General features: G+C 40.4%; 1 protein-coding gene across 5 annotated transcripts; it reads right to left on the bottom strand.

Moving 5' to 3' along the window:
- Positions 1–79,680: 79,680 nt before the first annotated feature.
- On the bottom strand, positions 79,681–141,506 carry Akap11 (A-kinase anchoring protein 11). 5 transcript variants are annotated; one of them, XM_045144861.1, is made up of 12 exons: positions 141,411–141,506; positions 124,054–124,163; positions 116,965–117,081; positions 113,242–113,289; positions 111,569–111,703; positions 109,252–109,516; positions 104,341–108,778; positions 96,390–96,545; positions 92,956–93,042; positions 92,191–92,237; positions 88,823–88,983; positions 79,681–83,452 (listed from the first exon to the last, which is right to left on the bottom strand). In XM_045144861.1, exons 2-12 carry the CDS (start codon positions 124,111–124,113, stop codon positions 83,312–83,314), a joined length of 5,655 nt encoding a protein of 1,884 aa, XP_045000796.1. In that variant the 5' UTR covers positions 124,114–124,163; positions 141,411–141,506; the 3' UTR covers positions 79,681–83,311. The 5 variants fall into 5 exon arrangements, with proteins under 5 accessions (XP_045000796.1, XP_012806413.2, XP_045000799.1 ...); XM_012950959.2 differs by having other exon boundaries at positions 92,956–93,039; XM_045144864.1 differs by lacking the exon at positions 88,823–88,983.
- Positions 141,507–144,179: the final 2,673 nt, after the last annotated feature.

The following is a 144,179-nucleotide window of genomic DNA, read 5'->3' as shown; positions in this document are numbered from 1 at the left end:
CCAGTTGCCTTCCTCAATAACTGAAGACACCAGTGGAGGACTTTCTCCACCTACGGTAACAAGTTCAGAAACCACTTCCTTTTGCCACTCCTGCTGACCTGTGCATAGCAGTCGGGCTGTGTGAACCTCACCATCCTGGAAACCTGCTTTGGGTATCCATTTGTGCCCATCAAGGGCAGAGAGTCTGGTCAGTAGTAAACTAGAAAACAAAACAGGCACCCAATACTTTCTTATCAAGGCATTGAACAAATTGCTTTAAACAGAATCTCTGTGTTCCCACATCTCTAAAAGGAAAACGATAAGCCCTGCTTCACAAGAGTTGTGCAGGACTAAATTAATTACTTAATTATAGTCTCCATGAGACTGGCCTCTCTTACTTTACAGTTTCATCTCCTTTTGTTTGCTTCAAGATATTGACATTGTTTGTAATTCATTATTTGACTGATTCACTCCTCAGCCTCCTAGTCATGCCCGTCTCTCACTGCTCCTTGGAGAGGTCTCCACATAAGTCCTCTTCCAGCTCTCCAGAGCTCACACTCACAATACAGCCCTTGGAAGACCAGCCTTGCTTCCATTTCCATGTCTATAGAATGAAATGCTAGGTACTTCAATAAGCATGATACCGTATTGTTCCTAAATAAATGAGGTCATTTTCTCTGCTTCTTTTTCAGTCCTTCCCTCCTCCCCCTGCTTCATGCTCCCTTCTTTCTCCCCCTCATTCCTGAGGCCTGGAAAGCACTCTGGACAGTTAACCAGGTTGCAGTGGTCTAGGCTGAATGATTTCATTTATGGATCCTAGTTTCAACTCTCCAGAATAGTGGCTATAAGCCAGAATATCTGAAGAAACCAAGAAGCTAGAAAGGACCTGCGAGGAGAGGTTTTGTGGGATGATGGAGGAATATGATTATGCTAAATAAACAGCATGTCAAAATGCCTCATAAATATCTGTATTTGTTCCCATATATTAGTACTGTTTGGCATATCAACCACAGAAGTCTTGCTACCGTGGGCAGAGATTAGTGCGGAGATGCACAGCTGACAAAATTGCAGAACATAAGTGAGTACTGTGTGCTCAGCCTCAAATAAGACATCTTAGCCTCCCCCTCCAAAGCTCAGGACACCATGGAAGAGGGGTGGAAAGAATGTAAAAGAAGGAGGATGGAGGAGAGGGCTGTGAAACGCTGTCCATTGGATTCAAATTGGGAAAGATACACGAGACCCCAGACTTCCCAGAGTAGCTAATGTCAGCTAATGGTCCCTGGTGGGGGCGGGGGGGGAGTCAGGTTCATCAGTGGTGTAGCCACTGACAAATTGTCCATTCCACAGAAATAATCTTCTATCCATGATCATGCAGAAAACCCTAATTTAACTCCATGGGTTAAAAAAAAAAAAGGCATAAAAAAAAGGCATGAAAGTAAAATAAAGATTAATGGGTGGGGCCTGATAAGATGGTTTCACAGTTAAAGTGCTTTCCTACAAAACCTAAGGTCTCAGGTTCGATTCCCCAGTACCCAGGTGAGCCAGATGTACAAGGTGGCATCTGCATCTGGTGTTTGTTTGCTGTGGGTAGAGGCCCCTGGCACACCCATTCTCTCTTTGCATCTATCTGCCTCTTTCTCTCTTCCTCTCAACTAACTAAATAAATAAAATAAAGTATTTTTAAAAGATTAATGGGGAAGAAACAAAGTGTTAATGGGAGAGATAGAGAATAAGTGCATAGAGTATAAGGGTAATTGGGAGGAATAATATCAAATACATATATATGTACACATATATACATATATATGTGCATGAAAATGTCAAAGATGACAAAAATAATAAAAATTAGAAAATAGAAGACTTTTAGCTACCATCGCCCTACTGCATTGCTACAAATGAGGGTTATCTTGGGTGCTGCCGTGTGTGCGCACCCACCAGCATGGCCTGACACGCAAGCACTGGAGAGCAGAGGACACCCTCAGGTATGATCCTTGCCATCCACCTTGTCTGGAGGCAGGATTTCTTGTTGTCCACTGCTGCATGTGCCAGCCTGGCTGCCTCACAAGCTTCTTGGGATTCTCATGTATGCACCATAGGCATGTGGACATTACAGACATGTGCTGTTGTATCAATGCCAGCTTTGGGGATCTGAACTCAGTCATTACGCCTGTGCAGTAAGTACTTTTACCCACTGAGCCATATTTCTGGCCTTGACAACTCCCTGAAGAAATGTAGTTCCACTTAGTGAAGGACACAAAGTTCATAAAGAGGCTGAGATGTCTTCTCCCTCATTAAGCTGAGCCATGTAGATTAATAGATCATTTTCCTAAGAGATTAGCTTTGTGCAGCCACTCTGGAAAGCAATCCCATGCTGCTTAAGCAAACTGACTTCATAGTTATCCCATGTCCCAGAAATTGTACTGAAGGTATAAGAGCCATAGGAACACTGTGTAAAATGACCATGATGGCAAGGACTAGGAAGCAGTTTGGTTTCCACTGAGTGAGCTGACAGCTTAACAGAAACACGCGCCATAGAATCTTATGCAAGAAATAAATAGAAGCTAAGAACTACATATGCATACACTGAGTTATGGATAACTCATAAAACACAGTACTGCATTTATAAAAAAGGAAATAAACTTAATAAAATATTAAACATAATATGATTGCTACAATTATCAATTCATGTTCACATAATTGACCACCATCAAAGAATGCCAAGCAATCAACTCGGGCCTGAAAACTGGTAAATAGAGGGGAAAAAAAACAAACAAAGATTTGTTCTCATTTTGTTTTTTGAATTGGATCATGGATAACCAAATAATATGAAGCGACTTTTTAAATAGATGTATTCCAGCTAACAAACAAGTAAGAAATGTTAGAATCAGAATACCATCATTTTGCAAACCCAGCTATGGCTAACACTCTCCAAGATGGGCCCCACCTCTTCCTGATGATGGCACTGTTGTGCATTCCTCTCTACCGGAGTGTGAATGGGACTTGTGACTCCACTTCCAATCAATTGAAGCAATGTGCTAGCACTCTTAAGGTCAAGTTACTGACTATCACCTGCATTTTCTAATGGACTTTCTGCATGTGCTGCCCCTCTGATTGCCTTAGATAAAGTATGCTGCTGCATGGACAGGCTCATGAAACAAGCAATGAGGGATGGTCTCCAACCAACAGCCAGTAAGAAACGGAGGCCCCCAGCTGACATCCCCTAAGGAACCAAATTCTGTTAATATTCAGAATCCCTTCCCACTCAAACATCAGACAACATCTATCCCTGGAACAGCGTCTTATCTATGTACTTCTGGGAGACCTAGAAGTAAAGGACTATGAATTCTGGAATACAGATGTACAGATGATGAATATGAGATACACATTGCAATATTTATGGATTCAATGATTCCGTATGGATGAAGTGTATGGTGGGGGACTTGGTCTCAGGCTGGTAGTAGTAGGGGCTAATGATAGGCACAGGGCCTTAGCACACTCTTCCATCCCTTTTTATGCTACTCAATTTTTTTTTCCACAATAGAAAAGGTTTTAAGAGTGCTTACCACACAAATATGAAGGGCCAAGAGGGCTTGATTTGCCCTGAGCTCAATTCCCCAGCACCCACATAAACAGAGAGGCATGACCACATGTGCCTGTAACCCCAGTCCTGTGGGGAGCAGAGAGTGAATAATCACAGGGGCTCAGTGGTTAGCTACTCTGAAAATGGCAGCTCCCAAATCATGGGGAGACTGCTCAAGAAAGCAAACAGATGTGAAATAAAAGGAAAGACACACAGCATTCTCCTCTGGCATCTTTACACAGTGCATGCACATCTATGAGCACGCGCGCACACATGAACACACCACATACATAACATAAACATGCAAAATAAATCATTAGATACATATATTCTTTTCTTGGATTTTTCTAGCAAGCTTTAACTGTTGCAGACTTGATTGTTCAGTAGAGAGATAGGAGATATGAAGCCATTTCCATTTCTCTCTCTCTCTTTCTCTCTCTAGCCGAGAAATAATGAAACTAGAATGGGAGTGAACTATAAAGTACCTCCATCACTGACTTGCTTAATTTTCATGTCTTCATTCCTCAAAAGCTTGTTGTCTGTAAAGTGTGGGTACAGGAGCAGCTCCCCTCAGCTCCTCAGGGTGGTTAAGGAGGATTCTATGGCATGAAGGTCAAGTACTTTGGAGAGTGCTGACACATACTATGCACTGATGCATCCAATGTTCTGTTGTTTCTAATTTCCCATCTGTCACTTTCCCTTGGAGAGCTTTATATCAGGGGAAAGAAGGAAGTGTCCAAACAGCAGCTGTGAAGATTGATCCCCGTACCCATCCCCAGTTCATCAGAGCTCTTCTCCCACTAAAGCTTCACTAGCCTCCAAGCCCTAATCTATCCTACTCTTTTGGGAAACTGGTTTTCTCTAGTTATTCTAGTCCTAGGCAACTTCCTTTTTCTGAACTGGGCATGTTCATTGAATACTGGAAGCCAAGCCTTTGCATCTCACCCCAGTTTTAAAATTCACAGGCAGCAGTGGCATGAGCCAGAGGCCTTTGTCCTTAGGCACCTGGGCTCTAAGGGAAGAGCCTGAAAGCAGCAGTTCTCTTCTGGGCCCAGCTTCTTTGGGGGCTCCGTCCCTTTTGTCCTTAGCCTCCCACTTCCCCCTTCTCTGAGAGGTACGTACTCAGGGACATTTTACTTCCTCCATCACTACCCACCCAAACAAGTCAGATTCTATCGACAGACATTCACATTTGCTGACTGAATATCTACATCATTGCTAAAATGTGTTCAGACCTTAAGGCACCTAAGCAGAATATTGATATTAGAAGTTGTTAACTACACTTATAGAATGGCAGGTTTCTTCCCTCTAAGAAACTTCAGGCATCATGGAAAGATGACAAATGATTTGAAGAATGTCTTACAAGTGATCTGTTCCAGTGATGGAGATTTTTAGCCAAAAATGCAAGATCTGACTTAGTTTTAATCATCAGGCTAGCTATCATTCCACATTGGAACACTGATACTTTGAGAATGACAGTGATTGAGGCCATCAGATTTTGCTTGGATGTGAACAGAACTCAGAGCTTAACAGTCTGTCTTGATGACTTAAATGTTTTAATGACTTAAAAGTAGAATAACACAATTTTGAAGTTCGTATCATTACCAATCATAGCAGCCTTGCTATGCAAAGATCTCTTATATGCATTTCTTCCTTTTTTTCTCACGGCAATCCTCCTATCTCTGCCTCCCAAGTGCTGGGATTAAAGGCATGCATCACCACATCTGGCTTCATTCCTTTCTTTTAGTTTCACTTTTCTTAGTATAACAGTTCTAAACTGCATCTCTATGTTTCTTCTTACCTTCCTCTTCCTGACTATCAAGTTATAACACTAGAATATTGTTGGTCTCTGAAAGGCCCAGGCGTGAGGCCTAGTGGAACTTCCTGAGTCTAGCTAAAGTTTGGTGACCTGTCTCTGGCCAGCTAGGACTCAGCAAGATGCCTAATGGTTTCTGGCCTGCCACTTCCGCATGGTAATTGTAATTACCATTTCAATAGTTAACGTTTACTATTGGCCCTTACCTCTTCTCCTATCCAAAAATCCCTGCTTTCGTCCCCAACATGATATAAGCAACTGCTCAGAGTAATAAAGCGAGTTGTTCCTGCATTGAAAAGACTCCCGACTCAGTGTGGTTTTTTTCCAGTGGCCAGGAGAGGTTTCTGAGTCGACCGACGCTCATCATCCCCTCAACCCCTAGGGAGGAACCAGCAGGCCTGGCCCTTCCCTCGGCATTACCTGAGCGGGAAGGAGCCCCGCATCTGGCGCCCAACACAGGGCTCTGGAACCCCAGCAAACTAGTGGCCCCCTTGAGAGGCAATCATTGAAGAGATAATTGGTATGTGTGGGTGAGCATACCCTCATGAGTTATGAGGCAGTCTTCATATTTAATGCAATAAATTTTGCTTCTATAACCTGTCCTTACTTGTCAACATCTCTTCATTCCCTTTCTCTTTCCCTTCACCTTCGGTTCGCTGGCAGCTTTTAAATTTCTAAAGGCTTGTGCTTCTCTCTCTCTCTCTGCTTGGGCCTGTGAAGGCAGGCCAGCTTTTTCTGCCATTATGGAACTTCCCCTGGATCTATAAGCTTCAATAAATATTCCTTCCTCCATAACTGTGCCTGGTCTGGAAGTACCTAAAGCTGTCTAATGAGCTGAGATAAACCTGACCATGTGGATGATAATCTTTTGGAACCTTTGTTTTAAAGAAATGGGCATAGACTTGATACTTACAACTAAAGGTGTCTTCTGGAGTGGTAAGACAAATTTTATGGACTATTCAGATGAAAGTTTAAAAATACTAAGTGCAGACAGACAGCATTAAACTTCAAGGCTTGCCTTATAAGCTTTCTAAGAGGAAAGAAAGACTACAGGGAACTTTGTTGGAACTGGGCTACTGGCATAAAGGCTGGCTACGGCCTGCTGCCCAGGCCCAGAGAGTTTAATCAAGGTTAAATTTGTAATAGACTGATATGCTTAGCTAGAGATATTAGATTAAAAAGTTTAAGATTTGTTTTTTCTTTGTTTTTGTTTTTCGAGTTAGGATTTCACTCTAGCCCAGGCTGACCTGGAATTCCCTATGAAGCCTCAGGGTGGCCTAAAACTCATGATAATCCTCCTACCTCTGCCTCCCCAGTGCTGGGATTAAAGGCGTGCACCACCACACCCAGCTGAGATTTAAGATTTTAAGCTAAAACAACCTCAAACAAGTTAAAATTACAGACACTTAGACTAATTTTCGGTTATGATGATTCAGTTTACATTGTTTTAGTCTCTCTTTACTATACCTTATGCCAGTTAAAAATGTTTACTCTATTCCTTTATATGTTAAAAGTGTTTAACTTGTTTAATTTTACAGATCTTAATATCTTAAATTAGTCAAGACTGTGGGGACCTTTAAAATTAAAAAGTATAATTTATAATATATGATAGTTATAAATCTATTGGGAGCCAGGGGCAGAATCTGGTAATTTAAATAGATGGCCCCCTCCTGGCAGCTTGTGCCCGACCCTCCCCTACTGGAAAATGGCAGGCAATCCACCTCCTGGGAGACTGCCACATGGCCCCTTGGACTGACCCAGGTGGGGGCAGGGGAAAACTCTGCCCTCTCATGGTGACTGGGCTCACTGACCTTTTCCTACTGGGCATTGGTACATGCCAGAAAAAAATCTAAACATGCCATTAGTCATTAGTCAGTGTTTTGCCACTCTCAGGCTGCCGAACCAAATTAAAACAGATAATGGCCCCTGCTTCCTAAGCAAGGCCTTTGTAGATTTTCTCCAGACCTAAAACAATCTTACATTCCACAGGTATTCCATACAACCCCCGGGGCCAGTCTATCATTAAAAAATATAATGAAGGGCTGGAGAGATGGCTTAGCGGTTAAGCGCTTGCCTGTGAAGCCTAAGCACCCTGGTTCGAGGCTCGGTTCCCCAGGACCCATGTTAGCCAGATGCACAAGGGGACACATGCGTCTGTAGTTCGTTTGCAATGGCTGGAAGCCCTGGCGCGCCCATTCTCTCGCTCTCCCTCTATTTGTCTTTCTCCCTTTGTCTGTGGCTCTCAAATAAATAAATAAAAAATGAACAAAAAAAATGTTTTAAAAAAATATATAATCAAACTCTCAAATCTCAATTACAAAAGCAAAAGGGGGAATCCTTACCCCCATACAACCAACTAAAAAATCCATTATTTACCCTAAATATTTTTAAATTTTGCTAACAATTTATAACGTGTAATGGTTATAAATCTATTGTGCTCCAGGGGCATAATGTGATAATTTAAACAAATGGCACCCAACATATTTAATTGTTTATCTTAAGGTGTGATGGTGGGTTTCAGATTTCAATCTAAAGATATACAAAGTGTGCCTAACAGGAGTTCCTAAAGTGTGCTGTGGCTTTTGGCTTTAGGCTTGTACTTTTAATGTCTAACTATCCTTCATGCGGCTTTAAAGTAGTTCCTGAGAAAATTCAAACTGTACCTCCCTTAAGATCTTGGGCTTGATCCTTACCATAGATACATACATAGATACCTGTTAGATGCTCTATATACTAGGGTTAAAAGTTAAAACTCGTTTGGAGTGTCATATAGATTTTCAATGGGTTTGTGTTACTTCTAAAAAAATATAATAACAACTGGGCTGGAGAGATGGCTTAGCGGTTAAGCGCTTGCCTGTGAAGCCTAAGGACCCCGGTTCGAGGCTCGGTTCCCCAGGTCCCACGTTAGCCAGATGCACAAGGGGGTGCACGCGTCTGGAGTTTGTTTGCAGAGGCTGGAAGCCCTGGCGCGCCCATTCTCTCTCTCTCCCTCTACCTGTCTTTCTCTCTGCGTCTGTTGCTCTCAAATAAATAAATTTAAAAAATATATATATAATAACAACTAACAGCATTGGGAAATACATTTAAGAGATATTTGGCACAATGATAATATTTCCTTATATCTGATTCAGTTATATTTAGAGATTTTGTCTTTACAAAATAATCATCTTTTGATGCAGCTAAAGCTGCTGATGACTTAATATTTACTTTTAAGTCGGCCTTGCCTAGATGAAATTCTCTCACTTCTTGGATAGGAAGCTTTGCTACTACAGGTGTTTGTCTTTTACTCATTCTGTGTCTGCTGCCCATACTCATTAAATGCCTTTTAAAATCCTTTATGGATATCCATGCAGAAGTACACGGGATCCAGCTATGGACCTGACCCCGGCTTCCTGAGACATTATTTTAAAGCCCCTGCAGAGGCTGGTAGTCAAAGATGGGTAAGATTCTCTCGAGTTAGGTCAACCTAAGACAGGGCATGAATGATGGAATTCATGCACCAATGAGGGGTAAGGCCTAACTATCATAGAGAACAACCTAAGACAGACACAGTCTTTCTGCACCAAGGCCCAGAGGGGCCCAGTTCATAAAAAAAAATAATAAATAAAAAAGGGGAAATTGTCTAAAACCATTTGGCTGGCTTTGTATCCATAGCTCTGGCTACTTGATAGCATGACTTTAACACCTACATGTAAACAAGATTATACACATTCAGTGTTACTGATAAGAGCTGACCATTCCTTAATATTTGTGTTAATATTACTGAGATCAAAGGGTTTGTTTGTTTCCCAACCTTTGCACTAAGGAGTGATTAAAATACAAAAACTCTGTAGCAGAAAGGAGTTTTTTGATAGAAACTTGTGTGAAGCTCATAAAATTTTTGTCCATGGGAAAACTTCATAAAAAGAAAAGGACCCATTTGGGTACCAACAAGAGACCTAAAATATTTGTCCCAACAAGGGGACACTGACAATCACTTCTCTAGGGAGTGTCCCACCCCTGAGGACTGTTCCTAAAATGGTCCTTCACCCTGCTAAACTAAATAACTCCCTCCCTTGCGGAGGATTGCTGGCTTTGCCTCCGATCTGGACCTCTCCGGCTATTACAGTACGGTTGTCCATACGACCTTAAAAAACTGCTCAGCCACCTTCCCCATCCAGCTTTTCCCAATGTTTCCTCTGGGCATTTGTGCCCCGCCTTCCCCTAATAATTCCAGTATAGATGTGGGATACATTCATCCTTCCTTCTGTATTTTTAACACAACTGAGCCCAGTGCTCAACGCTGCCCGCCTTCTGGAATGGTTTATGTTTGCGGAGGCGAGATGGCCTATGACTTTCTGCCCAGCAATTGAATGGGCCTTTGTGCCCCAGCCACCTTAATCCCAGATGTAGATATCATTCCTGGAAGCTACATTCCCTGGCTGAGGTAGTCCTACAAAACAGGAGAGGACTAGACCTACTAACGGCCGAAAAGGGAGGCGTATGTTTGTTTTTACAGGAAAAATGCCGCTTTTACGCCAGTAAATCAGGAATTGTCCAGGACGAGATTAAGAGGTTCCAGGAGGACTTGGAGAGGAGGCGACGGGACCCCCAGGACAACCTGCTGCGGATGTGCTCACATGACTTCTTACCCTACCTTCTCCCTCTACCTGGGCCCCTCCCCCTCCTTCTCTTCTCCTCCTTATCCTCACTGTTGGACCTTGTGTAATTAACTAAATTACACAATTTATTCACCAGCGGCTAGAGACAATAAAACTTCATCAGGTTGAGATATCACAGGCTGGCAACTCAGGAATTAAGTTCCTCAGATGACCCACTACCACCTCCCCTGCCCTCCATGTGACCAATGATGGGTAAGATCCCCAGAGGGGGACAACCTAAGACAGGCCATGGAGTGGCTTCTCAGCAAGCTAAACACCTGGTTCCAATGACGGGTAAGATCACCAGAGGGGGACAACCTAAGACAGGGGCCACGGTGACTAATGCTCTTACAAAAACAAAAGGGGGAGATGTTGGGCTCTGAAAGGCCCAGGCGTGAGGCCTAGTGGAACTTCCTGAGTCTAGCTAAAGTTTGGCGACCTGTCTCTGGCCAGCTAGGACTCAGCAGGATGCCTAATAGTTTCTGACCTGCCACTTCCGCGTGGTAATTGTAATTACCATTTCAATAGTTAACGTTTACTATTGGCCCTTACCTCTTCCCCCATCCAAAAATCCCCACCTTCATCCCCAACATGATATAAGCAACTGCTCAGAGTAATAAAGTGAGTTGTTTCTGCGAGTTCCTGCATTGAAAAGACTCCCGACTCAGTGCGGTTTCTCTCCGGTGGCCAGGAGAGGTTTCTGAGTCATCCAACGCTCATCATCCTTCTCAACACCTAGGGAGGAACCAGCAGGCCTGGTCCTTCCCTCGGCATTACCTGACCAAGAAGGAGCCCCGCAGAATATTGTTATGGATTGAATTATGTTCTGCCAAAAGCTCTAGTGCCCAGTACCTAAGAATGTCACTGCAATTGGAGATAACATGTTTGAAGATGTCGTAGTGTAGAAATGGGGTTATATGAGTAGGGTCCTAGTCCAATACAACCGGTGTCTTTATAACAAGAGATTAGAACACAGGGGCTAGAGAAATGGCTTAGTGGTTAATCGCTTGCTTGTGAAGCCTAAGGATGCTGATTCAAGGCTCGATTCCCCAGGACCCATGTTCGCCAGATGCCCAAGGGGATGCACGCATCTGGAGTTTGTTTACAATGGCTGGAGGTCCTGGCGCACCCATTCTGTCTCTCTCTTCTCTCTCTCTTTCTCTCTGTCACTCTCAAATAAATAAATAAAAATAAACAAATTAAAAAAAAAGAGAGAGAGAGAGATTAGAACACAGATGGGGAAGATGGTGTGAAAACAGAAAAGTCAGTGAAACTCAAGCCCAGGACAGAAGCTTCACAAGAAATCAACCCTGCTGACATCCTGATCTTGCACTTGTCGCTCTTGAACTGAAGGAAAATATATTCCCATTGCTTTGGCTAACTAAGTTGTGCTGCTCTGTCATGGTAGCTCTCACATTCATCTTTCTTGCATGTGAACTGTTGCTATAATAAATAGCACTTATTTTCCCTGTGTATGGACTACCTCCAAGTAAAGTGAAAATTTTTAATGTTTAGCAAAGATAACTTCTATTCCTGAGAATCCCATAGCACATAGCACAAATTATCTACATAATAGATTCCAGAAATACTTAGACCTCATTTCTTCAGCAGAACATAGGGAAGACTGTGTCTTCACCTGTGTCAGGGTTTCTCTAGTTCAGCACTATTGAGATTTAGGGCTGCACAATTTCTAGAGAGCTGTCCTGAACTCTGTGGAATATTCAATAGCTTACTACTCCCTACTCACTATATGCCAGTCAGAGATATCCTCATCCCATGCTCATATCAACGTACTCCAGACATTGTCACACTTCCCCAAGGATTTAAGTCACTCCTAGTTGAGAACTATTACTTTGCTGTGGTCCTATCTTGGTCTTCTCTCCTTTGATAGTCCATATACCTAATTTGTTTGATAGCTTAAGTACTATTATGATGTAACTTTGAAGATGCCTTAAAGAAATGTACGGTGGATTCTGAGCATGAGAAGGATCACTCAAAATAAGGCCACATTTAAGGAGATGACAACTAGCTAGTGTTAGGCTGGACAGTCTCCCAAAAATGGAGTCACCAAGGACAGAAGGATGGTGACAGAAGACATAAGGAACTAGGCTATCCATATGCCTCAAGAAACTGCACAGCTCTTATCCCTTCCTTGCCTAACAATGCCCCAGGTCGTGGTTTCCTGCTCCCTTATCTCCTAAGTCACCTGCTCACGGTTCTGATCTCACACCCTAGCTTTTTGAAATGGCTAATGTAAAGAACAAAGGAGTTATTTTCCCTTCCTCACCTTCCTCCAACTGAAGAGCCCTATAAAGCCCACTATCTGGAATCTCAGGTTGGCTGTGCTTTGCTCTTGAGAGTTAATCTTGGCAGCTCATGTTTTTTCCTGAATAAAAGCTTTCATTCTTTCCTCAGAGTGGTTTGTGTGGTCTTGGTCACTCCCGAACCTTACATTTGGTGCTCCTGACTCAGATAAGATGATTCCAGTTGCCCTCTTGGGTGGCCAGACCTCTTTTCCCCTGACCAGACCACCGATCTGCCGTTTGCCCCTCTGAAGACTTCGGACTATCTCTGCCTGGTACCAGCTTTCACATCCACCACAATTCACCCACGCTCTTCTTCCCTTCACTGTCTCCTCCCTCCTTCTTGGTAAGTGGCCCTCTTGGGCTGGCCTTCTCTCAGGTTTAATCCCTCTTCATGGAAGTTGTGCCAGTATGCCTGACTATACCCCTGTGGTGGTTTGATTCAGGTGTCCCCCATAAACTTAAGTGTTGTGAATGCTAGGTTCCCAGCTGATGGAGATTTGGGAATTAATGCCTCCTGGAGGGAGTGTATTGTTGGGGGCGGGCTTATGGGCTTTATAGCCAGTTTCCCCATGCCAGTGTTTGGCACACCCTCCTGTTGCTGTGTCCACCTTATGTTGGCCAGGGGATTATGTCCACCCTCTGCTCATGCCATCGTTTTTCCCTGCCATCGTGGAGCTTCCCCTCGAGCCTGTAAGCCAAAATAATTCTCTTTTTCCCAGAAGCTGCTCTTGGTTGGGTGATTTCTACCAGCAATGCGAACTGGACTGCAACAACCCCTCAGTGGCTTTTAGGCTCCAACCCCAGGCCTCAAGAAAGACGTACTCTTGACACCTCAGGTCTCTCGATTTCTGGTCTACAGTACCCTAAGGCCCTCTTTTACTTCTGTTGCACTATCTTGGGACACTCCCTCTCCCTACCTTGTCTCCCTCTCCCTTCTGAGGTCTCATCTTCCACTTCCAGCCACTTTTGCAAATCAGAGCACAGTTGCCCACCTTGTCCAGTAACAGGCTAAAAGGCTAACAGTTGTGACCTGTATAGCCTCTGCCCATGTGGGACGTGCAGGCCCCATTCACCCTAACAGGCCAGGGGGTCATATTGGTATCCTGTGTAAACCCAGCTTAAACTCTGGTTTCTTCCCCCACTTTTGCCTTTCTCTTTCTCTGTTTCCTCTCACTAGCCCTTTCACTATACTCTCACATGGGGAATAAAACCTCAAAACCAATTTCTACCGCCCCCCGCCCCTTCTGCCTATCTCCTTAAGAACATAAAGCCTCTATGACTCTTGGATGACATCAAACCCCATGGTCTAATCTTTCTTTGCAACTCTGCCTGGCCACAATATAAACTGCAAAATGGGTCCAAATGGCCTGAACATGGTACTTATGATTTCCAAATTTTCACTGATTTAGAAAAGTTCTGCTAACATACAGGCAAGTGGTCGGAAATACACTGTGTCCAAGCATTTTTAACTCTGCACACACAGCCTTCTCTCTGCTCTGCCTGCTCTTCTCATCAGGTCCTTCTAGCCAAGCTCTCAGAAATGGGCTCTAATTCAACCCCTCCCCATACTCATCCTCACCTCTGCTTTCCACCCAGATGCCATAGATGACCTCGCCTCAACAGCCCCTCCAGCTCCTCCAGCTCCCTCAGTCCCTCCTGACCCTTGCCTGATGTCCACAGCCCTCCTTCCTCCTTTCATCTGCCCCTGACTCCGTCTCCATGCCCCTCCCCACCACCATCTCCCATCTCCTCTCCTCTTCATTCTCACAGGGATTAAATGTACCCTTGACATGAGGTTGCAGGCACTGAAGGAATTGTTCACGTTCATGTTCCTTTTTCCATGTCTGATTTATCCCAGATTGAAAAACATCTAGGGTCTTTCTCCACCAATCCAACTTGCTATATCAAAGAAGTTTGCTACCTCACCCAGGCCTATGACCTAACCTGGCATGGCCTCTTCATAGTTCTTTCCTCTACTCTCACTCCTGATGAATGAGAACATGTCAGGCCCATGATGATGAGGTTCACTTTACTGATAAAACTTTCCCAGTGGCGATGCTTGCTGTCCCCAGAGAGGACCCTGACTGGGAATACTATATCCCACTAACTCCTCTGGAATGGTGGCTCATGATAGAATGATTCTTTGCCTCCTGGCTGTCCTCCAAAAGGCATCCCATAAGTTTGTCAATTTTGACAAACTCTGGATACTTACCCAGAGGCCTAATGAAAATCCAGCTGAGTTTATGGGAAGCCTAACTGAGGCACTCACCCAATACACTTGCCTCGACCCTGCTTCCCAAGAGGGCATGATAATTCTCAATACCCATTTCCTGTTCCAGTCTGCCCTTGATATCAGGAAAATACTCAAACACTTCTAAAAGGGCCCCAAACCCCTCATGGAGATTTTCTTGACCTTGTATTTAAAGTTTTTAATAACAGAGAGGACCAGGAATGGACTGAGAGTGGCCAGAGAAAGACAGCAATTCCAGTTCCTGGCTGTGACCCTGAGGCCTGGAACCACAATGCTCACCCCCAACACCCTGCTTCAAATGTGGCCACTAGGCAAAAATCCTCCACAGCCCATGCCTGCTGCCAGGGCCCTGTCCTCATTGAGGACTTGCCAGACACTGAAAGGTCGACTGTCCTTCTTTATCTCAACATGATAGGCCAGCCCCTTCCCCTCATCCTCCATGAGAACCAATTGCCAATCTTCTGGGCCTGGTGGCCCAAGATTGATGGTGCCCTGAGACCTCGGCCACCACTGACACTCTCCATATCACAATGGAGGAGCCCAGAGTCACAGTCCAGCTCACAGGAAGGCCTAGCTCATTTGTGATCAGTACAGGGTCCAGCTGGCAGTCCTGCCATAATACTCTGTGTCACGTATTGATGGCCTATCCCACTCCCCAGGAGTCACTCCCCCCTTACTCTGTGTAGTTTGGGACACTCCCCTCTCCCATTCATTTCCCATAACACCCTCTTGTCCTGTTCCTCTCCTGGGTTGAGATCTTATGAAAGAACTCTCTCTCTCTCCCTCCCTCTCTCTCTCTCTTTCTCTCTCTCTCTCTGACTTACCACCCACACCCTGTCTTCCTCCTCACACCAACCCCCTCCTGTTCAAAGGATCCAGGTTTCCCCCTCCCTGTCTCCAAAGTTAATCCCAGGGTGTGGGACACTTCCTTGCTGGCACTAGCCTCTCACCACATGGCTCTCCTTATCAGACTCAAAGACCCCACGTCCTTTCCCTGCTGCCCTCAATACCCAACCTCACTTAAACATCGCCAAGGTCTCAAACCTATTATTTCTCACCTGCTCCAAGCTGGACTCCTTCTCCCACTCACTCCCCTTGCAATACTCCGATCTTGCCTGTTATCAAACCTGATAGGACCTACTACTGCTTAGCCCAAGACTTGTGACTAGTCGATGCTGCAATTATGCCCATTCTTCCAGTAGTCCCCAACCCCTATACTCTCCTCTCTCACCTCCCCTCCTCCACCACTCAGTTCTCAGTTCTTGACTTCAAAAATGCCACCTTCTCCATCTCCCTCCACCATGATTACTACAATCTCTTTGCTTTCACCTGGGAGGAGCCTGATACTCATAGTGCCCCTCAACTCACCTGGACTGTCCTTACCCAGAGTTTTAGAGACAGCCACCACCTATTTTGTTATGCTCTCTCCACTGACCTTTTGTCTCTGGATCTGTTGCCCAGCACACTTTTATAATATGTAGATGATCTTTTGCTCTGCTCACCCTCTCTTTCTCTATTTAAAGTATATACTAACAAACTTCTAAACTTTCTCAGATCTAAATGATATAGAATTCCCCCCCCCACACACACACACACACAAATCTCAACTTTCTTTAACCCAAGTGTGGTACCTGGGCTTTCTCCTTACCGCCACCTCACAACAACTCACCTTAGACCGCAAACAACATCTGCGCTCTCTCTCCCTGCCTGCCTCTAAGGAAGAAATTTTCTCCTTTCTTGGCTTTGCTTGATTCCTTAGAATGTGGACTCCAAACTTGGCCCTCCTGGCAAAACCCCTTTAGGACAAGGCTAAGGGAAACCCTCATGAGCCCCTAGACCCTACGTCAGAGACAGATGCTGCCTTCTCCCGCCTGTGTGAGGCCCTTTTGAAAGCTCCAGTCCTTGCACGTCAGGACCTCCAGCATCCTTTTCTTCTTTATTCCACAGAAACAGGGGGTATGGCAGTGGGAGTTCTAGGTCAAGTGAAGGGCCCATCCCTTGCCCCTGTAGCCTATCTCTCTAAACAACTAGAAACCTCTGTCAGGGACTGGCAACCGTGCCTATGCACTCTTGCTGCAGCTTCTCTTCTGGCCCAAGAGACACAGAAACTCACTTTTGGGCAAGAACACACTGTCCTCTCCCCCTGTAGACTTAAATATCTACTTTCCACCTCTTGCCTGTCTATTCTGACCCCATCCAAAACTCAACTCTTTCACGCCACTTTCCTGGATAACCCTGACATCACACTTGGCTCTTGTCCTCCACTTAACCCCGCTACCCTCCTGCCTCTACCCAAACAACTTACACACTCCTGCTTAGAAATTCACCTAACACCATTCTAGAATCTCTCTATCTCCTCTCCCTAACCCTGATCACTCCTGGTATATAGACGGCAGCTCTTCTACTAACTCACAGGACTCTCGGATGGTGGGGTATGCTATTGTCTCAGATGACCAGATACAGAGACTGGCCCATTGCCTAAGGGGACTACATCCCAAAAGGCTGAGCTGGTAGTTCTCACTAGAGCCCTAGCCTTGGCACAAGGCAAGACAGCTAACAGCTATACTGACTATAAATATGCTTTCCATATTCTACATCACCATGCTGCTATCTGGAATGAGAGAGGCTTCCTCTCTGCTAAAGGAACCCTAATTACTAATGGGGCCTTTATCCTTAAACTGCTACATGCCTCCTATCTTCCTACAAAGACAGCTAACATTCACTACAGGAGACACCAGGCTCTAACTTCACCTGTGGCCAAGGGAAACTCTTTTGTGGACAGAATTGCCAGGGAATCCCGCCTCCACAGCACACATTCATCTCCAGCCTTGTTCCTTGCCCCTACCTTCTTCACTCCTCCATACAGTGCAGGACAGTACCAAACTCTAACAAAACTTGGCACTATCCCAGAAACACAAGGCTGGATACTCCTGGATGACTGCTTGCCTGATCTCTAAGCTACTACCATCCTGACCCACCTACATAATCTGTTTCATGTGGAAGCCTGCCCTCTACAAAGATTCCTGACTCTGTTCCTTTTCCATCCTTGCCTCTCCTCTTCAATCTCCTCTGTGACTTAGGCTTGCTCACTTTGCACTGAGGCCTCTCCACATTGGGGAGTCCATCCCCCTCCCTCTTTCAAACCCCACCAACACAGGGGCTCCCTTCCCAGAGTGGACTGGCAGATAGATTTTATTCACATGCCTCCTCACAGAAAAAACTGAATACCTTCTCACTATGGTGGATACTTTCTTGGGGTGGGTTGAAGCTTTTCCTAAAACAGGGAAAACTGAAAATATAGTCACCTCTCACATTCTTGAATCTATTCTGCCCTGCTTTGTGCCATTACCATTCAATAAAACAATAGACCAGCCTTCATTTCCAAGGTAAACCAGGAAGTATCCACAGACCTGGGGATAGATTGGAAATTTCATATTCTATATAGACCTCAGTCCTCAGGCAAAGTAGAAAAAACAAATGCCATTCTCAAAACTCATCTGTCTAAAGTAACTTCTGAACTTCACCTATCCTGGCCCCAGCTCCTCCCACTTCCCTTGGCCTGAATCAGAGCTACTTCTCAGGCCCCCTCCTTCCTTAGCCCTTAACCTATTTCATTCGGAGATAAGTACACTGCCACCCCAAGAGACATTCTCAAACTCTCTTGTGTTCCTGTTCTTCCTCTGGTCTCAAAACTGTTCCTCTTGAATATACTGATGCCCCTCAGTCTCCTATCTCTTGCCCCAAACCCTCTATAACTCACTTCTGAATGCTCTTCCTCCCTTTATGCCTGGTGTTTTGATGTCATAACTGTTGACAAGAGTAACAAGTTCCTTATTCTCCCTTCTATCTTCTCATGGGGTACACAGAGCCCATCTCCCTCACCTTCTCTATAACAGGTGTCACCAGCAACTGCTCCAAAGCCAGCTAAATACAGGGATGGTATGAGAGTAGTCTCTGTTTCATTTAGGACCAAGTCGTAACAGCATGCTACACTGGCGCTATCAATCTCACCACTCTGCCTCCTCATCACCTGCCTAAAAGGGAGGCCTATCAACTGCATTATCCAGCCTCTCCCATAAGAACTCATCACCCCTACAGTCTGCGTGAAGAAATTAACCTTCGTCTCTTATCATTAACAAAAGGCTAGAATGTTAGGATGGACAGGATCCCAAAATAGAGTCACCAAGGACAGCAGGATGGTGACAGAGACATAAGGAACTAGGTTATCCACATTCCTCAAGAAACTGCCCAGCTATTATCCCTTCCTTGCCTAACAATGTCCCAGGTCTAGGTTTCCTGACCCCTTATCTCATAAGTCACCTGCTCACTGTTCTGGTCTCACACCCTAGTTATTTGAAATAGCTAATGTATAGAACAAAGGAGTTCTTTTCCCTTCTTTACCTTCCCCCAACCGAAGAAGCCCTATGAAGCCCACTATCTGGAATTTCAGGTTGGCTGTGTTCTGCTCTTGAGAATCAGTCCTGGCAGCTCATTTTTTTCCTAAATAAAAGCTTTCATCTTTGCCTCAGAGTGGTTTGTGTGGTCTTGGCCACTCCTGAACCATACAGCTAGTACTCCTTAGAATCTGGTCTGGTAGTGGTAGAGATTAGGAGTAAAGTAGGCCCCATTGTAACAGACAGCTACTCAGGGTTTCAGGCCCCAAAAAAGCAAGAGGATGACTCCCAAGGACGTCGGCTGGCCTGTCCAAAATAACCATGCTTCTGTTTAACTCACCAGCCTATCAGGAGCCCCTGTACTTCCCAAGTAACAAGCCCACTCCACCTCAACTCGATACGTAACTTACAGCTCCAAAGGTATGAAAAGCCTGATCCAAGTCGCTGACTACCTCCCTCCTGGCTCAGGAGCTGTGTCTGCTTTCGTTTCGTGTTCCGCTAATAAACCCTCATTTAGTTTGCTCTTTTACTGAGTCCGTACTCCTCATTCTTCACAAGTCTCATGACTAAGCACTCAAGAGCCATTGGCATTTTAGTGGCCATTGAGTGTACAGCACTCTGACCCCTAAGCTAGGGCTGGGGGAGATGGCTCAGAAGTTAAAGGTGCTTATGTGCAAAACCTGCTAGCCCAGGTTTAATTTTAATTCCCCAACCCATATAAAGCCAGACATGACTGCAGCACTAAGAGACCCTAGTATACTAGTATATATGTGTGTACAGATTTTATATATATATAAATATATATATATTTACAAAAGAATACTTTCTTAGATCACAGAAAATCCCTGTATAATGAGGCAAGTACAGAAAAGAGGCTAAAAAATATCAAGAAGGTACTTCTGCAAGGTCAGAAGCCAGGCCTCTACTCCCAACAGACAAGGAATTATTTCTCTGTCTAGGATTGACTATTTCAGTAAATTTGTGGTTTGGGGTCATATCTTAGTCAATAAATCCCCGCATCAAAAAATCCACCGGGAAAATTGCCACTAATTAGCATGCTCACTAACAATCTTAGAAAAGAGACCAAAGGCTAAAAGGTCTTGGGCCCCCACACTGTGGTCTCCTCTCTGAGGCTGGGCTGGCACCAGAGGCTGAGGCTAGGTAGGAGCAGAGAGCATGACCTCCAACTGGGAAAACGGTCTCAGCACTTCAGGATCATCCTCTGGATCCCATCAATCGAGCGAAAGTCTTCCTTGGGTGTGAAGATAGAGGGACGATGGGGGTGCTGGCAGCAGTACGGGATCCTCTACTGCTGAGCATCTGAGGAGTGCTGAGTCATGCTTTGTGGACTCACTACATGCAGCCTGATGCAATCTAGTCTCATGATTTTGGGGCCTCTACCATGGGGCCTGGACATGCCAGCAGATGTATAAAAGAAAGAATGACTAAAAAGACCAGTTCAGTACAGAGAAACACTAAGACAGATTTCAATTGGGAAAAAAGGTCTGTTGGAGAAGGGTTAGTATCCCATGATAGGTTCTGAAGCAGAGCTTCCCTCCCTCATTATGGGTTTCTAGGAGAGAGGGAAAAATTCCACTCCACGTGACCCAGCCAGCCTACTTGCTGAGAACCACACAGGCACTAGACAAAACCCAAACTATAACTCAGGTGACTGGGTTTCCCTGGAAACAAGACGCTGGCCTTGTTTTCCCACTGAAAAAATTCCGCCTGGTACCACGTCAGGAAGGGCCTCCTTGTACAGAAGAAGAAAGTTGGATTATTATTGCACTCATCAACTTCCCATGTAAAGAAGTCATTTTCTCTGATGTTTCTTGGGAAGCCAGAGATGGTAAAGACAGCAATGACCTCCTTAGGTCCCAGAAAAAAAACCTGCCACCCTGACACTACTAGAATTCTAGAACTCCCAGCAACATATGCAAATAAACAATCATGTCAGATACAATAAACTCTACCTGGAAAGAAGCACAAAACACTCTCTGCATCTGTCTAGTAGCTGAAGTGGCATATTTTATTTCAATGCAAAGCTCAGTGGCAGACATGATAACACTTTTCATTTCCAGTTTCTGAATTAGTCATGGCACTGTTCACCATCCTAGTGAAACATAAACTTGCCCACATTTGGACTTAATAGGAAGTTGGGGTTGTGTGTTAACCTATTCCTTCTTCCTCAGCTCTGCCCTGGGTGACAGATGCAAAACTCCTTTCGATATGACTAAAGAAAAGCCACACTTTAGGAGTTTGAGTGAATACCCATAGGCCATAGACTAATATGTCAGAGGGAGTTTTCTAGGGGGTCCTTGCAGCTTCTCCATTTCCTTCCAACTAAGAGCCCCCATGCACAGCGTTTTCTGCTGGTGCATTGCAGCTTGGAGATAGGAATGATGCAAGAGGGTAAACACACCTCTTTCAAAAAAGGCATGTTTGGTGGCCATCAACCATTTTTATGTATTCATTTATTTAAGACAGTGAGAGAATGGGCACACCAGGGCTTCTAGCCACTGCAAACAAACTCCAGATGGATGCACCACCTTGTGTATCTGGATTATATGGGTCCTGGGGAACTAACCCAAGGTCATTTGGCTTTGCAGGCAAATGCCTTAACCACTAAGGCATCTCTCCAGCCCCCATCAATCATTACTTCTGGTACAATCTACCTCCTGTTGACATTACCACAGTTAACATTGTCTTCTATACCATTTTCTGTGATACAATAAATTCTCCATGCAAATTCATTATTTCATAGACTCCCTATTTAGCTAGAACAAGAAGTCAATGATGACCACTTAATGCTTACCATAGTTTTATCTCTTTTTTGCTAGGTTATAGTAGCCACAGCACAGGAATTTTAATTCTATTAACAAAAATAAAAAACAGAAGTAAATTAAAAGAAGTGGAATTGGTAAGCATGTTGGGACTATGCAATACTAATGATGCCTATAGGAGAAAGTGAGCTTGGTCCATTTCCTTGGGAAAGAATTTTAGAGAAGCTGCTTTTCTTTCTTTTTCAAAGATATTTTTATCCATTTATTTGCAAACAGAGAATAAAGAGGTAAGGAAGAATGGGTGTACCAGGGCCTCCTGCCACTGCAAACGAACTCCAGAGGCATGTGACACTTTGTGCATCTAGCTTTACATGGGTGTTGGGGAATCATATTTGAGCTACTGGGCTTTGCGAGCAAGTACCTTAGCTACTGAGCCATCTCTCAAGCCCGTATTTTTTTCTTTTAGTATATTCTGTGTCACAAAATCCCTTCGCTCAATGGGGGAAATTATAAATGTAGAAAATGTGAAAGACGTTTAGTAATTAGGTTGTAGCCCAATTTGCAAGGTAAATACACATGTTATTTGTTCTTGGTTGCCCAATAAAGCTGGATGGCAAGTTTCTACTGTTGAATGTAAAACACACTTCTGTTGCATAGAGAAATCAAACTAGAACTGAGTTGGAAGCTTCCTCCCTGCTGAATAACTTCCCATATTGCCAGGAGGTGCTATGCAGGCTGCTGGGGGAGAAAAGACTTCAACAATTTTTCCCAACTGTCAACCCTGTGTGCTCCAAAACCAACCTGCCAAGCAAGATATGTCCTTTTGGTGTGATAGGGGCATGACTGTTACAGGGGTAATCAGCATCTTTCTGAGGTCTGAGGTCTGCTCCACAGGAGGGAATCCATGCCTAGTAGTGGGGAACTACTACTATTGTTATACTAAATGGATAGGTTGTCAAAGTGCCTTCTAAACGTTTGTGTTTATGCTCTTACATCAGTGCTGCTCTCAGCCACAAGTTGCTTCTTGCAGTGAGTGGGTAAAGGCTAATGCAGAGATACATAGCTGGTGAAAGTGTCAAGACCAAGTGACTAGTACATGCTTAGCACTAATTGGGGCCACTATATCACCACTTTCAAGGCTCAGGGAACAATGCAGAAGAGGGGGCAGATGGGTGTCTGCTCGTTTGCGTTAATGAAAGGAAACAGAGGGCAGAGTGAGAGTGCCAGTCATGTCCATCCAGCAGACGACTGAAAACGAGTGGAAGTGATAAACGCCCACTAGACAAGAAAGTAAGCATTGTGCATTCTCAGCAGCACACGGATTGCCCAGAGCACGTCCATTGAATTGGTGAGCCACGCCTGTATATTTAGAGTCCATTGTTGCCACAAAGGCCACAACTGAAACAGGCAAACAGTTGCTAAAGAACCCCTCCAGCGTCAGTTAAGCACTTACCAGGTGCACAACTGTCGTGGACACATGAAAAGTCCTTAAAGAAACACCGTGACTCTATCAAGGTGACGTTAACACTGAAAGATAGTTCGCTCAAAAGCTAAGACTGTGTGTGGATTTTCTTATGGTTTCTAACTTTCTACTCTTAGAACCTTTCTTCACACTCTTGATAAACTACTGAGTTCTCTTTATAGTTTTATTTATGAGTCACATATACCAATATTTATCATATGATAAAGTAAAGGTAAGAATTCTTTAATAGGTACTAATTTATTTTAAAATAATAAAAACATGTTACATATTAATATAAATAACATTATTTTATGAAAAAAAATAGTTTTCAAAACAATAAAATTAGTGAAAATAATAGCCTTGTCTCACATTTTTTTAATCTCCTTAATGTCTAGCTAGAGAAAGTTGTATTCAAATCTACTTGTGCATTAAATTTGTTGTAACATATGCTTTAGCTGAAGTATATAAAGAAAGTTAATGGTCTGGAGAGATGCCTTGGTGGTTAACTGTGCTTGCTTACAAAGCCTATCTCTGGTGGTTTGATTCAGGTGACCCCCATAAACTTAGGTGGTCTGATTGCTAGGTCCCCAGCTGATGGCAATTTGGGAATTAATGCCTCCTGGAGGCAGTGTATTGTTGGGGGTGTGCTTATGGGTGTTAAAACTAGCTTCTCCTTGCCAATGTTTGTAACACTCTCCTGTTGCTATTATTGTCTACCTGATATTGACCTGAAGGTGAAATCTACCCTGCATTCATGTCATTGTTTTCCCTGTCATCATGGAATTTTCCATTGAGTTTGTAAGCCAAAATAAACCCTTTCCTCCAATAACTGCTCTTCATTGGATGTTTTCTGCCAATGATGAGAAGCTAACTGCAACAGTAAAATTCATACCAAAAGAGTAGAAAGCTATGTGGCTTTGGTTATTGGAATTGATTTGAGAGAGGAATGTGGATGGATTGGAAACCTTGGTCTAGGAGATGCCTTGCAGTGCTCTAAGTACAGTTTCATGGACTATTCTGGTCAGAGTTGAAAGTCCGAAACTCAGAAAGAACTATGGACTATGAGTTTTGGCTTATAAGGGGAAGAAAGAGCTTTGCCAGGACTGGGCTAAAGGCAGTTTGGGTGAGAAACTTGCTGTTATGCCCTTAAGTTCATGTCCTTAGAACTTGTGCAAGGTTGTGTTGTATAGAATGGACTTGTATGAGCAGAACGATATGGCACAGAAAGAAATGAAATCTTTGGACCCATTCATCTGCAATTGTTTGAGAGATTCCAGCCATTGAGATTGGGCCAGCTGAGCTGCATTAGGACAACAGGAAGAATGCAGAATCTTTTGTAGGGGCCTGAATGCTGAAGGAGTGTCCTGTTCTTCAAAGTAAGCCTTATTTCCTGCTGGATTAACAAACTGACAGCCCACCCACCTGGTATTATGTAGTATAACAAATACAGCAAAGAGAGGGTCATTGAATTTTCAACATGTTGTTTTTTTTTTTCTGGAAATGGCCATTGGTAGCATGAAGTGGGCTTGTTGGATTACCTGCATGGAGACACAATGGAGCCATAAGGACGAACTGTGGCTTGCAGTGGAGACCTAATGGAGATGCCAGGACTATAGGATGACTGCCAAGGAGAGCTGCTGGTACCAGATGAAGTTTCCCAGATGGTGAGAAGCCTAACTGGAGGTGCAGAATTGGAACTTCAGAGACTTGTCACTGGTTAGAATTACCAAACTTGGAGACTTGTCACTGGATACAATTGTTGGACTTGGAGCTACAGAGTTTGATGTTTGCACTATTTATTTCAAACGTGTATTGGTAGAATATTTCTTTGCTATGCCCAATACCCTCTTTTGCAGTATGAGTGTTTATTCTGTGCCATTAATTTTTTTTGGGGGGGGGTATTATGGCTCAATTAAAAGACCTTGAACTATGAGGATTTTTGAACATCATTGGGGTTGATAAAAACTATGGGGACTTTTAAAGTTGGACCAAATGCATTGAATTTTGAATCATGGATGGTTATCCATTTATAGGGGCCAGGAGCAGAATGTGATGATTTGATTTAAGGTGTGAATGTGTGTGTGTGTGTGTGTGTGTGTGTGTGTGTGTGTGTGTGTGTGAGAGAGAGAGAGAGAGAGAGAGAGAGAGAGAGAGAGAGACAGACAGACAGACAGACAGACAGACAGACAGACATAGGGAAAGAAAGAGAATTGGCATGCCAGGGCCTCAGCCCTGCAATTGAACTCCAGACACTTGTGCCACCTAGTGGGCATGTGCAACCTTGTGCTTGCCTCACCTTTGTGCATCTGGCTTACATGGCATCTGGAGAGTTGAACATGGGTCCTTAGGCTTTACAGGTAAGTGCCTTAACTGCTAAGCCATCTCTCCAGCCTGCAATTCCATTCTTAATCCCTCTCTCTCTCTCTCTTTCTGTCTCTCTCTCACACACACACTCTCTCCCTCTCTCTCTCTCAAATAAATAAAAGCACAAAGCTTTGATGCCAGTGCTTGGGGAGAAAAAGTAGGAGGATTACCATGAGTTCAAGGCTACTCTGAGACTACATAATGAATTCCAGGTCAGCCTAGGCTAGAGTGAAACTCTACCTTGAAAAAATATATAAAGGAAGGAAAATTCAGCTTCATATATAAAGTAATTAAAATGGCAGGCACATTTTAGCATTTAAGATCATGTGAGTAGTCTTCTTCAATTCCACACCACACCTCAACCATCGGTCATTCCTTCAAGCTTAGCTGTAATGTGAAATCTAAGATTATTAGATCTTAGTCCCTTAGTCTTAATTTTGTAACATCATGCAGTGATCTTTTGGGAAATACCAGGGTATTTTTTAAATGCTGACATATCCATTATGCAATGTCCAAAAACTACATTTACTCAAGTCACTTGTTCTCATCAGAAGTCTTGAAGTATCTATCACAAAGCTGCCAACTTCATAGCAGCAGATAGAAGTTTCCCAAAATCCTTTCTCTTAAAGACTCAAATTTTATCGTTGGGCATAAATATTGTCATTTATTTCCCTTAAAGTGTCACATCGTGCTTCTCATTTCTGAGGAAATGACTGCCAAATATTCAAGTCTGAATAGCAGAAGCATGTCTGTCAGTCATCCTTTTTAATAATATGGTTTTCCGCAGGGGAGGAAAGGAAGCCAGCTGGCTCACAACTCAAATAATCACAAAAGCACTTTTCCTCAAGAGCCTGCATCAATTCATCCAAAATGTAAATTTCTTCTTGTAAAACATGTTTTAATAGTTTTGAGAAAGTCATGACAGATGGGTCAGGGCAAGACATAATGATACTCACAAATTATATTATCAGTGCCTGCTACAGAAGAATGCAAAGAAGATTAGCACAGTTCAGCACCACTGCCCTGAAAGCAATTTGATCCACTGTGCAAATGTCAGCCGTGGAAATGGACACCTCATGTCTCTGAATAATGAAACCAAATTTCACCTGAGGTCCAAGCAAAAAGGTCTCAACACAACACCTTCAAAACTGCCAAGGTAGAACAGATCACACTCATCCTTATTTAAACACTGGAAGTTCTTAGTGTCCCTTGACTTCATTACCCACACCAGTGACTATTAGCTCAAGGATAAAGGCATGCACTTAGCATTGCTTAATTATAACTTGATTATTCTGGATCATTACAATCATGGTTAGCAACTGGCCACAGCAGCAATTGGTAAGTGCCAGGATAAAATAACAACCCTCAGCACCAATTCCCTTTTGTCCTTAAAAGCAAAAGCATTTTCTGACCTTCGGCTTGTAAGTTACTCCTGATGACTGGCTAGCAAGATGAATGAGCCCTTCTAATTTTAGCAAGCTCTGTGGTGGTGATCACAGAGGGAGTCAAGGGACTGATGTCAGTCACCACTTAGTAAGTGCCCACTTATTAAGATCCCCATGTCCTGAGCCTTAGCACTCAGATCTTAGAAGCCTTTTATCAAGTGTGCTCATGTGCTTAGCACAGACTAATTGATAATTCAAGTTTGAGGAGTAAATCTGAGACTAAAAGGAACATATACCACAAAAGGATTATAACTTGCCTTTGAGCCCTACAAACTTCCCTCTCACATTGCAACATATACTCAAGGAAATAAGTATCTTTAGGCATTTTATATTGAAAAGACAGTGTATTCTACTAATTAATACTTTATTACATGGGAACAAAACCCCTTCAGCATTCTTGTTGTAAAGACAGAAATATGATGGGAAAAAATATACATTAAGACTTTGAACTTCTCAGGAGTTCCCCCAACCTGGTCCTCACGAAGCTCAGGCTGTGTCCTAGTACACCTTCTTACATCCATAGCAGAACAGGGCTTAGTCACCTTAGTTTTTTTAAAAGTTTTAGAAACATAGAAAAACTGAGTACTTAGTATACAGAGCTCCCGTATACACTTTCACCATGCATAGCTTCTGCTATTCTTACTTCTTACATTAATGTATTATGTATGTTATAATTAATGATTTGACATTAATGTGTTTCATCAACAAAATATTATATTTACTTCTGGATCTGTATCATATGGGTTTATGAGGCTGTAAAATACCGAATGCCAGATATCAATTTCACCACTCTAAAATTCTCTTGTGGTCCACTCAGTTTTCTTCCATTTTTCCTATCAAACCCCTAGCATTCACTACTTACTTACTGTGTTTCTGACTCTGTAGTTCTGCTTTTTCCAAAATGTCACAGGGTTTGGACTCAAATACTATATGTAGTGCTTTGAGATTGGTCTCATTCACTAAGCAACAAGTACCTCGCATGTAAATCTCCTACATAGCATGTCAAGGATGTATATCTCCATTGTCATTATTGCTGAACAATATTTCATTGTATGAATATTTGTTTACCCAAGTCATCTATTGAAGAATATCTTGGTTTCTTCTCATTTCATGTGACAACAAATAAATCTATGAATATTTTCATGGTGGTTTTCATGTGGCTATAAAGTTTCATTTCCCTTGGGCATATAGTAAGGCATGATTGCCCAATCATTGTTTATACTGTATATTACTTAAAAAAACAAACAGTGCATGTTTTCTTTCACGTGTTGTTACAGTTACCTTCACATTGCCAGGATAAAGCACTTGACCAAAGCAGCTGATGGGAGGAAAGTTTTTCATTTTGGCTCATAGTCTCAAGAGGAAGCTCAGTAACCGCAGGGAAATGCATGGCATGAGCAGAGGTTAGACATTACCTCTGCCACAGCAGATGGAAACAAATAGCAGGAGACAGAGAAAAGTCAAGATCTAGCAAAGGGGAGCTAGCTATAACACCCCAACACCCACACCAACAACACACTTCCTCTAGTAAGTCTCCACCTCTCAGATTTCTACCAACTGAGGACCAAGTATACAAAACACATTAGTTAATGAGGGACATCCGATTCAAGCCACTACATTCTGCCTTGGACCACCTCAAACTGATGATCATCCTTGACATAAAAATACAATCCATTCATTCTAGCTTTAAAAGTTCCTAAAGTAAGCTAGGCACTTGGGAGGCAGAGGCAGGAGGATCACCATGAGTTCAAGGCCACCCTGAGAGTACAAAGTGAATTCCAGGTCATCCGGGGCTAGAGTGAGACCCTACCTTGAAAAACCAAGAAAAAAAAAGTCCCTAAAGTTTTATAAATAACAACACTGTTTAAGTATCCCCATAGTACAAGATCTCTTGACTGTGAACCTGTAAAACACATAGTAAATATTCATACTGCAAAAAAGATAGTGATGATGATATAAAGAAAAGATTGAAACAATGCAAGATCTAAAATAAACACAGTGAACATTAAATCTTGCAGTTCCATGTCTACCTGAGACCCACAATGAAGTTTCTGGGGTTCCAGTTCTACCCCTCCAGCTGGGCTGCCCACAGCCCAAGGAAAACTTTGTCCTGAGCCAGCAGCTCTCCTTTTCAGCCATCCCATAGTCTTGGTGCCTCCAAAATCCTGGGGTTTCCACTGTTAACCCAGGGATCATCTTCATGGCTCCATCAGATCTCCATGCAGGGATTCCAACAACTCTGTATCACATTGTCCAGTGGCCATCTCCAACAAAACCACATTGCAAGTACAATGACCCTTTCTTTCCTGCAGTTGTTATACATAATACCAGGTAGGCCACCAAATTAGTTCCTTCAGGTCTCTATGTCTAGGCTGCTGCTGGAAGGGGTGCCCATTCTAGGGGGAGGGTCTTTCCTCTTACTTAATCTTTCCTGGAAATGTCCTCACAGACAGGTGCATGGGCATAGCTATTACTTGACTCCTGACCCAGTCAACTTGGCAATAGAAATTAATTGTCACAGTGTCCAACTTGAAAATCTCCCTGAGGACAGAGTGTGAAGAATAGCTGATTTCCATATTCCATGTTGCTCTCAGATTTTCCTTGTAATCTTTTATGTGTCATTCATTCCTAATTTCTGTTTCTGCCCACAAGCAATCATTCTTATTTGTTCATTATGTGTCTTTGTTTGCATAAGCTCCTGCAAAAAACATATTGGTGTTTTGTGCATGCAGTTTTGCTTTATTGCATGTATATAGCTCTGCTTCTTACTTCCCTTAGCTTTATGCTTTTAAGACCTGTCTCTGATGCTATGATCCACTTAATGCCATTCTTAAATTTATAGATACACCTGCTTGATGGTTTAGAAACGCATTGTGGGATTCTCCTACTTAATGTTTTATTTAGGGATTATGCATCTACACTCAACAATGAAAGGCTTTATATGGTTTTATAATTGTAGAACATATTGTATATGTACTCATATCCTTTGGTCTTTCATGGTAAACACCACTACGATTTAATAAATTGTCTATTTTGTCCTTCATTTCTTAAATTGTACTATAATCACTCTAGGTTTGGGGTTCTCATTATTTCACTATGAGTCCTTATAATCTGATTTTCCATCTGCAGTTCTAAGAGGCTAATCTCCATTTCTCCAAACATTTCTCTTATTTTCTTTTCTCTTCTTCCTAAGACTTTCATAAGTGAAAATGGGAGCATTATTTCTCCTGCACCCTTTGACATTCCTTTTTGTGTCTCTTGACATTTTTCTGCATCAGTGTTTTATTGCTTGCTCCCATTTACTGTCTCCTCACCAAGCAGCTACTCCACACAGAGTTGTTTTTTCCATCCTAGAGATGGATAACACCAGGTCACATTTTCTGTATCCCAGACATCCAAGAGAAGGCTCCAAGTAAGCAAGCAGCCTTCAAGTGTACCCTTGACCCCTCAGTCCAGGACTTCTCACTGCCCTGAGGTTACTCCCAAGAATCAACTACCAGCTAAACCACCATATAGCTTCCTATTGCTGCTATAATAAATAACAATAAGCTTGTGGTTTTAAGCTACAAAAATATATTCACCCATAATTCTGAAGTCAGGAATCCAAAAGCCTATCTGAAATAAATTCAAGGCATTAACTTGCCTGATTCCTTCTGGAAGCTCCAAGAAAGAATCCAATTCCCTGCCTTCTTCAGCTTTGAGTGGCTGCCTTCATTCCTTGGCCTGTGGCTTCTTCTTCACTCTTCACAATACGTCACTCCCAACCTTTGTTTTCATGGGCATGCCATGTTCTCTGTTTCACCTTTGTCTCACCTAGGAAGACTTCTGTACTCCCAGCAGGATTCTCCTGATCACTCAGGATAGCCTCTCCACCTCTGCCATACAAAGATACAATTTATAAGTGCAGGAATTAGGATATGGACATATTTGGAAGCCATTACTCAGCCTACAGCAACCACTTAAGTTATGTAGACTGAGAAAACACACAAACAGAAGCAGCTACTCAGTCGGCACGAAGAAACATTGTTAGGAAGCATGAGCTGAGCTCACACATACACAAGATTGTATCTCTGCCTACAGAAACATTTCTAGTACAGAAGTTGTGTCCAAGACAGACATGAGAATGAATAGGATGTGGGCTACATATAGAAGGAGCCTGAGAGGGAGCTCATAATGATTGTGTTCAGCTCTGTCCTGGCAGTACTGCTGAGCTAGAAGGATCTTGCAATTCTGGGGCAAGGGCATCTGTTTGGGTTCCACATGGAGACACTCATCTTGCATGCTCAATTTTTTTCTTGTAGGACAGATTCTGTGCAAGGCACCTGAGACTCAGCATAGGGGGAAGTAGTGTAAAAATGGTTTGGGGTTTCTTGCCTTTAAATGCTCAGCCTAGGAGAAGAGAGAGCTACACAATGAGTGGTGACGAATAATGCGTGTGCAAGCTACTCACCAAAGATTAGGAAGCAGGTCACTAACCCTCCAGTCCCAATAACAGAAATACCTTTGCCAGTTCCAGGTGAAGGGGAGGTAGGGAAGCCCTGGCAGAAAAAAATTAAAGGTCTACTATGGGACTAGAGAGATGGTTTAGCAGTTAAGGCACTTGCCTGCAAAGCCAAAGGATCAAGATTCGATCCCATGTCCCCAGCCCCTGACCCAAGTAATCAAGATGCACAAAAGCATACTGTGGAAAAGTTCAAGAATGTCTGTTCCATCTTGCAAAGAGAGCCACTCAGGCCTATTTAGTCTCTTCCTGAGCCATCAGAAGGAGATTCCCACAAAGACTCCTTCTCCTCCCCTTAGCGCCCTCCTTCCTCGTCTCCTTTCTTCTTTCCTACCTCCACTCATTGGAAAATGGAGTCAGGGACAATATACATCATTATAACTCCTCGCCCCCTCAATTCAAGTCCTCATATGACAGCAAACCAAATGCTTGGAGAAAGGCACAGAAAGAAAGAGAGAGACACCGTGGGGGGAAGGGGAATCAGTTACAGTGGTGGTGTCAGCCCTCAAAAGCTTTTATCTCTTGTTCCTGTTGCCCCTGCCTTCAAAGGCCCAAGAGCTCTCAGGTACTCTCCCACCCTGGACACCAGGCCGCTCTCATTTCTCCACTTTTCAAATGAGAAGTCAACAGGGCCTCAGCTCTCCCCAGCAGGTCTCTCCTCTAGAGAGCTGAAGATAGTACAGACTCAAACATCCTGACTCCAGGCACTGAGCCCCAAGGGAGGCTGAAAGGCAACTCTCCTAAGCCACAGCTTTGTGGTTCTGAGACAGCGTCAGAACATACTAAGGACTCTCCAAGTTGACTCTGGGTATGGTTCTGCTGCTAGGAGGGAAAAGAAGGCTGAAAACATACAACCTCCTTTCATCTTCCTCCATGGTATTATTTCCAGCCTTACATAAGAGAACAGATCACATTACCATAGCAATGGGAAATGAAAACAATCCCGACTGTCTGATACAAATTGGACCGGATACCTCACCAGATATCTTGGGCCATTAATAGCGTGTCTCCTTCATAAACACTGACTCAGGAAACCCACAAAGACCAAGCTGCATCAGAGTTCCTTTCTGCTAATAATGAGTCCTTAACTACACAAATGCAAACAGTACCCAACTTCAGTGTTAAGCTTAGCACCTACTCCTCCCTAAAGGAAGCTGAGAAGCGGTGCACATGGCGAGTCTGTAAAGCCTCAACACGCACTGCAGAGGACATTCTGCAGCTGCAAGGCTGCCCTGAACTGCACACGAGACTTCAGATGTTTGGGCTCCAAGTTCCTGAAGTTTACCATAACAATGCAGGCAGGTGAGTGAGAGACGCCAGAGTTGTCATGATTCAAGTCCAGGGTGGCAGACAGCTATAGGAGAGGGATGGGAACTCTGGAATATCACTTGTTGTGAAATAACTGGTGACATTCAGAAAACCCCATCATGAATTCATTATGGTGGTTTTATTCATAGTTTCCATGGCTTGAATAGGCTATATTTGTTCCATAAATAACACAAAAGGTACTGCCATGTTTTTGCCCCAGATGTGAAATGAAATCATCTTTTCAATCATATATTTCCTATGCTCAAAAGCAAATAAAGAAATAAATAAAATGATTGTGTCTTGTAGGATCAGCTTGGGAAGTTTTATTTACATTTTTTTTTAATATTTTATTTATTTGCAAGCAGAGAGGGAGAGAGAGAGAGATAATGGGCATGTCAGGGCCTCCAACCAGATGTATGCACCACTTAGAGCCTCAGGCTTTTGTCCCCCATCCCTTAGCTCTCTCATTATTGTTATTATTATTTTATTAGTTATGGAGCATCCAGCTTATACATGGGTACTGAGGAATCAAACCTGGATTGCTAGACTTTGAAGGCAATCACCTTAACCACTGAGCAATCTCTCCAGTCCAATATATTTATTTTGAGACAAGGTCTCATGTAACCCAGGCTGGCCTCAAACTTACTATGTAGCTGAGGTTGTCCTTGAACTTCTGATCCTCCTGTATCTATCTCCAGATGGTGCTAGGGATCCAACTCAAGGCTTCATGCATATTAAGCCAACACTCTATCAACTGAACCAACTTCCCAGCCCTAACATTTGATTTTTTTTTTTTTGCATGTGTATGTATGTGTGAATGTGTGTATGTGTGTGTGTTCAGATGCATGTGGGTGCACAGCTTTGGAAGCCAGGGGTCAATACCTGGTGTCTTCTCTGTTGTGCCCCATGTTACTTTTTGAGCCAAGAACTTTCATGAACCCAGAGCTCACTGATTGGACTAGAAAAGCCAGCCAGCAAGCCTGAGCATCCTCCCCTCCTCTTCCCTGAGCTGGGATTGCAGGTGCACATCACAAGGCTTAGAATTCTACTGGGTGCCGGAGACTGAAATAAGGTCCTGGGTGTCTTCCCAGATGCTAACCTGGGATTTTTATGAATTCATGGTATCCAAATATATGTGTATATGAACCCAGATAGTGTGAGAATTTTTAAGAATGTTGCTGTTCTTTGAAGCACATTTGGCAAATTCCAAAAGAATAAATCTAATGGCTTCCAGTCTGTGGGCTTATAATAAATAAGGATTAAGATTTAGACTAATTCATGTGGGCAGTCTCTCAGTTTCCCTTGAGGAAAGGCTGAAAACTCAGGCTTAACATCAGAGTTATCTGTTGTTTGCTTCTGTTTAGTTAAATGGCCATTATCAGCCAGAAAATAAATACATACTCTCCATGAGGGCAGGGAACCACCCCAAATGTCTGCAGTTCCTTAATATCCCTCAATGTACTTGACACAATAGATGTAAGTAAATGTGACTGACATCTATCGATACATTTGTTCACTCATGGTGAGTCAGGTCCTTTTAGGCTCTGAAAGCATAACAGGGAATAAAAGAGAATCTCTGTTTTGTGGTCTTGTATTTCTACACAATCACTAACAGAACAAAGAGGATGGGCAATGAAATCACTGACATCACAGACCACGTGCCTTCAAAGCTCTGCCCTAGGGCTGGGAATGGAGAGGATAGAGGAATGGAACTTAGTAGGGAGGCTACTGCTTTGTTGAGGCCTCACTTTATTGAAGCCATTTGTAAGGTTATTGGAAAATAGGTTATTTTTTCTGTTGCCTAATATCCTTTCCAAGAATCTCTGAATGATTTCATTCTCTCCTCAGAGAAAATGCGAATTCTTTAAAATATTACTTCAAATAATACACAGTAGCTTTACTAGTTGTATGAAGAAAAGCAAAATATAAGAAATGAAGTAAAATAAATTATAAAAAAGAAAATCAATGAGTCCTATGAAAGGAGGATAATCAAAACATTGAGGATGAAAAACAATACATGTGTCCACATGATTGGAGCATCTAAGAGGCCACACTGGATCCTATACTTTTGAAAGCCACCTTCAAGTCTTCAGGATGCTGCTCTTCTCCCAGTCTCTCAACACCACCTTGCTATGTGGTTTTTGTTGTTGTTTTGTTTTGTTTTTCCTGGCAAGCCTATTCCACATAATAATCTTCTCTAATTCCAGGTCTCTATAATCTTTTACCCTTGTGATCTTGAGTATAAATCTGGCTGTAAGGACACCAGGTACTCCAAGAAGGTAATCAAGAGGTGTACCCATTATCAAGAATCTCTGTCCTTTTGCAGGTGACATCTCCGTTTTCCCTGTTGTCAGTTTACTACTCCCAGATAGAGATGAGAGAGTTCAGGGTCTCCCTGCATTCCATCTTACAAAATCCTACCTCAGCAATTCTAGGGAAAAGGGCTAGCTTATCCACTCAGTGGTCACGTCACATCCTCAGAGGGGACTCCAATTCATCCATCCCTGGAACTAGACTATCAGGCCTGAGGATGTTATGCCATAATTGTGCATACCTAGGTCCTGTACTCATTACTACAGCTGGGGCAGAAAGGGTTAACTATAAACAATAGCACCACCAAATGCAATGACTACCCCTCCCCTACACTGCTCACATACAGTACACACTGCTCATAGGAAAATGGCAAAAATTTCTTACAACCCCTAGCTGAAAAGTGACTCTCGGGTCCTTAGTGGCTGCCTATGGCTCTGTTATTTGGCTTTGGCTCATCCTTTCTACTCAAGGAAATACAAAGCAGTTTTCTATTTTTTCTGTAACAAAATATCATCTATATTGGGTTTTTTAAAAAGAAGCTTATTTTCTTATTATTATAGAAGTCAAAAGTCCAAAATGAGTTTCACTAGTCAGAAAGCAAGATGGAAACAGAGCCACACCACACTCTCTCAGAAGTTTAAAGAGGAGAATCTGTCTCCTTCCATCCCCAGCTCCTAGCACTGTGTTTCTCAGCCCAGTGTAACTCCCTCCATCTGCAAGACAGCACCTCAGTATTTTCATCTCTATATTTCATCTTCATGTGTCTCTTACCTTTTGTATTAGATCCCCTCTGCCTTGTGGTTATGTGTAGGGCCCACCCAGATAGCCCAGAATAATTTCACGAGAGTCTCTTTCTCCATACCGGTAAAATCCCTGACACCATTCAAGGCAACTAATGTCAACAGATGTCAAAATTAGACCCTGAAAAAATAAGGATCTTTAAGAGCAGTACAAACCCATTATACTGGGGAAGTAGAATGCATCTACATTTTAAAAATAGATCACTCTGTCTGTAGTTTGAAAAATGAGTGAAAGAGGAGGCCTAGAAGATAGAGAAGAACCAAATTAGGAGGTGAAGACGCTGTCCTCAGAAAGGTGGCTGTGGCTTGGGCGGTAGTAGCACCATGGAAACAGGAGGCAGATGTAAGAACTAATAAATGGCAGCACTGGCAGTGAACTGCATCTGGAGGAAGAGCAGAGAAGAGACTTTCCAAAGGATGGCTCCTGAGATGCTGGTTCACGCTAACAATGCGACACTCACAAAAACTTGCATAATCAGGAGGGGGCATTGGGAAGAGGATGGACTGCATTAGTTTTGTTTTTACCTAAACGTGTGCTGCACTAGAGATATTCAGTTAGAGATGTCTCACAGGAACTATGGGTCTGGAGCTCAGAGATGTGAACTTAAGAATCATGAGTATGAGGTACTCACAGAATGTTTGCCTTAGCTGATGGTGCATTGGGAAGGAGAAGGGATGAAGCAGATCAAGCTTTAAAAAGTTTTAAGAAGCTTAATGGGGCCAGAGAGATGGCTTAGCAGTTAAGGCGCTTGCCTGTGAAGCCTAAGGATCTAGTTTGATTCCTCAGGACCCATGACCCACATAAAGCCAGAAACACAAGGTGGCCCATGAGTCTGGAGTTTGTTTACAGCAGTTAAAGGCCCTGGCATGCCTATTTTCTCTCTCTCTCTTTCTTTCTCTCTCATGTTGAAAAAATAAATAATTTAATTTAATTTAATTTTTTTTTACAATTTTTTTTTTTTTTAAATTTATTTATTAGTTTTCTTTTCAGCAAATACAGGCAGTTTGGTACCATTGTTTAGGCTCATCCATGACCTACCTCCTCCCAATGGCCCCTCCTTGTTGATGTAAATGGGTCATGCATTGTGGAGTTAGCCCACAGTTATTGGCAAGATAAATGTCTCTGCATGTCATGACCAAACATGTGACTCTGACATTCTGTCTGCCCCCTCTTCCATAAAATTTCCCTGAGCCATGTTGGGTTCATTTTTGGTCTGCTTCAGGGCTGAGGTGTTGGGGGCCTCTGAGGCTCTGGCTCTCTTGATTGGTAGAAGTTGATTTTTCTCTGTGTTGGTCTCCTTCCCCCTTGTGCTTGTATCCGGTTCATCAGGAAAACAGCACCCTTGCTTGTTTCGCCAATTTTCCTTAGTTTCAGTTGGGCCCCTTTTGAGGTGTGTTGGGGCAGCTCTCTCCTTACGATCTGCATCTATCTGAAAAAGAGAAGCAGATTCTCCAACAGAGAGTAAGTTAGCACTCGGAAAATTGAGATAACACTTTTTTTAATAGAAAGTTTAATAGGTGTAGGCCCTCTTCTACCCCATGATTAATGGTAGCTTGATATTGGAGAGTGGGCTTATGTATGGATATGGTTCTGACTTTTTTCACAGCTCCAGCTATGGGTCCCATACCACTGAGGGGATCAGTTAGCCAAATCAAGAGCAGTTGGTTCCCCAACATGGCTGTGTGCCACTATTGCACTTGTGTGGGCATCACAACAGGTTATTTGTTGCTAAGTAGGTTAGACCATGAGTTGCTTGGACAGATATTGGTCATTTCCCCCAGTCGCCCATGTAGCTCCTTCTGGCACTAGACACACTGACTGTCTGGGGACTGACTCTCTCCTGGCTTCCCGCCATGCCATTCCATTTTATGTGTCAGCTGTGTATGGAGTCTTCAGCAATAGGGTCTTACCACTGACTTTGGTGGTCATCAAGTACTCTGACAGAAGTCTGTTATTCTTTTAGAAAACCTTGTAGGTTTCCCTGATCAAAAGCTCATTATGGATGATAGCCCCATGCTGGTAGAGGGGGTTACAGGTCAGTGTCCACTAAGAAAATGAGGGAAAAAAATAACTAATATACAAGAGTTAGAGAGGAGAGGGGGGAGGAGGAGAGGGAGGGAGGGAAGATGTAGAAGATTTAGGTTAGACTTGATCTTACCCTCTCCAGTGTCTTGTGGTTCAGGTGTTTCCTGTAAGGGTCTAGTGAAGGTTCAGCCATTTGGTCTGCCTTTTAGGAAGGAGAATTTTATGGTACCATTGCCATTTGGGTCCAGATTAGTGTTTCCCACCCCTTTGATGCCATCTCCTCCCTCCCCATCCATCCTAGTGTCTAGTCCATGAGATGCTGGGTATCTTGGGTAGATTCAGGTTAGGTGTTGTAGATGAGTGAGACTATGTGTCGATTTTTTTTCTGTGATTGGGTAAGTTAACTGAGAATGATCTGTTCCAGGTTCAACCATTTTTCCTCAAATTTCTTTGTGTCATTTTTTCTTACTGCTGTATAGAATTCCATTGTGTAGATATACCACATCTTATTTATCCATTCTTTTAGTGATGGATATCTGGGTTGATTCCAGCTCTTAGCTATTACTAATTGAGCCACTACAAACATGGTTGAGCAAATCTCTCTGACCTGTGGTTTGAAGGTTGTAGGGTGGATACCCAGTAAGGGCATAACTGGGTCTGTTGGCATCTCTATAGTCAGCTTTTTCAGGATTCTCCATATTGCTTTCCAAAGTGGTTGTACCATACTACATTCCCACCAACAGTGGATGAGTGTTCCTGCTTCTCCACATCTTCGCCAGCATTTATTTTCATTTGATTTTTTGATGTTTGCTATCCTTATTGGGGTAAGGTAGAATCTCATAGTTGTTTTAATTTGCATTTCTCTGATGATTAGGGATGATGAACATTTTCGTAAGTGTGTGTTTGCCATTTGTATTTCTTCCTCTGTGAACTGCCTGTTCATCTCTTTGCCTGGGTCAACCAACTATAGCTACTTGATATTCGACAAAGGCCTGAACAATATAGGCTGGAAAAAAGATAGCATCTTCAACAAATGGTGCTGGACAAACTGGATAACCACATGCAGGAAACTGAAACTTGATCCACACATTTCACCATGCCCTACACTCAAATCCAAATGGATCAAAAACCTCAACATAAGACCAGAAACTGGAATACTATTGGAAGAAAATTTAGGAAGTACTTTCCATGATAAAGGAATGGAAAAAGACTTCCTGAACAAAACCCCAGTGGCTCACGATCTTAAACAGTCACTCAACCAATGGGATCATATGAAGCTGAAGAGTTTCTTTACAGAAAAACATATAATAAGCAAAGCCAATAGATTACCCACAGAATGGGAGAAAATATTTGTGGGTTATCCAACTGATAGAGGCCTAATCTCTAGAATCTACAATTTTTATTAACATTTTCCATGAGTATAAAAAATATCCCATGGTAATAGCCTCCCCCACCCCACACTTTCCCCTTTGAAATTCCATTCTCCATCATATTACCTCTCCATCTCAATTATTCTACTTACATATATACAATACTAACCTATTAAGTACCCTCCTCCCTGCCTTTCTTTTCCCTTTATACTTCCTTTTAACATACTGGCCTATACTAGTAAGTATTTTCATTCTCACGCAGAAGCCCAATCATCTGTAGCTAGGATCCACATATGAAGGAGAACATGTGGCACTTGGCTTTCTGGGCCTGGGTTACCTCACTTAGTATAATCCTCTCCAGATCCATCCATTTTTCTTCAAATTTCATAACTTCATTTTTCCTTACTGCTGAGTAGAACTCCATTGTATAAATGTGCCACACCTTCATTATCCACTAATCAGTTGAGGGACATCTAGGCTGGTTCCATTTCCCAGCTATTATAAATTGAGCAGCAATAAACATGGTTGAGCATGTACTTCTAGGGAAATGAGATGAGTCCTTAGGATATACACCTAGGAGTGCTATAGCTGGGTCATATGGTATACCAATCTTTAGCTCTTTTAGGAACCTCCACACTGATTTCCACAATAACTGGACCAGATTGCATTCCCACCAGCAGTGTAGGAGGGTTCCTCTTTTTCCACATCCCCACCAACATTTATGATCATTTGTTTTCATGATGGTGGCCAATCTGACAGGAGTGAGATGGAACCTCAATGTAGTTTTAATCTGCATTTCCCTGATGACTAGTGACATTGAACATCTTTTTAGATGCTTATATGCCATTCATATTTCTTCCTTTGAGAATGCTCTATTTAGCTTCATAGCCCATTTTTTGATTGGCTTATTTGATTCCTTATTATTTAACTTTTTGAGTTCTTTGTATATCCTAGGTATTAATCCTCTATCAGCTGTATAGCTGGCGAAAATTTTTTCCCATTCTGTAGGCTGCCTCTTTGCTTTTTTCACTGTGTCCTTTGCAGTGTAAAATCTTTGTAATTTCATGAGGTCCCAGTGATTTATCTGTGGTTTTATTGCCTGAGCAATTGGGGTTGTATTCAGAAAGTCTTTGCCAAGACCAATATGTTGAAGGGTTTCCCTTATTTTTTCTCTAGCACTTTCAGAGTTTCAGGTCGGATGTTAAGGTCTTTAATCCATTTGGACTTAATTCTTGTGCATGGAGAGAGAGGAAAATCTATTTTCATCCTTCTACAGATACATATCCAGTTTTCCCAACACCATTTGCTGAAGAGGCTGTCTTTTCTTCAATGAGTATTTTTGGCATTTTTATCGAATATTAGGTGGCTATAGCTACTTGGACTACATCTGGTTTCTCTATTCTGTTCCATTGATCTACATGTCTGTTTTTTGCCAGTACCACTTTGTTTTTGTTACTATGGCTCTGTAGTATAGCTTAAAATCAGGTATGGTGATACCACCAGCCTTATTTTGTTGCTCAGTATTATTTTAGATATTTGAGGTTTTTTGTGATTCCAAATGAATTTTTGGATTGTTTTTTCTATTTCTATGAAGAATACCTTTGGAACTTTGATGGGGATTTCATTAAATGTGTAGATTGCTTTTGGTAAGATTTGCATTTTCACAATATTGATTCTTTCAATCTAGGAACAAGGGATCTGTCTCCACTTCCTAGTGTCTTCTGTAATTTCTAGCTTCAGAGTTTTAAAGTTCTCATTGTAGAGATTCTTTACTTCCTCAGTTAGGTTTATTACAAGGTACTTTATTATTATTTTTTTTGATGCAATTGTGAATGGGAGTGATTCTCTGATTTCATCCTCTGTGTGTTTGTTGGTAGCATATATGAAGGCTACTGATTTCTGTGTATTTATTTTGTATCCTGCTACATGGCTGCAGTTTTTTTTCAGCTCTAACAGTTTGCTAGTAGAGTCTTTAGGGTCCTTTATGTATAGAATCATGTCATCTGCAAATAATGATAACTTGATCTCTTCCTTTCCAATTTGTATTCCTCTTATGTGTGTCTATTGCCTCATTGCTTCCAGAACTATATTAAATAAAAGTGGGGACAGTGAAACCCTTGTTTTGTTCCTGATTTTAGTGGAAAAGCTTCCAGTTTTTCCCCATTTAGTAACATGTTGGCTATAGGTTTGTCATAAATAGCTTTTATTATATCGAGATATGTTCCTTCTATTCCCAGCCTCTGTAGGACTTTTATCATGAAGGGATGTTGGATTTTGTCAAATGCTTTCTCTGCATCTAATGAAATGATCATGTGATTTTTGTCCTTCAACCCATTTATATAATGTATTAAATTTATAGATTTGCGTATATTGAACCATCCCTGCATCACTGGGATAAAGCCTACTTGGTCAGGGTGAATGATCTTTCTGATATATTCTTGTGTTCTGCTTGCCAATATTTTGTTGAGAATTTTTGCATCTATATTCATGAGGGAGATTGTTCTGTAATTTTCTTTTTTTGTTCTATCTTTGCCTGGTTTTGGTATCAAGGTGATGCTGGCTTCATAGAAGGAGTTTGGTAGAATTCCTTCTTTTTCTATTTCCTAGAAAAGCTTAAGAAGCAATGGTGTTAGCTCTTCCTTGAAGGTCTGGTAAAATTCAGCAGTGAATCCATCTGGGCCTGGGCTTTTTTTTTTTTTAATATATATTTTATTTATTTATTTGAGAGACAGCGAGAGTGAGAGAGAAGATGGGTGTACCAGGGCCTCCAGGTACTGCAAACGAACTCCACATGCATGCACCCCTTTGTGAATCTAGCTTACATGGGTCCTGGAGAGTTGAACCGGGATCCTTTGGGTTTGCAGGCAAATGCCTTAACTACTAAGCCATTTCTCCAGCCCCATTTAAAAATGCTATTTTTCCATTCCATTTGCATTCCTTCTTTTGAAAACTTTGTTCAGTTCCGTAACACTTTTTGACCTTTTTTTTGTTTTGTTTTGTTTTTGAGGTAGCATTCCTTGAACTGGTGGTGATCTTCCTACCTCTACCTCATGAGTGCTGAGATTAAAGGTATGAACCACCGTGACTGGCTTGTTTTCTAATTTTTTTGTTTTGTTTTGTTTTGATTTTTTTGTTTTTCAAGGTTGGGTTTCACACTAGCCCAGGCTGACTTGGAACTCATGATGCAGTCTCAGGATGGCCTTGAATTCATGGTGATCCTCCAACCTCTACTTCTCAAGTGCTAGGATTAAAGGCGTGTGCCACCATGCCTGGCACTTTTATTGCTTAGATGGTTTTATTTTTATTTTATTAAATTTATTTATTTTCAAGCAGAGAGAGATAGGGGAGATAGACAGAATGGGCATGCCAGGGCCTCTAGCCACTGTAAATGAACTGCACATGCATGTGCTGCCTTGTGCATCTGGCTTTACGTGGGCACTGAGAAACTGGACTCAGGTCGTTTGGCTTTGCAGGAAAGCACCATAACCACTAAGCCCCAAGAAGGTGATCTTGATCTACTCTGTTTTCTTTTTATTTTTTAATTTTTTGAAGTTTTTATTAACATTTTCCATGATTATAAAAATATATTCCATGGTAATTCCCTCCCTACCCCCCGACACTTTCCCCATTGAAATTCCATTCTCCATCATATCTGGGCTTTTATTTAGTTGGGAGAATATTGATAACTGTTTGTATCTCCATACTTGTTATTGGTCTATTCAATTGATTAATCTCATCTTTATTTAATTTAGGTAGGTCATATAAATCAAGGAAATCATTTATTTCTTTCAGATTTTCATACATTGTGGAGTATATGCTTTTATAGTATGTCCCTATGATTTTTTGAATTTCTCTGAAATCTGTTGTGATGTTACCTTTTTCATCTCTGATTTTATTAATTTGTGTCTCTTCTCTCTTTCTTTTGGTCAGATTTTCAGAACTTGGAATACATCACTCCAAGCCCTTCTGGCTTTTAAAGTTTGTGTTGAATAATATGCTGTAATCCTGATAGGCTTGCCTTTGTACATAACTTGACTTTTATCTCTAACTGCTTTCAATATTTTTTTTTGTTTGGTTTGTGTGTTTGGTTGTTTGATTATAATATGGCAAGAAGAGGCTCTTTCCAGGTTTTGTCTGGCTGGGGTTCTAAAGGATTCCTGTATCTGCATTGGCACCTCTTTCCCAATTTGGGGGAAGTTTTCTTCTATGATTTTGTTGAAGATGCCTACTATGCCTTTGGAGTGGAATTCTTCTCCTTCTACTATGCCCTGACTTCTTATATTTGATCTTTACATAGTGTCCCAAATATCTTGAAATTTCCACTCATACTTTTCTATAAGTTTGTCCTTCTCTTTGTTGGACTGTATTAGATCTGCCACCTGGTCTTCTAGCTGAGATATTCTGTCCTCTCCTTCATCAATTCTACTGGTGAGATTTTCTACCGAGTTTTTTTTTTTTTTATTTCATTATCTGTGTTCTTCATTGCTAGTAATTCTGACTGGTTTTTCTTTATTATTTCTATTTCCTTATTTATGTCTTGTATTGCCTTCTTTATTTCATTAAATTGGTGTCCTGTGTCTTCTTTGATTCCTTTGATTTCCTCTTTGAATTCCTCTTTGACTCCTTTGATTTGTTCTTTGACTTCTTTGAGCATATTTATAATCATTCTTTTGAAATCTTTCTCAGGTACTTCCTCTAACTCGTTCTTACTGGAGGTCATTTCTGATGCATTAGTAGTACTTTTAGGTGGATTTATATTGTCTTGCTTTTTAGTATTTCTTGTGTTATAATGTATATATTTTTGCATCTTGGATTAAGTTAATGCTTGGATTTTCTAGCTAGCTGGTTATTCTTAGCTGTATCAATTGATCTGATGTTATATATCTTCAGGGTAGGAGCTTAAGTTGTTAGGTGTGGCTCTTAAGACTCTCAGAGTATCTACAAAGGTATTCCTAGGGGTTGAGTTTGCCTGCTATGGGAGTATTCAAGTAGGCTGAGTGGAATAAAATATAGGTAGATTCTAAAATTTAACTAAACACTGTACACATTCAATCAAAAACAGCACCTAGTATTTATGTAAGAGTAGGTATTATAACAACCAGATCCTCTATCAACAAAGAGGTTAAGATTTCTGGTCTGTTGAGGGATCCAAGTCAGCTTGTGACCAAGTGAGACCCTTCCCTGGTGCTATCCCAGTTACCTTTTTGTATGATTTTGGTCTCAGTCAAGTTGCTGGCTGGGTCGTTGGGCCACTGTTTTGATTTCTAGAGCTGGGCACTGGCTTTTCCTGTGGGGCAAACTAAGCCTGGCAACTGTGGCCCTGCAGATCGGCACCCCCAGTGCTGGAATCACTACTGCTGCTGCTGAAGCTGCTGCTGCTGGATCCTTCACCACCGCTGCTGCTGCTTTAGCTGCTACTGCTGGATCCACGACTGCTGCCTCTGAAGCTGCTGCTGCTGCTGGAACCGTCACTGCTACCACTGAAGCTGCTGCTGCTGGATCTGCCACTGCTGCCACTGAAGCTGCTGCTGCTGGATCTACTGCTGCTGGGGCCGCTGTTGCCAGTGCCAGAGCCGCTGATGTTGCTGCCAGACTCTGCTCCTGCTTGGGTCCTGCTGTCAGCTCAAGTTGGCATGGCTGGGTCCCTGGACCGCTGTTCTGTTCGCTGGAGCTGGGCACAGGCGGTGGGGGAGGAGGGGGAGCCGATGCTGCTCTAGTTCTCTCACTGTTCCACATGTTTTTCTACCTTGTGATCTGCTCCTCCGTTGTTCACTGCCGCTCTCCCTTCATGTTTTAGAGTTTGCGGAGAGCTCTGGTGTGATTAGAAACTCCCCTCACCTGGTTTTTCCTCCGGCTCAGGCTGAGCTTGGCAGCTTTCTGGTTCACTGCCACCACGGTTGTTGGACCTGCCCGGCCTGTGCAGGCTCTGGATGCTCGGGATCTCTTCTACTTCTGTGCTGCCATTTCAATTTCCTATACACCTCACTTTTTAGTGAAAGTGTGTATTTTTATGAGTTTTTTTGGTCTTTTTCCCCCCTAGGCTGCTTTGGCGTGGTACATAGGCCACCATCTTTTTTTTTTTTTTTTTTTTTTTTTGTTTTTCGAGGTAGGGTCTCACTCTGGCCCAGACTGACCTGGAATTCACTATGGAGTCTCAGGGTAGCCTTGAACTCACAGTGACCCTCCTACCTCTGCTTCCTGAGTGCTGGGATTAAAGGAGTGCGCCACCACACCCGGCTTATGCCACCATCTTAACTGGAAGTCACCTAATTTAATATTTTTTAAGGAAGCTTAATGGCTAAGAAGACAAGGAAGAATCTGCAAATGGAAGATAAAAAGGACTATCTAGAGAGAGAAAGAGCACAAAATCTAAAGGAAGAGTGTATTTCTATGAAGAAGTGATCATCAACAAAAATAATGGCAAGAAATCAAATAAGAATGAAGGCTAAAAATTACACATCATCTATGAATACAGCATCTACATATCATAATTTTATAACTTCCTAACTGCCACCAAACACATACCCACCACACCCTGCACATGGTATGTTATATAATCATTAAATATTGAGGTATCAATCTAACAGTATACACTGTAGGTAGGAATCAATGTGGCATTGTAGGAATAATATGAGTTTTGAATTCTAGACTGCCTGCTTGCTGAACTATCATGTCTTGAACAAGTTTCTAGACTCTCTGAGACTTGATTTTATCACCAGTGAGTGGAGGTAATAACAAGTTTAGTGTGGACTCAAGAAATGGGGGCCATTGGGCTAGAGATATAGCTCCCAGTTTGCAAAGTGCTTGTCCTGCAGGCATGAGGACCTAAGTTCAGAACCCAACAACCAAGTAAAAGTTGAGCACATTGTTGGCAGAAACCACCTGACCAAGAGCAGCTTTTGGGAAAAAAGCTTTTGGCTAATAGGCTTGAGTGGAAGCTTCATGATGGCAGGGAAAATGATGGAATGAGCAGAGGGTAGACATCACCTCCTGGCCAACATCAGGTGGACAATAGCAACAGGAGAGTGTGCCAAAGGAGAGTGTGGCGAGTGAAAACTGGCTATAATACCTGTAAGCCCACCCCCAACAATACACTGCCTCCAAGAGACCTTAGTTCCATCAGCTAGGAACCCAGTATTCAGAACACCTAACTTCCTGGGGGACACCTGAATCAAACCACCACCATCAAAGTGCTGAGAAGTAACAGTTGTGTGCTCAGCACTAAATGAGACACATTCCTTCTGATGGTCAGATACCATTATAGAAGAGGTGGTAGAAAGAATTGAAGTGCCAAAGGATGTGAAGGAGTGTTTTGCAATACTGTCTTCCAGATACAAAGCGCATTTATGACCTTGTAGCAGTGTTATTACTTGGATAAGACCTGGATATGGTAATGGGGTGCTCCAGGTCCAGGAAAGTCCTTGAACCCCAAACCCTAGGTTTGTTTCTCATTTTAATCAAATAATTGAATTTTTAAAAGACTGTGGCCTTGAGATATGGCTTAGTGGTTAAGGTACTTGCCTGCAAAGCCAGAGGACCAAGGTTCAATTTCCCAGGACCTATGTCAGTCAGATGCACAAGATAGCACATGTGTCTGGAGTTTCAGTGGCTGGATGCCCTGGAGTACCTATTCTCTCTCTCTCTCTCTCTCTCTCTCTCTCTCTCTCTCTCTCTCTCTCTTTCTCTGTCAAATAAATAAATACAAATACAATATTTTTAAAAGACTGAGAAGGATAATTATTAAATTATTACATTTATTGATTTATTGAGGGAAATGCAGAGCCAAGAAAAGACCCATGAGGCTAGAGATCCCATGTGGAGGGCCTGAGAAAGAAAAGAGAGAAAGAAATTTCAAGGAGCTCCTACCATATGGGATAAAAAACCCATATGGAGAGTAAGGGATAGGGGGGCCTCCTGGCTGGCCTGACTGGCTCAGCCCAGTGTCCATTACTTGCATAAGACCAGCACACTGTAATGGGGTGCTCTGGGTCCAGGAAAGTCCTTGAACCCCAACCCCTAGGTTCATTTCTAATTTTAATCAAGGAATTGAATAAAATATGACTGAGAAGGGTAATTCCCAGCCAAAGGAAAAATTGACCCCCAGATGGAAGTTCCCAAGTGGTCAGAGAGCCTGCCCTCCCCTTGCAAGGTATTTATAACCTTATAATGGTGGCCTGTCCTCGGGCTCAGGTGAAGCAGCGGGGACAGCTGGTTGGTTAGGGCTAGGGGCTGTCTCAGGAAAAGGTTATCCCCACACCAAGTTCCAGGGGCTGAATTTGATCAACCACAATGCTTAAATCCTATGAAAGACCTCCCTCCCAGGATGGGTACTTGTTGTGGAGAAACAGGTGAAACTAGATGAGAGATAAGAAGCCAGATCTTTGATTTCTAGCAAGTACAAACTTTCCTGCCTTTTATACCTTCAGGGGTCCAGTCACCCTAACCATACACCCCTCTCCATACTATGGGGTCCATTAGCATGTTGTCATGAAAGATGGAGGACAGCAAAAAGAAAGAAAGAAATCAAAACAGAAGAGGGAACTGCACCCATGTAAACCAGATCCACAAGGTGGTGCAAGCATCTGGAGTTCCTTTGCAGTGACTAAAGGCCATGGCACACTCATTCTCTCTCTCCTCTCTCTCTCCTCTCTCTCTCTCTAATAAATAAATTTAAATAAATAAAAGGGACTAGTTGGAAATATGGGATTCACTGCAGGACACTTAGGGAGGAGGAACAAAGGTGAGGGGTGGGAGGAAATTATGATCAGGGTACATTGTGTATGGTGGTTTTCAATTTTAAAGCTTTTAAAAAAGATATAGTGGTTTTCTTATTTGAGTCATTTGAGTAACCAGTTTTTGGAAAAAGAGAAATGGTAGGGTAGAGAAAAGCCTACCAGAGAGATTGAAAATAAGGAGGAAATGTTACAGAGGAAGTCTCTGTAATAGATGAGAATGGGAATATTGTGAAAAAAATCTCACCTATGATCCCAACACTGCAAAGGGTGAACAAAGCCTCCTCAGCTACAGAGCAAAGCCAACAAGGCTACATGAAATCCTACCTTAAAAATCAAAATTGAGGGCTGGAGAGATGGCTTAGTGGTTAAGTGCTTGCCTGTGAAGCCTAAGGACCCCGGTTCAAGGCTCGGTTCCCCAGGTCCCACGTTAGCCAGATGCACAAGGGGGCACACGCGTCTGGAGTTCGTTTGCAGAGGCTGGAAGCCCTGGCGTGCCCATTCTCTCTCTCTCCCTCTGTCTTTCTCTCTGTGTCTGTCGCTCTCAAATAAATAAATAAATAAATTTAAAAAAAAATCAAAATTGAAACTCAAGGCCCATATTTCTAAAATATTCAATATAATAAAGTAGCAACTACGTCACTAGTCATCAGGGAAATGCAGATTAAAACTACATTGAGATTCCATCTCACTACTGTCAGATTGGCCACCATCATGAAAACAAATGATCATAAACGTTGGCGGGGATGTGGAAAAAGAGGAACCCCTCTACACTAATGGTGGGAATGCAATCTGGTCCAGCCATTGTGGAAATCAGTGTGGAGGATCCTAAAACAGCTAAAGATTGATCTACCATATGACCCAGCTATAGCACTCCTAGGCATATATCTGAATGAATCATCTCATTTCCTTAGAAGTACGTGCTCAACCATGTTTATTGCTGCTCAATTTATAATAGCTGGGAAATGGAACCAGCCTAGATGTCCCTCAACTGATGAGTGGATAATGAAGATGTGGCACATTTATACAATTGAGTTCTACTCAGTGGTAAAGAAAAATGAAGTTATGAAATTTGCAGAAAAATGGATGGACCTGGAAAGGATTATACTAATTGAGGTAACCCAGGCCCAGAAAGCCAAGTGCCACATGTTCTCTCTCATATGTGGATCCTAGCTACAGATGACTGAGCTTCTGCATGAGAATGAAAATACTTAGTAGCAGAGGCCAGTAAGTTAAAAAGGAGACATAAAGGGAAGAGAAAGGAAGGGAGGAGGGTACTTAATAGGTTGATATTGTATATATGTAAGTACAATGATTGTGATGGGGAGGTAATATGATGGAGAATGGAATTTCAAAGGAGAAAGTGGGGGGGAGGGAGGGAATTAACATGGGATATTTTTTATAATCATGGAAAATGCTAATAAAAATTAAAAAATAATAATAAATAAATAAAATTTTTTAAAAAGTTGCAAAATGAGCTATTAAAATGAAATATTAATTTTAATAATTCAGAGCCATTTATGGCTAGGGGAAAAGATCTGGCTGAAAACAAAACCCATCATTTCAATCATCAAGTAAAATCCTTAAAAGTTAAAGTAAGTACAACAGCAATGTCATATGCCACACACTGTTTGGGGACGCCTGTAACAAAATTTGGTTATATTTAAGAAATCTGTTTCCCTAAAGTAAAACAAGTAATTTGTTTTGTAAACTCTATGGATGCTAAAAAGACATAAATTTCTAATAAATCCTCTCTGAAGTACAAATTCCAAGTGGAATCCAAATAAATTAATTTGGAAAGTCCCTTGAATTCTTTGGAATGGAACTAGACTTGTGGGTCAGTTTTCTAAGACTCGCTGTGCCTACTATCAATATTTTATAGTGACACTTTTGTAAACAATATGAGCGAAGAGAGAACAGAATAATCAAAGATAGTTAAGTAATAAGCAAACAGATTTCTTGAAGATAGCCTTTTAAACAGCAACAGTATACTTTTAAGAAAACAAAATATAGTAGAGGCCTCATTGACTCAACAGTGTTGAGCAATGACCTTGTTTACACAAAGGCATTTTCCAGATAGCAGCTGATTTCCCTTTGAGCTGGCAACACTTCAGACATGATCTTGATGGAGTTGATCTTAAGGTACAAGTCACAAATCCTTGCTGGTTTACTTTGGCTAGCCTAATATGTCCTGGCTATTCCTTTCGTTTACCAACTTAACATCCCTAGCCATAATGTGCTGAGCTGGCTATAGTACACTTTAGTACTACAGATATAGTACCAAAGATGATCACAGCTTCTGAGGCATTAGCTGTAGACCCAGCTACTATGCATTCTTACCTGTCCCTTTCCATTTTCTTCTGTAGTTCTAGAGACTGTCCACATGTCTTCCTCTAGTGGTCCTTTCTTTTACTTCTTATACTTTGAAAAGTGTCTTCATCTCTATTTTTAGTCATGAACACAATATATGTTCATTTCACAAAACTTGAAAAATTATGGAAAATTTTTAAATAGTCACTTCAAATACAAGGTCCTTCCTTGTCCTTTATTTTTTAACTCATGGATTTGTTTTAAAGCATTTTGCTTTTCTGAAAGGTGTACTGTTGCTCTCAATATAACAAATATTTTTTTTTCAAAATAAACATGTTAACATGATATAATATTTCATCAGAGATTTTTCTTTGCCAAAATGCTTTTCTTGCAATTCCCACAACTCCTATACAGTTAATCACTAGTTTTTCTATTTCATCTTTTTTAAAATTAATTAATTTTATTTATTTGAGAATCAGAATTTTATTTGAGAGAGAGAATGGGCATGCCAGGGCTCCCAGCCACTGCAAACGAACTCCAGATGCATGTGCCACTTTGTGCATCTGGTTACATGGGTCCTGGAGAATCGAACCTGGGTCCTTTGGCTTTGTGGGCAAGTGCCTTAACCATTATGCAATCCCTCCATCCCTCTATTCCATCTTGAAACTGAAGGCAACACTTCATGCCAGACCCCTCCAACCCCAAATAATGCACCTCACAACCCATTAGTGAAGAGTGAAGCTGGCCCTGAGGACTTTTATCAGAAGACAGGGAAACATACACTTCAGAGTATCCACTCAATGAAATGATCATAACATGGTTTATACAACAAAGACTGGAAGCTCTCTGAAGAGACTACCTATAAGTGACTGGGTTAATATACCAATAATATGAAATACTATGCAGCCAATAAAAAGGATTATATACATCCACATTACAAGCATGGAATGATCACTAAGATATAATACATGCACACACATACACATAAATTTTGCAGAATCAGAGAAAAGAAGGCATGTAGTTACATGTGCTCTAGAAAATGAAATTGACTCTGGAAGGATATACAAGGATCCCAACAAGCAAGGGAAGCATTAGGAGGCTAAGGCAAAAGGTTCATTTACTGTTTGGCCTTTGATACTCATAGAGATTTGTGTCTGATATCATTACTTCACCATATACATGCATTATTCTCTTTCCACACCACTGTAAATGAATTTAGGTCATTGGATTCATAAAAGCATAACAGCAATAGTCATTCTTACTGTTTATAATAAATCTCAAGAGCTTATACATGTGAAATTCCATTTAACCCCTTGATCATCCCAAAAGGATTGCAGCTATTACATTCATTCGATAGATAAAGAAACTAAGAAACAGTAATTAAGTCATTTTTCCCAAGAGTACTTCTGGGAAACAAATAGATGAAATTTGTACAAAGGCATATTGGACAGAGTCTCCACTCTTAATTCCTAAAAATAAAAATAAAAGTATGATGACATTTAGAAAGTCCAAATAGACTTCATTAATAAAAGAAATTATTCATTTAAGAATGGCAAAACACTGCCAGGCATGGTGGTGCACACCTTTAATCTCAACACTCAGGAGGCAGAGGTAAGAGGATCATCTTGTGAGTTTGAGGCCACCCTGAGATTACATAGTGAATTCCAGGTCAGCCTGATCTAGAGTGAAACCCTACCTCAAAAAAAAAAAAAAAGACAAGACAACAAGATTGTAGGATACTGATTATGTTTTGTCCATATCTTCTGCTCAGACCTGAAGAGCACCAGCATAATGCTGAGTGATGGCTCCACTATTAGTAGCCATGTAGGATATTTTTAATGCTTTTGTGTAGTCAGTGTTAGATCAGGATGGGCTCCCAAAATGGAGTCACCAAGGACAGCAATATGTGGACAGAGGCATAATGAAATGGATTATCCACATTCCCCAAGAAATGGCCCAGCCATTATCCCTTTCTTGCCTAACAATTCCCCCAGGTCATGATTTCCTGCCCCCTTATCTTATAAGTCACCTGGTCACTATTCTTGTCTCATATCCTGGCTATCTTAGATCTCTCCTAAAGAAACCGTTTTATTCAACTTAACAAATCAGTACTTTTCCCTTCTTCACCTTCCCCAACTGAAAAAGCTCTGTAAAGCCCACTACCTGAAAACTCAGGTTGGCTATGCTCCTCTCTTGTGAGTCAGCCCTGGCAGCTCATGCTTTTTCCCAAATAAAAGTTTTCATCTTTGCCTCAGGGAGATTTGTGTGGTCTTGGTCATTCCCAAACCTTATAGTCAGGACTGGAATAATGGGGAAATATGCTTCTGCATCAGTACCAGCCCTTCCAAGCATATTTCCAGTCTCATAGATTCTACTCAGGATTTTGGAGTATCAACCCTATCATGTTCCAATCCTGAGTTCTGTTAAGCCCAACCTGCTCTTTCAGATGCATATTCCTGCTAGGCCCAGCCCTGAACATCTTTCAAAACCATGAAAAACCCTCTCCTAATCATGTCCATCAAAGCTCATGTCACTCGCTCTTCTCCAGAGACAGTTGAACAATCCAGTCACTGGAAATTCAAACACAAGGAATGTAAATGGGATGTAGATTATGAAAATGTTTATCTACCTCTCCCTTGCATGTGGTCTCAGGAGAACCACATTATTACTAATACCACCACCCTCATACTATCTGGCACAACACTTCAATCATTGTCCAATAATGTATCCCAAAAACCAGAATACTGTACATGAGTAAGGAAGAGACTCTGCAGCAAGTGGAAACAAGGTAAATGGGAGCACCATTTGAAGGTGTGAGATTGAGGCACTCCTTACACAAGAAGCAAGAACTTACTGCAAACAAAAGTATATGTTTTGCAAAAAAATAGAGGTGATAAAGACACAGCTCTTCTACTATAGTGACACATGTTATGTTGTAAGCCTTCAAAACTATAAAGAATTGAGGGTCCTCAAGGCTTCTGGAGAACTGATAATGGCAAATGACAGGCCTATCTTCAGCCTCACCCCCTGTGTATATTGTGTGTGTTATAGGTGAGAATATCTTGGCATAATATGAATCCAAGTTTTGTTATTAGCAAGAAGGGTGTTTTGTTTGTGTTAACACAGGAGACACAGCTCTTACCTCAAAGGAGATAGTTTATTCTAGAGCCATATGAGTGACTATGGCCTGAGAACACAGATTTAGTTTATCCCAAATTCCATGTTCCAATGTGTTGACAAGTACATGAAGGTTTTATAGTTACAGAACAAAGGAAAGTCATAAAACAAGGCCCTTTTCAAATACATTGGCTGACCATCAGGTAGACAGGTTGCAGCAAAGTGGGGAAAAACTTCACCATAGGCCTCAGATGCTACCTGATGATGCTCTTAGCCCTGACTTGGTGAGTTGGTGGAAGGTGATGTCTGTTCTTGCATTCCAAAAAGGATTACACCTGATCCACTGATAGTTACCAGGATGTTAATTCAGACACACAGGTAGACAATAAATGCCTTTTAAGGGGCTAAAGATAGCGCAAGGTAATTTCGCTCTGACTTGCAACATTCCATCTTCCTGTGATCACAAGAGCCTTGTAGTCCATTCAGCGTTGCTGGAAGTAGATGCAGCAGTTACAGCTGTTTTCTGAGAACTTTAGTTCACATTTGTTTTGTTTTGTGGCATTTGGGGAAAGGGGAAATGTCAGGATTGATCTTGCAGGTCATGATCTTGAAGCAAATTAAGGTTCTAGGATTAATAGGGCTTTTCCATATTTAAACAAGAAGAGAAATTGTTTTTGTTAGATGGACCGTATCCCTGAAGGACAGAGAAAAAAAGGAAAAGTGGGAGATAAGCCAAGAGGAAAGAGGATGCTGGAGCCCATGCAAAGCAAGCTTGCCTCTTCCAAAGGAAACCCTCCAGGGGCTTGCTTATAAGGAATGTTCATATCACCCTCTGGCCTCTATGTCTGACTGATCTTCAGGGAGCAGAAGTCCTTCTGGAGTTGGACAGCCAGCCCATGGGTGTTTGCAATCAATGCAGGGTAGGCTCCCAAAGCCAGGTAGCATCATGTGGATGTTTAAGCCAAGCTTCCTGAGTAGGATCTTCCTCTTTAATCTCTGGGTAGTATTTCACATGCTTTCTGTCAGCTTGGGAAGGACAAATAGGTAACGGGTTAGAGCCAAATCCCACTGAGACCTTCCAGAGGAAGGGAGTGAAGAAGGTGATAGTAAGGTCAGAGCTGGTTGGCTGGGAGCCCAGATCCCCTGGGGAAGGGGCAGGAAAGTACCTCATTAATGAGGGGTAAGCCTAGAGAAAAACTGGCAAGGAAAAAAGCATACCGAGTAGTCTTGAGACTCTAAAAAAATACCTAGGAGAGGCAAATGAGGCAGATCCTGGGCAGAATCCCTGGGCCACCAGGCAGGAGGCAGGATCACTAGCTCCACCTAGCGCTAGCGCTTTCATCAAATATGCAAAACCATTCCTCTCTCCTTCCCTTCCTCCCTCCCTCCCTACCCTCCCTTCCCCCCTCTATCCATTTTACACATTTTATACTCTCTCCCTTATAAGCTGGTTTCTTTGTTTTATTTACCTAGCTGTTCTAGTCAAATTATCATTCTACACCTTTAGAAGCTTTATGAATATGAAGGAGGAAGAAATCACTTGAGTGTAAGTCTACTCACAGAGAGATTCCATACAGGCATAGATAATCACACAAATTTCCAAAATTGCTACACTGGAGTTGTGGGATTTGTTTAGCACAGACCTGAATTAGATTCTGTCAGATGTGGTTCTTTTCCTTTTCCTTTAGGAATGAAATGACAAATTCTTCCCAGGTGACAGCAAGAAAATTAAAAGTAAACCCATCTGCACTCTTGCCTCAAATGGAAGAAGAAAAAAAAAGAAAGAAATCTCATTCCAAACAAGTCTCTGCCATAAACTCAAGAACAGCAACAGATGTGGAAAAGTCCATTGAGACAAAACTCAATCCACCAGCCCCTGATAAATATAATACTGGATGCCATGCTAACTGTACACAGACTTCCAGAATACCAGGGTGTGTCAGGAATCACACCTGGAGGTCAGCTGCTATTGGCAATGTAGTCTGCCAGGGGCCATTACCTAAAGGAAGTTCTCAACATTTCCTCTCCAGAAGTGAGGAAGAGTATGCGAAAAGTGGCATGGAGTAGAGGAACAAAAATGGAGAAATGGAAGCATCTGTAACAATAACTGATGACCGAGGCTCACCTATGAAACCAGACATTTCACAGTTTAAGAATGTCTGAAGAGGGCTGGAGAGATGGCTTAGCAGTTAAGCGCTTGCCTGTGAAGCCTAAGGACCCCGGTTCGAGGCTCGGTTCCCCAGGTCCCACGTTAGCCAGATGCACAAGGGGGCGCACGTGTCTGGAGTTCGTTTGCAGTGGCTGGAAGCCCTGGCGCGCCCATCCTCTCTCTTTCTCCCTCTATCTGACTTTCTCCCTGTGTCTGTCACTCTCAAATAAATAAATAAATAATAAACAAAAAAAATATTTTTTTAAAAAAAGAATGTCTGAAGACCAGAGTGTATGTGATTTGTTGTATCACTTAGAAACACTACCTGTTGCATTCTGAAAAATAATAAGATGCTCAGCTGTGGCAGAGCAGCAGAGGCAAATCATGCAAGAACCAGTTGCCCACATTCTGGGTGTTTGTGTATACTGTGGTTGCATTTCATCATCAGGTAAAGTGATTAATAGGGATTTGAAATGTGTTCTGAGTACTTCTCCACCATTCATTGATTGCTGACTAATTGATCATCAACTTTATTTAATCTAGAATCACCTAGGAGATAAATCTCTAAGTGCATCCATGAGGGAGTTTCTAGATTATATTAATTGAGATGGGAAGACCTCCTCTATTGTGGGAGGTACCATCCATAGTATGGGTTTCCAGGCTGAATAAAAAGGAAAAAGCAAGTTGAGCACCAGAATTCATCTCTCTTGGATTACTGACTGTGGAGACAGCTGTTTCATGCTCCTGCAGTCACACCTTGCTCACCTTACTGGACAGGAGCCTCAAACTGTAAGTCAAACAAACCTTTCCTCTGTTAAATTTCTTCTGGATGCATATTTACTTTTTCACAGAAATGGGAAAAGCAGTTGACACATTTGTCAATATAGAATATACATTCTATTGCAACCAGCTATCAATCTAATCCAGTTATGAGAATAGTTGACTAGAAGAAATATTTACCTATGTACAAGTCTGTATGGACACATCAATACACCACGTAAATAGATTCCCATTCTACAGCCCAGGCTTACCTATATCCTGGCCTTACACATGGACAACCCCTCACTGAATGACACCCCAGTTATGGTGGGTTGAATCAGATGTCCCCCATAAACTCATGTGTCCTGAATGGTTGGTCCATAACTGGTGATAATGTGGGAGATGGAGACTTTCTCAAGGAAGTTTGTTGTTGGGAGTAGGCTTAGAGGTGTTATAGCCAGCTCATCCTTGCCAGAGCTCAGCTCACTCTCCTGCTACTGTTTTCCATCTGCTGTGGTAGAAATGATGTGCAGCTTCTGTTCATGCCATGTGTTCTCCTACCATCATGAAGATTCCCCTTGAGACTGTAAGCCAAAAAAAAAAAAAAATGTTCCTCCTCATATGCACTCTATAAAAGGTTGTATTTTATTGGTGTTATTAACTTCAACTTACAGATTTCCTAGAAGCACCGGTAAAAATAAATGGTGGATAAGTAGAGGCACATACATACAAGTGTGTTTAGCCAAATTATCCATGTTCATGTCACTACACTGTAATTTTAGCATACAGGAGGCTAAGGCAAGAGGATTGTCCTGAGTTTGAGGCCAACATGGAAAACATAGTAAGTTCCAAGCCAGTCTGGGTTACAGAGTGAGATCTTGCTTCAAAAAAGCAACAATAAATTTTTTTTTTAAAAAAAAAGCCATGTTGGTGGTATGCACCTTTAATCCTGACAGTCAGGAGACTGAGGTAGGAGAATCACTGTGAGTTTAAGGCTAGTCTAGACTACAAAGTGAGCTCCTTGTCCACTTGGGCAAGAATGCGACCCTGCCTCAAAAAAAAAAAAAAAAAAAAGAAATGGAACAGGGCATGATCATTTTTTCTTTGGTCCCCTACCATTCCCCAGCATGGGGATCAGCTTAATGAGCCCAGCCTGTGTGTGACCTAAGAAGTCATCACCACCAATGGGGTTTTCATTCCTAATCCTCTTTCTTGTTCATGGGATTAAACTACAACACTCTGTTTTTACCAAAAGCAATTCATGTTCAGTATAACCAATGTCAGTGAGCACTTACATATTCTCTAAGAGACGAGCAGTATTTTATAGGAGCCATGAGCAGGTTTGCTCCTGGAAAGCAGCCTAAATTGGGAGATTTTTGGTTTGAGGTAAAGGAACATAGAAAAAAGAAAAACATTATTGAAGAAGTTCTGCCAAAAGCCATATTGCTAACCTCAAATGATTAGTTTCCATATAGAAAACAAAAATAAAGATGAGGACAAGATAGAGTTTATTCCCAGACTGTTCTGCTCCATGAATCATCCCAACCCTGTAACCAGGATATTTCCGTCCACAATACCTCAAAACAGACTCAAATGGCATTGAAATAAGTTGTATTTCCCCATTTTTAATGGCACAAAGTTCATTTGAGTTAAGCAATGACCTCATGTAGGGTGAAAACAGTAACATTTTGCTGTGTATTACCATGGTAGATACTTTCCAAATATAATATTTTGGACCTATAAAAATAATCAATCTATAATAGATTCTACACATCAATGTCTGGACTATCATGAATCAAGTGATAAGATTCTCACATTCTGAGCCAGGATAATTTGTTCCTGAAGCAAATTATTTCTGATATTTAAATATACTTCTAAGTAGAGTTACTAATGAATCCTTGCAATTCTCAGCACTAAAGAATACAAACATTGCCCTGTTCAGCTGCTGTGATGGTAGGGACCACAGAAAAGCTAAATTGATCCTGGAGAAAATCAGAAGAGAACCATAGCTTCAAGCATAAAGTTAGTCTTTCAATTCTGAGCTAAAGCCATTTTTCTTTAAGTTACTGAGAAATTGTCACAGATATAAGAAATGCACCAAACAGAAAGCACTACATGCTATTTCCTTTGGGCTCAGAATCCTGAGTTTATCTTTTGGTTTCTAACTCCTCTTTGACATCTTTTTTCTAGAAATAGTAAATGACCCTGGGGGCAGGGGTAGAAACAGACAGCAAATGCAGACCAAGCCAAAAAGGAAAAGACCCAGTAGTTGCATCCTGTTTTCTGTCATACCAGAAGATGGTGTTCCTTCAGGGCACCAGTGTTCAAAATGAACTCACCAGCTTATTGCATTTTGTCAAAAGACTTACTAGAGTCAGCAGCATCAAAGGTATGCTGCAAGAATAACATCTGAGCTTGTGTCAGACACAGTTGGGTGCTGAGGACCTGAAGACTTACACATCTTCGCGATTATTCCAGTATGGGAGGACAAAGGAAGTTCAACCTCTTCACTTAGAAATCTGGATATAAATTTTTCATCACTAAAAACTACATAGGATAAGTGCCTATCTAGAAAGACCACTTTCAATGATTCAGAAGTGCTCCAGAGCTAGACATCCTGTACCTTAGGAGTCTTCCAGTGCTGTTCTTATCCCTCACCAGTGCTCCAGAGCTGCACTTCCTGTGCCTCAGCAGTGTTCCAGAGCCGCACTTCCTGTCCCTCAGCAGTGCTTCAGAGCCGCACTTCCTGTCCCTCAGCAGTGTTCCAGAGCCGCACTTCCTGTCCCTCAGCAGTGCTCCAGAGCCGCACTTTCTGTCCCTCAGTAGTGTTCCAGAGCTGTACTTCCTGACCCTTAGCAGTGCTCTAGAGCTGTACTTCCTGTCCATCAGGAGTGCTCCAGAGCTGCACTTTCTGTCCCTCAGCAGTGCTCCAGAGCCACACTTCCTGTCCCTCAGGAGTGTTCCAGAGCTGTACTTCCTGTCTCTCAGCAGTGCTCCAGAGCCACACTTCCTGTCCCTCGGGAGTGTTCCAGAGCCACACTTCCTGCCCCTCAGGAGTGCTCCAGAGCTGCACTTCTTGTCCCTCAGCAGTGCTCTAGAGCTGTACTTCCTGCCCCTCAGGAGTGCTCCAGAGCCGCACTTCCTGTCCCTCAGCAGTGCTCCAGAGCTGCACTTTCTAAGCTGCGCTTCCTGTCCCTCAGGAGTGCTCCTGAGCTGCAATGTCCATTGAAGTCTGTAGCAGGCCAAGAATGCAAGGTACTTGTGTGTTTGAATTTTTAGCAATTACATTTTATGTATTATTAAATACTGTACAATTTAATAACCTTTCTCACTTAAACTGATAAATTGAACATGGTACCATTTCAATATGCAATCAATATGAATAATTATATTTTTTAACTTTTTTCACACCAAATCTTTGAAACATATGTACATTTCTACTTATAGAACTTCTCAATTTAGACTAGCTACATTTCAAGTCCTCCCCAGCCATGCATTGCTAAGGCTGCCTTGTCAAGCTAATGTAACAAATATACAAACCTAGTCCATCATTATTTTACAGTTTTGGAGGCCAGAAATCCAACAAACTCAGATTTTACTCTCTTCTCAGGACTGATCTCCTTTCTGGAGACTCCTAGGAAGAATCCATTTCCTTCCCTGTTCAGCTTCTAGAGACAGCCTGTATGTGTTGATTCTTGGTCTCTTCATCCATCTTCAAAGTTGCCATGCCTCATGTCTCTGACTGTCCTCTGTAATCAAACTGTCATCTGCCATAGCTAGAAAAGGTTTTCCCAGTTTAAGGAGACTCAGGGTGATGTCCCAAGTAATTCTCATTTATCTTTCCATCTCAGAGTCTTTAACTTTATGATATCTGGAGGCAGGAGTAAAGGTGGTTAAGGCCATCCTAGACTGAATAGTGAGTTGGAGACTACACTAAGCTACATGAGACCCTGTCTCCAAAAAAAAAAAAAATGTAGAGATGGCTCAGTGGGAAAGTCCTTGCCTTGCAAACATAAGGATCTGTGTTCAAATGTCTAGTACTCATGATGAATTGTGGGGTGAATGGGTTCATTCCTGTAATTCCAATACTGGGAAGGCATAAACAGGTAGACCGCTAAGGTTGCCTGGATAGCTAGCTAGCTGAATTAATAAGCTCTCAAAACTAAGGTGGAGAGCAATAAAGGTAGATATCGTTGTTCATCTCTGCCTCCACATGCACATGCACAAACATGGGCCCATATATATATGCGTGCACATGTTAGAAATCTCTTGCTGGGCTGCAGAGATGGCTTAGCGGTTAAGATGCTTGCCTATGAAGCCTAGGTACCCAGGTTCAACTCTTTAGATCCGACATAAGTCAGATGCATAAGATGACACAAACATGCAAGGTCGAATAAGGTGATGCACATGTCTGAGGTTCAATTACAGTGGCTGTAGGCCCTGGCCTGCCAATCCTCTCTGGCTCTCACTCTTGCTCATGCTCTCTTGCATTAAAAAAAAAAAAAAAAAAAAGCCAAAGGACACAGATTCAATTCCCCAGGACCCATGTAAGTCATATACACAAGGTGGAGCATGCATCTGGAGTTCGTTTGAAGCGGCTGGATTCCCAGGTATACCCATTCTCGATCTGCCTTTCTCACTCTCTCTCTCAAATTAATAAAAAAAAAAAAAAGTCCAGTCTGGTGGGCTTGCCTCAAATAAGATCTCTTGTCATGTGAAGTAATAGACTAACAGATCCCAAGGATGAGAGCCTAGACATATTAGGACCTAGAGATTATCCTATCTACCAAAAGAAGTGTTGAGTTTTGTCTTGTTTTATTTTCAAGATAAAGAAAGAAGAGTAAACACTTGAAGTTGGAGACTTAGCGAATGCATTAGTCTACATGGAAACACACTGCCCTCTCCTCTCGAGCTCATCTAGAAGGAGAAAATATTTAAATAAGAATCACTTTCATGGAGTAATAACCATATCCTAGAATATAATTGTTTTTCTGCAAGCTACGGACTAGTCAACACATACTTTAGTGTCTTCTAGATGCCAAGAATCATCAACCATATAAAACAATTGTAATCAAACATCAAGAAAAATTATGGCATAAAGCAATAACTCCTTTTCAAAAGTAAGGGGCTTTTTTTTTATTATTTTGAAACCTTTTATCACACTAAAAGTATGATGTCACTCCAAAATAATGTCACTAGTTAGAAAAAATAATTCAGAAAGAATACAAATAAAAAACAATTATTTACAAACTTTTTGTCCAAAAAAGCAAAATCATTGTCTATAGATTAAAGGCCAAAATGGAAATACAAGCAAAGAATAACACATTGAAAAATTTCTTTAAAAAAATAATTTGTGCCGGGCGTGGTGGTGTACACCTTTAATCCCAGCACTAGGGAGGCAAAGGTAGGAGGATTGCTGTGAGTTCACGGCCATCCTAAAACTACATAGTGAGTTCGAGGTCAGCCTGAGCTAGTGTGAAACACTACTTTGAAAAACAAAAAAAAAAAGGCCAAAAAATAATTTTTATTTAAAGATAAGAAATTATGAAGCACTCCTGAGTTGGCACACATAGCCAAATGTATATGTTGATCTTTTGATGCTAGGTTATTACTTGTAACAGTTTCCCATCCAGAATGCATGCTGTTAGTCACATTGGCTCTTTTCAGAAGCACAATCATAAACCAAAATTGGTTAGAGATGGAATTTCAGGACACAGTCAGCCTATTCACTTCAAAGATTTTAAAAAAAAAAAAATGGGTGTGCTAGGAGGTCAAGTCCTACAGGCAACTAGAGGCTCCACTGGAACCAAACCCCTAGACTAAAACCTATGGGTCGACTGCCTTTTCCACAGCCCTACTGGGGATGGGTGAAGCTCTCTCTGCTCATTCATTTGTCTAGCCATCCATCTCTCCATCCATCCACTTAATAATCACTGAGTGTATTCCACTCCATGCCAAACACTGTTCCAGGGCTGAGGACTCAACAGAGAAGAAAACTGACAAACCCTTAGCTTCCAATGAAGAGGTTAATAGCCATTTAATTATATCAGCTGGTAGAAGGGCAAAGAAGGAAGAGTGATGGAAGTTGTTCACAGGGTGATCAGAGAAGGCCATGTGGCTAATGTGGTGTTTGAGGAGAGTGAATTTGGAGAACAATTTAGAACAAACTTGTAAGTGGTGTGGACAAGAGTGTGAATAGAAAATTCTGTAACTGCCAGTGAGGAGGGTCGAGGTGGGAATGGGTGGAATGAGGAGGGAGTGGACAGAGGTGGAATGCGGGGGGTGCAGTGTGCTACATGCCCTGTACCTGAGTTCACCTGACCTCCAAAGAGATACCAGACTCCCCTCCGCCCTGTGGGCAACATCACACGTAGCCTCTAAGGCCAGGTCCCATGACCACAGAGTCGCAGCTCTAACCTGAAGCTGATTCTGGACACAGAGAGCTTTACTTACCAGCAATGAAAGAGTTGAACAAGACATCTCAGTTCTGAATGGACATGGATGTAGATGTCAGCCGGCAAGAAAAGGCCTCAAAGGTCAGGGTAGAGTAGGAGCCAGTATGTTTGTAACAAGAAATGCAGGAGAGTGAGAAATGGTTGGATACGGTGGTTCGCTGTGCTCAGAGAAGCTGTGCTAAGGTGTAATGTGTGAGCTGTGAGCTGTAGGCTGTGTTGCTATACCACCTTGAGGTTCAGAGTGACACTGCAGCTTCAGGGGGACAGCCATGCTCTTGCACAGGAAGTATAGGCTTCTATGCTCTGTCCCATCCCAAAAGCTCCCTTATGCCACTGAAACAGTTTGTGTCCCAAGGCTGACACCTTGAGTAAACCATGAAGGACAGGTTGCAGGGTACTTGTCCCCACGACTGCCATCCATCCTTGAAGCTCTGTAACCAGACCAGCCTGGCTAGGGACAGATGGGAACCACGGTCCACAGCAGCTGCCAAGATGAGCACTGCTGTGGGCTCCCACAGCTCCAGTCTGTCCGTTCCTGAGTGTCTGAAGCAAGCCTCAGTCGCATTAGCAGCCCAGGACCACACTGGTCAGAGTGCAGCTTTACCCATCCCCATCCCCCAGGGCCTCTTTCCACTCCTGGTTTCACTGGTGTTCAAGCTGAAAGCCTCCTCCTTGCCGCTGCCACCTCCTCCAATCCAGACCCCTCACAAGACTACAGGTGCTTCCTCCTTTCAATCACAGAGCTGGAGTCTAGGTCCAGAGTTGAGGTAGCTTGAGCCTCTCCATTAGGAGATGGTGGGAGTCCAGCAAACAAATAGGGTGCAGGGGACTGAAGATAGGAGAAGCAGCAAGACAGACAGCCACAGCCTCTTCTGTGCCTGCAGCAGCCTGCTTACCTCGTGCACTCCAATTTTAAGGGGCTGAAGGAAAACCCAGGAATGTATACTTTCCCTAAGGGAAATGCAGAAATACACAGATGCTTTCTGGCTTGTTTTTAATGTTTTACTTTCACTAAACTATCTTCAATTGTGTTCAAACGTTCTCATCAGCTTTTGGTTTTTGCAGAAACTCCAGTAGCCACCTAATACACCATGAACCCATTAAATAAATCTTGTTCTTAATGTTATTAGAGTTTGCCCTGTTGATTTTTGTTTATTAATTTGTCTACCCTTCCCTTGCTATGCATCCATTCCTTCCTTTTGTTATTATGGGTTGTTTTTTTTTGGATTTTTTTTTCATTTTGTTTTTGTTTTTAGCTTTTTGAAGTAGGTATTGTTTTAGCCCAAGCTGACCAGGAATTCACTATGTAGTCTTAGGGTGGCTTTGACCTCACAGTGATCCTCCCACCTCTACCACCTGAGAGCCATCACACCCAGCTCATCCCTCCCTTTTGGAATAGGATGTTCACTCTGTGACATTATATGTTGAAAGTATGTAATTTTTGTTTTGATTTTATAGGACTCACAGTTAAGAGACTGTCTTGAACTTCAGATGGACTTTGGACTTTTGAACAGTGTTGGGACTGGTAAAGACTATGAGGACTTTTAAAGGTAGACTTAACACGTTTTTCATCACGAGATAACCAGGAGTCTATGGAGGCCAGTGGCAGATTGTAGTGATTTGAATGTTAAACATCCTCCATAGACTCCTGTGTTGACAGTCTTAATCTCTACCTGGGGGTGCTGATTGGAAGGCTGTAGAGCCTTTAGGAGCTTGCTGGTGGAAATGGGTCACTGGGAGTGGGCCCTGAGGTGCTGTAGCCCAGCCATGCTGGCTCTCTGAAGATGTGATGCTGACTACTCCTGCCATGCTTTCCCCACGATTGACTCTACCCTTCAAAACTGTAAGCACAATCCAACCCTGTAGTTCCATAAGCTGCTTCTGGCTGGGTATTTTGTCCAAGACACAAGAAGGTAATACAGTGTGGGGGACAGGATACGTATGCATGCATGTAGAGGCCTCAGGTATGCCATTCACTACACACACACACACACACACACACACACACACACACACACACATGCCAAGAGAAAGAGAGAGAGAGAGAGAATGGGTACACAAGGGCCTCAAGCCTCTGAAGAATCCAGATTCATGTACCACTTTGTGCAACTGGTTTTACATGGGTACTAGAAAGTAAAACTCAGGTCATCAGGCTTTGAGGGCAAATTCTTTAACCGCTGAGCCATCTCTCCCAGGCCCCCACCATCTTTTTTGATCCAGGGAATAGAATTCACTTACATAGGCTAGACTAGCTAACCAGCAAGCACATGGGATCCACTTGTCTCCACTTCCCCAACCCTGGAGCTACAGGAGCATGCTGCCATGCCCAGCCTTTGAAAAATGTATTCTGGATATTGAACACAGATCCTTGTACTTGCATGGTGAACCCTTTACCAACTAAGCTATACCCATGGCCCCTGAATGTTCTGTCTCAGCTCTCTGTGACTTGCCTTTGCTGTTTTTAAAATGCCTCCACATTCCTGAATTTAACTGGTTTTCTTTTTCTACTATGTAAAATTCCACTAGATAATTACACCTGTCCTTGGTTTCTGTGATTGGTTCCAGGATGCACTGTGAACACCAACACTGGAGGATGCTTAAATCCTTTTTATATAAATGAGGTAATATTTGCATATAATCTGTGCACATCCTCATAAATATTTTAAGTCACTTATAGATAAATTATGATATCAATTTCAATGCTATGTAAGTAATAGTTATAGTGTATTATTTAGGAAACAGTAAGAAAAAGTCTGTACACTTTAAGTGCAGATGCTATTATTTTTTCCAAAAAATTTATTTCACAGTTAGTTAAATCCTCCAATGCAGAACCTTCAGACTTGGATGGGCCAACTATATATCATTATTTATCCAGTCTACTGTTGATAAACATTTTGATTGGTTCTTATGTTTTCCTGATGGAAATAACTCCATTTATTTTTATATATGCCCCATTACTTTCTAAAGCAGTTGTCAAATTTCCGCTTTCAGAGATTTAATTGTCCTGAAAAGACTGGAGACACACCAGTTTGGGAAGCTTATTGGGAAGGCTCTCAGGAACACCTGTGAGAAACAAGGAATGTTTTCTGCTTCTTGCTGGGTTGTTTTATTGTCTATCTTTTCATTTATTTTTTCCTCTATTTTGAAGTATTCTTTTCATGTATTATTTTTGTAAAGTAGTATCTGGGCCCCATTTTCCCTCTTCCTTTATAATTATTGGCTATGAAACATTTTCTTTCCCTCAATGTCACTTAAACTTTCATTGCAATCTTAGTCCCATTGTTGTCTTTCTATATAATTTCTTTCAATTTTCTAATTCTTCCTTAGCTACATCTAATCTGCTGTTAATTTTAGCTTTTAGTTATAAGACACTTGCATTCTTTTAAATTTTATTTCAAGATCTCACTCTGATCCAGGCTGACCTGGAATTCAGTATGTAGTCTCAGGCTGACCTCAAACTGACAGCAATCCTCCTACCTCTGCCTCCTGAGCACTGGGATTAAAGGCATGTGCCACTGTGCCAGCTCAAAAAATATTTTTTTCTAGTGGGCTATAGAACTGAATAGAACCCTCTAAAGAATAAACAAAGATGCCAAGTAAATACCAAAACATGTTCTCTATGCTTAGCTATCAGAGAAATGCAAATTAAGACTACTTTGATATTCCATCTCATTCCTGTCAGAATGGCTAACAAATGCAAGTGAGAGTATGAGGAAAAGTAACCCTTCTCCATTATTGGGTGGAATGTAAACTGGTACATCCATTGTGGAAATCAGTGTGAAGGTTCCCAAGACAGCTAAAAAATTAGATGTATCATATGACTCCAAAAGACTCATGACCATATACTTTAAGGACTCTCCACTTTACTGTAGAGATACTTGCTCATCAATGTTTATTGCTACTCTCTTCATAATAAGTAGGAAATGGAACCAGCTTAGATGCCCTTCAGGTGATGAATGGATAATGAGGATGTAGTATATGTACACAATAGAGTTTTATTCAGCTGTAAAGAAATAATAATAAAAACTTACAGAAAATGGATGGATATGGAAAAAAATTAAGTGAGGTAACCAAGCTCAGAAAGTCAAAACCCTCCATGTTCTTTTTCATATGTGGAACCTAGACTCAACTTTTTAGATATGTATGTAACATGGAGTAAGAGTCAGTAGCAGTAGTGGCCAGCAAGCTAGAAAGGGGCCATGAGGGAAGAGAGGAAAGAAAGGCTTAAGGGGAGGATAGAGTAGATATATAAGTAAAAGGGAAAAATACTGGGGGTAGAATAGACTAAATGAGGTTGGAGGGAGAAGAGTGGGAGGAATGTTAATCAAAACTAAGGATTGGCTGGGCGGGGTGGCGCACACCTTTAATCCCAGCACTCAGGAGGCAGAGGTAGGAGGATCACCATGAGTTCGAGGCCACCCTGAGACTACATAGAGAATTCCAGGTCAGTCTGAGCTAAAATGAGACCCTACCTCAAAAAAACAAAACAAAACAATAATAACAAAAATACCTAAAGACATTCCAGGCATGGTGACTGCACACTAATCCCAGCAATCAGGAGACAGAGGTAGGAGGATCACTGTGAGTTCAAAGCCAGCCTGAGACTACATAGTGAATTCCATGTCAACCTGGGCTAGAGCAAGACCCTACCTCAAAAAAATAAAATTAAAATTAAAGGTGCTATGAATAAGACATATGGAAACCTACTTCTTTGCTGGCTAAAATATATGTGCTACAGAAAGAAAGTTTAGACAAAAGTATCCAGTTGGGAGTGAATATTGCTATGACCAGAAGACAGAGATTGTTATTAGAAAAATTTCAGTGCCAGGTGATACACATTCCAGTGAGTTGTTGGCCTAGGATGCCCATGATGCCTCCAAAATATGACAGGCTATTGCCAAGGCTCTTGATTGCCAACAAGAACTAGATTATAAGACCCTATTGCTGAAGACTCCACATGCTTCTCTGAGAAGCTTCTCTGTTCTCTGAGAAATCAAACTAGAGCTGAGCTGGAAGCCTCCTCCCTGTTGACCAGCTGTCAGGATGCTGGAAAGACCAATGCAGCCTGTTGGGGTAGAGAATGGTGTTAACCAGCAGTGGACCCTGCAAGCTTTACAGCTGGCCAACCAGGCCAAATGTACCAGCAGGTGCAATGGTGGCATGTCTGTTATGGGGGAAACTAACTGCTTGCTGGTTGGACTTGAAGCCCACTCCATGGGAAGGAATTCCTGCCTGGTACTGAAAACCTAGTCAAAAGTCTATAGCTGGGGAGGTCAAAGGGGGAAACTACTACTGCTGTCTGGTGAAATGGATATGGCCACTAAACTGCCCTTTTAATCCTTCTGTTTATGTCCATATATTAAAATTACTCTTTTTGGGGGGGGAGTGGAGGTTAGAGGTAGGGTTTCACTCTAGCTCAGGCTGACCTAGAATTCACTATGTAGTTTTAGGGTGGCCTTGAACTCACAGTAATCCTTCTACCTCTTCCTCTTGAGTACCGGGATAATGTTACTCTTTTTAATTAGAGAAACTTCTCTTTTCAGATGATGGTGACTACTGGGGTCCCGGAAAACTCACCAAAATGATGACAAGCTATAGTTGAGTGCTCAGTACTAAACGAGATATCTCTATCACACTTACCAAGGCTTGGGGACCTTTGCAGAAGAGGTGGTGGAAATAATGTTATATTCATAATACTATCTACTCAAGACCTGCATAACAGGAAGGAAAAAAAAATGATGGCAACAAAATAGGAGACTAGTTGGAAAGAAGAAGGCACTCAGTGGAGGGGGGTATGGGGAGAGGGAAAGGGAAGATAATGGGAGAGGATTATGATCACTGTATATTGTCTATACTTATAGAAGTTGTCAAAATTAGATAAACTTTAATTTTCATTTTTTAAATTTATTCTATTTTTGGTTTGGCATTTTATCTTTTAGAATTGAAGCCTGGGATGAAGATGGACTCAAGGTGTTTCTCTTTTTACCTTTGATAAGCATTCTGGAATTAACAGAAAAATTTTAAAACAAATACTCAGTTCAAGTGTTTTAAACCACCCAGATAGGATGAATTTAGACAACAGCTCATATTAAAACTAGCGTATGAACTCTCGGGTAGGGTTCTCCACCAGTCCCCTGCCACCTCTCACTGTACTTTTCATCAGGGTGGAAGAATTTTTTTCTACCTGCCTCCAACTTAACCTCTCTACTATCAATTTAGATTCTATTCAAGTTTAAGTTAAATTTTTTTGGTGAAATAGTCTTGCAATATGTAACCTAAGTTAGCCTGGAATTCATTATGTAACCTGGACTAGACTCAAACCCACAATCTTCCTTCCTCTAAATTCCACATGCTAGAGTTATAGGCATGTGCCACTGCACTCAGCAGTTAAATTTGAACCAGTGCACAAAACACAAACATTGTACATATGTATGGGGTACAATAAACCCTATAAAGGCACTGCACATTGTATGCATTGTAGAATTTGTAAATCAAGTTAAGCTTATATACTCAAGTAGTTTCTATGGTGGAAACATTCCAGTTTTTTCTTCTAGCTTTTTTGAGATACACAGTGAATGGTTGCTCTCTCTGGGGACCTTTCTATGCAACAGCACACCAGAACTCCTTGCTCCTGTGTAATTGTAATCTAGTATCTCCTGTATGTCTCTCTCTGCTTGCAAATAAATAAAACGATTATTTTGGAAATCAATTTTTATTTATTTGCAAGCACAGAGAGAAAGCTGAATGGCAGTAATGCATGTATTGCAGAGATCAGAGGAGGGTGTATGTTTGCTGAAGTAAGATGAGCTTGAGTTTAGATAGTTGGGCCACGAGATGTCCCCTAAAGATGACATTTGCTTATTCTGAAATCATTCTCACCAGGTTCCAAGGAGTATGGAGAGCACACATAGACAGCCCCTACTGCCGTCAACACTATCAATTATGAATTAAAGCCAGTAAGAAAACTACAGTTCAATTAAGACATCCATTACCTTCTGGTTGCCAACCAAACTCTCTTCTTACATATTATCCTCCTCATAAAATCTTTAAAACAATCTTACCTTGTAAAAAAAAAAAAATAACAAAACAAAACAATCTTACCTTGTAAAGATTGTTGGCTGTATCAACTTCAAGCTCAAAGCAAATACAACTACTTAACAGTCAGGAAAAGGAGGAATAGCCTCTGTCTAGCCAAGCGAGTAGGGAGATTCATCATACTAAATACAGAAAGCTGAAGGGAAGATGTCAGCGGGATGATTTTAAAAATGTGCTTGACAAATCCTCATGAAATAAGGAAACTCCTGACTATATAAAAATTTGAAGTGGGGGATGGAAGTACTCCAACATGTAAATAATTGTCTCTCCATATTACTGATGACTTTGCTGTTTAAAAAAATTCTATAATATGGGGCAGACTAAGGGGCAAAATGCAGCTTTGGAATCTGATAGTACTGGGGACCAGCACTGTGGCTAGCAGGCAAGAAACTGAACTTCTCTAAAATAGAGTTTCTTTAAAATTAAGATTACTGGTGTTATAGTTACCTTCTCATTGCTGGGACAAACACATGACCAGAAGTAGCTTGTAGGAGAAAAGGATTTACTTTGGCTTGAATTCTGGGGAGGAAGCTTCATGATGGCCGGGAAAAGGTGGTAAGAGCAGAGGCTGGAAATCACCTCCTTGCCAAAATCAAGTGGACCACAGAAGTAGGAGAGTGAGCCAACTAACAAAGGCAAAGCTAGGAGCTAATGTTTCAAGGTCCACCCCCAGAAACACACCTCCTCAGCAAGGCTGGAAACAAGCATTCAGAACATATGAGTTTATGGAGGATATCTGATCCAAACTATGACTGCTGATGGGGTTTAGGAAGTAGTGATATACTTGCATTAGCGGTTAATCTTTGGTTGTTAACTTGATAGAATTTAGGATCACTTTGTATGGTCATTTGAATGCATATCCCCCAATAGATTGTTTTATTAAAGTTTATTGGATTTCCAGCTACCTGGCTGGAGGAGGTGTTACTGTGTGGATCCTAATGTCTAGCCCTAATATGTTTGCTTCTGAGGACAGACCTGAATTCCAGCCTAAGATTTGCAAAGTTCCTGGAGTGTGCTTGCTTATGGCGGTGGTTGCCTTTCTTTCTGCGTGGATCTGTGAAAGGGGGCCAACTTCTACCATTAAGGAATTTCACCTGGTTCTGTAAGCTTCAAACAAAATCCAAACTAAAAAAAAAAAAAAAAAAAGGTACATCTGATCTGGAGGTTCATCCCAGTGACCTGAAGCTAACTGCAACATCATAGAAACAAATCTCTAATCATGTCTGTAAAGAATTTTCTGGATCAGACTGTTTGAAATGAAAGGACCCACCCTAAGTGTGGACAGCACCGTCCCATGGCCTGAGTCCCTGGACTGTATAAAAGGAGAAAGCTAGTTGAGCATTTGGTGCTAACTGCTCTGTTCTGGTTTTTCACTGTTGAACTGAATGTGACCAGCTCCTGCTTCCCCCAGTGTGGCAGACATTTCCTTAGCAACTGTGACCCAAATGAAGTCTTCCTTCCTTAAGCTGCTTCTGGTTGAATATATGTCCCAGGAGTAAAAGAGTAACTAATACACTTGCCTTAGATAATGCGCATGAACATGCACTGCATGTAAGTGATCATTTCCTCATGTCCTATTCTAATTATTATCTTAACATACTGCTGCTTTATTATTTTCTTATGAGTTTGAATTTTCTTTACAATCCTTTTACAGTTGTTTCTCAAAGGGCTTTTAAAAAAAAAAAAAAAAAAAAAACTTGCACATGCCCTGTGTCCCCAAATCCCAGATCCCCTGGTTCTGGTTCTCCTGCTGCTGGTTTGGGGCTGGTTGGACCAAGCTAGCTGCAGAAGCATGTCCCTTTCTTTACCTTCCTGATTGAATGACCCCTGGGCCACCAACTCCTGGATCTCCTGCTCTGGAGGGTGCGCCCAAGGAGTGAGCAGGCCAGAGCTCCTGGGTGGTTCCTCACCTCCCAGTTCCCTGGACACAGTACCCCTGCTGCTGCCTTGGGACTGGTTTCCTGATTAGTCCCTGGATACCCAAATCCATAGTTCCCTGAGTCAGAGAGCACATGGGCCACTGTAGAACCTGGCCTTTTGCCCCTGGCTCTCCAGCTTCCCAGCTCCTGGTTCCCCAATCTCTGATCCCTGTGTGCTGAAGAGTATGTGCAAATGGAGTGAGTAGGCCATACTGCCCAGTTCCCACCTCCCAGTTCCCCAGGTACCTTTAATGTACTTGCATTATCCACAATCTATGCATCTGTGATTGTAACCCCATTGCAAAACAATCCGGTTCACATGGAAAACAGAACACCCAATGTTTCAGTCAGGTTCACATTGCTGGTAGAAATCACCCAACCAAAAGCAGCTTATGAGAAAAAAAGAGGTTTATTTTGACTTACAGGCTCAAGGTGGAAGCTCCATGATGGCAGGAGAAAATGATGGCATGAGCTGAGGGTGGACATTACCCCTTAGCCAACATAAGGTAGACAATACCAAAAGGAGAGTGTGCCAAACACTGGCACCTAACAATACACTGCCTCCAGGAGAATTCCCAAATCTCCATCAGCTAGGAACCTAGCTTTAAGAACACCTAAGTTTATGGAGGACACTTGAGTTAAATCACCACATTCCACCCCTGGCCCCCATAAAATGTTAACCATCCATGATGCAAAATGCAATGCATTCGGTCCAACTTTCAAAGTGCCCACATTTTTTATCAATCCCAATGATGTTCAAAGATCCCCATAATCCAAGGTCTTTTAACTGAGCCATAATACCAAAAAGAAAGAAAGAAAGAAAGAAAGAAAGAAAGAAAGAGAGAGAGAGAGAGAGAGAGAGAGAGAGAGAGAGAGAGAGAGAGAGAAGGAAGGAAGGAAGGAAGGAAGGAAGGAAGGAAGGGAGGGAGGGAGGGAGGGAGGGAGGGAGGGAGGGAGGGAGGAAGGAAGGAAGGGAGGGAGGAAGGAAGGAAGAAAGAAAGAAAAATAAACCAAAAGATTTTTTAATCTTTGGCTAAAAGAGGGGTTCCACTATCTAAAATAATACTGAGCAACAAAAATAAGGCTGGTGGTATCACCATACCTGATTTTAACCTATACTACAGAGCCATAGTAACAAAAACAGCGTGGTACTGGCACAAAAACAGACATGTAGATCAGTGGAACAGAATAGAGGACCCAGATGTAAGCCCAAGTAGCTATAGCCACCTGATATTCGATAAAAATGCCCAAAATACTCATTGGAGAAAAGACAGCCTCTTCAGCAAATAGTGTTGGAAAAACTGGATATATATCTGTAGAAGGATGAAAATAGATTCTTCTCTCTCTCCATGCACAAGAATTAAGTCCAAATGGATTAAAGACCTTAACATCAGACCTGAAACTCTGAAACTCCTAGAGGAAAAAGTAGGGGAAACCCTTCAACATGTTGGTCTTGGCAAAGACTTTCTGAATACAACCCCAATTGCTCAGGCAATAAAACCACAGATTAATCACTGGGACCTCATGAAATTACAAAGATTTTGCTCTGCAAAGGACACAGTGAAAAAAGCAAAGAGGCAACCTACAGAATGGGAAAAAATCTTCGTCAGCTATATATCTGATAGAGGATTAATATCTAGGATATACAAAGAACTCAAAAAGTTAAATAATAAGGAATCAAACAAGCCAATCAAAAAATGGGCAATGGAGCTAAATAGAGCATTCTCAACGGAAGAAATATGAATGGCATATAAGCACCTAAAAAAATGTTCCACGTCACTAGCCATCAGGGAAATGCAGATTAAAACTACATTGAGATTCCATCTCACTACTGTCAGATTGGCCACCATCATGAAAACAAATGGTCATAAATGTTCATGGGGATGTGGAAAAAGAGGAACCCTTCTACACTGCTGGTGGGAATGCAATCTGGTCCAGCCATTGTGGAAATCAGTGTGGAGGTTCCTAAAACACCTAAAGATTGATCTACCATATGACCCAGCTATAGCACTCCTAGGCATATATCCAAAGGACTCATCTCATTTCCTTAGAAGTACATGCTCAACCATGTTTATTGCTGCTCAATTTATAATAGCTGGGAAATGGAACCAGCCTAGATGTCCCTCAATTGATGAGTGGATAATGGAAATGTGGCACATTTATACAATGGAGTTCTACTCAGCGGTAAAGAAAAATGAAGTTATGAAATTTGCAGAAAAATGGATGGACCTGGAAAGGATTATACTAAGTGAGGTAACCCAGGCCCAGAAAGCCAAGCGCCACTTGTTCTCTCTCATATGTAGATACTAGCTACAGATGACTGTGCTTCTGCGTGAGAATGAAAATACTTGGTAGCAGAGGCCAGTAAGTTAAAAAGGAGACATAAAGGGAAGAGAAAGGAAGGGAGGAGGGTACTTAATAGGTTGATATTGTATATATGTAAGTACAATGATTGTGATGGGGAGGTCATATGATGGAGAATGGAATTTCAAAGGGGAAAGTGTGGGGGGTGGGGAGGGAGGAAATTACCATGGGATTTTTTTTTTATAATCATGCAAAATGCTAATAAAAATTTTAAAAATTTTAAAAAAAGAGGGGTTCCATACATCAAATTCTCCCTAAATTAATAATGCTTATCTCATTTAAACTATGCTGACTTCACTCTCCACTGGAGAATCTACTCCTTTTCAGAAGGTAGCAAGACCCGAGGAGATAAACTACCCCTCACATTTCAGCCAATCCACAGCAGAACTGGGGAGATGAGCAGGAGTGCTGCTTCCATGGTAAGCCTGAGAGTCAGCGCCAGAGTGCAGGAGAGAGACCTGAGGATACTGAACACTTACCAAAGCAGAGATCCAGAGGCTCTGAAGAGCTTCATCACTGAAGTAGACTTAAAACTCACCCACCGTGGCTCAGGGAATTTTGCAGAAGTGGGGGCAGAAAGATTGTAAAAGCCACAGGTTGAGACATCATGCCCAGAGGCATTCCCTGACTCCCCCCCCCAAAAAAAAAACTGTCTGCTACTCCCACAGTGCATAATCCACAACCCCACAGGGAATACCTACAACCCCACTGAGGCAGTTCCCCAGCAGAATGACGGCAGGGCCAAGGGAAAAGAGTGTACCAACACATGATGTATCCATACAAAATGTTGTTAATAATATTAATAAAAACTTATGTGTTTATGCAGGAAGGGGTAGCATTAGGGCTTCTTGCTCCCAGAAACCAGTGACAGTCTGGTTTAACGTGAATGATTTGGGAATTGAACCCAGGCCAGCATTCTTTACAAGCAAGCACCTTTAACCATTGGGCCATCTTCCCAGCCCCTCCAATCATTTTTAAATATAGTTTATCATAGGGTCTTTATTTATTCCAATTTATTTTAAATTATAATTTACTTTAAAAATACAAATTCAAGATTTGTCTTCTTTTAAAACCAGTACTGGGGAACTGAACTCAACCAGGGTATTGTGCATGAAAGGCTATTGCCTACCAAAGATACATCCCCAACTCCTTGCTTTTACTTAATTTTGAGACTTGCCATGTAGCTCAGGTTGCCTCAAACTTAAACTCCTCTTGTTCCAACCTCTTTAATGCTACAATTATAGGTGTCTGCCAGCACCTCCTGCTTAGATTTGATTATGTAGCACTTAAAAAACAGAAATCTTTTGATTTCTTTCATAACTGTTAATTCAACACATATTTATACCCTGTAGTAGAAGAAAGGAAATAAGTAAACATAGTACCTTCTCACCTTTGGAAGAAAATGTGAAAAACATGGTTCAAAGAATGGAGGAAATGGACTGAAAAGCCCTTTCTGTTTCCTGTCTGAACATTATCCTTCAGTATGGTTGCTATACAATGCTCAGGAATGCTTTGACTGGCCAGCATGTTGTCACAAAATCTCCATGTCTCTGTAACAAGCTATACATAAAATGGCCTGTAACACATCAGTGTTGCTTTTCAGGTAGACAATGTCTTATTAACCACAAGTCTTTAGGAACACATTCTCAAAGCATTAGGAAGCCATAATTACCCATTCCTTCTCTCCACATACAATAACTAATTAAAATATAGATACTGGGCTAGAGAGATGGCTTAGCAGTTAAGGCGCTTGCTGCAAAGCCTACGACCCATGCTCTACTCTCCAGATCCCAGCAAGGTTACACATGCCCACTACATGGAACAAGCATCTGGAGTTCAATTACAGTGGCTGAAGCCCTGGCACATCATCTCCCTAACTGTGTGCGTGTGTGTGTGAACTTACCTAGTATTCTCACATGCCAGAATAACCCACTAAAGAACATGTAAATCTAGTAAGACTATTCTTTTTTAAAATAATTTTATTCTTATTTATTTGAGAGAGAAGGAGGGGGAGAGAGATAGAGAATGGGCACATCAGGGACTCCAGCCTCTGCAAACGAACTTTAGACACCTGCACCACCTTGTACATCTGGCTTTACTTGGGTCCTGGGGAATTGAACCTGGGTCCTTTGGCTTTGCAGGCAAACGCCTTTAACTACCAAGCCATCTCTCCAGCCCCTTGTAAGACTAATCTTGGTTAGCCTACTTTCCCTCTCCTCTTCTTCCCCACACACACATTAAAAAAAAAAATCCATTTAGCAATTACTGTTTATTTTCTGCTCAGGAGCAATGAATTCACCAAGAATGATTTCAAAAATGTCCCTGTTTTTTTAAGAATTTCTAAAGAATTGAGGGCTGGAGAGATGGCTTAGCAGTTAAGTGTTTGCCTGTGAAGCCTAAGGACCCAGGTTCAAGGCTCGATTCCCCAGTACCCACGTTAGCCAGATGCACAAGGGGGCGCATGCCTCTGGAGTTCATTTGCAGTGGCTGGAAGCCCTGGTGTGCCCATTCTCTCTCTCTCTCTCTCTCTTCCTCCTCTCTGTCACTCTCAAATAATAAATAAAAATAAAAATAAATTTAAAAAAAGAATTTCTAAAGAATTGAAAGGATTTAGAATGTTGTTTGGGTTTAGTATCTCATCTGTTTTCAGTGACAAGCTGCATGTCAAAGACCTAACAAACAAGCAGGCATGGTGACAACGGCCAATAATCTCAACAAGTGAGAGGCTGAAGCAGAATCTCAAGTTCAGAGGCCAGCCTAGTTGACACCAGGAAAGGATAGCCTATAAAATAAGAAGAACAACAACAAAAACCTGTTTACAGACCCAACTGAACAGAAATGAGACAATGAAGTATGACCTATCAGAAGCAAACAGAATTTACTTTGGGGTAAGAGATAATCATTATTCAGCTCCTGTCAAGTTCTTGCCATGTAAAGAATCCAATCAGTGTTTCCAAGTGTTTGAGTTTTCAAGAAACTGAAATAATCCAGGCACTCGGGAGGCAAAGGTAGGAGGATTATCATGAGTTCGAGGCCACCCTGAGACTACATAGTGAGTTCTAGGCCAGCCTGGGCCAGAGTGAGAGCCTACCTCGAAAAAACCAAAAAAAAAAAAAAAAAAAAAAAAGAAACTGAAAAGAAAATATGAAATCTCCATAAGTATTAGTAGTTATTTTTACAAGATCTAACATCAGCAGGAAAATTCTGACTCCATTTTTAATCAATTCCTTCAAGAAATCCACTCATAGGTGTTTGTTTAAACAGAAGGAAGAGCTAAGCTGATGGCTTAATTAAATTATTAATCCCCACATGGAAATGTTTCCCTTGCACTCCAGTCCACATATCACCCTCCTAGACCTGGAGAATAAAAATAAAATGTGCAGTGATTGCAAGACTACAAAATGTAACATCTACTCTCCACTGTTCTGCATGATGCTGTAAAAAGCTCTGCAGATGGTTTGTCCATTTGACCTTTTCATGATGCCCAAGAGCACATAGTGCTCACTGGGAACAGGGCCTCTCCATTTCACACTTATAACAATCTGAGATAAGTCTTCCTCAAGCCTCTGTACTTCCTCAGTACTAACATCATCTCTAGGTACTCCAGTATCCCAATGTCCTTTCCCACATTTCTCACTCTATGGAGTCATCTATCTTTGGAATTATCCATGGAATCTCTCTTATGTTTTGTATTTGTTAACTGGTCTGTGACTGTGATACACTCACTAGAGCCTCCTCAATGTTTGCCATTATTCTTAGCATTCTGAAGAACTTATGGAAATGATTCCCTACTTTCTGGAACTAAAAAACTTAAGGCAATACACATACATGTCCAACTTCATAGGATGTGTTTGTTTGTTTTTTTCGAGGTAGAGTCTCACTCTATGCCAGGCTGACCTGGAATTCACTATGTAGTCTCAGGGTGGCCTTGAACTCTGTGATCCTCCTACCTCTGTCTCCTAAGTGCTGGGATTAAAGGCATGCGCCACCACAATAGGATGTACTGTAACAACAGCGAACCTCAGTATAGACTATAGACTTTGGATACTAATAGCATGTGAATATAGGTTTGTAAACTAACAAATGTCTTACTCTGTGGTGGGGTACTGACTGTAAAAGAGGCTGTAGGCATGAGACGGGGGACAGGAAATAAACAACTCTGGACTTCATACTCATTTTTTGAGCCTTAGAATTGCTCTAAAAATAAAATCAACTTGAAATTTAAATAAAAAGTCTAGTTAAAAAAAATAATTTAAAAATTGTTTACTTTGGGGGGGGGAGAAAGCACATCAGGGCCTGTTGTCATGAACTCTAAATGATATACCACTTTGTGCATTTGTGGTGCTTTGATTCACGTGCCCCCCATAAAGTTAGATGGTCTGAATGGCACATCCCCAGCTGATGGCAATTTGGAAATTAAAGCCTCTGGGAGAGTGTACTATTGCAGGGGGGGGGGGAGGCTTATGGGTGTTACAGTCAGCTTCCCCATACCAGTTTTGGTACACTCTCCTACTGACATTGTCCATCTTATATTGGCCAGGAGGTGCTGTCCACCCTCTGCTCATGCCATCGTTTTCCCCTGCCATCATGGAGCTTCCCCTTGAGTCTGTAAGCCAAAATAAACCTTTTTCCCACAAGCTGCTCTTGGTCCAGTGTTTTCTGCCAGCCATGTGAACCTGACTGCCGCACACAGGTGCTAGGGTATTGAACCGGAGCTGTCAGGTTTTGGAAACAAGTGATGAGCCATCTCTGCAGTCTCAATATACTTTTTGGAAAAAATTAAATTCCCTTAGTAATAAAAAAGTCAGGAGCTAACTTTGTAATTTCTTTTCTCATGTATCTGGTGTGAAAGGGAAACCATCTCCATATACTACCAAAGTAGTGCCTAAACCAGATCAGAATTCAAGAATCATGCTCTTGAAGGCAGTAGCATCCTATTTTACATTAAATACAAGACAAAGCAGCCACGCTTTTAGAACCCTTACATTAGCATTCACAGGTAGATAAGACTCCAACGCCTAGTTAAAAATATTTCTGGACTGGAGAGATGGCTTAGTGGTTAAGCGCTTGCCTATGAAGCCTAAGGACCCCAGTTGGAGGTTCAATTCCCCAGGACCCACGTTAGCCAGATACACAAGGGAGCGCACACATCTGGAGTTTGTTTGCAGTGGCTAGAGGTCCTGGCACACTCTCTCTCTCACTCTCTCTCTGCCTCTTCCTCTCTCTCTCTCTGTTGCTCTCAAATAAATAAATAAAAAGATAGTACATAATAAAAATATGTACTATTTCTAAAAATAGTTCCAATTTCTCTTATTCTCAAAACCTATGACGTAAGCATTTACAATCCTTTCATTTCTTCTAACATTGCAGTCTTATATGCCTTTGTTTTAGTTCAACACAGAATAGTTAATAAACAGGACACTACAGAATGAACACCAAGGCTCAGCATTTCTTAGGTTTATTGAAGAATTTTTAGTTCAGAGAGGAAAGATCACAGGCTTAAACAAATATAAGAGAAAAAAACAAATAACTGCAACTTATTACAAAATTAATTTCTGAAACATTTTTGAGCCACTGCTAAAACAAAATTTTAGTGCATCCTGAAGTTTATTATTTCAGAAAGTGAACATTAAATTACTGAAGAACAAAACAAAATAGAACTTACTATTATACAGTAAAAGATCGTAATGTACTAGCTAACTGAGCACACCGAATAAATGGTATAATTATTTAAAACTGCTTTTGCTATGTATCTGGTAATTAAACAAGAATGCAGATTACTTTCAACACTGCACAAGTAACCAAAAGTAGCAAAACCAGCAATATTAAATAGCATTCAAACATTACAACAAAACAAAACAAGAACTTCTAGAAGTACAACTCTAACTCACTGAAAGGAATGTATGTGGATTGGTAAAAAAATAAATATAAAGTGGCAGGAGTAACAACATAGTATCTGCATCTTCCGAGCAGGAACACAGTAAACAAAGAAATTAAATGTCTGCAGGGTTTGTGCTGAAAATGAGAGAGAAAAATGCATATCACTTTAAGTTACAACTTCTCTAATTCCCACAAACACTCTGATTCTCTCATGCTGGTGGCAGATAAGCAAGCTCTTAAATGGAAAGATTTTCCTTAGGCCCGGTGTGGGGATGCAACATTTTAAAACTGTAAATGATATGCATGGTGGTAAACTGGTATTCTGGAACTTTTAAAATCTGAACTCTGAGGATGATGACAATGAAACCTTGCTTTCGGGGAATGTGCACTAAGGCCAAGTGATAATACTTCACTTTCTGCACTGTGCACTTAATACAGGAAACCCTATCAGCAACATAAACCCTTAGGTAAGCAGAATTAAAGAATTAAAAATGAACTAATTCACATCAACAACATTAAAGGGTATAAACATTTTTTAAAGTATAAAGATATCACATATGAGTAAACACTCAAAGGGTTTATACAATCCATTAAGTCATACAAAGCGCCATTCACTTTCTATTGGCATTTTCTTCTGTAATTCATAAAGGAAACATTGCTTTTGAATGAATCAGGAAATACTTTCAAAGTCAGTAATAATTTCTTAAAAAAAAAAAAGAAAAACAAAAAACATTTAAACCTAGCTTAGGGAAAGATCAACGTGAAAGAACTGCCACATTTCGGGCTGCAATAGTTCTGGAGCCCCTTATCAGAGAGCCTCTTTCACATTCTTCCTGCAGATCACAAAATGGTTTTAAATTGGCAGAGAATTCACCTCATAGCACATCACAAATTTAACAGCTCTGAGAAAGACATATTGCATCAGGAGTGAAGTATACAGGATAGCAGTTCTACAATGTTACAATATAAATATGTCAAGCAGATTTATAATAAGAGAGCTGTCCTCAACAGGTGCTCTGGAGACTGGACAGACAGAAAGATCTAGAATGCCTTTGGAAAATCACAAAATGCTTTAAAGAAAGTTAAGTTTAGACTGTACTTAAAAAGGATATTTTAGACTCAAATATTTTCTTTCTTTAGTAGAAAAGTTATTCATACTTCTTTTCATATTTGCCAATATTTATTTTTCCCTATGGTCCTGCACTGAACTGATGCAAGTGTGGGGTCCTCTTATAATTGTTACCATGCCTGTTAGTACATGACAGCTGTTTTGTCATTAGGCAGCAGTTCAATAAAAGACTGAGTCCAGCTTTACTCCAGCAAAAATCAAAGAAAATTAAAACCATCTTATCTTAAAATCATCATACCATTAATAAAAATAAACAAAAGCATTTTAAACAGTTTATAAAATCAATATATTGTCACTCTCAAAGAAATTCATAACTCAGTTTTGCTATTACTCTAATCCATACATATACCAAATTCCTAAATGCAATCTGGCTGTTACTTGTAAAAATGTAACCTAAACTTTTGATCAATTATTGTATCTTACAATTTCAGCAGAGGAAATATTCATGGGCCTAATGTTTAGAACCTAGTCCAATGTGGCCACATCTCAAGTTCTGAAAAGCAATAAGCAAAAACAATTCTGATCATTCATTTCTTGCATCTTTCCAAAAACTTTATGCCCAAGGCCAGCCCTATGACTCTATCTTAAATAGAGAAAAACTAAACCTCAACAGTGTAACCTCAAAATATTTAATTAGCTTTTGGCATTCTTCTAAAAGCAGATTTTATAAAACACATATATCTACCATAGTTACTCACTGAAATTGATGAAAGTGCCTGGAAAGACACTACTCCCTGGCAGGTACTATGTTTATATTGTCTACATTTTCTATAGCTTTTATAAGTCAGTGTTTGGGGGAAAGAAAATGTAATGGAGCAAAATAAAAGGCTCAATAAAAAAGTGATTATGGTAGACCACAAAATCCATTAGCAGAAGGACCAAAATCTCACACATACCCACACATACAAAACCAAGAGCTGGTCCTCTTCACATGTCAACTTGCAGTTTCTAAAGACAGGTAGAAAAGGCAGACCAGGAAGACAATGTGAGAGAACTTTAAAAAATAGCACAGCCATCTTTTACTGGGGGTAGGGGTAAATCCCAATTTTTCTAGAAAAAAAAAATTATTATTGGTAATGTGGAGAAGCTTTTCAAAACTCAAGTAACTAAAATCATTATTTGGCACCACTGAGTTCATTTCCATATTAATTCTTAACATTTCAATGTGTTTTGCAACCTGAATTTTTATTTGTAAGACTAAGTCAAAAAGACCAAAATTCTTGCTGTACAATCTTTATAGATGTTTTAATTTAAAGCACCTTTTAAAGTGTTAGTAGTGGGTTTCTAACTAAGCGAACAGCTCAAAGTAGGAACAAACTAGTGGGAAGGTTAAAGTGCTCGCTCGCTCTCGCTCTCGCTCTTGCTCTCTCTCTCTCTCTCTCTCCTCTCCGTCTCGGTCTTTCTCGTCCTCTCATTTTCATTCCAGAATAACTGGCAGTATTAGCAAATAATTTCACTTGATGGAAGGCTGGGGAAATTCAATTATGATATTTACAGAAACCTAACTCATGTCATTGTTAAGAAATCAATAGTTTGGGGGATCAAAAAGTACCAGTATCTGAAATGTGGAAATAAAACTGGTTTTTTAAAAACAGGACAAAAGATTACAAATATAGTAAGAACAAACAAAAAAATTAGTCTCAACTTAATTTTTTGATGTCAGGTGAGTTTTCGATGTCATTTGTTTACAGAGGAACAAAACTGTAGCTATATCACTGGGACCTCTCACCAGCCACCTCAGTGTAGTTTCTAGCAGTTCCTACTACTTGCATCCAAAAAGAATGCCACCAAGCAATGACCCTTTTCCTTCACAGACATATTCTTAGGGTTGTAACACTACACATGTATATATAAGAAGTGGTGAAAAGAATATTTTTAACAAAGATTACAAAAGTATGAACTATATACACTTTGACAACAGAAAGTACTTATAAAGCTATATTTACTTTCCTCCCAATTCAATTAAAATGTTAGTATTCAACATATGAATTTTATCCTAAACATATTCATCTTTTTCTTCTCCTCCTAAAGCAAATAGTAAAATATACTCATTTGGAGTTTGTTCTATGCATTTTCCAAAAGCCAATCAAACAACGACTTGCATCTTTCTTCACTGGCAGTTATTTCCACCACTTCATAGTATTTAAGCACGGCCTGTAAAAGGTCTCCCACTTTCCATCCTTTTTCTTGTAATCGTTTTGAAAGCTAAGAAAGAAAGACATGGTATACGTTAGCAAAAGCAATTTGTTTGTATTTTCATCATCAGACAAAACTGAGAATCCTGCTGTTTACAACTAAATATCCTTTCCCAGTTACAACAAGAATTCCCCTCAACTACCACCATTTTACCCAAGTTAAACACATTCCCTTCCTGCCCCTTATAAACAGGTCTTCCACAGAATGACACTTTGGGATTGCTGGACAGAGAACACAAACCGTGGCCAGATGACAGCCTGTGTGGGAGTATAGTCTTAAATTTCTACAGGAAATTCTTAACCTAACTAAATTCATCTGCCACACCCTCAATTAGGAACATAAAATAATAAACACAATGTCAAGCTTAATAAAAGGATGTAGATTTGCCTTCCACAACATACAGTGTGCTCTTCCCCTGGAATACACACTCTAGCCTTAACGGAAACATGGCTTGCTAAGTTAAGAAGTATAATGTTTTAGGCTGGAGAGATGGCTTAGTGATTAAGGAGCTTGCTTGCAAAGCCTAAGGACCCAGGTTCAATTCTCCAGGTCCCACATAAGCCAGATGCACAAGGTGGTGCATGTGTCAATATATAGAGTTGTAGTGGCTAGAGGTTCTGGTGCACCATTTTTTTCTCTCTCTCTTCCTCCCCCCCTCCCCCCCGGTCTCAAATAAAAATAAATTTAAAACAAAGAAATGTAATGTTTCAATAAAAATCAAGCAAAAAAGTAAATAAAGGAAAGTTTAAATAAACTCTACTGTGGCCAATCAGAATGTGACTTCATTCACTTTGTCTATTTTGCTCTGGTAAAGTTCTAAAGTTTTTATTTTTTATTTTTTTTTAAAGTTCTAAAGTTTTGAAAAACCTGTAAGTTAAATTATGAAAAACTACTTTTTAAAATATATTTTATTTTATTTATTTACTTGAGAGAGAGAGAGAGAGAGAGAGAGAGAGAAGGGGCACACCAGGGCCTCCAGCCACTGCAAACAAACTCTAGACATATGCACCACCATGTGCATCTGGCTTACATGGGGTTCTGGGAATCAAACCCGAGTCCTTAGACTTTCAGAAAAGTGCCTTAATCATTAAGCCATCTCTCCAGCCCCCAAGCCTTTTTTTTGTTACAAATATACTTAACTTTACATACAAGACTTTTTAATGTTGTCCCTGAGTTTAATGCAACCATCATCACAATCAGTATTAGTACACTTTCTGCCATCAAAGAGAAAGCCCGATGCACTGGAATAACTCCCCATTCTCCCCGCTGATGTTCTCGGACATTGGCAGATTTTGAACATTTCATGTAAGCAGAATCATAAGATCTGGGTGAGGGCTTCTGCAGCCACCTTCTGATTTTGTGTTTTAAGATTCCCAAGGTGTAGCACCTTTTAAGTACTTCACGACTAACTTTCTATTGACTAATAAAGTACCACTATCCATTCAACACATTCAACACCTAATGGACGTCTGGGGCATACCCACTTTCTTTCTTCTCCTTCCTTTCCCATGTCCTACCCTTTGTGTGTGGGGGGGTGGAGGGAGGGAGGCAAACAATCGTGGTATATAGCCTAGCTGGCCTGGAATTTCCTATGTCAATCAGGTTGGCCTCCAACCTGCAGTGATCCTCCTGCCTCTGCCTACCAAGTGCTGAGATTATAGGCTTGTATCCCATGCCAGCACATTCACATTTCTTACCTACTAACATAATGTTGCCATGAATATTTGTACACAAGTTTTAGTGTAGACATAAGTTTTCATTACTCTTGAGTATAAACACAGGAGGGGAAACATGGAGTTACATAATAATACTATATTTAACTTTCTAAAGACCTGTAAGATTGTTTTCTAGACTACATGAAGGATCTAATTGCTCCACATTCTTACCAACAGATTTTATTATCCACTTCATTATAGTTATCCTGGTGGGTATGAAGTTCACAGTGGTTTAGATTTGCAGCTTTCTAATGACTAATAAAATGGAACATCTTTGCATGTATTTATTTTCCAAAGAAGACATGTAGTAATGATTCAGATTCTTTGCCCATCTTTAAATTGTATTATGTGCCTTTTTACATCGTAGAAGGTTCTTTATATATGCTAGTTATAAGAACTTGATCAGATATACAGTTTGCAAGTATTTTCTCCCATGGTGTAGAATGTCTTTTCATTTTGTTGATAGTGTGATTTGAAGGACAAAGTTTTTAATCTGGGGGACTGGAGAAGTTGCAAGATGGCTTATTGGGTTAATGTGGCCAGTCAGATTCTCAATGCTGGGAAAAAGCACCTGACCAAGAGCAGTTTGTGGGAAGAAAAGATATATTTTGGCTTTATAGACTCGAGGAGGAGCTCCATGATGGCAGGAGAAAATGACGGCATAAGCAGAGAGTAGACATCACCTCCTGGCCAAGAGCCGATGGACAACAGCAGTAGAAGATGGGCTAAACATTGGCAATGGGAAGCCGGCTATACTTACTACCATAAGTCTACTGCCAACAATACATCAACTCTAGGAGGATCCAATTCCAAATTGCCACCAGCTGGGAACCTAGCATTCAGAACACATAACTTTACGGGGGACACCTGAATCCAGCTATCACAGTCAGAATGCTAGCTGTTCAAGCACAAAGACCTCAGTTCAAGCCCCAGCACCTACATGCAAAGTCAGGCATGTTCAGCATGCCTGTAACTGCAGTACTGAGTTGGGCAGAAACAGAATTGCTCAGGCATGCTGGTTAGTCAGTGTAACTGAAAAGTGACAAGCTCCAAGTTTAGAAAGAGACTCTCAGGCAAATAAGGCAGAAATGCAATAGAGAAGGACACCCATGTCCTTCTTTAGCTTCCAAATGCAGGGGCATGGGCCATACACATCAGCACACATATGTGCATACAACACATGCACCAAAAAAAAAAAAAAATTTTGAATTTTGATCTATTTTATCCTTTTTCACTTGTACATTTTATATTTTCTTTTTTTGAACAATTATATCACATCTCCATTTTTTTTTTTTTTTTTTTTGGTTTTTTGTTTCAAGGTCTCAACTCTAGCTCAGGCTCACCTAGAACTCATTATGTAGTCTCAGAATGGCCTTGAACTCATGTCAATTCTCCTACCTCTGCCTCGCAAGTGCTGGGTTTAAAGGTATGCACCACCACACCCAGATTTCACTTTTTTTAAGTAATTATTTTATTTGCAAGGAGAAAGTGTGTGTTCACCAGGGCCTCCTGCTACTGTAAACAAACTCCAGATGCATATGCCATTTTGTACATCCACCTTTACATGGAAACTAGGGAATTAAACCCAGGCCATCAGGTTTTATAAGCAATCACCTTTAACCCACCTTTAAGCCATCTCTCCAGCCTTCTCATCTCTATTCATGCTCATGGTAATATGCTTGTTTATTCTATTTATTAGTGAAAATGTCAGAGTAGTATAATTGAGAAAGGCAAAAACTAAAGATTGCAATTATCCTTATTATTCCCCCAAATAATCTGTACTTGCCTCTTTAACTGTTTTATAGCTTTCCAGTAGCCCTGTGGAGTTCTAACCAGGCATGGTCAACGAGTCATTATTTTGAATCAGACATATGGTTAAAATAAGCCATAGACGTAATATGACATTATCATCCATATTTAAGCATTGCACTTAATCACCAGGCAAAGAGATCCTTGGCGAGGTTATATGGTGAAAAGATCCCTTTACCCATTACAATTTCTCAGCTCCAACTAAGGCTCTCTTCAGGCCTCAGTGTATCTAAGATTAAATGGCTCTTAAAAGGGTTTGTCTCCCTGGAGTCAGTTATAACAATACCCCCTTCCTGAGCATCCCTTCTACAGCAGTAGAAGATGGGCCAAACATTGGCAATGGGAAGCCGGCTATACTTACTACCATAAGTCTACTGCCAACAATACATCAACTCTAGGAGGATCCAATTCCAAATTGCCACCAGCTGGGAACCTAGCGTTCAGAACACATAGACTATTTTCTCCTTCAAATAGCACCTTTAAACTGAAAAAGTCCATTCTAAGTAAAAGTAAACATCAAAATTGTATTGTTTCATATTTTTATAAATTTTGAACTTTATAATAGAAACTGGAGTGTTCCTTTTGTTTTAATTGATCAAATACTCAATGTTTTTGTAATTTAATATAAAAAGTTTTATATATAACAGGATATATACTCTTTTATCCCCTTGCCCCAGCTCCTGTTACCCAGGGGGGCCTTCCTCAGTGGGTTATGGTATTCAGTGTGGAGTCATGAGGGCCTCAGTCAGTCCCTGTGGGGTAGCAGGGGACCATGGCTCAGGCTATTCCTACCTACTGTGTGGCTCTTACAATCTTTCCATCTCCTCTTCCACAATATACCCTGGGAGCCATGGCATGCCTTTTGGCAATCTGATTTAGTGTTGAGTTCTTGGTAGCCTCTAGATTTCTGCTTTTGTATATATATATATATATATTTGAGAGATAAGGAGGGAGGGAGGGGAGAGGGGAGAGAGAATGAGAATGGGTGCACCAGGGCCTCCAGCCATTGCAAACAAACTCCAGACACCATGTGCCCCCTTGTGCATCTGGCTAACGTGTCCTGGGGAATTAAATCTGGATCCTTTGGCTTTGCAGGCAAACAGTTTAACTGTCAAGCCATCTCTCCAGCTCCTGATTTGATAGGTTTTCATTGATCACTGTGTCTATCACTTGCCCTGGATCTGGTCATGAGGCTAGTATTAAAAGCAGTATTCATGTCACCATGTCCTCTAAAACGTGCTTGTTATTCACAAAGTTTCAGTAAGAAAAACTATAGGGAAAACATCCTTCTAACTCTAAACTGAAAATCTTGACTAACAAGGTACTTGGTACATGGTAAAGCTTAGCAAAAATAACTTTAACTTAAACTTTCATTGCCTTTTAATTATGCCAGTGTCTCATATGCCTAAAGCTGGATTATCAGAGAAACAGTCTTATGAAGTACAACTATGAGTCAACAAAATACAGAGGGTTACATAATCTTTTCAACAGACTTCATAAAATGCTTGTTAATGGCATCTAACTTTGAGGACTATATAAGCCAAGACTAATTATTTTGTTTGTTCAGTATGATAATTAACCCTCACAAGCCCTGTAATTCTATGTGCATCCATTCCCACAGTGTAACTAAGGAAACTGAAACTCAGACTGGTTAACTTGCCCAAAGTCACACTCCTGGAACATGGCAGAGCTAACATCTGAACCTTAATAGGCTACAAAGCCTAAGCATTAACCATGCTATAATCAGTAGACATGTTATTAGACAAGCAATATGACAAGATACATATTGTTAAATTTTGTTTCCTCACAATCACTTAAGAAGGTAGGTATTTCTCAGTACATATACTATACTTACTAGTATAAATTCCTTCTTTGCAGTATCATGAAAATAAAGTTTTACAACTTCAGCCTCCGAGGCAACAAGCCACTGAAGAATAATCCTTAGCTGGGGGTCTACCGTGCATGGCTCTATGTCAACATTCATAATTAGCAGAGTCTTTCCATCTTGCTCCAACCCTATTATTTAAATTTAAACAATATGAAGTGGAAATCATCAATTCAACTCTTGACATTCTGGGTTCCAAGTACATACAAATATTTTCCATTAATATTCCAATGAATGTTTTTCTTAGCTATACGTAGTATCAGCTGAAACAGTTTTTTGGGTGTGATGGCACACATCTTTAATCCCAGCCCTCATGAGACAAGGGAGTTTCAGGTCAAGCCTGAGCTAGAGTGAGACCACCAACAAACAAAATAAAACAAAACCCCAAACAAACAAAAATTCTTTGAAAGAACAAAATATAGTAGAAACAAAGAAATAATTGATTATATATTGATAGCACAAATATAATATACTATTGACTTCAAGTACAACAAAAACCCTCATTTGTATCAAATTAAGTCTCAGAGGTAAAAGGTAAGAAAATAAAAATGTAAAGCTATTGTTACAATAAAAATAATAATGAAACACAAATAAGAACCTCAAATAAAGAATAGCAGACAACACTTGAACAGCACATGCCCCCTACATCCTGCATAAGTTCACTATGCACACAAGCTTCTTTAACCCTCAGAAGTACCACACGAGGTAGGAAGTGGTATCTGTGTCTTACAGGTGACACTTTTCAGGCTGAGAGACCCACCAGCATATGAACAGGCAGTCTATCTCTGGGCTCTTAAATCACTTGCTTCTTTAGGCAAAATAAGGGTGGAGGAAAATGTCATTTGCAACCAGTTATGCCCCAAAAGCAAGGTTGGGAATTTTTTATTTTTATTTTTTGAGAGAGTGTAAGAGAACTAACAGGGCCTCAACCACTGCTATCGAACTCCAGACATATGCACCACCTTGTGCATCTGACTTATATGGGTCCTGGGGAAATCACACCTAGGTCCTTTGGCTTCACAGGCAAGCACCTTAACCACTAAGCCATCTCTCCAGTCCCCATGTGATATTTTAATAGAGGTACACATTTTGTAATGTTGAATTGGGGTTAAACATCACTATTTCCTCAGACTTTATCAATGTCTTTTAATGAAACTATCCAACTCCTTTCTTCTTGGATATGACCATAATTTATAGTCATCCTACTGTGCACCAGAAGTTCCTACTACTAAGTAAAACTTGGTACCCATTGATCAATGTCTTTATATCCATCTCCCAAATCTGTAGTAACCACCAACCTACTCTTAACTTCTAGGAGATCAGCTTTTATATTTTCAATATGTGAGTGAGACCATGTGGTATTTGTTTTTCTGTGCCTGGCTTATCTCACCATCATGAACTCCAGTTCCGTAAGTTGATGAAAATGACAAGATCTTATCATTTTGTTTCTGGGCATGTGTGTGTGCATGTGTAATAAGCATGTGTGTATGCATATTTTTATGTGTGTTAGTACAAGTGTGTATGCATGCCTGTGGACATTAAAGGTTGACATTAGTGTAGAGAGCTGTTGGGGAAGACACCATTTACTGAAGCACAGTGTCTCACTTGAACACAACGCTACCTGAATCAGCTAGTCTAGTTATCCAACTTGAAGATCACCTGTCTCTGCCTCCTAAGCACGTGGTTTTCAGGCAGACGGCCGGACTCACCTGACAATTATATAATATGGGTGCTGGAAATGCAAACTCTGGTGCTTGTGTTCCTGTAGCAACTACTTATCCACCGAACCATTTCCCCAGCCGTGATTTTGTCTTTTTATATCTAAATATTGTTCCACTGTATGTATGTACCCATTTATCAGTGGATGGACACTAAGACTATTTTCATTTCACGGCTACTGTGTGTTGTACAGCAATGAACAAGTAGCCCCTGATTTTTAATATAAAAAATTTTGTCCACACAACACTCTACAAATAAACATCATCTTTTTTCTTTCCTTATTGCAAACAAGTTTCAATGGGGAGGTCACTGGCACCAGGGCAGAATCTAATACTGTTGTTTGGCTAAGTGGACATGTTATCAAACTGCCTTCTAAACATTTATGCCTATGTCCATACACTGTTGCTGCTCTCAACCTGTTGGAGCTTTTATGCAGTGGGTAGCAGTTCATGCAGAGATACATAACTAGTCAAAGTGCTAAGAATAACTGACTATTGAGTGCTTAGCTATAAATGAGACACATATGTCTCCCCCTTCAGGCTCAGAGAACACTGCAGAAAAGGGAGAAACAATGTGGAGCTGCAGGATGGGGAGTGCTATGAAATGCTGTCTTCTACATGGCACATAGCCACTGTACTCATGAATTCAGTTGTGGTTACCTGCACAAGAGTTATTATTAACACATCAACATTCGTCATGGACAGAAAAAGGCTCATGAGGCCTCAACCCTCCCTGAGAAGCTACTGACAATTAATGATTTGTCAGGGTAGAGGAGGTCATTTCTTCAGTGGCATAGCCACTGGAAAGTTGTAAATGCTACAGTAAATAACACCCACCCATGCTCAGGCAAACAATCCAGTTAAGCTCAGTGGTTCACACATACAAACATGAAAGTGGTGGTGGGAGGACTAGCTGGAAACAAGGGTTTAGTGGGAGTGAGAAGCTACTGACAATGATTTGTCAGGGTAATGACTTCCCAGAATAAGCCCTCTGCCATACCTTCCCTGCCTGATATAATGAGCAAAAGTAAATTCTTCTCTTTGGTCAGGTATTCTTCACAGACACAAGAAAAGTAACCAATACAGGAGTAATATGCTGTGACTGTAAACTTTTAGACTCTGTTTAAAAAATTATACACAGATTATCTTAAATTTCTTCCTAAAAAACTGAACTTTTGTCTAATTTTTTTTTAAAGACAGGGTCTCATGTAGCTCTAGTGGGCCTTGAAGTTGCTACAGTCAATGCTGGCCTTGAGCTCCTGATCCTCATGCCTCTACCTCCTAAATGGTAGAAATTAAGGCATATATGACCAAATCTAGTTAATTTACTAGTGCGGTAATCAAATATTACAAGCTATTCAACAAAGGACCTAATGCTAGACAAAGAAACCTAGTTCAATACCCTGTTTTCAAGGACTGGGGCTGTAGCACAGTGGTTCAGCACTTGTATACCAGGAGCAAGGCCCTGGAATCTAATACCACCACCAAAAAGAAAAAAGTCCCTGATTTATAATGTTTTGTATAAACAGCCTAGGACCTGTCTAATGAACAGGCACAAATGCAAACTCACACAAATCTTCTCCAGCACCTTACACAAACACAAAGGCTCAGGTCACTTACCCTCTATGTCGTCCTCATGCTCTTCATCTTTACCATCTGGTCCATCACTGAAGTAAAAAGCAGAGATTTATTTTTTAAGAGCTTAATTAGTAATGAATCTTAGAAAAATAGTAAGGGATGTGATGTTACAGCATGACATACAACATTTAGAAAGGGGACAAATGACAAGAGAAAGGAAGCTTTGCTTCTCACATCATTTCATGTTAAAATCTGAACTGTACAGTGATCAAAAACCAAGAAGTCCTACCTTATCGTGACGTTTAGAGCCAACTAATACCTTAAAATTTTAATTTAAAAAAGGCTTAAATAATCTAACTTGATTTTAAATAATATACCATTTGGATATCAAAGGATATAATAAAAATGAGGCATCAATGCTTCTACAAATGCCATTAATATATTTTAATACAGAAAATAATTTTCCTACACTCTTATTAGATAGATATGAAACAAAACTTATAAAAACAAAACAACAGAAATCCTGTAGGAAGCAAGCTCTTTTTAATGAAGTAATTGATAGAATGAAACACAGCAAGCATAGCAACCCATGCACCACAGTTACACATTCTGCAAGTAGAGGTCAGACTTATTTCAGCATAGTTGAATTGTTCATTAGATGTAAATGTATCAAGCAGAATCAGTCAAAATACAAGAGAAAAGCAGGTTGATATATATTGGCACTGTGATCGCATTCTTTTAAGATGATGATGTCATGCATTAGTGGTGAAAGACTCATCAGTTCTTAAGGTTCTAGACTGGACCAACCTGTCTGATGTTGGAAAGGATAAATTGTCCTCATACAAATCTCCTTCTAAACCCAGACTGCTCCAGCTACTGCTGTTACCATTACTGCTGGATGAAGAAAAGAACAGAGCTGAACTAGAAAATGAATAGTAAAGACCACCCTTGTTTTCCTTGGCCCAGCTTCTCTCCTTGGTAACTGTGCATATTCTGGAGCTGCCATGTCCACAGAGGGGATGAGAGATTAACACTGCTGTCCTAACAGCTACGTGACAAGGCTGGAGACTAGAAAGCCATTTCTTTGTCCTCAAAACATCATTCTAATTATCCTAAATTTACATTTGTTTTGCAGATTAAGAAACAGACTCTCAGGCTAGCAGATGACTACATGATCAAATTAGATAGCAAATCTTAGCATATAGCTAGTAAAATAGCAACTTTTCAGCTTGGATCAAGTTTTAAAAAAATCTGGGGCTGGAGAGATGGCTTAGTGATTAACGCATTTGCCTGCAAAGCCAAAGGACTCAGGTTCTACTCCTCAGGACCCACATAAACCAGATGCCCAAGGTGGTGCATGTGTCGGGAGTTCCGCAGCGGTGGCTGAAGGCCTTGGCACGCCCATTTTCTCACTCTCTCTGTCTCTGCCTTTTTCTCAAATGAGTATATAAAAAATTTTAAAATATTGAAAAAAAGAAAAACATAAGATATGTTTTCTCAGATTTTTTTAATAAGGTTTGAATGAGAAGAATCATGGGGATGGAATGGATGCAACAAAGCATGGTCTCAAACAGACCTTATTTTAAAACACTCATTATGTCAATATGCCAATTGCTTTTATTTCTGAGATAATATGTAATCCAGCAGGTGGCAAACAGCATAATCTTCTATACAATAAAGCTAAAATAAGCAAGGTTTCATTAGCAGTACATTTGTCTGGTTGGCCAGTCACCAGTACCACACATGATTATAACTTCTTCCATTACCTATCCAAAAAAGGGAGCATCTATATTCTACAACTGTAGCAAAGCATTTAAAAAAAAAAAGCAACCATGTTCACAACAAAATTAAAATTTCAGATTAAGACCCTAAGCATGCAACTAAAAAAATAACCTAATCAGTCCTAATTATTACAATAATTAGTAGGGTTGGGGATTTAGCTCAGTGGAAGAGTGCTTGCTTTGAGCACCAGGCCCTGGGCTCAGTCTTCAGCTCCAAGAAAAAAAAAATTAGTAAGCACATTAGTTTGCAGTGATAAGCAGCTGTATTTTTCAATATCAGCCCAGCTAATCATAAAAGTTAACATTTATACAAACCAAATTTTGGTTTTAAAAATTTAACATAAAATCATTTCATGTTCACCTTAATGTTGACAAGGTTACCAAAAATGATAACTAAAGTTCTAAGTAGTTTCAAAGCAAACTCAAATAATTTACTTATCATATTCACTTTAATACAACCAACTTTTTATTAGTCACAAGGCATTAGAGAACAAAAGCAAAAATGAACAGTCTTTTCAACCTATTCAAACTACAACTCCATTATAAAACAACCCTGGATTTATTCATGTAGTTTGCAATTAGACAAACTAAAAGTGATAAAATACTGAAACACATAATGGATAGGTAACTATAAGCCAAAGAAGGAGAAAAATTAGCACTCTCAAACACTATTTACATTTATTAATGGAATGATTATCTAAATGACAAATCATAAAATTAAATTCTCACCACTATCCTATTAACAATTCTTCTATTTAATAACAAAAACTCATCACCTACTATATGAAAAGAAGTCCCATCTAAACAAAAGACAAAAATTCAAAATCCTTGTAACCTCATCTCCCCCCTTTCAAAATGAGTCAGAGGTGAGGTCATAAATACAGTGCTACTTCTATCTAGGGTGGCCATGTAACTTTTTACCTAACGAGCACAATTCGAAAATAAAAGAAGCTACCATTAGCAACTGCAGCAGCAAAGAAGTGTACTGAAGGATACATTCACTCTACATTATTTCAATATAAAAAGAATCCCTCATTTCTTTTACTAAATAGACATCCTACTCCATTCTTGAAACATTAGCCTGCTCCCACCATCTTCCTTGATGTCTCTTCATAGTTGATATTTCTAAAACAGGTATGCTTAAACTCACAAAGCAGGGGTACTCAAGACTGAGATTCTTCATGGTGGCTGTCAGTCATATACTACTTACATCCTGAAATAATTGTCAAGCATTGTCCAAGCCTAGCCTCCTCTCATACTTTTTCTGTGTGTGCATATTATCCATGTGTTTTTTACTGACAACTCAATCTAGAACCTTGTACATGCTTTACAAGTGCTTCACTACTACCCCCAACTGTTTGCTTTTTGAGATGGGGTCTTGCCCAGACTAGCCTTAAACTCAATCCTTCTGCTTCAGCCTCCAGAACAGTTAAGCATTATAAGCATGCACCACCACACCCTGTTTCTAACACATAACTCCTCCAACAACCTTCTTCCCTCCTCCTCCTGATGAGCAATTTCCAAGGGCTTGGATCAATGGAAACCTCACAGGGTCCTTTCCATACATACCTCTAATGGAAGGATGCTGAGAAGCCCCCTTCTTCCCTAGTTTTGGCTATAGATGGTTATTTACTAATTTCAATCACCAGATCATGTGGATTTTATGGGAATTTATAGGCTAGTTGAGAATGCCTTTAGGCAGAGGTAAGGATATGAGACAGTTATATCACAACAAAATATATTTTAAAAAACTAGAAAAGATACATATGAAAGTAAATATCTTAAGGTATAGAGAACCCAATCTTTATAATGGGCTCAACTTATATATTTTTAATCTTTTAAGAACTTACTAAATGTTCCATGTCTTTTTTTTGTTCTAACAACAGGATAAATATGAACCCTTTCTCTCCCCTGCACACTATCTTAATATCCAGAAAACAATAGGGTTATTTTGATACCTTTTACTGATAACCAACTATCCTTTTTATTATACTCTAATGAAAAAGTATCCTCTTTAAAGTGAAAAATTAGTTGTACTCCAGAAATATCCAGGAAAAGCTTAAAAGATCAATCAAATGTCTACAATATTTTTTCAACTCAACTATTAGACTCAACCAAAGAACATTAGCTCTGCTACCTACTGATTTTAGTATGTATGATAACCTACTTCAAGGAGAGGCATGGTGGCACAAGCCTATAATTCCAGCTCTTGAGAAGTTGAGGGAACTCAACTTCAAGGCTAGACTGGCCTAGAGAACAAGTCTGAGGCCAACCTGGACTACACAGACAGACTGACTTTCCGAAAAGAGAAACTTTAAAATAAAAGAAACATTCCAAATAATAAATTACATTTTGAAAGTATTGGTAGCTAGTGAAATAATACTTAAGTGTCAATTCACAGCTAACTTCTGAGTACTGAAAACCTAAATTACACAATTATATACAAAAATTTAATTTTACCTTTCACTTAGATGATGAAAACTGCTGCTTTCATCTTGTTGGTCATCTTCAAAGCTTAAGTTGGACCAGCTACCAGTGCTGTCCTCACCAACACTGAGGTTCATCTGCTGGCTACCGAATGATTCAGTTGACTGAAAATCTTCTATTTCTTTTGAGCTAAGAAAAGAACAAATAATAATAAATCATAGAGAAATATCACAGATTCTGTTTTACCAGGTCACTGAGATAAGAAATGATAGTAACACCAAAGGCCCCTGGCTCTTTACTGTACCTTCAAATACGAGAGACTCTGTGGAACAGCATGGTGATTTCAAAGTTCCCTGAGGCACCTAATCTGCTCTTAGGGATACAGTGCATCATTTATCCAAATTCTGTTGACAGCAGTTCATACTTTATTTTTTTTAATTATTTTTTATTTTGTTTGGTTTTTCGAGGTAGGGTCTTACTCTAGCTCAGCCTGACCTGGAATTCACTATATAGTCTCAGGGTGGCCTCGAACTCACGGCAACCCTCCTACCTCTGCCTCCCAAGTGCTGGGATTAAAGGCATGCACCACCATATCCGGCTCATACTTTCAACTAGCATGCTATTTGTGCAATAGTACAGACTCTAAGTTCACTGATCCTTGATTAAAAAGTACTTTTGCCCCATTTTTTAAAATTAACTTACCAAGCAACAGGTTTTATTATGGCATTTTTGTTAGGTGAGGACAAAATGGAGTCACCCAGGATAGCAGGAGGGCAACAGAGACAAAAGGGAGTGGGTCATACACATTCCTCAAGGAACTACCCAGCCATTACCCCTTCCTTGCCTAACAATGCTCCAGGTCTAGGTTCCCGGGCCTCCTTATGTTGCCCCCTTATCTCTCAGGACACCCGGTTGCTGTTCTCATGTTACACCCTGGCTATCTTAGATCTCCTCTAAAGAAACCTTTTTTTTTTTTTTTTTTTTTAAACTTTCCCTTCCTTGCCTTTCCCTACCTGAAAAACTCTACATAGCCCACTATCTGCAATCCCAAATTGACTGCTCCACTCTTGAGAGTCAGTCCTGGCAGCTCATGTTTTTCCCAGATAAAAGCTTCCATCTTTGCCTCAAAGTGGTCTCTGTGGTCTTAGTCACTCCTGAACCTTACAATTTTCATGCATACTTTTGTTTTGGTTAATGATCTTCCATAACTCTTCTGTCCTATAACCCCAGCTTCCCTTTCTGGTGCTCTCCCACCATCCCACATATCCACCAATAGGGATTTGTGTCTTGTGTATTCTATTACTCTCCACCCCCTCCTACACTGGTCCTCTTTCTACTATCACAACCTATACTCACATTTATTCCCACATAAATGCACATATATAACCACTGGAAGCTAGGATCCACATATGAGAGAGAACATGCAGTATTTGTCTGAGTATGGGATACCTCAATTAATATAACTTATAAACCCATCCATTTTTTCCTATAAATTTCATTATTCTTTATATTTTCTATTGTGGATATTGTGATATTTTCATTATTCATTTCTCTTTTCTTTATTTGAGAAAGAGAGAGGAGAAAGAGAGAGAGAGAATGGGTTTGGCATGGCCTCCTGCCACTGCAAACTCCAGTCACACATGTCTCTTTGTGCAACTGGCTTTATGTGAGTACTGGAGAATCAAACCAGGGCCATTAGGCATACAAGTACCTTTAACTTTAACTGCTGAGCCATCTCACCACCACCTATTCATTCATATTTTGATGAACATCTACTCTCATCTCGTCACCTTGCTACTGTGAACAGAATGGCAATAAATATGGATGTGCAAGTGTATCTCTGTAGTAGAAAAGAATCCTTTGAGTCTATGTCCTGGAGTGGTATAGCTGACTACAACAATCCAATAGTGGGCAAGGGTTCCTCTTTCCTTACCAGCAAAGATTAAAACAATACTTTCATTTGAATCTAAAGGAGTCGCTTTCTGGCTTTCACAACAATTCAAGAAATTCCAGTAGTGAAAATCAAGCCTGCAGACTAGCCAAATCTCTTCCAGATATTCAGCATAAATCATAAAGTTATTTGTATTCATATTTGTATTACATGGTCACAAAAAGCCCACTTATAGCTCAACTACAGATCTTTTCATGTTATTCTCAACATAGTACTTTAAAGTGTTTTTACACATGAAGAGAAAAGCTATCAATCAGTCTTCTAATGAAAACCTTTAATGGCTTCTCACCAATCTGAATGACAGCACAAGTAACAAAGCATTTATGCTGGTCCCCTCAAAATGCTCATCTGATTGCCCACTTTTCTCCCTAGACAATTCTTCAGCAAGATAAGCCTTTCTTACTACTTCCCAAACATACAATCTCAACCCTTTGCCTGGAACCCAGTTCCCCATGATTCCCAATGAAGTAATTCCATCTTTACCTTGGGCTCTTGATTCCCTGCTACCTAAGAACTTAAGACCATCCCCAACTGCTACTGCCTACCACTGCCAACAGCATTCTATCTCTTTCTTGTTTTGTTTTTCCTCTGAAGTACTTTTCATCGCAAAATATGCAATATACTTTAGTTTCTCTTATCTACTATAAGCTCTATGAGAACACAGACATTTGGTCTGGTAAGATAGCTCAGTAAGTAAAGTGCTTGCCTTGCAAGCATGAGGACCTGCATTTGATCCTCAGAACTCACTTTTTTTTTAAATTTTTTGTTCATTATTTATTTATTTGAGAGTGACAGAGAGAAAGACAGATAGAAGGAGAGAGAGAATGGACGAGCCAGGGCTTCCAGCCACTGCAAACGAACTCCAGATGCGTGCGCCCCCTTGTGCATCTGGCTAACGTGGGAACTGGGGAACTGAGCCTCGAACCAGGGTCCTTAGGCTTCACAGGCAAGCGCTTAACCGCTAAGCCATCTCTCCAGCCCAGAACTCATTTTTTTTAAAAGGCAGGCATGGTGGCCAGATGATGCTTATAATCCCAGTGTTGGTAGATCTCTGGGGACCAGACAGTCCAGTGTACTTGGTAAGTTCCAGGCCAGTGAGATCCAATCTCAAAAAAAGGTGGATGACACTAAGGGTTATCCTCTGTGCTCCACAGTCTCTCTCTCTCTCTCTCTCTCTCTCTCTCTCTCTCTCACACACACACACACACACACACTCACACAAGAAAGAAAGTGACAGAACATGCAAATTTTTGCCTGCTTTATTTTTTCCTTTCTTTTATATTCCCATTACATAGAATAACCACTGAACTGCCTCACTTTTTTTTTTTTTTGGCAGTTTTCACTTTGTATTTAAAACATACCAAGTTAGTAAAATCGAGCATCTCAAAGACAGTCATGTTATAGTTCTGAATAATATAACACTATTTTGTTCTTTTTTTTTTACATTTTTACCGATATGTGCTTTTTAGTGAAAATAATCCACAGGATGAGGTCGGGGGCAGGGGTGAGGTTACTTACTGAACACTTTGTTATTTGGGCTCATAATAATCTTTCTGAAACTGCATTATCATATGCATTCTCATTTGATATGTGCATGTCAATCTGGTGAACATTATGGTTTTGTGACATACTTATAGACTTCCACAAATTAAACATGAATGAGAAAAGGAACATTAAGAAAAACAATTCCTGGGCTGGAGAGATGGCTTAGCAGTTAAGTGCTTGCCTGTGAAGCCTAAGGACCCCGGTTCGAGGCTCGGTTCTCCAGGTCCCACATTAGCCAGATGCACAAGGGGGCGCACGCGTCTGGAGTTCGTTTGCAGAGGCTGGAAGCCCTGGTGCGCCCATTCTCTCTCTCTCCCTCTATCTGTCTTTCTCTCTGTGTCTGTCACTCTCAAATAAATAAATAAATAAATAAATAAAAATTAAATTCATTTAAAAAAGAAAGATAAACAATTCCTGTAGAGATCAATCTATTTAAATCAATCACCCTTCAAGGTTGAATGACAATTTTAAATTTAAAACATGTAAAACAGTAAGCTCTACACCACAGACAATTTGGAATAGTATTTATAAAACCCTAGCACAAATGTTAGGAGAAGCGGGAACAAAAATACAACATAGTATTTTTTAGATACAAGCCTGGATAAAAAGTTGGTTTACTGGAAAAACAGGATTTATTACTAAACAGCTGTAAGGAGGAAATAAATATTCTGAAGAATAAATAAAAAAGTTATTTGGTAGGTCTTGGGTTTGATGGCTTAGAAACTTTGATCCAAAGAGTTTTTCTCCTATGAAACTTGAGTAGGGAGAGGAAAATAAAAATAGCCCAAAGCCATGTGTGAGAGTAAATTTGCATCAACTACACAGGCCTACCTCACTACCTACTTATTTTTAGTACTTATTAACTGCATTTTTATCATGATACATAGTCATGAACAAAGAAAATGTGGGTCAAAAAGCTTTTTCTAATAAAGGATCACACAGTAAATACTTAAGGATTATTAGACATGTTATTTGTTGCAATGACTTGATTCTGCCAAGACAACACAAAGGGAGCCATAGTAAACATGTAAATGAATGAGCAGAGCATAACTTGATTCCATAAACTTTATTAATGCCCAAAATTTGAATTTTATATATGTAGTAGACAGGTTCAGGTTCACTGAGATGAACTTTCAGAGCAGACACAGTTATGGAGGAAGGGATTTATTGAAGCTTACAGATTCAGGGGAGGTTCCATAAATGGCAGAAGAAGCTGGCCTGTCTTCACAGGACCAAGGAGTGAGAGAAGCACAAGCCAAAAGCCAAAAAGCCACACAGCACAGCACACTTCAGCAACTCCAGCTAGGTACACTTTGCATATCTTTAGGTTGAAATCTGAAACCCACCACCACACCTAAAGATCCACCCAGTGACATTGCCTCCAGCCAGGTGTCTGCAGATGTAAACTACAACAAATAAACAAACAACTGAAATATACTGGGGGCCATCTATTCAAGCCACCACATTCCGCCCCTGGCCCCCAATTTATAACCATCACACATTGTAAACTGTACTCAGTTTAATTTCAAAGGTCCCCACAGTCTTGACCAGTTTAAGATATTAAGACCTGTAAAATCAAACAAGTTAAACATTTCCAACATATAAAGGCACAGAGTAAACATTTTCAACTGGTATAAGGCATAGCAAGGAGAGACTAAAACAATGCAAACTTAACCACCATCAAACAAACATCAAACTTCTGCAGTTCAAGTCCATTACAACCTGAGACAGACAGTCTCCAGATTTTCCAATTCCGACCCTCCAGCTAGGCAGAGTAGCCAGGAAACACTTCCATCCCAGGCCAACAGTGTGCTCTATGGTAGCCCTTTCACAGTCCTGGTATATCCAAAACTTCTTGAAGTCTTCATGCAAACTGCGGTCCATCTTCCAAATGCTCTTTCAGCCTATCAGAGCATCATGCTCTGCCTCATGCTGCATCTCAGCAGCATCTCCTGGAACCATGTGCAATTCATGACCACTCCTCACATTTTTCAAAGGCTCTTTCAGCCTATCAGGGCATCAGGCCCTACCTCATGCCACATTTCAGCGACAGTTCTTAGAAGCATGTGCAACTCACGACCACTCCTCTCATTTTTCATGCTTCTGAAACCAATACCAGGTGTGCAGAACATAGCCATATTCTTAATTCACAGACAAAATAAATCATAACCTTGAAAAGCAGGTTCCTTCTCCAGTCAACTCTTTCCAAAAGTGTTTACATTTCTATGGTAGTCTTTCCTCAGTTGGACCATCTTCCTTTAAGATTGCTAATGTGTTAACAATAGCAGATTCAGTAACCTAAAACCAGTCTAAGTGCCTGTAATTTTAACTTGCTTGAGGTTTTCCAGCTTAAAATCTTAAAATCTCTCAGCCTAGTATCTTTAGCCATCAGTCCATTACAAACTTAACCTTGATCAAACTCTCTGGGCCTGAGCAGAAGGACGCAACCAGCCCTTATGCCAGTAGCCCGGTTCCAACAAAGTCTTCTGCACTCTCCTTCCCCTTAGAAAGCTCATAACCCAAGCTTCAAAGTTCAATGCTATCTGCACTTAGCATTCTCAGACTCTCATAATAGTCCATAAAACTTGGCTTACCACTACAGAAGACATCTTCAGTTGCAAGCACCAAGTCCATGCCTATTCCTCCAAAGCAAGGTTCCAAAAGATCAACATCCACATAGTCAGGTTCATCTCAGCCCACTCCTCGGTACCAAGTTCTGTAGCAGACAGATTCAGGTTCGCTGAGATGAACTTCCAGACCAGACACAGTTATGAAGGAAGGGATTTATTGAAGCTTACAGATCCAGGGGAGGTTCCATAAATGGCAGAAAAAGCTGGCCTGCCTTCACAGGACCAAACAGAGAGAGAGAAGCACAAGCCAAAAGCCAAAAAGCCCACACAGCACAGCACACTTCAGCCACTCCAGCTAGATACACTTTGCATATCTTTAGATTGAAATCCGAAACCCGCCACCACACCTAAAGATCCACCCAGTGACATTGCCTCCAGCCAGGTGTCTGCAGATGCAAACTACAAACAAACAACTGAAATATACTGGGGGCCATTTATTCTATTCAAACCACCACAATATTTTTTCATGCCATAGAGTATTATCCTGCTTTCAGTTTTGGTCAATCATTTTAAAAAATGCAACACTTGTTCTGAGCTTGTGATCCATACCAAAGAAACTGTATCCACACATAACCTATACATTAGTTTGCCAACCCTGACCTTGAAGAATGGAGATTCACCAGAAAACTATAGTTGATCTAATCCCAACTGGATGCTTTGAAACAACTGAATTCAAACTATATCTAAGAAAAAAAGACAACTATTGTAATGACTGACTAGCCCCTCAAAAGTCTGGGCTGTCATGTGATTCATTGAAGTCCCCTCAACTCAACGCCTCTCCACTGGGACTTACAAATACAATCCTACACACCAGGGGTCCTGATGTTTCCTCAGGAAGAAGGCAAGTTAAAAATGAGAATGTTGGTCTAGGAGATGACTTAGCAGTTAAAGTGCTTGCCTGCGAAGCCTAAGGACCCAGGTTCTATTCCCCAGTACCCACATAAGCCAGATATACAAAGACACATACGTCTGGAGTTTGTCTGCAGTGGCTAGAGGTTCTGGAGTGTCCATTCCCTCTATCTGCTTCTTTTTCTCTCTCTCAAATAAATAAAAACTTAAAGTGAAAACGTTAACTATATTATTACAATCACTGAGGGGGACAGGGCACACTGTAGGACCATCAGAAAGAACTGTCTTCTTAGATGGATTGTGAATTCATCAAAAAGGTAAATGTATATGGAGATTCCCGTGTGTCCTGAGAGCAATTTTACCACACCATGCTCTTTGTAAGAAATCTTACCTTTGTGAACAGGTACGAGCAAACAGAATATGATTTTAATCTCAAAGTAATAACAAAGATACTAGTCTACATTTGCTCCAGTTTCTTTGACTCAACTTTACCTGCTTCATAGTTCTGTGGAGGTGATTATGATTTTTTTTTTTTTTTTTTTTTTTAAATTTTTATTTATTTATTTGAGAGTGACAGACACAGAGAGAAGGACAGGTAGAGGGAGAGAGAGAGAATGGGCGCGCCAGGGCTTCCAGCCTCTGCAAACGAACTCCAGACGCGTGCGCCCCCTTGTGCATCTGGCTAACGTGGGACCTGGGGAACCGAGCCTCGAACCGGGGTCCTTAGGCTTCACAGGCAAGCGCTTAACCGCTAAGCCATCTCTCCAGCCCGTGATTATGATTTTTAACCCTCAGCTTCCACCCCTGAAAATGGATGATACCATCCCTTAAAAGGAACCAAAAGATAAAATTTCATATGAATTTCATGCATAGGATATGAAATCATGTACAAATGCAATAAAGGAATTTGTTAAGTTAGGGTGAAAATACTTTTATGAACAAGGCATAAACATGGTCAAATTGAACTTTTCATTTTATCACAAGACCAAAAATAAAGTATGGAACCTACCTGCTGACAGCATGTCCGATATTAGTAATGGCTGATGTCATTATGTCCGTTGTAAGGCTTTCAGCAAAGCTAATGCCATCTTGTCCGATTCCACTGTCAGCTGCCACACTGGTATTGCTCAGCTCTTTCTCTGCCTTCTCAATGGCTTCAGCAACTATCTGCTCAGCAAGAACTGCCTTTTTATCAGGATTAACATGAATTTGAGGTACATCAAGATGAAAAATTCTAGATTTCTGATAGGTGTTGCTGAATTTTGAATTTGAACCTGACTTACTTATGGCACATGAACTCTGTCTAAAGAAGCGATGAGATGAATTTCTGGTACAATCATGGAGTTCTTTAAGGTCACAATATCTACAAGACTGAGTTATAAGAGGTGACAACTTTTCTGTATAAGTGATCCTATTAGCTGACTTTGTGGTCTCAGATACTTGGAAAACTCTGGATCCTAAACTCAGCTCTAAAGTGTCATCCACTACTTTTTTAGCATACTGTTCTATAGCTTGAACATTCTCTCCATAACTATATCCACTTAAACTGCCCATACTGTGGTAAAATCCATGATTTTGCAAGGAAGGCTGAACAGACTTAGGAAACTCTAATTCAATGAGGCATTCAGTATCTTCAACACATCCAGATTTCTCAAAAAGACAAGAATCTGTTGAGGATTTTGGCAAATCAACTGTAGGTGCTGTCAGTTGTTTTTTAACGTCTCTCGTTATGCTGTTAGCAAGAGAAGCTGAAAAACTGTACAGTTCAGAGAGCTCATTTCTACATGAATTGTGTGTCCATTCATAAGTTTGATTTTTGCAAAGATGATCTCCATTTCTTTTTCTTGGTCTTTTTTTATCTACTTCTCGGTGATGTTCTTTATTTGTGAACATCAACTTACCACTATTTATTTTCACTTGTGAATTTTGCACTAGGGATATATCTGAACTACAGTTCATTTTGGCTGTCTTTGCTGCTTCCTGCAACCCGGATTTAACAGATCGGTAAGCAAGTCTGTTAGCAAACTGATCCATTATTAACTCACCATTACCACCTTCCTGTTGTAGTATCTGGATCACGTGGCCTGCATACTCATCTGTCACACTTTCACAACTGGGATACTTATACGTCAGACCTGACATACATGAACTTGGTGGCAATGAAAGAACAAATGGATCCACTTCCATATCCAACTTCTCTTCTGTTCTGCCTTGGTCACCATCAACATGAAAATTGTTATTTCTCTGCTTGAAAAGTAAACAACTTCCAACTTTTGCTATTTTCTCCACTTCTGCAATGACTTCTTCTGCCATTTCACTCGCAAAATTGCATGTTTGTGAATTTTCATCTGAATGATTTAAAAGACTAGGAAATAGACTCCTTTGTCTCTGTACATTTGAGTTTTGAACCTTTGGTTCTTGAGTTATTTCATGATCTAAATGGGAGGCTGCCATCTCAGTAGCCAGAGAAATGATGTGTGTGGCTAATGCTTCTGCAAATTGAACTTTCTTCCCTGGGTGCTCAAAGCTCACATCCAGTTCTGGATGCTCTTCCCCTTCACTACTTTCAACCTCTTCTGACAGAGATCGCATAAGTTTCAACATGAATTCCTCTTTTTCTATAGTATTTTGTTCATTTTCAGACAAACTACCAACAGATGAGTTGTGAGGTGTAGAAGGTGGAGTAGCAGGTGCAAATTCTTTGGCTAATTCCCCCTTCAGCTTTTTGGTTAACTTCTTGATGTCCCATTCAGACACTGTCTGGGATGGTACTAGAGGAGTTGATGGAGGAGTATCAGGTATCACATTTCTGTCTCTGATTTTCTGTTTGTCTTCTGTATGCAAACCATCTACAGAGGCAAGCACTGCAGAGGAGGAAGCGTGTGAGTGATTAAAGGAGCTTTCTTGTCCAAAAGAAAAGGGCTCAAGGGCTGTGTTATTCAGTTTCTGCTTTTTCACTAGCTTCTCCTTAGCAAATTCCTTCAAGTCAGATTTTTGAACTACCACTGTTGGACAATGTGGTAGTGACTCTAAAGAAAATCCAAGAACCATAGACTTTTTACACTCTTGAATACAATCCTTTCCAACCACACGTGAAGAATGAGGTAAGTGATCTTCAATGTCAAGAAATTTGGGGCATTTTTCCAAGGCTAATTGTGACTCTTTATCAGGAGCAGGCAAGCCTTCCTTACATATTTCACTTGGGATTGCTGATTTACTTTGATCCATGGAATGTTTAATGATAGATTTTGATAACTGTTCAGCAAACATGTCCTTATTGCTAGCTTTACTCTGTTGTGGTGTTGCTTGATCACAATGGAAAAGAGGAGGAGAGGCTCTCCCTTTGATTGTTTCAGTTAAATATTCTGCATGCCTATCCACTGCTTTTGTAACTTTGAATGATGTCACTGACTTTAAAGTTTCATTTACTATTGTATGCACCATTGCTGCAGAAAAGTTGCTAATAATCACAGGATCACTTGTCAATTTTGAAGAACTCTGCATTTCAATATTATTTGGCTTAAAATCACTCTGGTTAACTGGATTGGATTCTGAGGGTAGACAAATATTTCTGAGACAATCCACTTCCTCTTCCGTGTTTTTTACAGCTGCAGGGACTTGGATAGAACCACCATTACTATCATCAGATGGCATTTGAGACTTTGACTGACACAGAGTAGAAGAAGTGTGATATGGAAGAAGGGCACTTCCTGCCAAGGGCACTGGTATGGAAGTGACAATTCCTGAAGTACAAAACAAGGCTTGATGCATTGTGTACTCCTTTTTATATTCCTGCACTGGTCTGGTTGTAGTGATTACTTGATTGCTAACAGATAGAGAAGATGTGAAGGGCTGTGGAGGTGGCCCTACACTTTCTGCACTCATATACCTGATATTACCTGTAGAAATACTGACTGCTGCTTTTGATGTGAAGGCCACATCCACTTGGGATAACTCAATAAATGCTTCTTGTATTACAGACTCAGACAAATCTTTTGCATATGACTTCACTACTTTGTCTTCAAAGTCAAATGACTGACACTGTGGAGATGCAGGTGTTGGAGGATATGAAAACTGACACACTTCCATGATGCCTTCAAAAACAAGCTCTTCTGCAAGATCTGCAGCAAACCTAGCAACAGTGTTTGTAAATATCTGCTTCTTTACATACTGCAAATCTTTTAAGGCATTTGATAAGGCCTCACTCACCAAAAAATTTGCCAGGCTACTAATGGCACGTTCCTTCAATGAAAATGCTCGCTGCTTTTTAAGTTCATTAAATGCCATCTGAAAAACAGATGATGTCAATTTGATAGCTAAGTGACACAGGGCATTGGTACATGAGGAGACCCCTTTCTGTATGTCCTTAAATGCACTGCCAAAACTTCTTTCCACCAGGTCTGTAGCAAATTTCTGAATGCTATCTTTAATCACTAGAGATTTGTTTTTATATTTACTTTTTGGATCAAGGCTTGAATGTTTGGAAGCTACAGTTCTATTTTCTCCCTTTTTAATACTATTAATATTTGACATTGCACTAGTATGTTGAGTATGAAGAGCTGAGCCCAGTACTTCACATGAAATGCTATTTGCATAATCTTCATAGGTGCAGTAGATAGAATCCTGATTTTCAGTAATCCTACCTCCAGTATCTGTTTGGCATAAACACTCAGCAGGAGTACAGCTTCCAAGAGGACTAAAAGCAGAGGATCGAATAGGGCTAAATAAGCCACTATCTTCCCCAGATGCCTTCACTGGTCTGGGGGAATCAGGAGTGTCACACAGGTTCCCATATGGAGACTCTGGCTTGCGAGGAGTTGGCTTTCTAACATTTGCTGGAAGAACTGGGCGATCAAGCTTGAATTTTTGAGGGTTCATGCATGATTCTTCATGTGTATGCCCTATCTTCTGCCATGACTTGCTCATGGCAGGGTCTTTTACAAATACACAAGAAGTCTCTACAGTTTGTTCGAGTTCATCAAACTGGTCAAAGCTATCAAAAAATTCACTTACTTCTGAGTCTGAATCTTCTACATCATCTTTCATTGCAGGAATTTTAGGCAGTTCAAGTTTTGCTTTTAAACTTTTTTGATATCCCACCTCATCCAAGAAAATAATAGGGCTTGGACTTGAGCATTCTGATTCAGATGAGTAAGCTGGAGAAGAAGAAAGAAAGGTTTTTTGTCTATCACTACCTTTATCTAAAACATCAGATGGTCTATAGAAACTCCTTTGGATCCAAGGCTCTGAAATTGATGTTGTCACTGAAGTTTTCACAGAAGATGGTTCTCTATGTCCCAGAACATTTACCAAAGAGGAGGGTTTAGCCAATGACTTCTGCTGTTCATAACTAACCAGAACCTTCAAATTGTGTGTTTCTAAATGGTGACCAGAAATAGTTTGAGATGCAGCATCACACTGGCTCCTTAGTGTAGCCATGTTTATTTCTGTAAAAGAGTAAACTTATTGAATTAGTCTAGAATATAACTTTAAAATTTCTAAGTCAATGGAATAAATTGACATTAAATTGTTTAATGGAGTCATCCCAAGTACCACTCAAGCAAACAGAACTTTTACTAAAATAATCCCATTTTACCCTACATCTGGAAAAACCTAACCCACAGAATATTTAGAATACTGCCATGTTAGCAATGCTGCCATTTGAGTGACATTTGAACCAGGAAAGTTACAGACACTAGGTTCTGAGGTAAACAGGGCTTGAACAGTACTAAATAAGAACAAAAATAACAAAACTAAAAAGTAGGAAATGATGAACTTAAAAATCACAGAAAAATTACTTTGTGATCAGAAAAAAATGAAGCTATTTAAATCAAATCAAATTTCAACTGAACAAGTTTTCCTTTAAACCTTCAACTTTAGTCACCAATTTCTAGAAACAAGTCCAGTAATAAACACACACCATCAGTATGTAGTTTTATACTGTCATCTTCCTCCAACTGCTCAAAAGCTGTGACAAAGTCATCCTCTATAGAAGACACAGACTGGTTTGTATCATCATCATCTTCATCAGTGGTCTCAAGTTGTCGCCTCTGATGCAAGTATGTGTCCAGAGTATATTTTATACCAGTAGCATATTTACTTAGGAGACTAAAGATAAAGTCAATTCTGAGTCTTGGCAATGTAGGTGACACTCTCATGACACAAAACATTCCAGAATGATGATTCTTGAGAGAGAGGAAAGACAATAAATCAGTTTCAATTTTAAATTCAAAACATATTACCTGAAGTGAAATTGAGAAATAAATCTTAGAAAAACCAAAAATAAGAAATGCATGTATCCTGAAATGTTCCCCTATCTTGCAAGGTTTAATTCCTTTAAACATTTACGTTATTTGTCTTTTAAAAAACTGTAATTTGGGGCTAGAGAGATAGCTTAGCAGTTAAGCGCTTGCCTGTGAAGCCTAAGTACTTCGGTTCGAGGCTCAATTCCCTAGGACCCATGTTAGTCAGAGGCACAAGGGGAAGCACACAGCTGGAGTTCGTTCAGTGGCTGGAGGCCCTGGTGCGCCCATTTTCTCTCCCCCCCCCTTTCTGTGTCACTTTGAAATAAATAAACAAAAAAAATTTTAAGTACGTTTTTAGTTCTTACTTTCATTTCTGCATTCCCGGTCTTTTTTTTTTTTTTGTCTTATTTTTCTCTTAGAAATGTACTCAAATTCTACCTATCTCCTTAAATGTTATAAAACCTAAAATCTATTGATTCCCTTTGGCGATTATGTCTTCCAAGTTTATTGTGTTTTTCTGTAATTTGTCTCATTTCACCATATACTATCAACTATATCATAAACTGCTTCAGGTCAGGAGGCAGGTTCCAGTTTACCTGTTCCATTTTCCCATAGCTTCTAGCATACCACCTTCCCTCATATACAATGAAAGAACTGTCCCTCCTTTCACTTACAGTTTTCTAGTAATAAAAGTTACAATAATGCAGACAGCTATGGTTAACACAGGCCTCCAGGTCTCCACATCACCCCCACACATATTTAAAAATGCAAATATTGGGCTGGAAAGATGGCTTGGCACTTAAGGCGCTGGACCAAGAAGCCTAATGACCCCAGTTCGGCTCCTCAGAACCCACATAAGCTAGATACACAAGATGACATGTGCACAAGATGGCGCATAGGTCTGGAGTTTGAGTGCAGTGGCTGGAGGCCCTGGCATTCCAATTCTCTCTCTCCCCCTCTCTCTCTCTCAGAAACCAAAATACAATAGCTAATTATGCTGTAGGAAATGAAGCACAGCATACATGAGAGAAGAGTGCTATAAACACACTCTACAGAGGCAGGCAGCTTCAGCATCTCACCCTGATAAAGAGTAAAAGCAGCACGATACACCTGGACTAAGTAATCCAAATTTTAAACCTACTGAGTAAATTGTAAATGTTTTACCTCCTAAGATACAAAATATTTTTGTTATGTATTATCCAAAGATCTAATAATGAGCTAAAGGCTGTGTTTTATAAAATTAGTCATCAATTGAAGTGGCAACATTATTGTTTTAACATAAAACCACATCACTGTCTTCTTTGCATGGAAAATTTTTAGCCAAAAAACAGTCAGATAATATTCTCTATGTCAGGGAGCTGGGAAGATGGCTTAACTGTTAAAGGCACTTTCATGAAGAGCCTGCTAACCTGCTTTCAATTCCCCAGCACCCATGTACAAGCCAGACACAGTGGTGCAAGAAACTCTAGCATGAGCTACATACACAAACATGAGACAATAAAAAAATATAACACTTATATGAATTTGATACTGTCCATAAACAACAAAATGTCCCTATGTCTTATACAAAGACAAAGTAATCCAGATATCAAAATAATCTAAAAATAATAAATTTTCACTAAAAATTTAATATGTGCTTACATACCGCTTCACAGATGAAAACTTTTGTACAATATATTTTTATTTATTTGACAGTGTATATGGATGTACCAGGGCATCTTGGCACTGCATATGAACTCTAAATACATGTACCAATTTGTCCATCTGGCTTTACATAGGTACTAGGGAGTGGAACCTGGGTCAATAAACTTTGCAAGCAAGTGCCTTTAACTGCTGAGCCATCACTCCAGCCCTACAGATATAACTTTTAATTTATAAAATTATTCTATGCTTCAGGAGTCAATGTTTTGTGTTAAATATTTTTAAGTTTCAATCACTTAAAATAGACTAAACCTTGATGTGAAAACCCTCGTTAGAAATAATCACAGTTACCTGATCTGGAAGTCCACTGCTTATATCTGATGATTTATTTATATCCTTCATACAAATAATTTCATTTTCACTTAGACTACAGAAGTGGAGTGAATTCAGAAGGTCTGGAAGTTCCAAAGAAACTGCAGCTAAATCCTGATTTAAAATAATAACAAAGAACACTATAAAATAACACTGGCAAGGTTCCTACAATGTAATCCATATCCAAAAATCATTGGTCTACTTACTAGATAGTAAGTTTTCTGCTTTGTAACAGTTCATACGTGTAGTTTATTATCTAGAGAGGGTTAAATTTTAAGAATTCAAAAAAATACACTAAAGTTACTTAGCAATGCAATTCCTATAGCCTTTCAAACATACCACTGTCCATCTCAGCCTATAGCCCTCAGATTTAACTAAAGATTTTTAGACACAAGTCTTGGCTACCGAATGTATTTCTTCAGAGTTCAAGTTTTAACTCTGTCAAATATAAGTCCATTTTCTTGAAGGTATTATAATTAATCTTTAAAACTTTTATGAAGGCAAAAGAACAGATACTTTTCATGCTTTTCCTTTTTATATAAATATTTTAATTAGCTAAAAAAAAATGACTGAAGGCTTTGACCATTGGTGAGTACTTGGCATTGTAGCATGGCTTAATCTGAAAAGCATTAGATTAAGAGTTTAGAACATTTCTCGTTCCAGTTACATGGAGATTTTTGTTTATTTGGTGTTTATTTGTTTGTTTTTGAGACAGGTTCTTATTTTATAGCCTAGGAGGCCTGGCACTAACTATGTAGCATAGACTGGCCTCAATCTCACAAGTCCACCTATGCAATTCCATGTTCTCGAGTACAATGTTTCTGTTCATTCTTTTCAAGCCACCACCTTTTAGCTATAGCAATCAAGACATACACAAGAAAGCCTTCATTCATAATCACCCAACACACAGTATTGAGAAAGAACTGGACCACTATTCCAGGGGATAAATCTCCCGATGCCCTTGTAATGGAAGATGTTTTATCAACACAGAACGAAAATCACTGCACGTAGGGAAATCATTTTATGTGGATTTCTTTTGCCAGTTCTCCTCTCTCTAACATCAGTCCATCTATTAATGCCTAAAAGAAACAGAGTTTAATTTATGTATTGGCTAATTATGACTTTTTATGAACTTAATCTTTTAGTTCTATCAGAACTAAAAGTATCAGAAACATTTACTGTTAAAATCAAATTATGAAAACCATTAAAATAAACAAAATTCACATGCTATACAATGCACAGCATGAAGAAAAGATTGACAGTCTTCAGATAATGACTTGGTAGTCAAACCTAAAGCTGCTTTCCATGGCAAAAAGTAAAGTGTCAGAAAAGCCAGGCATAGTGCCACGCACCTGTAATCTCAGCACTTGGGATGCTGAGGCAGGAGGATTGCCACAAGTTGTAGGCCAGCCAAAGCTACATGGCAAGACCCTGTCTCAAAAACAACAAAACAAAAACAGAATCACTAATAAAAATACTAAAAATGAAAATGTTCAAAATATACTCAAAAGTTGACACAAAATGTCACCTTTTAACTTTAAAATACAGCAAAAGATTTATTGTAAATTTTGGGTATTAAGATAAATTTTTTACACTCCACATTTGTTCCACGTAATCTCTCAGTCTTTTTCAATTTAACAAATTAACCACACCTGTAGGTGAGCAGCATCTGTTTCTTCATTAAAGCCCAGAAATGTGACCTGAATGAAAAAGAATAAAAAGCTCCATTAGTTTGAGCCTCACTCACACTGATGGCAAGAGCCCAGCACAATAAGGCATTAAGATGTTTACTGCATCTGATGTTGGACAAGTAAATTTTTCAAAGACAATCAAGACGATATTTCCCCAAAATTTGACTCCATACTGAAGTTTTTCTTTTTCTTTTTTTTTTTTTTTTTTTTTTTTTGAGGTAGCATCTCACTTTAGCTCAGGCTGACCTGGAATTCACTATGTAGTTTCAGGGTACCCTCGAACTTATGGCAATCCTCCAATCTCTGCTTCCCAAGTGCTGAGATTAGAGGTGTGCACCACTACACCCAATACACTGAAGTTCTTGAACCTCATATACACTTCATCCACCTCTCCCTCATTATCAAGTTGTATTCCAACAGATCTCACTTCTCCCCATTCCTGCTACCATCCCTTCACCTGCTCTTGTGTCCTAACATCCTTTCATGCTCCCAGGGGAAAATCCTAACTGGGATTAACCAACACTTTCAGCCTTCCCTCGTTTTCATTCAAACCCAAGAGCTCCTCCTCTAATTCAAGACTATACCCTGTATATCTTTGCTTAAGGTTCGCAAAGTCTGAATCTCTTTTCCTTAGATGCTTTCATGCCTGACTCCTCATTATTCTTCACATTCCCACATGAGTTGAATCTTCTGAGAGGCCTTCCTCACCGAAATGACCTCCCTCACAAGGGAGCTTTCTCACTGGCTATCTGGAATACTACCATTATTTCCTTCAACACATTTACACAAAGATTACTCTCTACATCATGGTCACAAAAATTAAATTTCTATGGAATATCTAATGACATAAGGAAATGTCACATTACTAAATAAAACGAACAAGTTACAGGAAATATGATATACAGTATGTATAGAGTTAAACTTTATTCTTAAAAAATATATGTATGGCCAGGCGTGGTGGCACACGCCTTTAATCCCAGGACTCGGGAGGTAGAGGCAGGAGGAACACTGTGAATTCAAGGCCACCCTGAGACTACATAGAGAATTCCAGGTCAGCCTGAGCTAAAGTGGCACCCTATCTCGAAAAACAAAACAAAAATATATATATATGTATGAAAGTAAAACTAAAACAAACAAAAAAAAAAAAAACACTAGGCAATACCCTCAAATATCAGCAGTGATTAAATATGGAGTTATAGGTCACCTCATTCCTTCTACTTTTCTCCTTTGTGCTTTCTATTTCCTAATTCATAAGCTCAAAGAGAGTCATCTTTCTTTTTACACTTACATAATTTCTCATTTTTATACAAAGAATATGGACTACTTTTATATGAAAATTTTTTAAATCAAAAAAGTTATGTGTGTAGACACGTGTTTGCCATGCCACACATATGGAGGTCAAGTACAACCTCAGATGGTCCTTGTCTCCCCCTTGTTTGAGGCAAGGTCTCTGGTGGTTTAACCACTGCATGCATCCAGACAGCTGGCCTACAAGCTTCCAGGAGATTCCCGGGTTTGCTGCCCAGCTAGCTGTAGGTGTGCTGGTATTACAGATGCCAATGACAGTGAGCAGCTTTTTACAAGGGCTCTGGGCATCTGAACTGAAGTCCTCAGGCTTGCACAGCAAGTACTTTATCCACTGAGCCATCTCTTCAACCCTAAAATTCAAATTCAATGACAAGGATATTTTTGTCATCAAGTAAGAAGTTCTTTCCCTTAGAAGAAAAAAATAGTAAATCATGTATAAGGTACATATAGTAAATTATGTGTAAGTACTATGTCTGAAATACACAATACTTAAGTGAGAGCAATCTGGGTGATGAGTTTTTAAGAATTAGTGAGAAATGGGACACTTACAAGTATAAACCAACACTGAATATACTTTGAGATCTTTCTGACTATTCAAAAACAAGTGAAAATATGAAATGATCCTAGCACCTTTATGCTAATTAACTATGGTTACTACTCCAAAAAAGTGCTAACTGCCCTATAGGCATTTAGGAAACCAAAGCTCTAGGAGCCTTTCCTCTATAAGGCTTCCAGGGAATACAACTTCCCTTCTAACACATAAACAGTCAGTAATACATTTCTTGCCAATTTATAAACAGATATTTGAAATACACAGCCCCCCAAATGGGACAGAAATTGTTTCAACTTTTAAAATTTTTTATTTTTTTATTAATTAGTTTTATATTCAGCAAATACAGTCAGTTTGGTGCCCTTATTAGACTCATCTGTGACCTAACCCCTCCCTTTGGCCCCTCCTTCTTGAGGTATATGGGTCATGCATTGTGGAGTTAGCCCACAGTTATGGGTAGGATAAATGTCTCTGCATATCACGACCCAACATGTTGCTCTGACATTCTTTCTACCCCCTCTTCCGCAAAATTTCCCTGAGCCATGTTGGGTTCAATTTTGGTCTGCTTCAGTGATGAGGTATTGGGGGCCTCTGGGTCTCTGGATCTCTGATTTGGTAGGAGTTGATTTTTCTCTGTGTTGATCTCCTTCACCCTTGTGCTGGTATCCGGTTCACCAAGAAGTTGACATTGGGTCTTGGAGATAACAGGTAAAGTTTGCTACTTCCTGTTAGTGAAGAAAGGCCTTACCAAGGAGTGTGAGCCTGGAAAAGCATGTAAGCAGCTGGAGAAAGATGGGCTGTGAAACTGTTAAGGGCAGAAGGACACAGGAGACTTGGTAATAACTGAGTAGATTAATAGTAGTTCTACTTTACTAACAGTGAGACAGAACAACCAAAAAGCTAAGTAAGAAGTCACAGAAATTACTATTGCAGGAGGCAGAAAGAAAGAATGTAAGAGTCAAAGAAGGGGAGGAGTGTTTACAACACTGTCTTCTAGAGAGAAAGTGGCCTTGACATTCATGATCTCACAGTGGCTAACTCAAGTAGATAAATATATTTTTTTAATTCTAGTTTAAAATATGCATCAATTTTAGGCTGCAAAGATCCAAACTACTATCTTCTCTCCCTCTCTCCTTCCTCCCCTCCCTCCCTCCCTCTCTCTCTCTCTCTCTCTGTGTGTGTGTGTGTGTGTGTGTGTGTGTGTGTGTGTGTGTGTGTTTCTAGATATTCTCCCACTCTACAGCTAAGCTATATTCTCACCCCCAATACTACACCTCTTATTTGGTAATATGAATGTAATGATGGAGCATGAATGTTTTATTTTTTTAATCTTACTTTTTTCAGTATATATTCATTCATAAATTGGAAACACTGGACATAGTAGAGAAATATGTCAGTATATCTTAGCCTTGAATAATAAATAACATCATTCCAAAAATAAATTTATCACTACTCTTTATATCTTAAATCAAAACAGTCACACAGTCAGGAAAACAATTCAGAAAATGACTATATGAAACAAGTGGTTTTTTTGTTTTTCAGGATAGAAAATTTTAGTATGAAAATACCAATCACTGAATACAGCAGGAATCACTGAATACAACACTGCCTGTCCAATGAGGACTAGTAACATCCATGCACTGAATTAAATGTGTTTATTGTAATTCAGTAAGCCAATTATGTTAGCCAATATTTAAAACATGTGCTTTTAATATACTTAATAGAAGTATGTAGAGATTTTAAAAATAACTCACGTAGTCCCTCAAGTATAAGTATACCAATGCACTGTTTTATTAGTAAAGAGTTTAGAAAATAAGATGTCAAACCTCAGTCAAACTGGCATGCTCATCCTGGTTACAAAAGTCTTCTCCTGATATACAGCATAGTTCTTTCTTACTCTGTAACAAAGACTTAACAGACTGGAAAACATCTTCATTGAAGCTCTGGACCAAAAAAAAAAAAAAAAAGAACAAAAACATTATTTATTTAATAATAAGACAAAGTAAGATATCCTGCAAGTATTTTAATTGTCACTTATTCTCCAATTAATCTACTTGATACTCTGTAATATTGTTTTCTGAATGCTCTTCAGTGGAGAAGAAACATTCCACCTACTGGAAGAGCCTACATGCCCTCATGTCCTGGACTGACTGACCCTTTTTTTTTGAGGCAAGCCCAACAGACTTGCCTTTTTTACTTTTTTAATGTGAGGAAGGGAGGGAGGGAGGAAGGGAGGGAAGGATAAAGGGAAGGAGAAAGGGAGGGAGAAAGAAGAAGGGAGGGAGAGAGAGAGAATTGGCATACCAGGGCATCCAGCCACTGCAATCAAACTGAACTCCAGACACATGCAACCTCTTGTGCACATGTGTGACCTTAAGCACTTGCATCACTGTGTGTCTGGCTTACGTTGGACCTGGAGAGTTGAACATGAGTCCTTAGGCATCACAGACCTTAACCGCTAGGCCAGCTCTCCAGCCCTGGACTTACTTATTCTTATGCTAAAACAAACACAGACTGATCTAATTTCCAAGCCACTGGCCAAAAAATTAATTAAATAAAAATAAATAATAATTCAAATGATGAATAAGACAGTGTGGGAACTATAAAATAAGACACTAACTGAAAGTAAGTTGTTTTCAGAGGTCTTAAGGCAGCCACGATAATAATAAAGTAGTAGGTTCCATATTTGAGAGAGGATACTGTCACAAATGCAAAAGGCCAGAGGAAGGGAAATAATATGAAGATTGGACAACTACAGTCAGACATAAAGACAATGTTCACTTCCTTCTACTTTCATCATCCATACCTTCCTTAGTCCCCTTCCAATGTGTGGATATACTCTTACATGACAAATGTCTTTATTTCTCTTATGTGCTTTATGGAAATCCTACCCATCCCGAGACTAATGAGTATTTTTTCTATACCTGATACAATAAAAACCTTTTCAAAGTTTTGTTTGTACATTAAAGTCACCTAATGTATAAAATATATGATTACTCTATATTCATGAATTTGTGTTTTCTACCCGTGAAAACAAATTATGGAGATCAAAAACTGTATTTCACTCACTTTATTTACTCAGATTTCAGAACCTCACATATTACATGAACTCAACAAACAGATGCTAACTTAATTCAATTAATGTGAATGTATGGTCCAAAAGACAAATGTGAAATTAAAAAAAAAAATTTTTTAAAGAACTTTAGGTTTCAGTCAGACCTATCAATATGAACTCAATTCGTTTTCTTTTTGACAATTTCATACAGATATATAATGCATTTTTAACATTTTATTTATTTATTTAATAGAGAAAGAGGGAGAGGGAGAAAGGGAGAGAGAGAGAAGAAGAGACAGAGAGAATGGATGCACCAGGGCCTCCAGCTGCAAATGAACTCCAGACATGTGTGCCCCCTTGTGCATCTGGCTAACGTGGGTCCTGGGAAATTGAACCTGGGTCCTTTGGCTTTGCAGGCAAATGCCTTAACTACTAAGCCATCCCTCCAGCCCCTATAATGAATTTTGATCATATTCACCCTGTACCCTTCTTTTACACCCTTACCACTTCCCATTTTAGTCTTTCTTCCCACTTATATGCTGTTTCCTTGCTTATTTTGTTTTATCTCATGACCCACTGAGTCCAATTTGGATTGCCTGCACAATCACAGGTAGGGATTCTTTACTAGGGTATGGGCAACTTACCAGTGACTACATCACTGAAGAACATAACTGCCTTCCCCTAAAAACCATTAACTGCCAATAGCTCCTCTGGAAGGAGTGGGGGGTCTCATGAGCCTTTACCTCTCTGATCATTGAGTGCTGACTGGCTAATTCTTGTGCAGGAAACCGTATGTAGTGAGTTCATAAGTGTAACGGCCATATTGTGCCCGCAGCTCTCCTCCCTATCCTCCAGCTCTTACAATCTTTTTGCCCCTCTTCTATGATGTCCCCTGAGCATTGGAGAGGATGGTACAGATGATGTTTAGGGCTGGGCATATAAAACTCACTTATTCTCAGCACTTGCACCAGCTATGCAGGTCTGTATTAAGTATTAAACTCTGGGAACCCATGATTGTTTAAATATATGGACTACCTTTTTCTACTAAAAGGTTTTAGAAGCAATGATCCTGAATAGTGATGAGCACATCCAGTACCCAGACTTGGGTTTCTAAACATCAACTGCCAATTAAGAAAACTGAGGCTCTTCAGGGAAACATTGGTTCCAGAACTGGGGCAGAGAAATTATAATGTGACCCTGTAATATCTAACTGTGCCAGAATGCAAGGAAGTACTCATAGACTAATTGGATCATTTCAAAAGAACACAGAAGCCACAGTGTTAGTCAAGAATCCCCATTGGCAAAATCTGGAACACTTAGAGCATCAAACAAAATGAAAATGGGGATGAATTGTAACTACTGAATTACGAGATGCTCTTCTTTACCTGTGCGTGCTGGCAGACAAATATGACAAAACAACTGCAAAAGAGGATCTTATATGTGACTCTCAACATAATCACTGATGTCTCCTGAATTTACCCAATGATAGCTGCTGGAGAACAGAATACCCATATTTCTCAAGCTATCACTGAACAGAAGTTTTGTATTAAATTACTTCATTGCATGCATATTGGTGAGATAGCTGGTGGTTATAATTTTGACCACCCACTCAACATCAATAACATGCTTCTCCTGACCTGACACAATAGGAAGAGCAAAACAGCACCTTTGAGGTATTCCTGATAAACTAATTATGGGGAAAACTAGATGAACCTAGATTCTGGTAGTGTATGTGGTAACAAGAGAAAATAATCTACACTACTGGAATAGTCTAGAGTATAGGAAATCAGAATACACAATGCAGTATGTGAATCTTAACCCAGATGAAAAGTGCTAAAAGACTACAGGGATATTTGAGACAATTAGGGAAATTTATGTATGAACTCCATATTAAATGATATTAATGATTAATTATTTTCATGGTAATAAAGATGCTGACATAATGTCTGCAGGCTGTATTTATGCAGCTATAAAAAGGGAAGAGGGAGGTGTATACAGAGAAAATGAGTATGGCAAAATATTAACACAGGATGATTCCAAGTCAAGAATATATATTGCTCATTCTGAGATTCTTATCTTTCCAACTATGCTGTAGACCTTAAAATATCCAATATTTAAACAATTGTGTTTACATGCATTAGTGCAGATTTTTACACTACTTTATGGACACAAAATCAAGAAATGAAAAACATGAATTAAGATACATATGAACTTGTACAATATAAACTCATGACATCATAGGAGCAAATGACACTCCTATTACTCAGTACTGTGTTTCTATATACTTTTCAAAGTTCTTTGAAAGCTAGCTAATACAAGTCTAAGGAAGGAAAAGTATGTTGCAGTGAAGCCTGGTTGAGGTGGTGTGTCACTGGGGGCAGACCATCAGGCTCAGCTTGCCAGTGCTGGCCAGCTCACGCTGCTGTGATGCCCATCCTCTACTCTGTCATGCTTTCTCCACCATGATGCAAACTCATCTGATTAACTGTAAGTCTGAAATAAACCCTTTTCTCCCATAAGCTGCTTCTGGTTCAGTGCTTTGTCCCAGCAATGCAAGGTTAACTGCAGCAGTCATCCTATACAGAAAGTTCAACCAGAAAGCAAGGGAACAGTCAAAAGAAATTACTAGCCTGAGACAAAAGGAAATACAAAGCAGCTTGGAGGGTTTCTCAGACATGTATTTTGGGACAAATTGAGCCATTTAAATGAATGAGTGAATGGATGCATGAGTAAAGTGCAAAAATTCGAGTTCACAGAAATACAAACAAGGGAAAATAAACATATTTGCCACCATGGAAGGTAACTATTACACCAAGTCATTAATCTGAAAATTGACAATTAAAAGGCATTTATCCTCTCCTCATCCACCTATGATGACTTCTTCCTTATGAGCATTATCAAAACAGAAAACAGTTCACAAGAGAACAGAAAATCAAGAAAAATCCAACACAATAAAGTACAAAGGTGGTCTTAATAGGTAAGGAGTAGTCAATAGCATCATGCAGATGAGGTCCAGGAAATGGGTTAACAAAAACTAAGAACGGGGCTGGAGAGATAGCTTAGCAGTTAAGGCGCTTGCCTGCAAAGCCAAAGGACCCAGGTTCAGCTCCCTGGGACCCACTGTACGCCAGATGCAGAAGGGGGCACATACATCTGGAATTTATTTGCAGTAGTTAGAGGTCCTGGCATACTCATTCTCTTTCTCTCTCTACCTGCCTATTTCTGTATCTCTCTCTCTCAAATAAAAATTAAATTTTAAAAAAAAACTAACAACCACCTTCCAGTCTTTATTCATCTCATCTTCCCTTAAGTAATACCTTTAAGTTTTAAAACACTGAAAAACAATAACAAAAAAAAAAAATGCCAGGCATGGTAGCATGCATCTGTAATTCCAACAGTAGGTAGGAAGAGATGGGGAATCTCCAGGACTTAATGGCTAGTTGTAGGACAGTGAGAAACCCTATCAATAGAAATAAGGTTCATATTGCTGCAGACTCTACACCACATGCTTCATTTGCAGGATATTAAGAAATCAAGCTGGAAACTTCTTCCCTGTTGACTAGCTGTTCTACTGCTACTAAGCGCTGTGCAGGTTGCTGGGGGACAAAAAGCCATCAACAATCTTACCCATCAGTGAACCCTGTGAGCTACACAACTGACCAGGAAAGATGGGTTCACTGATGTGATAATAAATAGTATGACAGTTAGGGGAGTAACCAACTGCTCTCTAATTGGTTTTGAGTCCCACTCCATGAGAGTGAATTCATGCTTCATGACTGGTATGAAAACCTAAGTCAAAAGCCTAGGTCTGGGAACGTCACAGGTACTAGGAGAGAAGCTATTACTGTTTAGCTAAATGAGTGTGTTGTGCCCATCAACATGTCCTATAAATATTGATGCTCATGCCCATAGGTTAGTGCTGCTCTCACTCTTGATGAAGAAATGTTTTTTTTTTTTTGTTTTTTGGTTTTTGGGTTTTTTCCTAGTGAGTAGTGGTTAAGGCAAAGATTCATAACCAGCCAAAGTGTTGAAAGCAAGTAACTGCTGAGTGCTCAGTGTTAAGTGAGTATCTATACTACACCCTCCAAAGGCTTAGGGAACACTGTGGAAGAGGGGGTACAAAGAATTTAGAGCCAGAGGGGGCTGGAGAGATGGCTTAGCGGTTAAGCGCTTGCCTGTGAAGCCTACGGACCCTGGTTCGAGGCTTGGTTCCCCAGGTCCCACGTTAGCCAGATGCACAAGGGGGCGCATGCGTCTGGAGTTCGTTTGCAGAGGCTGGAAGCCCTGGCGCGCCCATTCTCTCTCTCTCCCTCTATCTGTCTTTCTCTCTGTGTCTGTCACTCTCAAATAAATAAATAAATAAATAAATAAAACATACAAATGTCAAAAAAAAGAAATGTCTTTAAAAAAAAAAAAGAATTTAGAGCCAGAGGATGAAAAGGAGTTTTGAAATGTTCTCTGGACATGATTTGGCCTTTGTATTCATGAACTCACTGTGATTACCATTACCTGGACATTACTATCCACATTCTGTCAGGGATGGTGGAAGACAGCATGAGGGCCCCTTCCCTCCCTGAGGAGTTATTGGCAATTAATAGTAGTTCAAGAAGTACGAGACTTTTTTTAGGTGGTATAGCCACTGTTGAGTTGCATGTGCTCTGATAAAAAAAATTCCTCACCCATGCTCATGCAGGAACCCTAATTAAATGCAGTGGGACACACACACACACACACACACACACACACACACAGAGAGAGAAAGAGAGAGAGAGAGATTAAAGTAGGAGAGAGACTAAATGGGATGAAGAAAGGGTTCAGTGGAAGGGGGATGAGGAAAGCAGATAATAGAAGATAATGGAGAGGATTATGTTCAAAATATATTATATGCATGTATAAAATTGTCAATAAAGGAAAAAACAAGGATTAATGTTTTTAATTAAATGACTATATCTTAGATAAAAGAAATTACAAATAAGGACAAGGTGAAAAGCCACTGAGAGGCCCCCAACATCAACCTCTGGCCTCCACATGCATGTTCACACACATCAAGTATGTATGAGCACCCCACACGACATACAAAAACACATGCACACAACACATACACACACCAATCAATCACATTTCAGCCAGCATACACTTGTAAGCAGGAGGCAGCCTAGTGACCTTTGTAACACCCTAAAATTCAAAGGGGCCAGAGTCATATATAGCTCAGTTGGAAAAGAACTAAGCTCAAACCTCTATATCACCCCTCCCCCCCAAAAATATATTTCATTTGCTCATTCCCACTTACCCAGTATTTAGCATAGGCCTGACACATAAAAGCCTTTAAATTCATTTATGCTACATGAATGAACGGCTAATATTTTTTATGGACCTTTAAGATAAAGCTAAAGGTATATCAAAACTTATTTCTAACAAATAGAAGAAAATATCAGTTGAGAAGAAATGGGGAGGATGCATTGTGATTTAGGAAATAAAGGTTTTTTTTTTATTTTATTTTTATTTACTTATTTGAGAGCGACAGACAGAGAGAGAAAGAGGCAGATAAGAGAATGGACATGCCAGGGCATCCAGCCACTGCAAAGAACTCCAGATGCATGTGCCACCATGTGCATCTGGCTTACGTGGGTCCTGGGGAATTAAGCCTCCAACCAGGGTCCTTAGGCTTCACAGGCAAGCACTTAACTGCTAAGCCATCTCCCCAGTCCTGGAAATAATATTATTGTAATCATGATTTCATATCACTATTTTCATGCATGCCAATCTTTTTAGGATTTAATTATTACCAACTTAAATACGGTTCACTTAAAAATGACATTATCTTCACTAAACTGAAAAGAACCTACTACAGTAAGCTTACTTTTCTGATGGATGCTTTGTTCTTCATATGACTGTATCTAAAAGGCTGGAGAGTCGCCATAACTGTATTTCTATGGTATGTGATCACAGAAGAGTAAATCCACAAGCCACCTAAAGGAAACAGTTTGAAAGAAAACTCAGTTATTCAGGCAAATATCTTATGTAAAAATAATTTCTTAAAGTCAGGCATTTAAAAGTGAAACAAAAACACTGAATTCTAAAAACTTACTTAGCTAACCCAACATCTATATCTGAAAAACAGGTGAATGTGACAAAAAAAATTATAAAAATCTTACCGTTGGGTTCAAAATCGTGTTGACTGTTTTCTGTTTTATCTCACTGCCCCTTTTAATTGTAAAGCCTCAATAAAAGTTATTTGAAAAATCTTTGTTCCCCAAAGTCATTCATCTCTTCAGAAGAGTGAATGTTGCAACATTTTAATCTCCTGTACAGAAGGTTTTGAAATTACACAAACAAAATGAAATGAAATTCATATACATGTAATTAGATGAATAACAAATTCCTCATCTATACATTCAAAAACATATCAATGACTACAGTCCAGAAAACATCCAAGCTAAATGATTAGTAACAGTATCATACACACATGCAGGTACATGTACATGTACACACCCCATGTACCCTCAGGGAACAAGTAAAACTAAGCATTAGCTTTACTATTTAAAAAAAAAAAAAAACTATTTATTTATTAGAGAGAGAGGCATGGAGAAGAAGTATGGGCACACCAGGGCCTCCAACCAGGCAAAGGAACTCCAGACTCATGTGCTGCCACTTTGTGCAGTTGGCTTACATGGGTACTAGGGACTCACACCTGGGTCGAGAGGCTTCATAGGTAAGTGCCTTTAACTGCTAAGCCATCTCTCTAGCCCCAGTTTTACTTTTAATGATGCTTTAATTTTTAGTTTTAACAAAAACTTTTGAGAAACAAACTCAGGATATTAACCAGTTAATGTCTGGACTCAATAAAGAACATTCATTTAACTTCTATTTGTGCTACAAACTATGGATAAAGTGGACAGGAAACATGTGGTCCACTTGAGTTCAATGCCTTCTAGGGGAAAGTTGTATTACAGAACAGAGTAGGCATAAACTATTGAATTCTAAATAACCAAAAATTCTGAATTCATCAATGTTAAGAAAAATTAGGGACTGGAAAGATGGCTTAGAGATTAAGGTGTTTGCCTGGGAAGGCTAAGAACCCAGGTTCAATTCCCCAGTACCAATGTAAGCCAGATGCACAATGTGGTACATGCGCCTGGACTTCATTTGCAGTGGCTAGAGGCTCTGGCATGCCCATTCTATCTGCCTCATGCTCTCTCTCTCCTCTCTCTCTCTCTCTCTCATATAAATAAGAAATAAAATTTTGAAAAAGTTTAATTACTTTCAAATATATTCAGTAAGTCAAACTAGTCTCAGTAAGGATTAACTATTTGAGGTTTTCTAAGACATTTAAGATAACTTCAGCCTAGCCCTTCCCCACACATGCAGAATTATTTTTTAAAAACCTCACTAAATTTTAGTGAAGTTCAATTTTATAGTTTTTATACGTTCACTAAAGACATAAAAGTACTTCACACATGTATCTCCCCTTTAGAGAGTTCTAGATTTTAATGTTTTACATGTGTGTGCAGTTGCACACACCCCATGTGAGAATGTACAGATGCCAGAAGAGATCATGTGTCCTACTTTTATCACTTATCCACATATTTACTTGAGACAGGGTTGACTCTCCCTCAACTAAAAGCTGCTGTCAGTCCATCAGTGAGTCCCAGCAATTCCTGAATCTCCACCCCCACATGTGCATGGCCACATGCAGTTTTCCATGGATTCTAGATAGTCAACCTTGGTGGCTTCTGGTCTAAGAAGCCTTCATGTTTAAGTTGCATGTGCTCTTAACCACTGAGCAAACTCCCCAGCCTTAGATTTTAACTTTTAAGAAAAGAATTACAGTGGCATTCTCTTCTATATGATAAAATTTGATTACTGAAATTGGAGCAGCATCCTGAAAAGTCCCCACAATACAACACAGTTTCCAAGAGCACAAGACAAAGCACACAGGGAATCTCCCACAGACCCTGCCTACTTTCATGTACTCTGTTACCTCAGGGTAAATCGAGTGTCTCCAGCTCTATTTGCTGAATATTCATAAAACCCTACTTACTGGACAAGTTTATTGTGAGAATCAAATGGAAAATAACTTATGGATGCATAAAACTGAAAAGAAAAGATATCTACATATAGACTAAAATGATCAAAAGGAAGACAATTACCAAAACAAGACTTAAGTACAAAGGTTTATATGAATAGAACACAAAGATGATATTTTTATTTGTTCTAGGCAAATTCACTACTTTCTTCACACAGCATTCTCTTCAACTACCAAAAAACCCTTAGAGGTAAACCAACTTGTCCCAAACTTCACCTAAAATGTAAAATACTGAGACAAAAAGCAAGCAGAACTCTCAAAGTCACCTCCTGAGTAATAACTTCTGAAAGGCAATTATCAAAATTCTGAAAATACTCTTACCCTTTAACCCAGCATCTACATTTCTGGGAAGCTTAACAAAGCACATAATGATCCTGGAACACCAAACTTTCTAAATTGGAGCTCAAAATGACCTAAGTGCTTGCCAACAGACTTATGTTAACATCTCAGTACCTTTAAGCTTTACCCATAAAAAACTGGAGGCAAAGTGAAACTAAGCAATTCACTTAGGCCTAAACAGAAAATGGCAGAGCTGGCATTTAAATATAAAATTTTTAATTCCAGCAACCAGGAACTCTTAAGTTCTCGCCTATAGTACTAAAGGTTTGAGAAGTTCACTACACTTAATAAAAGAAATAAGAAAATCTAGATGCAAGAAACAGAAGTGTCTAGATCACCTAGGATTCATCTCTCATCCCAACTCTCTCTATGAGGTGACGGTAACCCTTAAAAATGAAGAGTGGGGCTGGAGAGATTTCAACAGGAGATGACACAACATACTTCTGGTAAAGTAATGAAAAATGACATTTGTAGATGGTGGAGAAAGAAAAGAGCAAGGGCAGAATGTTCTCATCTTACAGAAGAAAGAATGCAGTTCCAGATTATGAAAGGAAAAAAATCAAACCATATCTTGCCCTACACACAGCAACTTTTCCTTTAATGTTTGTTTTATTCTGTATAAATAAAAAATAAACTTTTCCTTTAATGTTTATTTGTTTTATTCCAGATAAATAAACAGAATTTACTTTTTATCTGACAGAGAAAGAGGCAGAGATACAGAGAGATGGTCTCTAGCCTCTGCAAACAAACTCCAGAGGCATGTGCCACTTTGCGCATCTGCCTTTCTGTGGGTACTGGGTAATGGGACACAGGTCCTTAGCTCTGCAGGCAAGCACCTTAACCACTAAGCCTCCTGTATGGCTCTAAACAAGAATTTTAAGCAGGGAATAACAGTTATAGTAAAAGAAATGAACTTTGCAACTAAGTCACTGATTGTAGCTCAAATTCAGTTCATTGATTTTTGAGTTTCAATTCCTTATATCGAATACTCTAGTAGATATTTGCAATTAAATGACCCTAGGGTTTGGATATGACTTATCCCTTAGATTCGTGTACTGGAGTATAAATCATCCATATGGGTGGGATCTATAGAGAGGTATTTAGACTGTAAGGGTCCCACCTTCCTTAAAGAATGAGTTAAGTCTATCTCTCATGGGTGGGTTGTTAGATCATGGCCCCTCCTTGCAGTCAGGCTTCCTGTCCTAATGTTTCCCTCTGGCACTCAATCTGGCCATGAAGTTTTCTTCCATGCTATAATTGATCTAGAAAGCCTTGACCAGAGGCTGAAAAGAAGAAGCCACCCAATCTGGGTCATTTGATCTTTAAAACTGTGAGCTATTATTAAACATCTTCTCTCTATAAAGTATCTAACCTTGGGTATTTTGTCATACTAATACAGAACACAAAAATTACTGGTAGTGCACACCTTTAATCCCAACACTGAGGAGGCAGAGGAAGGAGGATTGCAGTAAACTCAAGGACACCCTGGTACTACATCATGAATTCCAGGTCAGCTTCAGCTGGACTGAGACCCTACATAAAAAAAAAAAAATAAAATAAAATAAAGGCTGGGTGTGATGGCACATGCCTTTAATCCCAGCACTCAGGAGGCAGAGGTAGGAGGATCGCCATGGGTTCAAGGCTACCCTGAGACTACACAGTTAATTCCAGGTCAGCCTGGACCAGAGTGAGACCCTACCTCAAAAGAAAATTATTATGTTTAAAATCAGGGGCTGGAGAGTCAGCTCAGCAATTAAGGCACTTGAATGCAAAACCAAAGGATCCAGGTTCAATTCCCCAGGACCCATGTAAAGCCAGATACACAAGATGGCACAATGCATCTGGAGTTCATTTGCAGAGGCTAGAAGCCCTAGCATGACCATTTTTTCTATCTTTGTCTCTCTTATAAGCAAATAAAAATAAAATAAAGTTAATTTAAAATCAGAAGCAAACTTCCTACCTAACCATTTCTTATTTCAGTAAAAGGAAGTAAACCAGTAAAACAACTCTGTAGTTGGCCATATTGGAAACTGATTTTTCCCTTGACCCCTCCTGATGATTACATCTAACAAATTACCAAGTCCTTCTTGACATGTCATGCTCCCAAACTGCAGTCAAACCGGCCTTCTCACTTCTGTCAGCTGAACAGCACTAACTTCATGCATCAGTTCAAGATGTAGCCTTTGCTACAGTCCTCCTTAATGCTCTCCCAGTGGTTTGTCGTTTAATCCACTGATGCCACTGCTTTCACACTTCCCTCTTGTGAGTTCCTTGAGGACAAAAGTACTTTATGTTTTTGTATTTTAACGTAGTAGCATTCAAGAATTTGCTAAATAGCCAGGTGTGTTGGCACATGCCTTTACTCCCAGCACTCAAGAGGCAGAGGTAGGAGGATCCCTATGAGTTCAAGGCCACCCTAAGACTATATAGCGAATTCCAGGTCAGCCTGGGCTACGGTGAAACCCTACCTTGAAAAACCAAGAGAGAAAAAAAATTGCTAAGTAGAAACAATTTTATGCCAGGCATGGTGGCACACACCTGTAAACACAGAATTTAGAAGGCTGAGGCAAAAGGACTGGGAGTTTGGGGCTATTCTAGGTCTCATAGTGAGACCCTGTCTCAACAATAAATACATCAGTAAATATGTCCTTTAAATGTTTAAATAAATATGGTCACATTTAACAATTTGTAAAAGTTTATAAGAATTTCTACTTAACAGTCCTTGAAATATTTATATGTTCTAAATATATATGTTAACCAAAATCCAAATGGCCAAGTGTTAAAAGATAATTTTCTGTTGATCATAACTACAATAAACAAAAGCATTGGTGCTCAAGCATCAGATAACAGTAATGCAGGCCTGTGACTAATCTGCAGGAAAGAGAAACACTGCCTGCCAGCTACTTCCAGGTCACAACACAGAAAGAGGAAATTCAAGTAGTCTAGCAGTGACAGTGGTTTTAGAGACAGACTCAAAGTTTGGAGACACAGTTAACTTAAAATTTCAGGATACATTACTAAAGGGAGAATGAAATGAGAGCAAGAGCTCTAGAGATGTACAGAAGGGTTCCCCTATAATTTTTGGCTAATTACTAAGAGCCTAACACTGGGGAAATAATAACCAGAGAGCAGTTGACCACCAGATACCTGAAGCAAAAAGAGCTTGGAATAGTTTCCACTTTTTACTAACCAGATTGAGGGCTGGTAATGGAGCAATAGACTCTTCCCAAAGTTACTTACACAGGAAAAATAAACATTATGTTGAAGGCTCTTTTCAACCCAGACTAACAACACTTAAACACAAACCTTGAAACAATTCAACGAATTCCAATTAATCTGTGTGCTTCAATGATATCCAACCCTCTTAAGAACTAGAATTAGAATTCAAGCAGGCAAAGCATAAAACTGGCAGACAATAAAAGACTGTAAAGTATGCAAAGGAGGGAAAAACAGGGTTCTAACTAGGAGAGAAAAGCTGACAAATGCAGACCTAGAAAAGGCAGCTTAAAAAAAAAAAAGAGACAGAGATGAGGCCATTAATAGAAAAGGACTGTACATAAACTATGTGTAATGATGTCTCACACAATTAAGGAGGAAAAAAAATATGATCACAAGGGAGAAACAAAATATCAGACTGAAATTGAACTTTTAAAATCGAAAGTATTTCTAAACTGGAGAACATAGTGTATGCAATTAACTGCAAATTAGACACTGAAGAAGAAAAGGTAAGTTGTACAGAGTGTAACAGAAACTATCAAAAATGTCTATGGCCACACCACCCTTAATGTGCCCAATCTTACCCGATCTTGGAAGCTAAGCAGGGTCTGGCCTGTTTAGTACTTGGATGGGAGAAACTATCAAAAATAAAACGCGAGGACTGGAGAGATGGCTTAGCAGTTAAGGTGCGCTTGCCTGCAAAGCCTAAGGACCCATTGTTCTTCTCTCCAGATCCCATGTTAGCCAGACACCCAAAGATGAGGCAAGCACAATGTCACATATGCCCAATAAGTGGCAAAAGCATCTGGAGTTCAACTGCAGTGGCCAAGGCCCTGACAATGCCAATTCTCTATCACTTCTCTTTCTGTCTCTCTCTTGCTCTCTCTAAAAAAAGAAAAAAAAGAAAGACATAAAACATGGTAAACAGCCAGCCGTGGTAGTACATGACTTTAATCCCAACACTCCAGAGGCAGAGGGAGGAGGATCACCATGAGTTCAAAGCCACCCTGAGATTGCATAGTGAATTCTAGGTCAGCCTGAGCTAGAGTGAGACCCTATCTCAAAAAAAAAAAAAAAAGGAAAACAAAAACAGATAAACCCAGATAAAAAGGGCAGGTATATGGAGTCACAAAAACTAGAGCGGTCAGAAACAAAAGCAAAAACATTTTAAGACTAATGGATCCAGAATTTACCAAATGTAATGAAATGAAAGGGACAGATACAAGAAACACCAATAAAAATTAATAAACATAAAGAAAACCACCAAAGTACATTTTGACTAAATTGGTAGAAAGCAGTAATAAAAAGCAATCAGGCTAGGCATGGTAGCACACACCTTTGATCCCAGCACTCTGGAGGCTGAGGTAGGAGGATGGCTTTGAGTTCTAGGCCAGTCTGAGACTAATTCTACTTCAGCCTGGGTAGAGCAAGACTTTACCTTCCAAAACAAAACACAAACAAAAAGCTATCTGGGGACCACTGAGTAAGATGACGGCATAGTAGACACACCAAAGCAGCCTGAAATACACAAAAAAACAGCAAAATAAAAGTGAAGGTGTGTAAGGTACTATCATCCTCAACAGAGAAACAGGAGAGACACAGAGTTTCTAGCAATCAAGACATCCAGCCAAGGGCTGGAGAGATGGCTTAGCGGTTAAGCGCTTGCCTGTGAAGCCTAAGGACCCCAGTTCGAGGCTGAATTCCCCAGGTCCCACGTTAGCCAGATGCACAAGGGGGTGCACGCATCTGGAGTTCGTTTGCAGTGGCTGGAAGCCCTGGCGCGCCCATTCTCTCTCTCCCCCTCTATCTGTCTTTCTCTCTGTGTCTGTCGCTCTCAAATAAAAATAAAAAATGAACAAAAAGACATCCAGCCAAAATCAGCTCCAGCCACAACGCTGGTCCACACAGCTGCCTGGCTCTGCCAAGGCAGCAGGAGAAGCCAGGTGAAGGGATTTTCCTTTCATACCAGGCTCCTTGCAAAGTCAAGAAACCTGAAGGAGAAGACAGGGGAACCAGCTGAGCAGCTGCTTTAGGAGAACACAAATGGAACCAGCTGAGCAGCTCCGGTACAATTCTACTCTTCTGCAAAGCCTCCCTTCCCCCAACCACCAGTGCTATGAACCACTGGAAAATCACCCACCCAACACCCTCCCTCCTCACACAGCACCCAACAAAGCACATCAGAACACCAGATACAATGACCCAACCAGCCTGAGTCCACAGCACAAAACAAAGGGATTGAGGTAGACACGCAGCATAGATGAGATTGGAAACCATCCCAAAAGGTAACAGGACCCATTTACACAAACTGAAAGTGTTAATCTCAGCTTTCATGTCAGGACAGGTTATGTGTTAGGATTAGATTGATGCATTTTTGACTGGGTTTGCCATTGTGAAATAAGCTGTATTTTGGTGTTGACTATTGTTGTCTTTGACATTTCCTGACTTATAGGACCTTTGTCTTTTTCTGCAGTCATTATTGGGGGCAGTGTCTCACTTGGCCCCAGGCTAACCTGGAATCCATTTCAGATCAGAAATCTCAGCTTCCCAGTTGAAAGAATTAAGGGTGTGGGGCAACATAAGGGACTTTGATTTATTACATTATCTGTTTACTTTAATCCTACTCTTGCCTAAATACTCTGTGCTGTTAAATTTTAGAATTTGCCAGTAATTTTCTCCTTCCAGCCTACTAGAATACTTGCACAGCAGGCAAACTCAAGACTTAGGATCACTTCTGCTGTTAAGGTGCCACACCTGGCACCTTAAGCTCCTACCCTAAAGATATATAAAGTCGACTTACATGTTTAGAATACTATAGATAATTAGAAAACCCAAGTAGCAAATTAATTCAAGATGCAAAAATATCTACATAATACAAGAAACACAAAAAATCAAGACAATACAATTCTACCAAAATTTATAAAACCATCAGCAATTATCTCCAGTGAGACTGATTTAGATTAAATGCCTGACAAAGAATTTTTTTTTAATTTTTTTTTTTTTGAGAGCGACAGACACAGAGAGAAAGACAGATAGAGGGAGAGAGAGAGAATGGGTGCGCCAGGGCTTCCAGCCTCTGCAAACGAACTCCAGACGCATGCACCCCCTTGTGCATCTGGCTAACGTGGGACCTGGGGAACCGAGCCTCGAACCGGGGTTGTTAGGCTTCATAGGCAAGCACTTAACCGCTTAGCCATCTCTCCAGCCCACAAAGAATATTTTTAAATGATTATATCTATGTTCAAAGGAATCAAAGAAGAAAACCAACTGAAGGAATCCCAAGATAACACAAAAAACCAGCTTAAGTAATTAAGGTCAACATAAGACATGAGTAAGGAAATAGAAATAATGAAAATACCAACTGAAATACTAGAAATACAAAACAGTGTAAGTCAAATAGAAAACTCTGTAGAAAGTCACACCAGCAGAATAGATCAACAAGAGTACAGAATATCTAGACTAGAAGACATGATACCATCCAACAAAGAGTAAGACAAACTAATAAGAAGGCATGAATGGGAATTTCAAGACACTTGGGACACAAGGAAAAGATCAAATGTAAGAATTCAGAGCACAGTAAAAGGAGGAGAATTTTACTCCAAAGGCATAGTAGGCATTTTCAACAAAATCAGAGAAGGAAATTTCCCCCAAATAGGGAAAGAGATGCCAAACAGATACAGAAAGCCTTTAGAACACCAGACAGACAAAATCAGGAAAGAACCTCTCACTGCCATATTATAATTAAACTACTAAACACACAAACCAAAGAAAATATATTGAATGCAGTTAGAGTGTAGCAGACAGCTTCAAGTTCACTGAGATGAACTTTCAGACCAGGTACAGTTATGGAGGAAGGGATTTATTGAAGCTTACAGATCCAGGGGAAGTTCCATAATGGCAGAAGAAGCTGGCCTGCCTTCACAGGCCCAAGCAGACAGAGAGAAGCACAAGCCTAAAGGTCAAAAGCCACAACATACTTCAGGAACTCCAGCTAGGCACACTTTGCATATCTTTAGATTGAAATCAGAAACCCACCACCACACCTTAAGACCACCCAGTGACACTGCCTCCAGCCAGGTAGCCAGCAGATGCAAACTACAAAAAATAAAGAATTGAATATATTGGGGGCCACCTATTCTATTCAAACCACCAGGGAGAGAAACATCAAGTCACTTATAAAGGCAAGCCCATCAAGATAACAGCAGATTACTCAACACAAACTTTACTTGATAGAATCCTTCATATTAAAGATAAAGAAAAGCACACACATAAGGAAATAGGAAAAAAATAAACCATACTCATATAATAGTTAATACAAGCAAGTAAAGGAAAAACAGGAAGAACTACAAAACAAGAAGACTTAAGGTCACAGATAATACCAAACACAGTTCTAGTGGGTGACTTCAACACCCCACTCTCATCAACTGAAAAGTCATCCCTGCAAAAAATAAACAGAGAAGCATCTGTATTAAATTATGTCATAGAACATATGGACCTAGCACATAGCTACAGAACATCACATTCAAATGCTACAGAATATACATTCTTTTCAGCAGCACATGGAACATTCTCTAAAATAGACCAGATATTAGGACACAAAGCAAATCTTAACAAATACAGGAAAATTGAAATAATTCCTTGCATTCCTTCTGATTACAATGAGATTAAACTACAAATCAACAGCAAGAAAAGCTATAGAGCATACACAAAATCATGGAAACTAAACAGTATACTACTAAATAATGAATGGGTCCATGAAGAAGGTAAGCCAAGCATGGTGGCACATGTCTTTAATCCCAGCACTCAGGAGGCAGATAGTATTGCCATGGTTTGAGGCCACTCTGAGACTACTTAACAAATTCCAGGTCAGCCTGGGCTAGAGTAAGACTCTATCTTGAAAAACCAAAAATAAAAATAAAAAATCAAGAAGGAAATTTAAAAAAATCATAGAATCAAATGATAATGAGAACACAACATACCTCTGGGACACAAAAACCAATCAGGAGAGAAGCAGTCCAGAAAACAGATGACACTGTACCATGGAGCCACTGAGAAGAAAATAGGTGCCAACCTAGAAGCCTGATCCTAAGGAAAATGTCTTCCACTAGTAAGAACTGTAAGAATTCATCATTAACTAATCACATAAGAATAACTATGAACAGAAATTCTTCAGCAAAGGAAAAACAATGCCAGATGAAAATCTGGATCTATCAATGCAGTAAAGAATGCCTGAAATGAAAAACATAATGGTAATATAAAAATTATTTTCTCCCTTCTTAGGCTCTTTAAAAGAAAATCACTGTTTAAACTAAAAATAACAATGTACTCAGCATAAAGAATATGACAAAAAAGAACAAAGGATGGTGGGTGGGAGGTGAAAAAATACTGTCATAAGATTTCTACACTATATATGAAATGATGTTATTTGAAAAAAAAATGTTTAAGTTAAAGTGGTAAACCCTGCAGCAACCACTAAAAAAAAAATCAATCAGTATTATGCCTAATAATGGGCAGGGAAATATTGGTGATGTCATCCTCCTTCCTGAAGAGACTGCGACTCGCCTTCACAGGAATGCATGCAGCTACAGGTAACAACAGCTACCTGATAAGGCAGGAACTGAAAGGTTGGCCCTTCCCTTAAGTGCAGACCTGTTTTTGACTTACAAATCTAAAACTACCACAGCTATCATTACTATATTTTTACCTTTCACAACAACAATCCATTATGTTAAGACTGAACATTCCTAACATCAAGATGCTTATTTTCTATAGTTTCTGCCTGTTTACTTTTTATTCCTCAATCAATTTCATTCCTGCATGCACAATATACATTTTGTTCTTCTCACCCTTAGCTTTAATGACATTGCTGGTAGGCAGGTCTTTGTAGCCGAGGTCTGTGCATTAAGGTAGAACACTTACTGGCAGCACCCTAGGTCTCTACACACTAGATGCCAGCAGCATCCACTCAGCTGTGAAAAACAACTCTCCAGTAGTCAAATGTTCCTCGAGAGGCAAAACTAACTTTAGTATTTGAAGCAGTGTGCCTTAAATCACAGTTAAATGTATACAAGTTTATGTCCTGCATTAATGGTAAACACTAACAGCAGCAGTCAACACTAGCATTCACAAAGTGCCTAAGTGACTTGGACATAATAGTGAAAAGCCTTGCTCTTATTGGCCATGCCTTACTCATCTCTGCATTCCTCAAAGGTCTTATCTACAACAAACAAACATTATTTATTGGACAAGCTATAAGGTAAAGGGGAATTTCACCAAGAACATGATACCATCTACCTAATAACTTCTTTTTAAAATCAATCCAGGAATATCTGCTCTGCTACATTTGTTTTCTCAAACATTCATAGAAGAAAGTCACCAGTCTTTCAACTACCTTCCAGGCTTGGTTCCTTTTCTAAAGCATATTTGAGCCTAGCCACTCAACGGTGTTTCAAGTACTGGCAAATACTAAGCCTGGATTGTTAGTAACTTCACAACTACTTCTATACCAACAGAAAATACAACTTAAAAACGCAAACACATACCAACTGAATCCTTAAGTGTTGTGTTTTCAATACAATCATGTGGTCCATAAGTTGAACAAAGTTCTTAGTATTATGCATAACCCATTAACAAGATTACTTCTAAGAGAAAGTATGTTCAGAATTTTAACCCAGGAACACATTCCTCTTTACAATTGACACTTGCTATTCTAAACATACATAACTGAAAAGGCATTTAAGAAGCCTCACAAATATAGTAAAATTACATAAATATAATTAAAATGTAGTAAAATTCTATTCAAGCTGCCAGGAGTAGGAATGTGTGAGTGGATATGCACTACCAAAGGTCTAGTGCTTGGCACATTAGACAAACCCTGTAAGCCCACACAGAGACCATTAACTGATAAGATATATGAGGTGTAAGGAATAGGGTGAAGGATGACCTTAAGGTTTCAAGACTGTTAAGAGAGAAGTGTTTTGAGCCAAACGTGGTTGCACATGCCTTAAGTCCCAGTGCATAGGAGACAGGCCATGAGCTCAAGGCCACCAAGACTACAGAGTGAATTACAGGTCACCCTGGACTAAAGCGAGACCCTACCTGGAAAAGCAAATAAAAAGTGTTACATGTCCATATGATGAAAGGCAACTAAAGTCAGATTTAGTTGGGGGTCAGACCTAGAAATAGTACTCTAAGAATCATCCATATATACAGTTAAAAAGTTGATACTGAGGCTGGAGAGATGGCTTAGCAGTTAAGGTGCTTACCTACAAAGCCAAAGGACCCAGGTTCAATTCCCCAGAACTCCTGTAAGCCAGATGTACAAAGTGGTATATGCATCTGAAGTTCATATGCAATGGCTGGAGGCCCTGGTGAGCCTATTCTCTCCCTATCTTCCCCTCCCTCCCTCTCTCAAATAAATAAATTAAAATTTATATTAATAATAATAAATTAATTATAAATTAATAATTAATAAAAATTATATTAATATATATTTTTAAAAGCTGATACTAGGTATTAGGAAAGAACAGAATATTAACAGAGAACCTAAAGGAGAAACCATGATCAATGAATGTAGGGCAGGTTTAAAAAAAAAAAGGAACCATAATTAGGTGGCAATCTAAAAGGCAGATGGAAGAGACTTCTAAAAGTCAAGAAATACAATCAAGTATGTATGCTCAACACTAGATTGCTCCTTGACAGTAGATGTGATGCTTTATCTCAGAAAACTGCAAAAGCTCAGTCCACAGTACCACACAGTACATAATCAATAAATACTAACTAACACCATACTTTTGCATTGTTCCTTCTATGTGGCAGCTATAAATTAACTGCTTTACAAATTCTTAACTCTTAGAAGCTATTATTATGATGATTATTACATGCACTTGACATTTAGGGAAGTAAAGCACAAAGCATGTGCCCAAACTCACACTTAGGAAAATCTGTCATGAAAAAGAGACTACTGAGTTTGACAACCTGAAAGCAAATTCAAGGCAATGCTGGAGAAGCTCCAGGACAGTACACTAAAGGTTCCCATCATCATCTCCCTATCCACATGACTGTCTGAAAGAATGTGCTTTGACAGTATGAAAACTGCCCTACAAACTGTGACCCACTTAAGTCTCCTCCCCATCCTTTTTCCATTTTTCCATTTCCATCTTACCACTCCAACCCCAGCCAGCTCCACAGGGATGAGAACGCTGACCATACATTCTTCCTAAGTACATTTATGACTGGGATTTGGAGATATTTGTCAGAAACCATGCTGCAGAGTCAAGGTGAGTCTGATGTTAGCACTCTGGCAAATCAAAGTACTGGGGAGACATAAACCAAAACAGCTTTCAAGACATGACCAATAGAAAGAAACTGGACAATGTAATGAACAGCAGAGAACTAAGACTGAGTTTCTAGAGGCAAACTTGAAGAGTGCCTGCCTCAAGACTATGTGGATCTCAGAACAATGAGCTGAGATCATACTGGACTTCAGGGGCAGTGCTCCAGCTATATAACAAACACCTCTTTAAAGTAGAGTTTATTCAAATGGCTTTTTGATTCTTATAGCCAAATAATTCTCAAGCCATTAAAGAAGGTCAAAAAAAAAAAAAAAACACTGGGAATAGTGCTAAAAAAAATGTAAAGTTTTATCATAGATAGATAGGCTTTTTGAGGTAGAGTTTCACTCTAGGCCAGGCTAACCTGGAATTTGCTATGTAGTCTCAGGGTAGCCTTGAACTCATGGTGATCCTCCTACCTCTACCTCCCAAGTGCTGGGATTAAAGGTGTGCACCACCGCACCCAGCTCTTTATCATACTTTTACTCCAAGAAGATTTATTGTTGCGGTTTTATTTTTATTTATTTATTTGAGAGAGACAGAATGTGTCAGAGACAGAGAATGGGCACATCAGGGAATCTGGCCACCACAAATGAATTCCAGATGTGTGTACCACCTTGTGCATTTGGCTTATGTAGGTCCTGGGTCCTTTGACTATGCAGGCAAATGCCTTAACTGCTAAGGCATCTCTCCAATACTGTTTGTTAATTTTTGTTATTGTTGATGCAGGGTCTTGCTCGAGCCCAAGCTGACCTGGAATTCATTCACTATGTAGTCTCATGCTTGCCTGGAACTCACAGTCAATCCTACCTAAGTATCCCAAGTGCTGGGATTAAAGACGTGAACCACCACTTTTTTTTTTTAACAAAATTTTGTCTGTGAGAATAAGCAAAAACAAAAAAAGAGAAAATATTTGGATTTGTGCAATGTTTTTAAACTGATATATTTTCCTTCGCCTTTGCCATATTACCAGTTTGTACACCCTTAACTCACACAGGCTAAGCTTATATCCTGACCTGTTTGCACCTCTCATGACCTCCCCTCCCAGTAGTTGATTTTTAACTACTGTGCAAGCCATTTCACACACACACACACCAGTTTACCTAAGTTTATCACTCTACCCAAACTTACAGCAATTACTTCTCAAAGGCAAAACAAAGCAACAAATGCCCTGAAAGCTTGAAACCTTTCCAAAAGGTTCTAAGAACCAGTAACACACAGTTAGTTGTTCATTCTCTTTGCCAGATGGAATAGGAGGGGGCTGTCCTTTACCCAGTCAAGTAAATTTCTCAGATTTTCTTCATCTATTGATAGACTTCCCCTATTTATATAAACTGAGGAATTTTCCTTTAAATGACCTACATGTATGATTTGAACTGGTCTACACAACTTTTCCATATTTCTTAGAATTAAAAGAAAAAAATCGCCGGGCATGGTGGTGCACGCCTTTAATTCCAGCACTTGGGAGGCAGAGGTAGGACGATAGCGGTGAGTTCGAGGCCACCCTGAGACTACATAGTGAATTCCGGGTCTGCCTGGGCTATAGTGAGACCCTACCTCGAAAAAACAAACAAACAGAAAAAAGAATGAAAAAAATCCTAAGTAGCATACTTTTTCACACCCTAAAGGGCAAAGGTCTCTTTACCTTTAGACTTGGTCTTGGAGTTCAGTAACACTCCCGCTGTAGTTCTAGGTATTAGGCAACTGCCCTACTACCTGCAACAATTGAGGAAAATCAAGGTCCTAACAGTATACTGCAAAGATCCTTTCAATGTGAGCAGTGGTGCAGGCCTCAGCTGCAACACACTAATCGCAAATCAGAGCTCAGATTGTGAAGTCAATTCTTCCAGACTCCCTTGAATCCTTTAATCTCTCATCTCACTCTGGTATAGCTACAACTAACTGTGTAATTCACTGTCAACTCTAGGGCCACAGTTCTGCCTAAAGAACATAACAAAGTATGGAAAACCAAGATATCACATGAAAAATGTTAATCAATTTTAAAGATTAGGTGGCACTATTTGCACTGACATCACTCATGACAGCCACTGGGCTGCCATTTACTACAAAATCATGACCAAGATATTCAAAGAATCATCTTTGCATAAGTAAGTACTCCAAATGTATTTTCTTTATTTTCCAAATTTTTCATACATAATAAAACCAATACAACATTGCTAACAAGGTGAGAAGACACCGAAAACTTGTTTGCGAAGCAACTAGATATTAAAAAAGCTAGAGAAATGACCAGGTATGATGGTGCACGCCTTTAATCCCAGCACTAGGGCGGCAAAGGTAGGAGAATCATCAGGAGGTCGAGGCCACCTGGAGACTACATAGTGAATTCCAGGTCAGCCTGGACTAGGAGACCCTACCTTGAAAAACCAAAATAAATTAAAAATAAATAAATAAAGCTAGAGAATTGGAATGATTAACCTCAGTATGTGCTAAGACCAGTCGCTACGTGTCTTAGCAGTACTGCTCACCATGGAATGGCTTCATATCGAAAGCTAATTAATTAGGTTTTTAAAAAGAGGGTCACTATCATTGTCGTTTTGCTAGGTTTCTTTTTAAATGCTTTGGTTACAGCCATATTTGATATCTTATAAAGCAATTCAAAGGCGTGGAATTAAAGTATCCCCAATCCATTTAGAATACGGAATGGGCATCATGCTCACCACTCACACAGCCTGGCAGAAAATGTGACAGCAAAAGCAAGGATCAATGCTCAGAGGTGGCTCTTGAGGCCTTCAGCCTCAGTCAAGATTTGAGCAGTGCCTGCAACCAGAGCTCTAGCTCTCAGGGGTTCTGACAGGGAAGGATGCTGTTTGGGGACAAAGTGCAACGTCCTCCTCCCCTCTCCTCCTCTTCCTGTATTATGTGCTGCCGTGCGCAAACACTAACACAAAGTAAGCACACCCACACTCACGCACCCAGGAGCCCAGCTCCTACGACCACCCGCGGCGACGGCTCCCGCGTCATGCTCCGGACTCCCTCCCGGGACCCGCATCCCCTCTGTGGGCCCGGGCTTCCTTCCCCACCCCTCTCCTTCGCCTTCCTCCCACCACCAAGGGAAGGCGCAGCTCCGCGCGGCTAGGAGCCAAAGCCGGGACTGGTGACAGGCCGAAGGACTAGGGACCACCGAACCCGGCGGCTCCAAGCATCCATCATGACCACACACCCCGCCGCCACCCCGGCCGACGCGCTACTCACGCCGGGGCAGAGCGTGCGTGCCCGGCTCACCTTGCGGCCGCGGCCTCCGCAGCTCACGGGCATGTCACCGGCCCATCCCTGGCCCGCAACGACCGGTGTCGCGTGGCGCGACCGCCGCGGGCGCCCCTCCGCACCAGCCCCGGCCCTCCCTCCCTCCCTCCCTCCCCGCCCAGGCCCGCCCCCTCGGCTTCCGCCGCCGCAGCTCCTGCCCGCGGTGCGCCTACCCCCACGCCTCCCACTCACTCTCGCGAGAGCATGCGCACCTCTCGCGAGAACCACCTGGGAGCCAGACCCGCGCAAAAGTGGGCGGGTTTTTAAAGAAGGAAAAAGAAAAAAAAAACCTTCCCACGTGCTCCGAGTCGCCAGCGCAGCGGGCTGTCGGTCACGTGACGTAGAGACGGCCTCTCCATTGGTCAGAAGCTGCAAAGCCGTGGGAGCTTTATACTCGAAGCTGACCTACGAACCTGCCGCTGACGTCTTGCGCGTTTCCTGGTCCGTTTCCTTGGAAACAGTTTGCCGGTACAGCTGGCCTTGTCTTGCTCCGTAGGTTTGGTTTCAGGTCCTCCGTGCCCTCCTTTCCACCCCTTGGGTTTACTGCCTGGGGCCTTCGAGGCTCCTTCTTCGCCCCCAAGGCTACCTTGGCCGCGTTCCTGAAGCCCCGGGCCCTTCCCAAAGCGACCCCCTAGATGAGGAAGCACCTGCGAACCCCATCCTTCCACATGGCCCGCCCCTTCACCCCAGCATCTTCTGAGATGACCACTCGGGGCGCACAAAGCCCTTGGTCCTCTGGAACCTCAGTAGTCAGTGTAGAGACCTACACCGCAGGCCATAGTGCTCACACTGAGTGGGTTAAGAATGTAAACCCAGAATTAAGGCTGTGGTCACAAAGAAGCCAAGCCTCAGATTAAAAGCCATGTTGACTGTTTCCAGTTAAAATAGGAAGGGATAGTCCAGCCAAGTGCACTATATTGGCAAGGACAATCTATTTATCAAATTGGAAATGGCTGTTACAGAAGACATTTTTAAGTGCATCCTCATTATGGTTTAAATTTGCCTCTGTTCAGTAGAGGGGTACTGGAAAGAAAGGGTTCAGTTCTAAGTTTACTAAAACAAATTTTGGTTGAGTTCTTACATGGTTTAGGCACTATTTCAGATTGTTGAGCAGTGATAAAGACAACTTTGTCTAGGTCCTAGAGATCTGGAGGTGAAAGGGGAAGAAAAACGTTAGTGTTAAGCAATATGCTGATAAATTATTGTAAGTAATCTGATGGTGGTTTTAATTGGGTGGCTACTTGGAGAGGGAAGGCCCTTTGGAAGAGAAGCCATTTAAACAGAAATTTGGATCCAGCCATGTAAAAATCGAAGGAAGGAGAATCTCTTATGAATAGAAATTTCAGGCCCTAAGTTGGGTCCCATTCTAGCACATTGTTGGAGGGAAGAATGAAAACAGTAAGAAATAACCATGGATAGGTAAATCAATGTAAGCTAGACCTCCTAAAGCTTTGCTAGCAAAGAAAGGAAATGGGGCGGGGGCAGTCTAAATGGAGTGAGAACCACTGAGGACTTCTAAAAAGGAAGAGCTACTATAATTTTCTTCTTTTTGGTAAAAGGCTTTTCCCTTCACATAATGGGTTTTATTCATTTTTATTTATTTATTTGAGAGTGACAGAGAGAGAAAGAGGCAGAGAGAGAGAGAGAGAGAGAAAGGGAGCACCAGGGCTTCCAGCCACTGCAAACGAACTCCAGACGCGTGCGCCCCCTTGTGCATCTGGCTACGTGGGTCCTGGAGAATCGAGTCTCCAATTGGGGTCATTAGACATCACAGGCAAGCGCTTAACCGCTAAGCCATCTCTCTAGCCCGCATAATGGGTTTTAAAGAGGCCAAAGCAACAGAAGCCATAAGACTTGTCCAGGTGAAAGACGATTATAAAAGACTTAATTTCCAATGACCTTGACATCTGCTGCTTTCTGTTTAGAATACATGGATTGCTCCTACCTATTAGGCATGGGATTTTATTTTTCTACTTGAGAAAAACAGGAACCCAAAAGGAAGGGTTCCTCTTTCATTTGTTTCCCTACATTTACATTACACAGATAATCACCTTCTAATAGTCAGTTCCAAGAGAAACAAAAATAAAATATGTTCCTTGTATAGTGTACATTTTGAAAGCACAGAAATTGGAGGCTGGAAAATAGACTGTTTAAGAAAAGGAAACACATCATGATATATTGTCTATATTTAGGGAAGTTGTCAATAAAAAGTTTAAAACAAAAAAAAAAAAGAAAAGGAAACACAAAATATGAAAGACTTCTAGTGTGAAACCCTTTCATTAGTAATACAACAAAATCAAGGTTCTTGGTCATCCTGAGTTTTAGCTTCCTCATACACGAAACAAGGCCAGTTACTCTACAGGAAAGGTAGTTAAGCTTGAATTCCACTTTGTCTCGCCAGCACCAGAAGAGGAAGCTGGAGAGGGAAATGAACTTTCATGAAAACCTAAGAGTCAGCAGCACAAGCCAAATGAAACTGGACACTCACACAGATGGCTGAGGCACTATGAAACTGATAGATACCAGGAATGCTTTCCTAAGAAACCCTGGCTCTCTTGGGAGTGTGAGATGGAAACATCGTCACCTGTTCAACCTATGTAGTATTTAATAAGTAATGATTTTTGTTTCTGATCAGAGTTTTAGAATGTCAAAGGCAATATCTTAAAGTTAAACTAGGATTTAAATTTTAATTAAAACAAGATTTAAAGTTAATTTGAAAAGGAAAACTGTTACAGCAAAAAAATTTTT

Source organism: Jaculus jaculus, chromosome 3, assembly GCF_020740685.1.
Source record: "Jaculus jaculus isolate mJacJac1 chromosome 3, mJacJac1.mat.Y.cur, whole genome shotgun sequence".
Lineage (NCBI taxonomy): Eukaryota > Metazoa > Chordata > Mammalia > Rodentia > Dipodidae > Jaculus > Jaculus jaculus.
The sequence above is the reverse complement of the archived record's forward strand: the minus strand, read 5'-3'. Positions and strand labels throughout refer to the sequence as shown.

What these genes read in the sequence shown, in the direction of transcription:
- Akap11 (XM_045144861.1), bottom strand. Translation starts at nt 124,113, where the DNA reads ATGGCGACTCTCCAGCCTTTTAGATACAGTCATATGAAGAACAAAGCA. An exon ending in ACAAAGCATCCATCAGAAAA is followed by an intron (nt 117,082 to 124,053) that starts GTAAGCTTACTG and finishes TTTTTGGTCCAG; the next exon opens with AGCTTCAATGAAGATGTTTT. An exon ending in TATAAAACTACATACTGATG is followed by an intron (nt 108,779 to 109,251) that starts GTGTGTGTTTAT and finishes ACTCTTTTACAG; the next exon opens with AAATAAACATGGCTACACTA.